This window comes from Myxocyprinus asiaticus, chromosome 37 (assembly GCF_019703515.2).
Source record: "Myxocyprinus asiaticus isolate MX2 ecotype Aquarium Trade chromosome 37, UBuf_Myxa_2, whole genome shotgun sequence".
Taxonomy (NCBI): domain Eukaryota; kingdom Metazoa; phylum Chordata; class Actinopteri; order Cypriniformes; family Catostomidae; genus Myxocyprinus; species Myxocyprinus asiaticus.
Genome location: NC_059380.1, coordinates 35,520,641 through 35,664,819, shown reverse-complemented (window position 1 = coordinate 35,664,819; position 144,179 = coordinate 35,520,641). Strand labels below are relative to the sequence as shown.

The window sequence follows — 144,179 nt, the reverse complement described above, 5'->3', positions numbered from 1 at the left end:
TTTTACAAAGTGATTCCCTGGAGGTTTGCCATTTTGAATGATCCATGGTCAATTTTTCTCGTTCGTTGTGACAACAAACTTTCAGCTTCAGCTACTGCCACACGCACACTACAATAGCCGGATCTTATTTTCTCTGTGTATGGATATGACGTCAACACGCTCGGGCGAATGACATATGTATGCAATTTCCCGTGAAATCTGTCCCGACAGCTCTAAAATATTTATAATATAATATCATTGCTATAGGTTTATCAAAGTGTATCTGGGTAAGTAAATACGTGGTTTGCAAGATGGATTTTTTGTTGCACTCTCTCATTAATAACATTTTGTTATTTTTTAACAAACAAAAGTTACATTATGTAGTTTTAATGTTGCTCAGGGTTGATTGAGTTTTTGAGCATTGCTGTTTGATGTTGAGTACTAACCTCACTCTCTCTGTCTAGTTGGTCCTGTCTCGTGTATCTGTTGGTTGCCCGCGTGTCGGGTGTGTGGTTGCTTTCCAGTTTTGCTGCGTGTCAGCTGGCCTTCCACGGAGGATACCTCGTCTCTGCCCGCGTGTTGGGAGTAAGATCGCCCATTTCAGCTGGGCGTTGTTCAGCTCCTCACTAAGCTTCAATGGAGGATTCTACGAATCTGTTCCTGACTTCCACAATGCACACACTCAACCTACGAATACACTGTTCACGGATTGCCCCTTGTGCACCCATAGCGCGCACGCTATTCGAGACCGCTTCACGCTGCTGCAGCTGGTGCCGGGATCTTCGACATTCCACAGCCCAGTGACTGCTCTTATTTGTTGTTAATAAATCCTATAAACGTTTCCTCTGCTCTTGGGTCTGTTTGTTCTCACTATCGCTCGTTACAAAATGACAGAATTTTCGTTTTTGGGTGAACTATACCTTTAAGCAGTGAGTAAGATTATTAGTTTGTATTTTAATTCAGTACAAATAACATTCATTTTATATCAAATGTGAGTCAACAATAGGGTCGGATTTTTGGCCAACAACAGAGCGGTCACTGCACGCCAAGGGTTGAAATAAGTATCCTGTTCAAAGTTGACAGACCCTTCATTGCTCATTCAAGTCAGTCTGATTCTGGTCCAGATTGCCATATTCACAGCCAAACATCAATAAATGATTTAGTTAAGGGAAAACTTGAGTCCTGTTCCAAAACCTAATGAGCTGCCTTGCTGTGTACTGCCCACATAGACAGCATTCTAACTGAATAACCTCATATGTGACTGATTTGAAACGCTCTACATAGGATAACACAAGAGACTCCACTATTCCATTCTTATGACACAAGATTCCATCAGCATATAAAAAACATATCACACACAAATATTGGGTATAGTACACTTTTAGTTAGGGGTAGCTGACATGAAACATGTCCATGAACTACATTTTTACCAGCATCAAGATTTTAGTTTAAAATGTATGTATGAATGTAGGTAAAGACGATGTGTATAGTTTAGGTGTGACTGATCCCCATTTTAACACCTTTTTGCCTTCACATGTGTCCAGACTTGGCAACAGTAAGTCAAAAGTTTTGCTGCTGAAATCGGTTTGTGCTAACTGAAATTCGAATCACTGCCCCAAGTGGCCTAAACTGGAAGAGACGTTGAACATATGAGCTCATGTGAGCTCCAGTTTCCGAAGAGTCCACAGAGGGGTGCCAAAAGCAAGAAGTTTATCTACTTATAAATGATATTATACAGTCAACAGGGATGCATATTTTATTAACTCTACCCTATGTGGATGTGATAAATTATGTTTTAAAAATACAAATATTCCATGTAGTCTCTCATTTTAAAAGGTCATACAACCATAAAAAAAACTAAACTAAACTGTTCAAAATAGTTTTAGATGGAGTATAGCATTGCTTGGCAATGTTGTGGCTCCATTATATAAAAGTTTTGCATTGACCATCTATATATATGTGTCTTAGCAGTCAAACACTCATTATATGTAGTCTTTTAAAACAGTACAGTTTAAAATGTAAATGTGCATGGCTGAGGAGTTGGCATATCTCTAACAACTCTCATTATTGTACAGCTGTTTGTGTGTCTTTGGCTGTGATTGTGCTTTTTGGCAGATTAGATTGACTGAGAAGTGTAAATAATATGCTAAATTAATGTTCTACATCTGTGAAACACAGAAAGCAGAGAAGCTCCAATTTCCTTTTCGATTTTTTGAAGAAAGGGTCCTTCATTTATTACAGCAAGCTACTGGCTGAGTTATTATACAAATATTAGATCCTGCTAATGGAAAACTGTCTGTCAGCTTTAATCGACAAGTATGAAGGCTCTAATCTGCAGGAAAGTTCTCCATTTGTATTTCCGTTTAAGACCTTTGCAACATGTCTTAGAAAAAGCTGTCAGACATTTTCAAATTGTATATAAGCCTGTTAATTTCCTCTCACATTGTACAAATCTGATTTATTGCGACAGATGTCCAATGACTCAGTGCTAGGGGTGAAGTATTTTTTTATGTTAAAATACTTTCTCCAATACCAGTTTAATATGCAGAGATGACTGTAAGTAAGTTGATTTCAAAAAATTGCTCTGTTTGGTTGAGGGATCTGAAATGTCAAGTGCTGGCTCAACCAATTGTGTGAATATGGAGTGGGGCAGTAAGAGTGTTTGGGAAACATTTGTGGAAAATCTCTATTTTTGCAAATGGTGCTGCAGAAATGACACGCTTCACCTTTAAAGCTGAAGTCTTAAAATACTTTCTCCTATCCTAGCTTAATATGCAGAGACAACTACTGTATAAGTAATTTGTAGGTTCGTTTTTCGAAAACTGTAAATACTGTGTCTCTGATTCCTCTGTTTTGAGCGACCCATCTAGCCGGACACAACAACATTGATTTAACAGATGACTTGATTTAGGTGTGGGACTATCTGTTCGTTTGATCAATGGCAGATGGGGAGCGCATTTGGAAGGCTGTCTGAAAACAATGTTTATTTTTGCAATTCCATTTGTGCAATTGCGCTAGTGCTGCAGAAATTACTTTTGCTTTCATGTTTAGCATTTTGTTGTTATTTGTTTGTGTGTGTTTTGTTCCATAGGATTTTGGTTGAAATCTGAGGACACAGTACCTTTGAAGACTAAGCGAGCAGACTTTGCCTCTGCCATAGTACGAGGGAGAATGATCGTGGCAGGGGGTTTGGGTATGAACAATATATGTCACCATACATTTTTTAACTATATAGTTGCTGTCACAGCTGGAGTCATCCAAACATCTGGTCTCTCATTACAGGCCATCAACCATCAGTCTTGGACACCGTTGAAGCATTCCACCCCGAAAAAAGTAAATGGGAGAGACTGTCACCCATGGCCACGCCTCGTTGCTCCGCCTCCAGCATCATAATTCGTGACCGCCTACTGGTAGTGGGAGGTGTCAATCAAGTCCCAAGCTCAGCCCATGAGATTCTATATGTAAAAGAGGAGGAGATTCTTTAACCGCAAATGTTTAGATTTACATAACAGAAAAAAGTTGCCTTCAATGATCAATACAACACTAATTATCACACTAAGGCCAGAAAAATCCTCTACGCAAGTACGCAAATGCAGATACGAATGTTTGACCAGCATTTTGCATGCACACAGTCCTGTTGTACGTACTGTATCATTGGAGTCCAAATGTCTGAGACCACAAGTGAAAATGCATCTACTGTATTTAGCATTCTTCTGATTTAATACATAAAATTTCCATACAAATTTTATTCTCAGCATAACAATATGAGTAAAAAGCTGAACTAAAAAATGTCTTAGTACTTCGTATATCTCTTTTTTGCTTTAATGACAGCATGTACTCTATCTATCATGTACTCGGCAAGTTTGTGCAAAACCTGATGGTAACAAATCTCAAAACTCAAGGGGGCAATAGGCTTACCTTCAAATATCTGTGCAGATAAAGCGAGTGCATTATTATTGGAGCTGTGTATTTAGGGCTGTTAATTTAGTGCAATTAATTAAATATATCATGCCTCCTGGCCCGTTTATAAATGATGTAATAAACGTATGTATTTTCCTACCAGCTGAGCAATTCAACTTAAAGTACACGTGCAAGCCACGTCAGCAGGGGGCAGTCAGCATGCCTCAATGAACATCACAAGCAGCAAAGCCACAGAATGAGAGCGGGTCAAACAGGATGTGTTCATGACAGCTGGACGTAGCACAACAGAATGTAGGGATCTCGAGACTCGATTTTCATAGTTTCAACTATTTTTACCTTGACACAGTGTCATAAAAATGCGTCATATATAATGCTGAAAACCTGTGAAATCCACCTGACGCATTTTTGCTCACGGAGTGCAAGAACACATCTGTGAGAACAGGACAGATTTACTAACTCAATTGCAAAAAGGATTGTTGTCGACTGTAGACATTGATCAATGATATGGGAATAAAACAAACAATATATTGATGCCTTACGCCACTTTTTGTATTGACTAATCAATGCTTCACTCATCTGCCACAATGATGCAATATGTTTCAATCTGAATATCTGAATTATTATATTCATTATATGTATAAATATATATGACATTTTGCAAAAATTGCATTGGAACGCAAAAATGCGTGAATCCAACTTGCATAGATACAAGCGTTTGCGTTCACGTACTTGCGTAGAACATAGTTTCTGTGCAAAAAGATTCTCTTATGCTTGACTGTTCAAATGAATAAGCTACACTATTGCATGGTTATGAATAACTAAGCACACCGTAGGGAACGACACAGTTATATTGTAGTTCTACAAAGCTTGCTGTTAATGCCATTTCTTTACTAGATGCACAGCCTAAGACAATCTGCCTTCTAAGCCAACAACACACAAACACCCACTGAACAATCAAAGCCAATAACATATGCACAAACACAGCTACACACACAATTTAAAGGGATAGTTCACCCAAAAATGAAAATTTTCTCATAACATATTCACCCTCATGCCAGATGTGTATGACTTTCTTTCTTCTGCTGAACACAAACGAAGATTTTTAGAAGAATATCTCAGCTCTGTAGGTCCATTCAATGCAAGTGAATGGTAGCCAGAATTTTGAAGCTCCTTAAATCACATAAAGGCAGCATTAAAGTAATCCATACAACTCCAGTGGTTAAATCCATGTCTTCTGAAGCGATATGATAGGAGTGGGTGAGAAACAGATCAACATTTAAGTCCATTTTACCATAAATTGTCCTCCCTGCCCAGTAGGTGGTGATATGAATGAAGAATGTGAGTCTCCAAAAACAAAAGAAGAAAAATGTGAAAGTGGGGTTTTATTATTAAAAAAAAAAAAAAAAAAAAAAAAAAAGACTTTAATATTGATCTGTTTCTCACCCACACCTTTCATCTCACTTCTGAAGACATTAATTTAACTTCTAGGTTCATATGGATTATTTTAATGCTGCCTTTATGTGCTTTTTGGAGCTTCAAAGTTCTGTCCACTATTCACTTGCATTGTTTTGATCTAGAGAGCTGAGATATTCTTTTAAAAATCTTAATTTGTGTTCTGCAGAATTAAGAAAGTCATACACATCTGGCATGTGGGTGAATACATTATGAGAGAATTTTCCTTTTTGGGTGAACCATCCCTTTATAAGTAGATGAAATTTGTGTTTTACAGAGAAACAGATTCCATCATCTCCCAATAGAAGTGTCTTGAGTTATTTTTAGGGTATTTCCAGGGTTGCTAATTAATCTACAGCAGAAATCATACTAATAAAGTGAAATTTAACTTAGAAATAGTGGTGGACCAATATGGGTTTTTCAATAACTTGAGGGCAGCGTTGCTGATGGCAGATATAATTCAATTTAATCATAGCCAGTGAGAAGTGCAATTAAATTAACAATTATTAAAGCTTACTTTAGGTAGTGTTTACTCAGATAAAGACTTCTTGCACTCCTGAATGATTATAAGCAGGTACGTATTGAACAGATGGCTCTTATGTGAAAAAATAAAAAAATAAAAAAATAAAAATAAGGGCATTATAAATTATTGTAATTGGCCACTTCATTCCATTGGGGAAAAAATGCTTGATTGGCCACTCTATATTTTCAAATTTACAAAACAGATTTATCTGAAAACAGAAAACATGCATTATCAATTGACCAGGCTGTTGGTTGATTTTTAAACTGTTGCAAGGCCAAGCGGGCAAAGTTAACGCTCCATGCCAGTAATCTCAAAATGGTCAAATGTCGACCAATTAATAAGCATGGCTGATATATACCACTCTGTGAAAACTTTAGAATATTCCGTGTGCACACATGACATTACAGAAGTCCTTTCTCTGTTTATTGTCTGTAGGAGGTGTGATTCGTGAACAGAGTACGGTCAATAAGTGTGTGGTTTTTACGGTGAATATTTGTGGGTTATTTTAACACATTTTGGTCTGTATCATCCTTGTTAAAGATACCTTGGCACTGCTGTAGCACACATGCAATATTTTTTCTAAATGTTTTCAGGGTCTTCTGCAATATATAGTAGCACATAAAGAGTGTTATGTATTTTGTCTTTGATGTTAGACTAATATGATTGTGCCAGAGTTCAGAGATGCAGTATTTTTAGGCACCGAGTGTCACAATTTAAAAATACTTTTGAGAAATTACAATATTTATGGGCAACATTAATTATTATTTACTTATAATTATATGGTGGCCCCAAAAAAATATTTGGACGCTTGCGCCTCACTTAAAAATGTATGTTTATCATTGCATTATATAACAAAATATCAAAACCAAGTGGCATTTATTTTACCGAAAGATTAAAGTAATGAAATATATACATTTTTAAGTGTCCTAATACCTTTTTATGTTTAAATAATGTTTATTATTATTATGACTATTTAAATAATGTTTAAATAATGTTTCATTTGTTTCTATTGGCCATTAGCTCTTATTGCTAATTTTTAGGATGTAATGTGTCTTGGGAAGCACACAGCAATAAAATTAAGCATTGTAATAAAATAAAAACAATTCTAAAGAAAATGCTTGTACATTTGTGGTTTTGCCATTAAATGAGCTTTGTCTTAAATTGCCCTGCGTTGGTCTTTTTGTGTCCTTGTTAAAATGTACCATGTCACTCTTATCAAGTCGACCTGAAATAAAAAGTAGAAACAGCTGATTTTCTCTTCTCTTTTTATTTAATAATGTCAAATGGAAGACTCACTTACCTCAGTCTTGAGTAGATAGCACTTGACACTGAATGAGGACAGACTCTAACCGTGTGTCTCCTGGCCTGAGGTTTATTTGTCTCTATTGATTTCTCTCACCTCTGCTGAGGTGAAATGTTTCCACACAGTTTATCTGCAAAATGAGGCTAGTGCTGTTGTATTACGGTGCTGTGCATCACTTTAAGGTCTATTGGCCTGTATTCCTGGAAGTGACAGGCAAAACAGTCTGAGCTGGTAGTTTAAACAGGGATATTGTGAACAGATGCTGTCAGGGGTTTTAAATTTATATGGGAATGACTAAATTGTCACACTAGACATCAGATTTGCTGTGAATTTGACATACAGTCAGTTCAATTGGTTATATTGTTTTTAAGGTTTAGTTCACCCAAAAATGAAAATTCTCTTATCATTCACTGACCCTCATGCCTTCCCAGATGTGTATGACTTTCTTTCTTCTGCTGAACACAAATGAAGATTTTAAGAAGAATATCTCAACTCTGTAGATCCATTTAATGCAAGTGAATTGGTGTCAAAATTCTGAAGCTCAAAAATCCACATAAGGGCAAGGGCAACATAAAAGTACCCCAGACTGGTGGTTAAATCCATGTCTTTTGAAGCAATATGATAGATGTGGGTGAGAAACAGATCAATATTTAAGTCCTTTTCCTTCACTTTTCTCCTTCTTCTGTTTTTAGTGATTCACATTCTTCATGCATATCGCCCCCTACTGGGCAGGGAGGAGAATTGATGATAAAAATGACTTAAATGTTGATCTGTTTCTCACCCACACCTATCATATTGCTTTAGAAGTTATGGATTTAGCCACTGGAGTCATATGGATTACTTTCATGCTCCCTTTATGTGGATTTTGGAGCTTCAAAATTTTGGCACCCATAAACTTGTATTGTATGGACCTACCCAAATTTTACAAAGTTTTCTGTCCATTGGAACATTTTTGGAAAAATTGTTTTTAATGTTTTGTCAGCTGAATGATGCATACCATAGCCCAGCCTCAAATAAAGCAGTTCAGCTGTGACATCAATTTTCAGTTGGGTTCCCTCTGGATTTTCCTATGGGTTTTTATAATGGCAGTTGGCAGAGTAAAATAAGGTCTGTGGTAAAAATTACTTGACAATACATGGGCGTTATGTTCTACATCATGTATTACACAATTACTAAATGTAAATTTCGAAGCCGCTGTGTGTTTTTTTTTTTTTTTTTTTTTAATTATGCAATTCAATACGGCTTCAAAATTCACATTTGAGACATGAGTGTGTGTAATTTATGTTGTAGAACAAAATGTCCACGCACCGTCAAGTAATAAATCCAAAACTGCCATTATAAAAACCCATAGGTAAATCCAGAGGAATAATCCATAGCGAATTCTCTTCCGGGTTTGTGGACTATAACCTGAACAGCTTTGGCGTCTACCTTGACTAACGTCCATAAATCATTATGGTTTAAGTATGCATATACTTAAATATGCCTATACTTAAACAAAGTCCCTTTCAAGGCAAGCCAATCCACTGGGCCGCCATCTTTGGAATGCACCCGGGCAGCTATTTTCTATGGATACAAGCAGCCTGAAAGTACAGCTTCCTGTTAGTGGTGGGAACTGCAATTGCAAGGATGGCAATCCTTTTCCACGAACCGGTTCTTTTGGACGGTTCATTTCAAAGAACTGATTCAAAAAACGATTCACCAGTTCATCACGTAATGACGTCACAGTACATAATGCTAATATCCCGGTGACGTAGAATACATGCTCAAACACATTCAATAAAGCCATATATAAGTGCAAATAGCTGATTATTACAGTTTATTTAATTAAGTTATAATAATAAGGGTGTTTATTGTCAATGTTTCATTTAGTGATCTTACAATACATCATACATTCAATTTTTGCACCTAAACCATCCAATACTGACACTGATTTACAAACTCTGATGTTCTACATGTCTAAAGCATATAAAGTGATTAAACCAGTCTTAATCAACTCACCCTTTTTTACAGAAACCATGATCCAGCTCATAACAACTTCAAATATAATCTGCATGCACAATCCTGAATAGTAAAATTCATTTACATATCTCGACTGAAACATTTCGCCCCCTCATTCAAGTCTTCGGTTCATGCATGCTCATCAGCAGCTCAGTGATCAGCAGTTCTAATTATTATGTAGTGCTTGAATTGATTCCAGTCTCGTGGGGGGTCCCCAGCCCTTATGGTTGTTGTTGGTGGTGGGGGGGGGGTGCACTTATCGTTGGCGGGTGGGGGTGCCTAGCGGTCTTGTGACGTAAGGGGCATTTATATTTTTACATTATTATCTTTATTAATATAAAAATATTTGGGACCCCCCCTTCAATTCGAGTACTGGTATTATGTCCGAAAGAGACAATTCTAAGCTCAGTGTATTGGTGACTCGTGAACTGCTGCAAACAACTCGATGTACTGTTGACTCGAGAACTGCTGTCCCCAGATCAGTGTACTGTTGACTCGAGAACTGGATAATCTTCATACGTTGATAAAACGGTAATACAATCAAGGCATAAACATATTTCCAGTATGTTTTATTTGTTATGCTTTCTGCTGTTCAGCAAAATACACCAGAAACATAAATTTCACCCCTTAATCACACGCATGCTCAGTATCAGCAGTTCATCAGTTCTCAGTATGTCAGGCACCTCCAAAAGAGGCGATTCTCAGTTCAGTGTACTGTTGACTCGAGAACTGTTACAAGCGACTCATTGTACTGTTGACTCATGAACTGTTGCGACCGAAGAGTTCAGTCCGATTTGTGAACTAGTTGGAGTGGTTCATTGCAAAGAAGAGTTAGGAAAAGCAGATATCACCAGTTCTAGGATCATATTACTCCCGGTTATCGACTCATTTCGAGTCGGAGTGTCAGGCACATCCGAGAGACAGGTTAAGATTGAGTAACTTGTGGATCAATGTCGACTCGAGGCACGAACTGTTTCAAAAAATTCAGTCCGATTTGGTGAACTAGTTCAACTTATTCACTAAAAAGAACCGGTTCAAAAGAATGATTCGTTCACAAACTGGACATCAACACATCCTATTGACCTGTTCCTATTGATGTCACTTTTCTCCACAGCCACCATATTTGTGACCATCAGCGGGAGGAATCAGTGGTGGTGAATGGAAAAACACCCAAAAAACGATATCAAGAAAAACATCAAAAATGGCTTTTGGTCCATGCCCAGTCCCAGGAAAGGTTCATACAGGTCAGAAGACAGCACAAATATTGGCAAATGTAACTTTCGCGGACATTTAAAGATATTTTATCCACGATTCATCTCTGTACTGCAGCGAGTCTGATGTGTGCCCGGCGAGTACACGCCCACCGGTACATCATCGTAAACATCTCTCATTAAGAAGTTACAAATGTTTTTGTGTTGTTTTCTGGTCTGATTTAGTCGCAGTATTAAAAAATATCTGTGATGATCCCATCTGTATGAATGTAGGAGCTGCTTTTAACTCCTGAAGAAGGTTTTTTGTCACATCCCACAGCGCAGCACATTGAATGTACATGGAATATTGGTCACAAACATGGCGGCGCAGTCATACAGTGACTGTCACATGAAACAGGTCAATCTACTTGAATGGGGAAAGACCAAAATCTTTAGAATGGTGAGTCAACATTATGATCAAAGAACTCAAATTAAAATTTGTCAACAGTGGTATCCTAAATTGTGATCCTTTAGCTCGGACCAAGCAAAAAAACGAAATTTTTCAGGCTGGTCCAGCTAATGCTCATGCGCGTTCCTGAGTTGACTGACAGGTGATGTCTGTGTCTAAAAGCTTATGGACTCTTTTCACACTTCCGGGTTTTGGAACGCGGAAGTAAACGATTGGTGAATCTTGATAGCAGTGAATGGGAGTAAATGGGAGACTATGCCAAATATAATTTTTGCTTACCAATTTGCTCCACTATCAAAAGAAAACATCACTATTCTGTTTCCACAACTTTCCAAATTACGACTTTCCAGATTACAACTCTCTCAACAGCTGTATTAGAAACTTCATTGCATCTCTGCGGTAACTCGTTTTTTAAAACTAATTCCAGGGTAAAATAAAACAAAGTATAATGTTAGTCATTTATACCTAATAAATAAAAAAAAATGCAACAAACAAATTCTAGATTTACACTGCTAAATAAGGCAGAAACGCCTCATCACAGTCTGTGAAAAGGGTCCATTGGCTTTTTTACCTGTAAAGCGGGACTTCCTTTTCTACACCCGCCATATTGGGTGTTCCAATTTCTCCCATTCATTTTATTACAAGAGCTCCGTCTTGGGGTATATAGTCTTTGAATTAAAACAAGTCTTAAACCTGTTTGCTAAAAATGGTGGGCTCACCTGCATCAAAAACACTGTTCATACATATTCTAAGTTCAACAATAAAGAGGTTTCCTTCAAGTGTTATTTATTTTTCCATCACATTTTCTTCATATGGAGGCTAGCAATTGGATTGGAGATGGCTGGTGGTGGTGGTGATGTCCTACTCACAAATGAGTTGATTCTTTCGGACGAACTGATTCGCCAAGCATTGGCAAATCACGAAAGAGCGTCTGGAATTCTGAGGTGAGTAGCTTACATTTGGGAAACTGAGTGGTGAGTAAAACATGTTGGAATCACAAACACTGTTGACATAATATGCTTTCGATGAGTTATGGAATTTATCTGGCTCAAGACATAGGAGACATTGTTAGACTGATAGCATCAAATTGGAACATATACATTTACACTAAATACCATCAAACATGGTGGAACACCTTAGTTTAACTTAAATTAATCGAAAACAAAGTGATATAAAGCAGCATGTGACCAAATATTTGTATAAAACACGTTAAATGTTAAATTGTTTCTTTCTCTTTTTTTAACAGTTCATTGAAACGAACCGATTCACTTAAAGGAACATTCCGGGTTCAACATCAGTTAAGCTCAATCGACAGCATTTGTGGTATAATATAGATTACCACAAAAATTAATTTAAGAAAAGAAAAAGAAAAACAGTGAGGCACTTACAATGGAAGCCAATGGGGCCAAGTTTTGAAAGTACTCACTCTTTCAAAAGTATGGCCAGTGACATAAACCTCTATGTATGTAAACGTGACATGATTTTAGTGTGATAAAAAACATGATTTTAGTGTGATAAAATCCATAACTAACCTTTTCTGTGTAAAGTTATAGCCAATTTTACAACTTCGTTGACATGATGATAATGTCAACAAACCCTAAAACCCTAAAATGAATGTGAAAATGAAAATTTAAACAACTTTACAGCTCAAATAATACATTATTTTTAACAGAAGAATGAATGTAAGTGCTTTTATAAAATCCTACGCTTCACATTTCTGCCTTTAAACCCTCCAAAATTTGGCCCCATTCACTTCCATTGTAAGTGCCTCACTGTAACCTCGATTTTTGCTTTTTTTAAAGAAATGGAGGGACGATTCGAAAATACATTTGTGTAGTAATCAACATTATGCCACAAATTCTGTCAACTTAGCTTAACTTGTATTAAAACCGGAATATTCCTTTAAATGACTTGATTTCTCAACTCTAATGCCTGCCTGGTCCTAAAGGCTGCAATTATACTTTTTGCCAATTGGTGGCACTGTTAATCAGTTTATTCCCTCTTTCAGCAATTCAGAATCATTCCATTATGAAAAGCAGTATCATGCTATATGCTATAAATAATATAACTACCAGAACTACCAGCTTATTGTAAACTTACCACGATCTAAAAATAGCATATACACCATCCAGAATTCTGCATGTAATTAGATTATTTAAGCATGCTTGCATTATTCTTTAACATGCACACAGTGGTGTTTGTCTAAAGTGTTTTTAGCAGAAGAAAAAAAAAGGGCACACGAGGTGATAAGTTCTTGGGTTGAAGTACCAGTCAAGCTACTCTGTAACCAAACCTTCCTGTGCGAGGTGCCTCCTGGCTCCATCCACCTGGACCGTATTCTGATCACTTGACCTCTCTGGGCCCAGGACCACTGGGTGACCACCAATGCAAAGTAGCAGACCCTTGGGGTGCCGTTGGGGATGGCTTTTGCACCAAGTGCCTGGCCTTTAGTGGAGAATTTTCCACATTAGTTGTGTTAAGCTATCTGCGGCACAGCCCTGAATGTATTAAAGCAGAGGCTTAGTTATGTTGCTGTGTAAGAATAATGGGGTAAGATTTACCAGACGTCTGTGCAAACTAGCATGCTTACAACCCAGAATAAGGAACAAATTTGGAGATCATGGCAACAGGCAGGGTTGAAACAATGTTCTGCTATATTTGATAATGAACTGAATGGTGTAATATTACACAATGTTTTATTCCTCCTATATAAACAAATAGAAAGAATACTGCTACACACCAAAGCTCGAAATCAGGTAATGTGATTTTTAAGTGTAAATCAGATATGCAACTCTGGCTGTGATTGGAAGCAAAAAGAAATTCAAGTGAACATCTTTATCTATCCAAAGGTGTTCACTGGAATCATGATGTAGGGCTAAATTTGCGAGTATTTACCACCTGGAAAATCTTCTAATTTTCACAGTTTTGAGTTCTGAGTTCAGTCCAAGTTCAGCTCAGTCGACAGCATTTGTGGCATAATGTTGATAACCACAAAATATAATTTAAACATCCCTAATTTATAAAAAAAAAAAAAAAAAAAAAAAAAAAAAAGAAGAAGAAGAAGAAGCAGCAATAAGAAGTGCATGGACTGGCCACAAAGTGAATGGGGCCAGTCCATGCACATAAAAATACACACTGTTTCAAATAAATAGCCACAAGACATTAAGAATAAACATTATACAAGTTAAAATAATTTTAGTGTGATAAAATTGGTTACTAAGCCTATCTGTGTGACGTTATATCCAATATGAGTGCCTTTATTATAATGAAGATACTATGCTGGAAACATTGAAATCAAGTTAACGCTGTAATGTCAGTAAATCCCTAATTTTGTCTCACTAAAATCATTTTAACACATAAAACGTTTACATCTTGTGGCTATATTTTTGAAACAGTGTGTATTTTAATATTTATGGACTGGCCACCTTCACTTTCATTGTAAGTGCCTTACTCTTATCCGTGATTTTTGCATACAAGTTAAGTGCCTCGATAGACAGAATTGTTGTGGCATTATGTCAATTACCACAGACAATAATTCTGAAACAACTCTCAGTTTGTAAAAAAAAAAATAAAAAAACCGCATGTACCTCAGTGCACTTACAGTAGATGTCTGTGGGGCCACATTCTTTTACCAAGATTAACAGGTTATTAACCGGTTTTATAATGCATGAAATAATTTGAGCACTGTCATTGGGATTCTGGCTATATACAGGTGCATCTCAATAAATTAGAATGTCGTGGAAAAGTTCATTTATTTCAATAGTTCAACTCAAATTGTGAAACTCGTGTATTAAATAAATTCAATGCACACAGACTGAAGTAGTTTAAGTCTTTGGTTCTTTTAATTGTGATGATTTTGGCTCACATTTAACAAAAACCCACCAATTCACTATCTCAAAAAATTAGAATACATCATAAGACCAATAAAAAAAACATTTTTAGTGAATTGTTGGCCTTCTGGAAAGTATGTTCATTTACTGTATATGTACTCAATACTTGGTAGGGGCTCCTTTTGCTTTAATTACTGCCTCAATTCGGCGTGGCATGGAGGTGATCAGTTTGTGGCACTGCTGAGGTGGTATGGAAGCCCAGGTTTCTTTGACAGTGGCCTTCAGCTCATCTGCATTTTTTGGTCTCTTGTTTCTCATTTTCCTCTTGACAATACCCCATAGATTCTCTATGGGGTTCAGGTCTGGTGAGTTTGCTGGCCAGTCAAGCACACCAACACCATGGTCATTTAACCAACTTTTGGTGCTTTTGGTAGTGTGGGCAGGTGCCAAATCCTGCTGAAAAATGAAATCAGCATCTTTAAAAAGCTGGTCAGCAGAAGGAAGCCTGAAGTGCTCCAAAATTTCTTGGTAAACGGGTGCAGTGACTTTGGTTTTCAAAAAACACAATGGACCAACACCAGCAGATGACATTGCACCCCAAATCATCACAGACTGTGGAAACTTAACACTGAACTTCAAGCAACTTGGGCTATGAGCTTCTCCACCCTTCCTCCAGACTCTAGGACCTTGGTTTCCAAATGAAATACAAAACTTGCTCTCATCTGAAAAGAGGACTTTGGACCACTGGGCAACAGTCAGTTCTTCTTCTCCTTAGCCCAGGTAAGACGCCTCTGACTTTGTCTGTGGTTCAGGAGTGGCTTAACAAGAGGAATACGACAACTTTAGTCAAATTCCTTGACATGTCTGTGTGTGGTGGCTCTTGATGCCTTGACCCCAGCCTCAGTCCATTCCTTGTGAAGTTCACCCAAATTCTTGAATCGATTTTGCTTGACAATCCTCATAAGGCTGCGGTTCTCTCGGTTGGTTGTGCATCTTTTTCTTCCACACTTTTTCCTTCCACTCAACTTTCTGTTAACATACTTGGATACAGCACTCTGTGAACAGCCAGCTTCTTTGGCAATGAATGTTTGTGGCTTACCCTCCTTGTGAAGGCTGTCAATGATTGTCTTCTGGACAACTGTCAGATCAGCAGTCTTCCCCATGATTGTGTAGCCTAGTGAACCAAACTGAGAGACCATTTTGAAGGCTCAAGAAACCTTTGCAGGTGTTTTGAGTTGATTAGCTGATTGGCATGTCACCATATTCTAATTTTTTGAGATAGTGAATTGGTGGGTTTTTGTTAAATGTGAGCCAAAATCATCACAATTAAAAGAACCAAAGACTTAAACTACTTCAGTCTGTGTGCATTGAATTTATTTAATACACGAGTTTCACAATTTGAGTTGAATTACTGAAATAAATGAACTTTTCCATGACATTCTAATTTATTGAGATGCACCTGTATATTACATTAATTACTGCAGATATTTGTTCTTCTGTATAGGTATATTTGTAGTTATTGAAAAAGCCACTCTTGAAACGTTTAAAGGAATAGTTCACCCAAAAATGAAAATTATCTCATCATTTACTTATCCTCATGCCATCCCAGATGTGTATGACTTTCTTTCTTCTGCAGAACACAAATTAAGATTTTTAGAAGAATATCTCAGCTCTGTAGGTCCATACAATGCAAGTGAATGGTGACCAGAACTTTGAATCTCCAAAAATCACATAAAGGCAGCAGAAAAATAATCCATAAGACTCCAGTGGTTGAATCCATGTCTTCTGAAGCGATATGATAGGTGTGGGTGAAAAACAGTTGTTGTTTTTTTTTGCATATCGCCACCTACTGGTAAGGGCTGGTCAAAGGTGAGCTTTGTAGTAAAAAATGACTTAAATATTGATCTGTTTCTCAGTCACACCTTTCAAATTGCTTCTCAAGACACTACTGGAGTCGTGTGGATTACTTTTATGCTGACTTTATGTGATTGCATTGAATGGACCTATAGAGCTGAGATATTCTTCTAAAAATATTAATTTGTGTTCTGCAGAAGATAGAAAGTCATACATATCTGGGATGTAATGAAGGTGAGTAAATGATCAGAGAATTTTCATTTTTGGGTGAACTATCCTTTTAAGGACATTTATATTTGCTCAGCCTACACATGGAAGTTCCTTGCATGTTCTTTTTTAATAGGGCAATGACCAAGGGTCTTGTTCACGACGACAATGTTCTGAGACTGAACTTGATGACTGCAAGTTAAGCTTGTGTGTCCAAAGTTGCATAATTATACAATTTTATTACATGGCGTTGAACCACAGTCAACAAGAGAAAAGGAAAATGTTAATTTAGCAATTAGAACAGAATGTGGCTCTCAAACGACAAAAACCTTCTTAATATGTTATTTTGATTGTGATTAGTCATTAACAAATGAGTTTACCTCAATATTCCAGCCCTTCCATTCCAACTGTTTTGTGCAGCCTGATGTTCATTCTTTGAGGTTAGTTTTGTGATGTGAACTTTGAGCATAAATAAGGTCAAGAGAAATTATTTTTTTAGTAGAAACACACCTGAATACTGAAAACCACCACAGAGTTCTCAATGATCAGATAATGCAATCAGAAATATGGGCAGTGACTTGATTGGTTGTTAGGTAAGCAAAGTAAACTGATCTTGTTTCCAGTAACATATGTCACTAAAGACTAAAAGCAGGGCATGTCAACAAGGCCAACGGGTAACCAATTTTAAGTCAAGACATCATTTATTGACAATTATCATCATGTAACATGGAGAGCTGAAAAAATGGCAAAGATGTTAAATAAAACATTTATAATACAGTGCTGGACTTCCTACTATCTGTAAAAGACATTATGATGGATAACAGATGAGGTTTGAGGTTATAAAAGTATTACACAGTAGGCCTACACAAAATATTACACATACAGTACAGTGGCCCAAAAGTATAATGAATGTCATTGCATTATATAACAAAATATCAAACCAAGTGGCATTTATTTTAAAGAAATATAGCACAGCTGGTTAAAAGTCATAGCAAAAGTAAGTTCTGAGAAAATCTCTAGCATTATTTGGATAACACTTTACAATAAGGTTCCATTTGTTAACATTAGTTAACTACTGCACATAAATTAACATGTATTAACAATGAACAATACTTTTACAGCATTTATTAATCTAAGTTAATGTTAATTTCAACATATATTAATACATTTTTGCAAATGCATTACGAACTAACAATTAACCATTGTATTTTTTATAAATTAACACCACACTGTAAAACAAAATCCTGTTGCTTTTACAAATAAAAACTGGCAGCTGTGGTTGTCAGAATAATTATTTAAAAAATACAGTAAAAATTTAAACAACTTTACAGAACAACCTGTAAATTTTACAGTTTAAAACTGTTGTTTTTATGGTATATTATGTGGTGCAGTACTGTTGTTTATATTATTAAATGATAAATGTAATATATTAACCTTCTGATTGGAATTATAACCTTCTGAATAATATATTAACTGTAAAAATCTGCTTTTTCTTTATAAGGTATTGTTAATCAATGTAGAAATTACAGAAGGGCACATGATGTCATGAAGTTTACCAATAGTGGCTCTTCCAGGAGCAATGACCAATAAACATGTAGAGACAGTGCTCAGTGTCACTCACACAAACTCTAAACACCATCAGGGTAACATGTGGAATTTAAATAATGCAGTAAACATTAACTAAACTAAATTAAATATAAAACAGAACACCCCAATGTACGTAACTGATATTAAAAATAAGAAGAAACATAACTATTCCCATAAAATACAATGAAATGTAATGGGTCACGCAGGGAATTCTGGGAACGCACGATTACTGTTTTTTACCGTAAAAAGTACATGTACTCCCTTGTTAAACATAATATTAATTATACGGGAAAATCATACTTTTTACATCTAAAAAGTTTAATTTTTACAACATTTGACTGTAAAACTACATATATTGTCTTTTTAAATATATTACAGTTTTTAACGTATATTTTACGGTAACTACTCGTTAACAAATTTATGTTTTTTTTTACTTTTACCGTTAAAATTACGGACATTTGCTACAGTGCACCTATGATTAATAAATGCTTTAAAAATATATTGTTCATTGTTAGTTTATGAAACATAATGGATTAACTCATGTTAACAAATGGAAACTTATTGTAAAGTGTTACCATTGTTTCTTTGCAGGTGCCACTTGGTTTGATATTGCGTTATTTAATGCAATAAATTTCATACATTTATAAGCATCCAAAAGTGTCTCCAAGAGGAGACTGCAATATCGGGTCTCTCATTTGATGTTAACTTGACTTGGTGTGTGAACTGCAGCCCTGAATAAACAGATATGCTGTAATCTGTAAAATCAATTCTTTCTGTTCTTTTGTTTCATTCGAAATGTGCACAGTTGAGTCATTTGTGGCATTGAACCTTGTGCCAAATGTCATGTCAAATGAGAGGTGTATTGACTTCTAAAATAGAGAAATCTCTTACGTAATAATTTGGCACACATTTACGCATTTGGCAGACACTTTTATCCAAATGCTTTCAAGGTGTACAATTTATCAGTATGTGTTCCTTGGGAATTGAACCCATAACCATGGTGTTGTTAGTGCAATACTCTACCAGCTGAGCTACAGGAGCATAAAACCTCACAATACAATGTGTATAAAACTGAAGAAACGTCAACACTTTTGATCTAATAAATGTAGTGTACTTGGACAGTGTACCATTGTACACTGTGGTTACTGACTGTCCAAATCTGAGTGAACGTCCCTAAGAGTAAGAAAACACAGGGCACAGCAGACAGATCTGGCAGAAACATTCGGAGAGTTGCCAGGAGAGAGTGGTAGTCATGATGCCGTTGCTAAGGATAGATTTGTTTTGTTGGCTCATTGCTAGTTCACTTCATGTAAGAAAACAAGGTGTGAAAACATTCCTTGCTCATTCTGAGCATCCATTAATATTGCAAAGTTTGCAAACAGACGAGTTAGGTTCATAGGGTTTATCTTGTGAGGATCATTGTCAGTCTTTATCTGAGATCCAATGTTTAAAAATGATCAAGATGAAGTTAGTAACAAAGAAGTCTTGGTATTGAGTGAGTTTTGATCACTAAAAATGAAAAGCTCCAGTTTGGGTAAGTTACTACTGTGGAACACAATAGTTTCACCCCAAACATTATTTGGCAAAAATATACAGTACCACATGTATACAAGGCAAAAATATAACTGATTTAACAACCCATTTTGTTGAAAGGGATGCTATAGGTGTGAAAAATACAGTGTTGAGAAAATATGGTGTGATACAAATATTACAAATATTCTAAAAATAGTCCTCTGAAAATATTGCAATCCAATTTTACAAAAGTTTTGGTGCCAAATGAGCGTGAATTTATGCCAAATGGTTTGCGGCCAAACACATAAAAACAAGAAAACTCAAAAATAAACAAAGATCTGCATGGATCATCATTAAGTATGTCCTCCAAAAGAATTACTTAAAAAAAGGTGTTAAACATCTTTCTAGTTAACATGCATAACTTACAGTACGTCCATACTGTTTCAGTGTATGTTAACATTTAGATAAAGATTCTATTCTATTATTATATTATATTATAATTATTCAGTTCTACCTGTGATGACTTAACAGCCCTGTTTAACTTTTCAAATTTTTAAAGTCCAATTGTCAAATGACCTATAGTCACTATTTTTTCTTAATCTAGACAAGTCTTGTTCTAATAAAGCAATGACCTTTACATTCCATTAATTCGGGCCAGTCTTCATCCCAGTTGAATTAATTCTCTCACCGTCTATCAGCTGATATAAACTTGCTGAACTTCATGTGACTGCACCTCATTCCAAACCCCACCTAGTTCCTCTGATGTATTTACTTGTTTATCTGCATGGTTTAGTCCACTCTCATGAGAATGGCATGTATAGCATTCATCAACACTAAGCTGTAGATTTCATAATGTTCTTTTGAATGGCTAGGTTCCTATTAGAATCCATTATTAATGTATGAGCCATGAAAGATAATAGAACTTTCTAGATAACACACAATGGCAACGACCATGCGCTACGTCTTGTCAAATTCTCGTGAGAGCACTAATTCGTGCCAGCGAAAAATGAAAGTGAGCGTGGGTGGGAGTGTTTGCGCTATCTGTGGGTGTATGCACGCAAACTGTGGGTGTCTTGTATGTTAATGAAATGGCTCAAGGCACAATTTGCTATTTTCCTGAGAAAAAGGTCATTGCGCTAAGACGTTTCAAAAGCAGTTCTGTTTTAAATTCAGTTGCTGCATTTTTAGTTTGAAGTTTTCACCAGCAGGTGGTTATAAATTTCAGATGCAAACGTTGTAAATGTAGTGGAATATTTAATCATGTCCCTGATGATCACAGTTGTAGCCGTCTTATGAAACAAAAATGTATGAGATTTCTTGAGGTCATGGTTTATTTTTTGATTATTTTTATTATTATGTTGATATTTACTATTGTATTTGTGATCTATTTTGTATTGGTATTTTTCCACCTGCTGTCGCAGAGTGATTGTTAAATAATTGCAAAAGGTGCCGGTGAAAGAATATGGATTAGATAAAATGTTTGGATTTGGTAAATTATTGTTGGCCATTTTGTTATTTTGATTATATTTCATTTAGTTTGAAGTGCACTTTTAATTTCGAAATATTTTTGGTTAAATTATTTTGTGTTTAAATAACAACACTTTATTGTTCTAAATTAAAATCGACCGATAGCTGGCCCAGTCTGTTGTGATTGGTCAACCGTTTAGAGCGTGTGTTGGAAATGTAACGTCCCTTACCATAACCGAGTTTCAGCTCCCAAGGCTTTCTGAGCAGTTGTAAACACTTAGGTGGGCATTATGCAGATGTGTTACATAGTGACATGTCACGGAAGTAATGGCTGGACTGCAAACCAGGTGTTTCAGGCAATTCAGGAGCATTGTTTTCTGTGGGAGAGGGTAACTCCCTTTGGCATGGACTTTGTACTTTGTAACTGTGGCATGGGGGGTGTGGTCATATGTCGGTCTGCGCGAGAGGGAGAGCGGTAAGGCTCATCACCTGGGTTGCAATTATCTCTAACACCTGTCTCTCATTATAGTGATGGTGGAGGGAGACCTGAAAAGGCACGCCAGAGTGTCAGGGAGTGGAGAGAGTGACCAACAAACACAACAGCCACACACAGAGAGAGTGTTTGTCCCGTATTTATAAACTGTTTATTTGTTTTGACAGTTACTGTCAAGTGGCTAAAAAAACTGAACATTAAAAGACTGACCTTGAACCTTCTTTGTTGTCTCCTGACTCCTCCATTGCCCACGAACCTAGATCCTTCTACAGTGGTGCCGAGAACCCGGCTTTGGAGGAGAACGCCGTTATGGAGTCCTCACCGCTGGGCGAAGTCTTCAAGACCCTCACCAGTATCCAGCAGTCCCAACATCAAGCCCTTATGGAGGTACGCCGGGAGCAGGAACAACGCTTTCAAGTCCTGCTCCAGGCACAAGTGGAGGACCGGCAGGTGCTCCGGAGCCTGATCGCCAGGAAGGGGGCTGGCGCTGCGACCTCCTCAGAGCCTACTCCACCAGTGGCCCTCATGAAGATGGGGCCAAATGATGATCTGAAGGCCTTCCTCGACCTGTTTGAGAAGACCGCAGAGGTTTAGAGGTGGCCTCCCAATCAGTGGGCGGCCCGCCTGTTGCCCCTGCTCTCCGGGGAGGCGAAGCTGGCGGCACAACAACTTCCCACCACCAGCCTCCTGGATTACAATCATCTGAGGAAGGCCATTCAGCAACGGGTCAGTCGGACCCCGGAGCAGAGTCGACAGCTTTTCCGCTCTTTGAGCTTCGCCCGTTTGCTTTTGCGCAGCAGTTCTGTGATGCCTGCCGGAAATGGTTGCTGGTCGGGGGAAATCGTTGATCTGGTGGTAGTGGAGCAGTTCGTCTCCCAACTTCCCCGAGGCATGTCCAAGTGGGTCCAGTGCTACTGCCCGTCATCGTTGGAGGAAGCCGTCCAGCTTGCAGAGGACAACATGGCGGCGTTCCCAGGAGGCGACGAAGCAGTCTCTTCTTCTCTCTCTTTTCTCTCTCTCCACCCCCTGTGCCTCATGTTCTCCCCCCTCCCCCCCATCTCCCTCACTCCTGCCCAGTTCCGGCTCCACGGAGGTGGGGAGGAGCCCCGCCCAAGCCCCACCCCGGTCCAGAGGATCTTTCCCCTTGTCTGTCTCTCCTACCCCCTGTCTCCCTCTGCTATCCCCTCCAAGTTGGTGAGACCGCCCCCACGAGTGTGGAAGGAAGAGCTGAGCCGGTCTGATGGAGCTGCGGGGAAACCGGACACAGCCAGGAGCGGTGTCCAGTGATGGAGGTGGGGACACTGGTCCAGATCCCCGATGCTCCACAGGCTGCCCCTGATCGGGCAGGGGCGTATCGGATACCGGTAAGAGTAAAAGGGAATACACATCAAGCTTTGGTGGATACAGGTTGTTCTCAAACCTCAATCCACCAACACTTGGTGCAAGGTGGGGCATTGGATACAAATAAATGGGTGAGGGTGAGGTGTGTGCATGGTGACATCCACAAGTATCCGGTGGTTACCATTGAGATAAGATTCAGGGGAAAAAGGCATAGAGTCGAGGCTGTGGTTAATCCCCGCCTCACCCATCCACTAATTCTGGGAACCAATTGGCCCAGCTTTAAGAATCTATTGAGGGTAATGTGTGTGGATGGGTCCTGCAAAGTAGGGGTACGGGGTGTGATGTGCGATTCTCTGGCTGGTGAGGCGGTGCCAGGGCCGTAAACATTGGCTCTGCGTCAGGATGACGCAGACAAAGAAATTCCCATTCTCAGGAGCTTTCCTGAGGGGGATTTCCCTCTGGGGCAGTCGCATGATGAGTCCCTCAAGCACGCCTTTGACCAAGTGAAAGTAATTGATGGTCAACAGCTCCAGCCCGGTGTTGCGCTCACATACCCGTACTTTTCTATTATCAAAGAGCGGTTGTATCGAGTGACGCAGGACACTCAAACCAAAGAGAATACAACTCAGCTGTTAGTACCAAAGAGCCGTCGGGAAACTTTTCCAGGCGGCTCACTATAACCCAATGGCTGGCTATGTAGGTCACGAAAAGACGTTGAACCATATAATGGCCCATTTCTTTTGGCCGGGCATTCACAGGGACTTTCGCAAATGGTGTGCGGCGTGCCGTAAATGTCAGTTGGTGAATCCACTGGCCACCCCAAAAGCACCATTGCGCCCTCTGCTGTTGATCGAGGTCCCCTTCGAGAGAATTGGGATGGACCTCGTCGGGCCATTAGAGCGGACTGCATGTGGCCATCACTTTGTATTAGTTCTGGTGGATTATGCAACACGATATCTGGAAGCAGTGCCTCTACGCAACATCTCAGCACGTAGTGTTGTGGAGGCACTCTTCAAAATGATCTCTCCTGTGGGGATTCCAAAGGAAATCCTCACTGATCAAGGCACAACATTCATGTCACGTACACTTCACGAAGTATATGAATTATTAGGCATTAAGTCGATTCGCACCAGCGTTTATCACCCGCAAACCGACGGGTTGGTCGAACGATTTAATAAGACCTTAAAAAACATGATTCGTAAGTTCGTACATGAAGATGCTAAGAACTGGGATAAGTGGCTCGAACCCCTGCTGTTTGCAGTACGAGAGGTCCCGCAAGCCTCCACCGGGTTTCCCCCATTTGAGCTACTGTATGGGTGCCAGCCGTGCGGCGTGCTTGACGTCATACGGGAAGCTTGGGAGGAAGGACCTTCGAATAGTAAAAATCAAATTCAATACGTTCTCAACCTTAGAGCAAAACTCCACACTTTGGAGATAACACAGGAGAATTTGCTTCAAGCGCAAGAACATCAATGCCGACTGTACGACAGGGGCACTCGACTACGGGAATTCACACAGGGAGATAAAGTGCCTGTATTGCTGCCCACCTCGAGCTCCAAATTACTCGCCAAGTGACAAGGACCCTTTAAGGTCGCACGACGAGTCGGAGATCTCGATTATGAGGTTAGGTGAATGGATAGGGGAGGTGCACGTCAAATCTATCACCTCAACATCCTCAAACCATGGAGGGAGGCGGTACCTGTAGCCTTGGCGATGGTAGTTCCGGAGAGGGCGGAGCTCGGGCCGGAGATATCTCCCAAATCAAGTTCATTCACCCCGGTCCCTTGCGGAGACTACCTCTCACTGTCGCAACTTACAGACATTGCCAGGTTGCAAGCAGAATTCGTGGACGTGTTTTCACCCCTACCCAGTCGCACAAACCTCATAGAGCACCATATTGAGACCACCCCAGGGGTGGTGGTTCGTAGCCGCCCCATCATCTTCCTGAACACAAGAAAAAGATTGTTCAGGAAGAATTAGAGGCAATGCTTGAAATGGGCGTAATACAAGAGTTGCACAGCGACTGGGCCAGCCCGGTAGTTCTGGTATCAAAGAGCGATGGCTCGGTCCGGTTCTGTGTTGACTACCGGAAAGTGAACGCAGTGTCCAAATTTTACGCATATCCAATGCCGCGAATTGATGAGTTACTTGATTGGTTGGGCATGGCTCAATTTTATTCGATGCTGGACTTAACAAAGGGTTGTTGGCAGATCCCTTTAACTCCAGTATCCCGAGAAAAGACGGCTTTTTCCACACCGTTTGGATTACACCAATTTGTGACGTTTCCGTTCGGTTTGTTCAGAGCCCCAGCCACGTTTCAGTGCCTTATGGACAAGATCCTCAGACCACACACGGCATATGCCGCCGCATATCTAAACGATATCATCATTTTTAGTAATGATTGGCAGCAGCATATGCAACATCTGAGGGCTGTCCTGAGAGCACTGAGACAGGCGGGACTGAGTCAGCGGTGGGGGCATGTGGCATGGAGGGTGTGGTCATGTGTCGGTCTGCGCGAGAGGGAGAGCGGTAAGGCTCGTCACCTGGGTTGTATTTATCTCTAACACCTGTCTCTCATTATTGTGATGGCGGAGGGAGACATGAAAAGGCACGCCAGAGTGTCAGGGAGTGGAGAGAGTGACCAACAAACACAACAGCCATGCACAGAGAGAGTGTTTGTCCCATATTTATAAACTGTTTATTTGTTTTGACAGTTACCATCAAGTGGCTAAAAAAAACTGAACATTAAAAGACTGACCTTGAACCTGCTTCGTTGTCTCCTGACTCCTCCATTGCCCACGAACCTAGATCCTTCTACAGTAACTTTGCAGACCTTTTACATGCACAAACAGCTATATTACACACTAAAGGAAAGGTAAAATCCCAAAAAGCATAATAGGGCCTCTTTAATAATTCTCACATTCCCTATAATTTAATGGAGCGTACATCCAAATTCTGATGGAAATAACATTTTTTAAGCATATAAGAGGAGTGTGTCCATATTTCTATTCCTCTAATTCATTATATACAGTCCATTTACACTACCAACTTCTTATGAATATACTGTCTTTGTTAATATCGCTGGTGCTTGAGGGAATGGACTATATTATGGGATGCAGACGCTGCAATAACTGGAGAAGAACCTCCAAATTAAATTGCACTTGATCCAGTCAATTAGTGTGTTGCGCGCATGATTTCGCCAACCCACTTGTGTCTAGACTTAATGCATGCTTGCATGAAAATAGCAAAACTCCATGGCCATGCCCATTGACTTCACGCTTATGACTTATGGCATTTTTCTGCGCTTTGCGCTAGTGCTCTTAAACTAGGGACCACCCATTGTAATTGTTCAAATGTTATACCGACATACAGTGAATATGTTTTCACTATATGTAAAAGCACCTATAGTAACTGACATATACATTGGGGTCCAAAATATGATCACACTGGAAGTCGGCATGTTGTTTCTAAGAGTTCCAGTAATCCATAAGACTAGTAATTTCTTCCTTGCATTGAGGCACACAATATTATCTTTGGAGCATTCTCAAATCATACTGTGATAACATGGATCATCAAGTTTTGCACAAACTTGTGAAGTGAGTCCTAGCCAGCTCGAGTGCATGCTGTCATTAAAGCTAAAGGGGGACATACCACATGTTAAGAAATTATTAAATTCATGTTATTTTTCAATTAAATTTTTCAATCAAACTGTTATGCTGATAATATAATTTGTAATGGGAAACGGTTGTATTAAATTAGAAAAATGCAATATAGAAAGACTTCAACTAGTGGATTTAGATTTTGGGACCACTAGTAAAACTGTATAAATGACATGTCATATATCAGTAGATAACGCTCTCTGACTCACAGACAAATAACTATGCTATCTATGATTACACGACAGTCCTTTTAAAGTCAACAAGCTTGTATTAGGTTGCACAGGGCAGTAAATACTCATGTTTACAATGTGTTTTTCCCTAATCAATCAGTTCATCGGGACGGGGAGAAAATAATGTCCAATTCCGTGTTCACTACAAAGGGCTCACTTCTGATTTCTAATAAATAAATTTCACAATAAGATCCCAGCTGAGGCTAGAAACCATCAACAAACATGGTTTAAATTTCATGTTCTCTCAATCAGCTACTTTGGACTTTATCAGCAAGCACAGTAAGACAGCGTAACTCAAAGCAACTTTTTTTCCCTGTAACCCAAAGCCCCCTGAGATGCACTACTGAGCACAGAGCAACAGGGGATCTTGTTAGGGGTCAGTTTGTGGCTTGTGTTGATGCCTTGGGGTTGTGCATGTTTTGGTCCCGATTGGCCAGCTGAGAACAGATTACCTTCAGCCTGACAACAAAGCCATGTCTTGTGACTCCTCAGTGCTGTGGCTTATACTGCATGTATTGGTGGGGAAACTAATATTGTTTCCTTTAAACAAGACTTGTACTACACATAGATAACTAATGTTGTCATTATATTCATGCTGTACCTGCAAGCCAGAGGGGAACTGGCTCCCCCAGCTGAGCCTGATTTCCCCCAAGGTTATTTTTCTCCATAAACTAACATCTTATGGAGTTTTGTGTTCCTTTGCCACAGTCGCCTTTGGCTTGCTCACTGGGGGCCTTAAGACAATCATTTTTAAGGCATGATTTTCAATTGCGTTATTTGTTTAAACCACACAATGAGGACTTTAAGACATTACAGACATTATAGCATCATGTTCTGTTACTGGTTTGAAACAATGCGTGTTGTGAAAATGCAATACAAATAAAAATGACTTGACTTGAAGTTACATGAAGCAGGTCAGCTTATTTACATAAGCTTATTAACCTTTGATTTCACCCATAGTGCATAAAAATGAGTAAAGCAATGACTGTTTAAAAAAAAAAAAAAAAAACAGAAGGTTGATGTGCTCTTGCTTTAAAAGGACAAATCAGTAAAACACAAATTGTAAAAATACTTTTTTTGTTAATTACTCTATTAGCATGAGATAATAACACTTTAAATGTTCCATTTCCTATAATATATATATATATATATATATATATAGCAGGGAAATTCCTTTAGCATATCCTAAAAGAATGCTAAAGGAATTTTTGTCATCATATAAAATCCAGTTCTAATAGAATCAAATAAAAATATGATTGGACATGGCCATTTTTCTTTTCATTTATTATTATTATTATTATTATTATGTTGTTCCCTTCAGAATTGCTTCCAAATTATGATACAAATTCCAATAGTAATCCATTAATATTTTAATATTAATATTCTTTTCTGAATTTATTGGACTACCTGAATGGAAAATTCCGCTTTTTTTTTTTTGTTCAAATAATGAATCAAATGATATGACTGCAACAATCAGCTCAACACAAAAAGTTATTCCAATTTATTTTCCTGTGGGCTATTTGTTGCTGCATGTAACCTAATTTACTATAGCCTACTGCTAATTTTAAAAAAAAAAGTGAAAAGTCCTACTGCAACGTTATTTTTGGCAATTTAATAGCGATTACTTTATTGATCTCCTCTGAAGATTAATTCATGATATTTATGAAGTAATTTTTGTATGGGTGCATTGGGTGCACTGAATGAATGTATTACTGCCTTTTGAAACAATTTCAGGAATAAAAACATATTTATTTTCAATGATTGTCAAGGGTGTTTAAAACCTTAACATTTAAAAAAGATATTAACATTTTTAAAACCTAAACAAACTAATGTAAATTAGTACATTTCTGCTTTTCAGTTCAGTTTCAGTTCACCAGAGGGAACGAAACTCACTACGATGGCGTGGCTTGCCTCATTAATATTAATTACATAACGTGACGCACGGATATCTGATTGGCTGATAGGAAGTCATTGGGAAAGTGTGGTGTGCTCTAGCAATCTCTGGCTCTAGTCAGTCAGCTCGCGAAAGAACGAATACTACTATGGTTACGGCTTGGTGCTCATGAATATTAAATAGGTTAATTAACTGGCCGCTGCTAGAAGGTTACCAAGCAACGTCGGCGTGATCTAATAACATATTCATGAGAGCAGCCCCTGTTATAGTAGGATTGGTAACTTTCGCTCTCGTGTGAGTGAGAATTGAGAATGCGGCGCGAGCGCGTCAGAGTGGCCCGCCTCGCGAATCCCTCCTATCATATAGATGCGCAGGATTGAGCGTGTGTGTCAAATGGAACAATGTAACGGATCGGAGTTCACAGCCTCAATCGAGGAGATTACTGATTAATCTAGGTCCAGGTCCATAACCCTAGATAAGGGCATGCGAACCGGCAGATCAGCCTCAGGCTTCGGGCGTGCATGAATTAGAAAAGAATGACAGAAGAATGACAGCAGGTCAGCAGTGAAGATTTCTGTCTTTATTTCAAGGTAGGAGCCAGAGATGACTTCTTCACCTGGGTCTTTTAACCCCACACTGTTATTTGTCAGAAAGTCAGAAAGTGTTTTTTTTAAACTGCAATTTGTTGTTTATTTTGCACCGATTGCGAAATGTATATGATCATTTTGTTTTAGCTTCATTCTAATGCTGTGCATGTAAATCCATACAATTGATTAACTGATGATCTAATACAACTTGGGTCTATTAAATGTTTAAATCAAATCCAATGTAATATTTTAACCTTTCACCATTAACCATTCTGAAAAAGTAAATTAGAGCAATACGGATGTATAGCCTAGTGAGAACATTTTACAATTCAACAAATAACTTTTTTTTATGCAGTAGTTCTTTAGACAACCAACTATGTCATTTAAATAGTACAGAAAACAACCAACTCATAATATAACTTTTTAAAAGGAACTTAACTTTTTTTTTTTTGTTTTGTTTTTTTTAATCTCCAAAAAACCTTACAGTAAACTCAAGAAACATATACAGTGAAAAATAGTTCTTTAAAAAAGAGAGTTCTTTGATGAACCATTGAGGAACTTTTATTTTTAAGAGCGTTGAATACTTTTACAACAATTTGTACTTTTTTGGCCATGAAATAAGTATCTATAAACTACTTTGCCATTTTTTCCAATGATGTGAACTTTTAAATAAGTCTTAAATACATTTAAATTTACGAGCGAGGTGTTCATGCAAGCGAACCAACACTGAGCCGTTTAATTTACGTCGCACCATGTTGGGCTGGATTTGATCGGACTACTAAGTAGAGATTTTGTTTTAATGAGGAGGTCTTGACCAAATTGTTGTTGGCTCGTATCCGCTTTTGCTTCTGCCATGCTGAAAGACGTTTCTGGAGGGTTTTTCAGTATATAAACGCCAGAAAGGATGTTCGTCATGTTTGAAAGTATCACGTCACAAGTGGTTTAATAATAAGAATAAGAATAAGAATAAGAATAAGAATAAATTAAACCGTTTTAGTGCCTTCATAATTTACCTTAACGGTGTTTTCCATTGAAATCGAATAACGAAGCCGGTTTCCAAGCGTCGCAAAAGTCGATGTCCATGGTGAAAAGTTATTTAAAAGCGCATCAGTTGAAGAGTTGATGACGATTATGTTTATTATGAAAAATTTCTATCTGTCTGTCTGTCTGTCTGTCTGTCTGTCTGTCTGTCTGTCTGTCTGCCTGCCTGACTGCCTGTCTGTCTGTCTGTCCGAAACTTTCCATGGAAGAAAGTACAAAGTTTTAACAGCAAAAATCTCATATTGTAACTTAATAGATGTCATTCTCTTTTGCAGGTGAACGGGCAAGTCGACCTTATCAGACTCGGGAACATCTGTGAGTTGTAATAGTATCCTGGCTCCAGCACCTTTAAATACATTTCAAAAACCAATTTGCCACGTGGTGTAAAGTGAGAAGCCTCCAGCCCTCCAACTGCCCAGAGCTGGTTGGAAAGTTTTTGCTAAGTGCCTTTAACAGACTCAAGCAGTGGACGTTCGTTCAAGACCTTCAAACCGATTTTTCAGTGACATTTTGGGGTCAGCTTCGAGCCTTTTGTGAAGAATATCTCACTTGGATTTTTTTTACGCACAGACTAACATGTGGCTTTCTGTCATTGTCACGTCTTAAAGGAAAGTCGCTTTGAATGGAGAACATAATTTGCATGCTACCCAAGTTCAGGCAGGATCTTACACAAGCCTGGAGAAGGGGAACACACCTGCCTCTCTTCCTTGACCTGTAGTGTTCCGCACCATTTCATTCATTGGCACCAACCACCTTTAATGGGATAAATTATCTCTCAGGATCAGGTGAACCGCTGATCTAAACTAAACTAAAGCCTTGAAGCATCTTCATTTCATTTTAATTTACACTTTACATCCTAAGGCCTCCGCATGGTACTCTGGTCGAAAGATCAAGACAAACTGTCCGACATGTCCACCGGGACAGAGAGGATAGAGATGAAGAAGGAGGGGGCGCCACCGGCATACCACCACTCCAACGGGTCGGTCCATCCGGTTATACTTCCTGACACCCCAGAGGAGGTGCCCCCGAACACCGGGGAGTACGAACTCACTGAGGTGACCTCCCTACCGGACCATGGTGATCAGGAGAATGAGGTGCCAGACATGGTGGTCCTTGACTGTCGGGCCAACGCAAAGGGCCAGAGAGAAGAGGACGCACTCCTGGAGAACGCCAGCCAAAGTAATGAGAGTGATGACATTAGTACGGACCAAAGCCCGGTGCCACCGGTTCCACTGAAGGAAACATCCTTCACTATTGGACTCCAAGTTCTGTTCCCTTTCCTGCTGGCAGGGTTTGGGACAGTTGCAGCTGGCATGGTTCTGGACATTGTTCAGGTGAGTGAAAACTCATCGCCTGCTGTATACTGCCAATTATTAGAGTTACTTCAAAATGAGCAGTATCAAATTTCAAATAATAAAAATGATTATAATTCAGGAAAATATACCGGTATTTGAATATTCCACATTCTGTCTTGATTTCTGGTAAATATCGAATAGAAAGTTGGTTGTAAAAATAAGTAACACCAGACCCCTTTAGTTTATTTACTAAAGTTTAGGCATCATAGTTAAAGTGTCTTATCTTGAAAAGTACATAATTAATTGATTCATTAAGGTTCTTTTTGTCAGGATCCTGCCACCTCTGTTTTTTTTTTTATTTTTTTTTATTTTTTTTTACCCTTTAGTTGCAGGACTCGTCCCAGTTTTGGTTCTGTTTTGTTTAGGCTTTTGGTTTTGTTTTGTGTGTTTGTTGTCTACCATGTGATTCTCTGCCCTGCCTGTTTCAGTTTTCTGTCTCATTCCCTGCCCCTGCCCCCTCTTTCCCTGATTATCTGTTCAGTTGTGACACATACTCTTCTCCTTTTCATATTTCCTTCTTGTTCTCTGTCTTGTTCTGGTTCGTTCCTCACGTTTCTTTTGTGCGCTCAGTCTCCGGTCTTGTCAGTTTGGAGTTCTGTTTTGGTTTTTAGTCAGTTTTTGTATTTTCTTTACCTGTTTTTGGAATCTATAGAGTTGAGATCTGTTGGTGTCTATTTAGACAGACAGACAGACAGACAGATGGATATGCATGCATTCTGCACGTGAGTGATGCGATTGTTTAAAAAAACTTATGGCTAAAGCCTGTTTGACAGGTTGTATATTTTGTTTAAGGTCAATCTAATAAAAGATAAAGTCAGCTTGCCCAGAAACTGACATTTGCAGTTGGCTTTAAAACCTTATAGGCTGCACTGTGTGAAACCAGTGTATTTTTGAAATAAAAGTATAGGAATAAAAAATAAAAATGTATATCTCAGTAAAGCATTAGGGGCATTTCTTCATAAGGTCTTCTACCTGGTGTGATATTGATCCCATTATGTGTATTAACTAATTGCTGCTTTGGTACTAGACCATTTTCTTTTCCCATATCATATAATTTCTTCCAGTATAATACAGAATTAAGAGCCTTACACTGGACGCGAGCGTCGCGTTGCATCAAAAGCAATAGAACTCATTATAATCAATGATGCTGTCTACACAGGTAGTGTCCATTGCGTCACACCAACAGTAAACGGTTGTCCCGTTCCATTTTGCGCTGGCGCTACAACTGCCAAAAACTAGGCATGTGACGGTATCAAATTTTCACGTAATTGCTGAAGCTTTTATCATGGTATACGGTATCATCACGTTATTGAATTACATTACAAAACGGGTTGAAAGATAAAAAAACTTTATTGTTGTTCTCTTAATAACAAGTTTAATTACTTTTTCAATACAAAACTGGCCTTTAAATTAATAAATTACGAAGAAATTTGTAAAGAACCATGAACACCATAGATGCATAGCCAAATATAACATTTAGTTGATGTCTTAATATTTAAATGGTCATTGTGCCACAGGGCCACTGAACATTACAGAGTAAGGCTAGACTAATTTTATCAAGCCACCTACTAAGCTGCAACAATTATGCATGTTTTTTTTTTTTTTTTTCTGGATTGCAAGCCAGTTGCTAATATATCGCTAGTCACTAGGCCGCTAGCTACAAAAGTAATAACCACAAGTTCACACACACTGTATGGCAACGTTCGTTTGCGTTGCGTTCTAAATTGAAATTAATATAGAAATCATCATTGTGCCACATTGCCATTAATAATGAAAGGACCTAGTATTATCTGATTACAACTGTAATTTAGTTGTTACTACGTGATGCAAATGTTACTGTGTAGCTAGCAGGGTTTAAGTGAACAACTCTTCGGCCACTTGAAAGCAAGCTACACATCTGCAAATGGCAACAACAGTTCACTTTGATTGTCGTCTTAGTTGTCACTTAGAGTGATGTCTCTCAGTTTCCAAAAACAGTTTGGAAAAATGAGCAGAACTGTCACAACTTACCTTTATCTTGCTGAATTTAACAGAATGATGAGGTGTTCCTGTGTTTTGCTGCCACTTTTCTGCCGCATGTTTTACAAAAAGGAAAACCATCACTCCCTCTGCATTTTTATGGAACCCAAAATACTTCCACACTCCCGACTTAACCCTACTAGAAGGATTATCATCCACGCTGGTTTGTTTACATTAGAGATAAATAACATGTGTCATTTGTGCTGCACACACGCAGTGTTGTAAATCTCAATTCGTTGATAGAATTAAAACCACTGTGCAATCAGAAAAAAAATGTAGATCTAGAATTATTTACGGTATTTTGAAGTGCCCACAATAACAATATCGTGCATGTTATTTACCGTGATGTAACATATAACCGAATACCGTCACATTCCTACCAACAACACAAATAAACTGTTTAGAATGTTCTCGTCATTGCGTCCAGTGTTGACAGCCTAAAGCCGTTGCGTTGCATCAATGGACACGCCCGGTGTAGACAGGGTGTTAGGCCACATCCACACTAATTTGTTTTCATTTGAAAGCTCCGTTTTCAGGGTCCTAACATCATGATTTTCTGAAATATGCGGTAAAAGAGAGCATTTTCAAAACTGCAGTTGTAGTGTGGATGAGAGACATACACGTAGATAAATGAATGTGTTTTCAATCAAAAATGTATTAATAGTGTGGACATCTACTCTAAATAATTTTCATTGAAAGCTCCATTTTCATTTTCCTAATGTCATCTTTACCAAAGAATGCAGTAATGAAAAGCGTTTTCAAAAACACTGTTTTCGGAGGTGGAAAACAGTTCTAGTGTTGATGAGAAACATAAATGCAGAGAAATTAATTAATTATTAAGCGAAAATGTATTAATAGTGTGGACATCCACGTTAATTCGTTTTCTGTTCAAAGGTGTAAATAAATAAAATAACACTTAATTTCAACATTTGTTCACCCCATCCAGTCCCATACAAAGCATGCTGGGAAATGGAAATCTACAGCCCAGTTTCATTAATGCTACAAGAAGTATTCATGTAGTCCCAACTCAAATGGATTAAGTAAACTTAAATTTGAGGTAACACTCGCCAGCAAACCAGCATACCTACATACTTTCCTTTCTTTCTCATTGTGTCCTCAGCACTTAAAAAAAAAAAAAAAAAAAAATGCCTTTTGTCAGCAGTCTTCGTGGTAAAAATATAAATCACATATTTCAAATGTACTGTATTAATGTACAGAGTGATTGTTTGAGATATTGGTTCAATAATTACTATTGTTTTTTGTGGAAAGGGTGTAGGCCCATTGGCGTAAGGATATCTGCAAGGACATCTCCCTGGTCTATCTGACTTAAGCAAGAACTAAAAAGACCATTTTTAATAATAATGGGTATAGGCGTTATATAAGTGGAGGTGGAGGGAAGCAGCTGCTTATATATCCTTGGAATATGATTGGCAGACCTAGATGAACAAGCTCCTTCCAAAATTACATTTAGAACTTCATTAGAAACTTGTTTTTCAAGAGGCTTGGCAATTTTGCCTTTTACATTGTAGACTATGCTGAACCCATTATGAATGGAAATCTCTAGTCAGACCTGTTTGTTTCTTACTAGTCTGAGCTAAACTATTTTTACCGCAAGGAAAATAGATTGAACATTAAGGCCTGACAGGAAGCCAGTCAGGCTTTACCACATCCACACTGTCATCTTATTCTGACAGAAATTGGTGCAGACAGAAAATTATAACCTGCCCTGTCCTTTGTAACCCTCCGTGAGCTGAGATCTTAAAGGAATAGTTCATGCAAAAATGAAAACTCTGTCATTATTGACTCTGATATTATTCCAAACCGGACTTTTCTTTCTTCTGTGGAACACCAAAGGTTGAATATTTGAAGAATATTCTGGTCACTCTGGGACCATCAAGTTGTAGAATGACCAATACATCAACAACAAAGGCACAAAAAACACCATATTTATTACACTTTTATGGTACTTTTTGTTATTTTTGAGCTTGATAGCCCCAGTTTACTTTCAATTAAGGAAAACAGTGGCCAAATATTCTTCTTAAATTTACATTTTTATTCTTCTAAAATATGCACCTTTTTATCATAAATGATACCTCAATTCATGTGGCTTGTTGAGAAGTAAAAAAAAAAAAGTAAAAAATAAATAAATAAGGTATCAGACTTAAAATTTTCACCTTCTGGACAATTAAACAGGAAAAAAAACAAAAAAAAAAACATTTACATTGAAGAAAAAACCTGAGCCATATCTGACTTGGCCAGTAAGCAACCATGTAGCAACCCCCTACAGCACCTTAGCAACCACACAGAACAACCTAGCAAATGCATAGCAACACCCTGGCATCATGCCGGCGACTTTCGCACAGGAAAACACCACCCACTTTTTCTTAATTTAGTTGAGATTATACTTAACAATTTTCGAATCAATTTAATAACTTGCAGTATTTAAAGTAAAGGCATACATAAGATGAAGTTCATGGTGCAAAACATTTCTAGTGTGCATCATGATCACCATTGTAGGTTGTTGGTAGCATGTCTTCAGAATTCCTCCGTGACCTTATATGCTGAGCCTTGGAGACCAAGGTACTGGAAGCAAGGAGCTTTGCCAGCCAACATTACACAATCCTGCAATCTGAGCCCCCCTCCGGTGGCATGCCTGCACTGCTGTGCGTCAAGTTCGCAGAACTCTGAGAGGCACATGGAGGCATTGGCCAAGACTGCACTGTTCCCTGAAGACAACATCTTACTGTTGAGACAGAGAGTGTAGAGAGGTTCGCTCAAAGGAAACCAAAGACAAAGTGGCTGATCGCCAACTCTCAATTGATGTTCGTCCTTTTTTTAAAGTGGCCCCTACGCTGCCAACGACACAAGGGAAAAGAAACGGACATTAAAACTGGGAGCTGCACTGCTCAAACCTTTAAACTAGTGCTTTTGCTGCTATTTTTAGAGAATTTTTGTTACTGTTTATATGTTTACCATTTTTTTTCCTCTATAGCTAAAGGCGAAGTGTGTAATTTTTGCACCACTAACATCACAGCAGCGGAACTGCAAAAGTCATGGCTATGTTCAGAATCCCATACTATAACAGTACGCTTACAATTGCTGCAGTATATATAGTATAAATGTCAAATTTACATTTGAAATACGAATATTCATCAAATTTAAGATACAAATAAACATTCAAATGCAAAAACTGTGTATTTGAAGTTTAGATGTGTGCCAAGGTAATGATCTTTGGCCATTGCAACTTGCTGTCTTATCAGGATCTCGCAGCATAAGCAATGCATTTTTAACGCTGTGTCAGGAAAGGTGTAGAATTTTGAAAAGACATATTTGACTATTGCGTCAACCTTTTTTTTAGCATCTTGTGCAGGAGTGTTGCATTTTTTAGATGCTGTGTCAATTTAAAGGGGTAGTTCACAAAACAATTCTCTCATAATTTACTCACCCTCATGCCTCATGTCTAACGATTATTAGAAAGATTATTTGAGTATTCTGCAATTATTGCTACGATTAATCATTAGCTCTTAACCGATTATTCAGCTTGTGCCCCAACTTAAAAGGTTGTATTAAACGTGCTTAATAACAATAAAGAGGACAAAATAATCTTAAAAATACCTCTAAATGACATTCACTGAATTAAAGGGAAAAAATAATTGTTATTAAATTAAATTCAGTAAAGAAATTCACTGCAAAAAAAAATAAAAATCCTATTGTTGTCAAGTGTTTTTGTCTTGTTTTCCATTTAAAATTGTCTAAAAATCCTTAAAACAAGATACATTTACTTGAGAAGCAACATATAAGATATTTAGACTTGATTTAAGAGAATATATCTTAAATATAAGTGTATTTGGTATATAAGTATATTTTTTCACATGGTTATACTTCTGCTAGTGCAGTAAAGACAAAATATACTTATATTCAAGATCTGTTCTCTAAAAGCAAGTCTAAATATCTTATATGCTGCTTCTCAGGTGAATGCATCTTTTTTTTTTTTTAAAGGATTTTTAGATATTTTAAAATATTTGTATTTTTAATATTTTCAATATTCAAATATTCAAATATTCATAATAAAAAATAAAATTATTCCGCAGTGTAGCTGCTAAAGAAAATGTATGTTGTTTTAAAGGAGTTTTAGATATTTATATTGGAAAACAAGCCGAAACAAAAACAAATCAAAAATGTATTTTTCAGTGTGTAATGGGGCAAAGACTACCTCTCTCACCTTTCTGTTTACTTCAATCCATCTTTAACTCTCAAAAAACAAACTCTCTCTTATTAATAAAGCTGCGTATTGCCAATTTTCTTCACGATAAGGAATACACAGTGACATATATTATGATTCAATAAGTTGCAAGCCATCACGTTATAATCTAGCTGCATTAAGCCTGCGACAGAGTGTACATCAGCCGGGTGCAGTTTCAGTCTCTCCCCCTTAGACATTCGCGCAACTCATAGAAGAGATGCTGACCGCACAGAGAAATGCCAGTTTCGCAGTTTGTAGTTATTTACATGATTACACGGTATGTGTTGGAGCGCGATCTCCAGCGGGCGATCTCCGGACATCATAGCACTTTCAGGGGTGTTGGTCTATCTCTCTTGAGCCCCTGAAAGCTGTCCCCTTTTTCCCCACTTATGGCCGGCTCTGGTTGCTGTGTTGGGCTAGTCAGGATGCTCCAACATGATAGCGCCACAAAGCCACAATGTTACACTTTTAGGTGAAATCAACATACAAATGGCTTACTTATAGTTGTCTCTGCATATTAAGCCCAGATAAAAGAAAGCATTTGAACATCGTAAAATTACACACATCACCTTTAAGTTAGCAGCGCATCTGCACTCTCTCCCTCTTTCTGTGTGCTGACAGGGTTCTAGAATTGATTTAGCTAGTCAGTGTCAGGCTTGTAATTGCTATGTACCAGTGGGAATGAGTCTAAAGATAAGCACTCCTTCTATGCATTGATCCTCACTGCCTTCTACTGCATTGCATCTCGAGCACTGCAGCCTAATGGAAAAAAAAAACAGCCTGCCAGTTACTGGAGTCATCAACTCCAAACGTCTTAAGCAGGATGGTTAGAAGAAGTTCAAATGGATGCAGGCATCAGAAGTCCCGAAATTGGTCCGGATTTAACATTGGCAAAGGATATAATTAAATTAAATTTTATCAACACTTTTTACGCTTGAAAAATTAAAGAGTTAGAGTTAGAAAGGTTTGTTTTAAGACAATGTTTGTAATTTTAGGAGCTAATCACTGATTCTGGTTGATCATCTATAATTGTGATTATACCCACTATGATCTCCATTATATTTTGTATTTTTTTGAAGAGGTATAAGCTGTATAAAGTTCTTGAGTTAGATCAGACTGATCTCACAGTGAAATCGGAAACAGTAGGTTGACTTTTCTTTAGCTAAAATCGGTCTGTGCTTTCCGAAATATGAAACACTGCCCCCAGTGGCCAAAGTGGTAAGTGTTGTTATTTTCCGTGTGTAATCTCCACAGAGGGGTGCCAAAAGTGAGCTGTAAAGCATGTTTGTTTGGTTTTTTTATTGATGTTTTTTTTTTAGGCTGTAATATATGGAAGCCCAGGAGTGCCATTTACAAAAGAATGAAGGAATAAATGATCAGTCTATTAATTTGAAAATAAAAATGTGAATAAATAAACCAATTTATAAATGGACAAATAAATAGACACATTTAAATGTGAATAAATAAACCAATTTATAAATGGACAAATAAATAGACATATTTAAATGTGTTTATTTCATGTTTTAAAATGTACTTACATACATTTAGCAATAAAACAGCACAGTAATAAGTCATTTTTAAATGCACCTTTAAATTGCATTTTAAAAAGCATTTGGCAATTGCTTTTCTTCATCCATTTGCCAGTTGCTTTTCTTTATTGTTTGACTTTTCCTTTTCTTTTACCATTTGTCAATCCATACCTGCTAAAGCCCAGGAGTGCCAATTAAAAAAGAATGAAGGAATAAATGATCAATCTATTAATTTGAAAATAAAAATGTGAATAAATAAACCAATTTATAAATGGACAAATAAAAAGACACATTTAAATGTGTTTATTTAATTCATGTTTAAAAACGTTTATTATATTTAACAATACAATTGTTCATTAACGTGCGCTAGATAGACGTCTTTGATGGCTTGTTCGTGCTTTTAGATGTCATGTCAAGTTAAAAAAGAACCTAAACTGTTAAACGTATGTCTCGAGTCAAGACACATATGTTTTGCTCTTTCGTGGTGCTGCGTGTAATTTTTGTGCAACAACAACACATTCCAGCATGTGAACGGCACCTAACATGTTTTCAAACATTGCGCTGAAATTTCAAACATATATTTTGAATATTAACAAAATATTGGCCAATGCAATTACACAAACACTGTCAACACAAGTCACGCCAGCTTCTAGCTAAATTAAAATGAATAAAAGCAAATTCAGAGCTGAATGTGGCTGTTTACTTTTTTTTTTTCTCCCAATTTGGAATGCCCAATTCCCAATGTGCTTTTTAAGTCCTTGTAGTTGCATAGTGATTCGCCTCAGTCTGGGTGGTGGAGGACAAATCCCAGTTGCCTCCGCATCTGAGACCATCAACCCGCACATCTTATCATGTGGCTTGTTGAGTGTGTTGCCATGGAGACATAGTGTGTGTGGAGCAGCCATCCACCATGGCAACTCACCATGCGCCCCACCAAGAACAAACCACATTATAGTGACCACGAGGAGTTTATCCCATGTGACTACCCTCCCTAGCAACCGGGCCAATTTGGTTGCTTAGGAGACCTGGCTGGAGTCACTCAGTATGCCCTGGGATTTGAACTAGCGAGCTAGCGAACTCCAGGGGTGGTAGCCAGTGTATTTTACCACTGAGCTACCCAGGCCCCCTGTGGCTGTTTACTTGCAAAAAAAAATCTGAATAATTAACCTATATAAACATGATGTACAGCTTTGTTTAGCAGTCTCACATATACCCTATAAACAAATCATAATTTGCAGCACAAACACGAACGATTTTTGTTGTTGCATTTGGAGTTTGATGGGCTGAAAGATAAAATCTTTGCAAAAAAATGAATGCTTCAATGATACCAAACATGGCACAAACCAGAAGCGAACACAAACGATGGAGACAGGTGAGAGTGATTGACATGGGGTTTAGCCTGCGCGATTTCACGGCTCCCAAAATCTGTCTTGTTTAATACAAAGAAAGGAATATGTTATGATGTTTCTTTTAACAGCACAAATCGAGTACAAACAAACGACATCAATTTGGAGCGATTTGGACCACAAGGGGTGGAAAGTGATATCACACAGTCAAAAAAATGATGTCTAATATCTTAAACATTGAACCAGCACAAACTTTCATTTTTGTGGCACAAATCAGCACAAACGCAGCACAAACGAACTGTATAGATTTTTGTAATGATTTAATTATATGGGGTGCCGACTTCACAGAGGTTACTAAAGCAATTACTTCTCTGCACTGCCTGACCTTACAGCTATTCACCTGTTTCATTACTGTATGACCGCTCTCTCATGCCATATTTGTGAACAAAGCCCATATACTGTACCTTCTGTGCACTGTGAGATCATCGATCATAAGCACTGGGACATGATGAAATTTTGCTAAACTGTTTCTCTTTATAAAGCTTAATAAAGTGTTATCTTTCATTTACACTACAAGACTGTTTTTCTTTTTTCTTCCAGTAAAAGTTATGTAAAATGACTGTTTCAATTCACACAGTTCTAGCAGTGAAAGTGTAAAACACTTGTTGGTTATTGCTTTTTCTCTCGGAAAATGTCTGGTCTAAATCTTGGACATTTTACCACAAACATCTTTGACATGTTAATTGCCATTATCTGTCAATTAAATTTTGCCTATAACATATCTGATTCAGACACTTTTGTAATACACATAAGCAATACACAACATTAGTTTAACACTACCATGTGTGCTTGCTTGCTTTCTCTGTATCATCAGATGACCGCCATTCAGAGAGTCTGCCTTTTCTCGATCATACATAGGCAATTATTTTAATAAAAAGAAAATATTTAAAGATGATCATACAGTGAATTTAAAATGAATGTGGTATAACTGAAACGGGAAGTGCGTCGCATGTTTCAGTTTGGGGTGCGGGTTGGGAGGCTGGTTCTGTTGACAGCATCACGATTACCATCTCCCATCCTGGACACATATCACTGTGCATGCTCAGGTAGGGCCGCGTTCAGCATTTCACAGCAAGATGAATGAGCCACCATTAACTTCTAATATGCTTCGCATCCATTTCTTATGCACGGGATTTGCAGATCCAATAATATCATGTAAACTGCTCGTACCGTTGTCCAATGACAGGCCGTCTTACATCCTCTTTGAGTGGCACATGGGAGAGGGGGTGTGTCTTATAACTGAGGTGAAAGTTCATTGGTTGCTCTCATGAGTCAACAGTCCAATGGTATTTTTTTAACTCAATTCTCAATTGGAGAAAAAAAAGGAAAAGCAAAACGAAAAAGATTAAAGAAAAGCCATTGGCAAATGGATGAGGAAAACCAATTGGCAAATGAATTAAGAAAAGCAATTGCCAAATACCTTTTTAAAATTCAATTTAAAAGGTGCTTTTAAAGTGCATTAAAAAGTGCATTTAAAAGACTCATTAATGTACTCATTTATTGCTACATTTAATTACATTTTAAACATGAAATAAATATGATTTATTAAAGCACATGTTTATTGTTAAATCTAATTAAATTTTTAAACATGAATTAAATAAACATGAATGGGTCTTTTTCATTGTCCATTTATAAATTGATTGATTTATTCAAGTTTTTATTTTCAAATTAATAGATTGATAATTTATTGCTTCATTCTTTTTTAATTGGCACTCCTGGTCTTCAGCTGGTATGGATTGACAAATGGTAAAAGAAAAGGAAAAGTCAAACAATAAAAAAGCAATTGGCAAATGGATAAAGATAAGTAACTGGAAAATGGATGAAGAAAAGCAATTTAAAAGGTGCATTTAAAAATGACTTATGAATGTGCTGTTTTATTGCTAAATATAAGTACATTTTAAAACATGAAGTAAATAAACAATGTTTGTCTATTAAATGTGTCTATTTATTTGTACACTTTTAAATTAGTTTATTTATTCACATTTAAATGGGTCTATTTATTTGTCCATTTATAAATTATTTTCAAAGAAATAGATTGATAATTTATTCCTTTAATCTTTTGTAAATGGCACTCCAGGGCTTCCATAGTAATACAGTAAAGAGGAATGTATATTTTATAAAACTGTACCCCCCCAACCCAAACGCCAAACCTAAACTTAACCATCTGTGGAGTAAAACTGTAATTTTAGAGGAAAATATGCAATCTACGAATATCGCTCATCATGGATCTAAACTCGGGTCTCAGATGCTGCTGACGCAACGCAATTCCAGTCACGCCACAAGGGAAGATAAACACACTGGAGCTGATGCAAAAATGTCAGCATAATGTGGCCGATCCTAGGGTACTGGAACTCTCAGAAACAACATGCCGACTTCCTGTGTGATCATGTTGGGTGGATATATGGTTGTTTGGAGATCAAAAAAGTTCTTGATGTTACATCCAGGGTAAAACCTTATTGCTCAGAGGTTGCTCTTTCATCTGTTGGTTGATTGAGTTCTCAGTTAGTTTTTCATTTAAGTATCAACTTTGTCTCAGATGTTTGTCCTAAAATTCCGTAGGAGAAATAAAAATAGGTTTTATTTAAGTTATATGGACAATTGCTGAAAATAGTAAGACTATAGAGCTATAAATTTAATGCGGTTATAGCTTGGATAATTTTTATCTTGGAAGAATATGATGAGAAATAATTGAGTTCATATCTCGATCTCTGAATTTTACCCTAATTAACGTCTTCTGAAATTTTAGAGGAGACACATGTGAGATTACTAGGGTTATTTTTACACAGGAGATAAATCTGAGAAGCAGGAAACTTCAGCAAAATCTCCATTTGTTCTCCATCTAATCGGACTGCTGTCTACAAGGAACATTTGAGATATTAAAGAGATGTCATTTGTGATTTTTCCTCCATATGAGCAATACCACATTGATATTTTTCTCTGTTTTGAAGCTGCAGCCACTAGTAGCTATTCCACTGTCGTCTAGACTAGAGGAATACATTTTCCAAGTGATAAGACTATTAAATTGCAATTCATGATCAAAAGCAACAGACAGCAAACGGCACTAATAAAAATCCTTGTTCCTAGCCCCTGTCCCAACATGGCTAATTTAAAACATGTCTAGGATGTGTGTCGTGTCACTGTTTAGTTTAAGGGTTGTACAGTAACTGATTTATATCTCTTTCTCAACAGCACTGGACAGTGTTTACAGAGGTGACTGAACTCTTTATCCTGGTTCCTGCTCTTCTGGGCCTGAAAGGGAACTTGGAGATGACGCTTGCATCCAGACTGTCCACCGCAGTAAGTTGTATGGTGCAATGCTGAGCAAATGGGATTGAAGCATGATTTAAAGATGGATGATATATGAAAATTCAGTGGTATTACTAGTGGCACCAAATGGAATTGCAAAAAATTCCAAACATTCCCCCATCTTCCATTGGTCGGAAAAAAAGATGATCCCGTCACAAACTCACGGCACTGGTTGGGACAATTTGTCTAAGTCGGGCCACTCAAACAAACTAGTAATGACTAAAAGTGAGTTATGTTGAAAGTGTCAGAGAGCCACAGTGTTTACAGTCTTCAGGAAGTCAACCTATGAATGGCTTACTTATAATTATTGATGTACAGTAAACTGGGACAGGAAACATAAAAAATCATACACATCACCTTTAATCATTTATTTAAGATAAAGAAGTTTAAGTTGTATTCATTTAAAAATTTGGCTTTTTTTACTTCTACTTCTTCATATAATCCTTTATTAAAGTATGGCCTTTTAATAAAATCAAGAAAAACTTGTAAAGGAGGAATAATCAAATAAAAGTCTATGTACAACAACATATTCATTGGTGACTGGGTATGGTATGTTAAAATACAGAACTCAGAATCTTTTGATAATACAGTCTTCATTGAAAAGGTGTATGATGTAACTTCACTGTCGCTTTCATTCTTTTGTCTAGATGGTGATTAATGTTTGCTTTAGCCTTGTCATTGTACAGCTTTGAAAGGTGTGTTTGAGTTTTATATAACCTCAGCTAGAATCACGAAAAATCATTCCTCCTGGTGCCAAAACGGCACTTATACTCTCATTTGAAGGAAAATAGTAGTATAACAGTGATTAGAGTATTTTTGATAACAAGCCTTTAGTTGATTTATACAGTAATTTGATGGCAATTGTACTGTATTTTGTTTATCTATTAGTAGTTATTTATAAGGCAATTGTCACAATTATTGTTGTTCACACTTACAATACCATTGCTCATAACTATTCAATTTCAGTTGTTCTACAGACAAGTGTGGCTTTTCGTGTAGAAGTTTGTTATCATCTTTCTAAGCAATCAGACTTATCATTTTTGCTTAGTGGATGATAAAACGGGCGAAAAAATCCCATAAACTGAAGGAGGGACCACAGCCATTTCTAGGGGCCAAAATATTATATTGGCTTGGGGATGGGCTCTTTTGAAATGGTCCAGCAAACAACCACCCAGAACACTCTAGCAACCACACAGCAACAAGCTAAACACCACTCAGAACAACCTAGGCTACGTCCACATTAATCCAGATAAATTTGAAAACACTGTTTTCGTTTTCAAAATGCTCTCCGTCCACACTGCCATTATCAAAAATTTGCTCGTCCCCACAGAAACGTTGAAAATGCTTGAATCCGCGAAAATTCTCCATTCCATGTGCGGTCTAAAACGTAATTATCCTGGTGTTTCGTCGCCGGACACCAATTTTGAGTAAACTTCCCATCACCTTTGAAGGAATGCAATGTTAAGGCTGTGCAAAGTAACATTTATCTTTAACACCGTTATCAAAGTCGATATCAGGCACAACAACGCCCCAAAAACATGGGCCGCCATCTTGATTGTTTTGGGTTGAATGGATCACATGACTGCATCACACGTCAACAATTACGTCATTGTTTTCCAATGTCTCCATTGTCTCCTGTCCATACTACACTGCAAAGAAGGCGTTTTCCAATTTGGAAAATGCCGGTGAACTGCTATCGCAAATGTTACGCAAAGAGAGAGATGCGAACTTATTGGCTCCTTGAATATACTTGAAAGAACCAACCAGGCAAACCGATTGGCTTGACATGTCACGTGTGAGCGAGCCAGTTGGCTGATGGAATACCATTTGGAAAACCTATCAGGCTGAACTTGGGTCATTTCTTTGTGATATACATTCTTGCAAAAAAATCATTGGTCTTGGATCTGAATATTCCAAAATATTAACAAGTTAATTTCAAAATGATGCCATTGTTTGCCTTGTGCCATTCGACAATCACTGGAAGGTGACTCACTGCCTGTATAAAGTATTCCAGTAAAGTCACTTGTGAGTCAGGGTGTTAGCTCTTCATCCTATTAAATGTTACATCCCGTAAACCCTTCATCACCTTGTCAGCTTGTTTGTGAAAACATTATGGGTCATGTGAGCGTGGATCACATTTCCACAATGCAAAAGCATTGTATCATCTACCACACTCAGTTTTATCTTAGCTCGCGTGTTGACCAAAAACCAGACGAAACGCTACATGGCTCCAGCTACTGTACTATTCCAGGGGTTCCTCCCATGTCTACTGCAGAATTGTGTGGTTTATCTGCCTGCGAATGTGTTGTGTGCGTGATCCCTGCCTTGTTTTGCATAGAATGATCCGCATAGAGCTTATCACTGTGGCCTGGACCCCCACTTATCAGTAAGCCCCAGCCTGTTGACCTGACATCAGCATTAGAAGTAGTTGCAGTCCCAAGCCAGCTCTGTTTTTCCCCTCAAGATGTGTGTGTGAGAGCTACACAAGTCAGGACGCACTGCGGAAGAATCGCAGTGGCCGGAGTGGGGTCACCTCGATGAGCAGCAGGCAGTTGGCACCGACTCAAGAGCTCTTTCCTCCCGGAGCCCTGTGCCTGCACACACACACTCATAAACGCATTCACTTTATTTACACATAGACAACCACCTCCCTGCTTATGGCCTCTCCTGCCTTCGTTTTTTATTTTTTTATTTTTTTTATTTTTTTTTTTTATCCTGTTGCGCAGGATATATGTAACATAGTAGTACTGCTAATTTGCTGTCATTGTAGTTTGAGCCAAAACAGAAATCAGATTGCAGGAAAAAAGAAAGAATGCAACTGTTGTTTTTTTCCTCTTTAAACACAGATTAGACTAGAATGTTTTGTATGCACACTTATTGAGAGCTTATATTGCTCAAATTTAGGTTTAGGGATTTGAACAAACCTCTAAACGTAATTTTTGAACTTTGGGGCATAATAAACCCCATGCTATGCTTTAGACATTAATGATACAGGACCTCAAATCTTGTAGCTTGTTGAGGAGAGTTGTATTACTACATTTTTAAGTGATTGGATTAGTGATTTTTGCTTGGTACATGGCAAAGCAGACGAAAATCCCATAGACATGTATTGAAGGAGGGATCCAAGCCATATCTAGGGACCAGGGGCCAGATTCACAAAAGTCTTCTTAAGAAAAAATTAAAGGAATGTTTTGGGTTCAATTCAATTTAAGCTCAGTTGACAGCAGTCCATAAATGTTAAAATACATATTATTTCATATTATAGCCACAAGACGTTAATATTTTCTGTGTAAACATGATTTTAGTGTGATAAAATCGCTTACTAGCCTTATCTGTGTAAAGTTATTTCTATCAGAAAGACTTGTGATAATTGGAATTAATACGAACGAAAAGATACTTATATCATTTGGCATAAGCCCTGTCCTTCGGCTCTGCACTTGAACCGTCTGATCCTGCTGGAGGCGATGACGGCAGGGGAGCAGAGCTTCCTCCCGCCCAGGACAGGACCTAAACTGGTGGAGATGGGGTGGAATGGGGGGTGAAAACACGGAAGTATGCGAACAATGAGAGGTAGCTGGCAGGCTTATGAAGCGGAGGCTGTATTGTGATGAGATGAGATGCGATCTTCCTGCTAGAACTACAATTACGCTTATATATCCAAAATTGCTACTCCATTGCTGTGACAATGAAAGTCATGTTAGCATGTATAATGTTTACGTCTTGTGGTTATACTTCTGAAAATGTGTGTATTTTAATGTTTATGGTCTGGCCCCATTCACTTCCACTGTCCGGTAAGCTTTTCTACCGGCCAGTGGTGGTTCTAGCTTGTATTGCACCCTGGGCGAAACCCGCTTCAACACACCCCCAAAGTTGTTGACGGGTGTATGTGTGGGTGCATCGCACCGCGCCCTGAAAAATTTCCCGCCCTGGGCAATGGCACTTGTCGCACATGCCTAAATCCGCTACTGCTACCGGCATCCGTTCTCCCGCAAACATGGAGAGAGAAGCATTCGCACTGAGTAAATTACATCAGGAATTATTAAATAACACCTTTGTCAACTGTGCTTTTATATCTAGTACATCTAGTCACCAAAAAGGTTTTGAGTATCCAATGTTAGGCTAAATCCAAAACAAATATGTGATGGAAGGGTTTGCTTCAGATGCTTTTGAATCACTTTCCATCAAAATGTGAGTGGGATATATCATTATAAATATTGTTATCAACCAAAAAATTTAAGTATATTGCATGTAAATGTTCTGCTTGTATCACCCACCCCTACCACATGGTTATTTAATATAATTACCCTTTTTGCTGATTTTCTAGAAATAAAAAAAACTATATCGTGAGATACCATTAACGTGAAATAAAATTACTCATACCATGATATAGAATTTTGGTTATAATGCCCACCCCTACTAGCAACCATTTTGTAGGGCCCTTGTAACCACCCTGATTACCCTAGCAACCACTTAGAAATTTCCTAGCAACCACCCTGAAAAGCAACTTCATAGCAACACGCTAAAATCTACTCAGAAGAGCTTAACAACCGCTTAGCAATGTCCTGCCACATCTCCCACTATACCCTAATATCGTGGCTTCGACTTTTGCAAGAACAAGCACCACTGACATTTTTATCAGAAAATTTAAAAAATAGTTTCTTTTGTCATTCTGAAAATGTGTAATTGATTTTTATTTAAAGCAGTTGAGTGGCAGAGTTCACAGGAAGCTCAGAATTACTACAGTTCTTTTGAAACACTGAAAGGCTACAGAGGTGGACTGAATGTCTAAACAAAACGACTGGGCTGTCAACCTCTGTAAAATGCATTCTACACACGTATTCGGGCTATTTTACTTCCTGTCTCATTTAGGAAAATTACTTGTTCCTCCACACTTGTGTGTAAGGCTGACGTACCAAAAAAATATGCATTTGAGAACTTTTGAGAACTTTGCCTTTGAGAAGCTGAGGCATACATTTTTAGAAATTCTAAATTTATACCTGGAAGTAAGTGGCACTAAATATGCAGACTCAGTCAGTCTTTATTGTCACATTGTGCTTTTATGTGTATTGTTTAAAAACCTAATGTTTAGCTAAGAACACGCCGGCTAACAATGATTTGCTACATGCTATTGCTAGCCAGTTGAGCTGTTCAGCTGTGACGTCAATTTTAGGGTGAACCTGGAAGGTCAGTTCTGCCTTCACATACACCAGGGTAGCTCCTAGGTTTGGCATTCATTATTATGGCTTGTCTTGCAGTGAAGTCGGAAACAAAATATGAAAGTAGCCACACTAAAACATATACACAAGGCAACTGAGATTCGTCCTCCGCCACCCAGTCTGCACCACCATAAGGAAATAGAGAGCATTGAGAATTGGGTATGCCAAAAATGGGGAGCAAAGGGGGAAACAAAAATGTTTTTTACGAAGCTCTTTTTTCTGTCATTCCGTGAATAAGCATAAATGAAAACATCGGCATTACTTTTACACGACCTATATAATTTATTAATGCATGGTATATAGAAAATTATTAATACATTTGCATAAAGCTGGGCGATATGTCCAAAATCTTATATCACAAAATCACTCATTTTAAATCACGATAACGATATACACTACCGTTCAAAAGTTTGGGGTCACTTGCCTGAAATGTTTCTCATGATCTTAAAAATCTTTTGATCTGAAGGCGTATGCTTAAATGTTTGAAATTAGTTTTGTAGACAAAAATATAATTGTGCCAACATATTAATTTATTTAATTACAAAACTAAAACTTTATTTAAAAAAAAAAGTTTTTGAAATGGATGTCTTGGACCGAATAATTAAGAAAAGCAGCCACTAAGTGCCCAACATATAGATGGGAACTCCTTCAATACTGTTTAAAAAGCATCCCAGGGTGATACCTCAAGAAGTTGGTTGAGAAAATGCCAAGAGTACGTTTCTGCAAAATCTAGGCAAAGTGTGGCCACTTTGAAGATGCTAAAATATAGCATAGTTTTGATTTATTTTGGATTTTTTTAGTCACTACATAATTCCCATATTTCCATTTCTATTATTCCATAGTTGTGATGACTTTACTATTATTCTAAAATGTGAAAAAAAAAGTGACCCTAAACTTTTGAACAGAAGTATATATCACAGTATAGTTACTTTTTTAAAAAAAAATCTATAGAAATTGGTTTATAAATTAAATAAATATATTGTAATGTCTATTTTTGAAAAATCCAGTCATTTAATTAAATACTTCATAAATGAAAACTATTTCCTCTTATATTATTTTCTCATAATTTGGATCTTGACAAACATAGTCAAGAAAAAAAGCAATTAGTATTAATCAAAAAGTGGTAATCAACCTTACCACAATGCTAAATTTCACATTTCAGTCTGATGTTGTTGACTGTTATTATTATTATAAAACTTTCCTCAAGAAACTTGACATCTTCTGAAAGCAATGCAACAATGGAAATAATTAATGTATAAAAAAAAATCCTTCCTATCTTTGATAAAATAAAATAAAAAAATAAAAAACACCTCATTAAGCTCTTTTAAGTAATCTCTGTAGACAATATTTGAATATCTGAAAGCAAAGCCGGTTTGTTTTCTAATATCTAACATCATTCAAACTGAATTTTATTAAGGGTGATGAGGTGTAGTTTAAAAAATCCGCGTGACAGATGACCAGTGCCGCATTAATGCACGGGCTTACCTAGGCTTAAGCCCCAGGGCCCGCAGCAGCAGGGGGGCCCCGAACTCCCGGAGGAGTCAAGAAAAAGATAAAGCAGTTTAAGCAAAATTTTTCCATCTGCGTTCTCGGTAAAGATGCTAATATAAACACAGAGAGGGTGCGCAACGGCTAAACCCGTCCGTGTAGCGCATGATCATCGAGTGAATATGTTCTGCTCTAAAATGTATGTTGCAAGCCTGGCACTAAATAAGGACTACAACAGTTGTCTATTTTGTCAAGCACGTACTGTAGCTCAAATGCTCATGGTAGATGTGGTCCTTAATTACCGGCTTATCCAATGTGCGTGCGTTTTGTGCGCATGCCTTTTCATAGTTTGACGTCAAAAGCAGAGAATAACACGATTATTACAAATTTCATTTAAACATGGATTTCTTGCTTTGTCAGATTTTTTCAATAAGCTGATTTTTAGGAGTTATCGGTGTATTGTTGTGCATGTAAACAGGTTCACTGTCTTAAAAATTTACATTCGAGGTATAACTGTGTAATTTGCATTCCTGAACAGAACAATCTTTTCAAGTAATTTTAATTTCTTTATTTTTTTTACTCATAAATCTAAGGCCACATCCACATTAATCCTTTTTTTGTTTGAACACTCAGTTTTCAGTTTCCTGTAACGTCATCATTTTCCAAAGTATGGGGTAATGGAGAGCGTCTCTGAAACGCTGTTTTCGGTGCAGGAAAACGCCATTCTAGTGTGGATGAGAGGCGTAAATATAGCAAAATTAATACGTTTTCAAACAAAAACATATTAGTGTGGATGTGTTCTAAAATGCCATTATAAAAACACATTGGAAATTCCAGAGGGGACCCATGGCTCGAAAATGCTAGTTGTCCTCCGGGTTTTTGGACAACAACCTGAACAGCTCTATTGTAGGTGGAATTTATGATTTCTCATTCTATTTCTTGCCTAAAATTGTATTGTATATACAATACCGTTGTGTGCAAGATGAGTCATCAATATTTTTGGTCCATTTTCCCAGAAGAGAAAGATTTATTTTGTCAACTTTTAGGAGTGCACTTGCATATAGATGACCTCAAAGCTAATATGCATGGACTAAGCTCCATTTTGAATTCATTTTTGATTTAATGTAGTTAGTGGTCTAACAAAAAGATTCTGTTGATTATAGGTAGGTAGTGTCGGGCACAGCTGAGTGGGTCCAGGTCAGGCCAGGCCTCATCCATTGCACAGAGCCCCTCTGTAGGGCTAGAAGCACTCGACATTAGTGTGTGCACTAAGAGGGATGAGATAAGTAGAGAGAGGAGGATGAGATGCATCTGTCCAGTCATCAAACCCTCTTTTGTCTTGTGAACTGACCACTGTATGTTCTAGTACTGGATATTCCGACTGCCAGCAAAATACATAGATATCCACCCCATGGCCTGCAATGTATTTTTCATTGTTTTATGCTCATGGAGAGATTGCTGCTTCATGATGGTCTTCTGTCAGCATTATTCTTTATGATTCGCAAAGCTGATGTGTATAATTTTTTCAATGTTAATATACGTTCTCGTTTCCCATTACATATGGTCATTACATTAGAATAAAAGTACAGAAAAATATGAAAACAATTGTTTTATTCTTTAGAATAACATGCACTGATGAATTGTGAACAGGAAATTTATTAAGAAAGTTAATTGGGTGAATTTTGATTTCATGCTGTCTTCAGGTTGACTTTTTAAAGTCATGTCTGATTGCAGTCATTAAAAAACACTTAAGCCAGAACAGTGCTTTCCTGCTCAGAGGAAAGTGTGCAGTGGTTAAGCTATAATGGGAACATTTGTAAATGGACTTCCTGTGTTCTCTGCCCCCCTCTCACCAGGCTAATATTGGACATATGGATACAGCCAAGGATATGGGGAAAATGATCATGGGAAACCTCGCGCTAATTCAGGTTGGAGACCTTCTAAAAATATCAATCCTCTTTTTGTATTGTATCCTTTTTTAATTGAGTCTCTTATTGTGCAAGCTTTGCCTTTTTCAGATGGCACGGTGGAATGAATTAAAAAATGATGTAATGATCGTGTGATCTTTTTCTTGGAAATGACCCTGAAGCCCAATAATGTTATGTGTGCACTAATGATGAAAGGGAACAAAGTAAACTTGACAGAAACAGAACGGAAAACTTTTATATTAAGGAGGTTTGGGTGATGATTCAAGAAGACAGAGGTGTCTGAGTTCATGGTGACCCTCTTGTTTTCAGGTTCAGGCCACTGTGGTCGGCTTCCTGGCTTCCATCGCCGCAGTCATTTTTGGCTGGATTCCAGAGGGCAATTTTAAGATGGGTCACGCCATCCTGCTGTGCGCTAGCAGCGTGGCCACAGCGTTCATCGCTTCTTTGCTGCTAGGTGAGAGGTTTGGGTATTCTACCTCTGCATCACGATTAACAAAGTAACGTCCACATAGCATGTGCAAACCATTTTCATGTTGCATTTTGGCTGAAGTTAAGTTACGATTTAGGCCACATCCACAATAGTTTTGAAAATGCACTCATTTCGCTACGTTTATGCTAGCGATATGCACAGATAGTCGACATTTGGTTAACCCTTCGAGGTGCCTCTATTTGAATACCAAAACTGCTACCAAAACAGCTATTTGGTTATTCTACACATGCAATAGAGGACTGCAACCCGACCTGAGGCTGATGGGACCAGATAAACTGTCTTGTTTCGGCCCGGGTTTGCACTGGATGGACATCTTTGACCGCTGTGCCTCATCTTTCCTTTTTTTTTTTTTTCAGCATCTTGCACAGGACCTCCGCATTTTTTTGACACCGTGTCAAACTAAAAAGAACGAAATTTTTTCAAATACGTATCTAGAGACACCTGTGTTCTGTTACTGCATACTTTGGAAAATGATGGTGTTAGGCAACTGAAAACAGTGTGTTCAAATGAAAACGGATTAGTCTGCATGTGTCCTTAATGTTTTAAAAATGTTCTAGAAACCATATCTAAAATAAAACAAGTAACCAAGATATGACGTACAGTTTACAGATGTCCAAAGTGCATGCATAAAAGACCAAACTGCAACTTTAAGAACAGGTATATTTTAATGGCAATACATCTCAATTTTTTGCAACCAAAAGAAAATATTGTGAAAATATCTTCCTGGTATATTGTATGTAAAGTAGCCTCAAAATATCTATATGATTTTTATTTAAATAACGAAAACCAAATCAGTAGTTATACTGTTAACCTTACCCCAAACCTAACCCTAACCCCTAAACCTACCCGTACCTCAACCTCAGTAGCAGCAAGTGTGAATCTTGTGGGAATTTTGCAGAACAACATGTAGTTACACAATAAATACATTTTATTCTATGTGTTTTAATGTTAGTATATAGTAGCTAATATAAAGTGGGACACAATTTGTTTTAATTTTTTTAGACCAAAATAAAATGTTGTGAAAATGTTGTGAAAGTACCTTCCTGGTATGTTATATTTAGGTAGCCCCAAAATGTCAATGCAATAATGTATTTTTACTATGAAAACAACACTGCACTGCAACGTCACTGAAACTTTGTTTAGGTAAAAAAAAAAAAACAACATTTTAAAAGGGGCATACAAGGCACTTTTAACGAATGTGCAAAACATTATATAAGTACAGTTTTACAGTCCTACCTGAAAATATATGAAAACTTTGCAAGGAACGTGCACACCGTGTTATAACAATGTTTTAGCAACATTATGTCCTTTCCTCTTCCACCCAGGTCTTATCATGATTGGGGTTATCATTGCATCCAGGAAGGTTGGCATCAACCCAGACAACGTGGCTACCCCCATCGCTGCCAGCCTGGGTGACCTGATCACCCTGGCCCTGTTGGCTGGCATTAGTACGGGCCTGTATAAAGAACTTGGTGAGTGGATGTTTCAAATCTTTGGCTCAGCTGTTCAGATACATGAGAACATTCAGATATCTACTGTCAATCCATTTTATGGAAGCGCTAGGGAAGGAATCTGGCTTAGTCATTAAATATCTATGCCGATACACCAAAGGTTGTAGTTTAAAACCTTGTAATGGGTGATCTGTGAACTATTTATTTGGTGCCCTTGAGAAAGTGTGGATCATTGACTGTTTTTGGGGCTAAGCAATGAAGGTTCATAGGCATCTATTGTCTCTGCTGGTTTTCTTATAATTCTGCATCCACTCCCATGGGAGTCTATGGCAGCCTATAGAAATGTATGGTAAAAAGTTGTGAAATTTGGCACATTGATAGGGGTGTGTCTGAATATATGTTTTGCAAATTTGAAGTTTTTCTCTAAAACTCTGTAGCGCCACCAGCAGTTCAAATTTCACAAACATTTTAGCATGTAACTTATGAACTTATCTAAGTGACCTAGAAACATAATTATTTTATCCTTGGGCCATGTTGAGTTCAATGAAGATTCCAAATGAAGATGCCAGAAAGTGAGTAATATACTGATGGTACAGAAGTTTATGAGATGCTGTGTAAACCAAAACTTAAAACCAATATTAACCATTTTAATACTTGGAAAATAAAGTCAAAATAGAGCATGCTTTAACTTTAATATCTTTTTTTTGTGGATGGGAATCCACTATTGTGCTGACTTGCCTACTAAATAAGTATTTTTACTGTAATGTAACCTTAGGGACTAAGCTCCTTCATGTCACCTTCAGTATCGAAAAACTTGCCTTGCAGAGTAACAACGACAGTCATCAGGGATGTAATGGCATCTCAAAACTTGCTAAGTGGTTTAAAAATATACAGAGGTTTTAAAAAATAGACTTTTTTCACTAAGGCCATAACAATACTTAAGTTTAATAATTTCTGCATCTTAAATTATCATAGATATCATTCAAATTAATGACATTATTTGTTAACCATATGTCAAATCAAATAAATTTCAGAAACTTTCCTGGCTCAAAATTGTGATAATTTTAATTCTAGGCCAATACCGGTTATAAGCGAACTTGCAAATGTTCTAATTAAAGCGGTACCTAGCATCGGATGGATATTTGTGTATGCAGCTGAATAGTGGGGGATTTGGGACCATTCCACCAAGTTTGGGGTCTCTACAATTTACAGTCTCTGACACCAGACAATTTAGGGATGAAAAAGCATAATATTAAAATCAGTACAAATACAGTAGGGTTTCAGGTCTTTTGTTGTTTGGACCCCTAATGATACATTCCAAAGCTGTACAGAGGTACATTTCTGAAATCCAAAAACTAGATATACTGTAGGTATTGCACTAAATGAAGAGCCAAATTTGTCACATATTCTAATAATAGTGTATTTTTGGACTCTCAAAAATCGAGAGTTTGACATTATTGTTTTTATGTGAATAAATAATGGCTAATTTCTAGTTTCAACGTATTTGTACTTCAGACCTTTGTTTTGTTAAACAAGAAAAACTAGCTTCATACCATGTGATCCACATTTAGTTTTGGACAATTGAAAACTGGTCAAATTTAACAATATTCGGATGGAGCCACATTGATAGCCCCATATCTCTGGGATTTAAATATATAGGGCCATAAAAATGAAGATTCGGAAAGGAAAGTTTGTTTTGAACTAGAATCTAAAAGGATATTAAGATTTCTGTAATACTTCTGGAGTTACAGGCTCTCCAACTTTGGAAAAACAGCACAAAAAGGTGCATTTTCCAATATTTTGACTCAAACCATTGGCATATAATGTAACAAGGTTTGCTCAAGTCATCTCATTTTGGTAATAGACCTACCCCTCTCTGTGTAAATATAAAATAGTGGTGACTGCCACCTTTCTAAGGTCTTTTCTAACCTGTATTTTTGCTCCAAAAATTTTTGTCATTTTGACCCACCCCTACAAAATAATGGATAACTCAGTAGATATTAATCAATAGCATTTAATATTCAGGCTTTCATAATCATTTATGTTTATCTTTATCACTAGTAAATTCATTTAATTTATAAAAGACAAAACTTTGAGCCGGGGAAATACCTTATGCCGTAGGCCTATGTGAATGTGTATTGACACAACCATAATATTTTGTGACTACAGCGGCTTCTGCCTAGATTTCCTACCTAGATTAACTGCATTAAACCCAGTTGAAGACTATTAACTATCACAATCACTGTAGACAATCAAACTGCCCATAACCTGTTTTAACCCACCAAGCCACAACCTTATTACTCATTCTAAAACTTACGTTCACCCACCTAGCTTTTTACTGTGGTACTTTTCCTGTTTCTTAGTTAGAAACCCTAAACTCTTCCCCATGGTTATAACAGTTTTATTTACCTAAAAGTCCCTGGAAAAGAAAAAATTTCAAATCTAGGACAGCATGTAGGAGTGTGTCAACGTTTGACTCAAACATAAAGTATCATACATTTTCTGAAACTCTTTCAAAGCTGGCCTTTTACATACAATGGAATCCAAATATCTGAGTTAACATAGTGTCACAAATTTGCATGTTTGATAAAAGATATGGAAATAGTGCTGAATCTTAAATATTTCTTATTCATTTTACTTCAATACTTTCTTTGTTTAATATTTTTCAAAATGCTAAACTTTCTGTTTATTTCCAGGTTTAAATACAATTTTGAGTCCCAGATTTTCAGTGTGGTCTCAGACTTTTAGACCCTACTGTACATGCACCTGTTCTCCAAGACAATTGTTGTACCATATGCGCTAATACACTGCAAAAAAAATGAATTTCAAGACAAGTATTTTTGTCTTGTTTTCTTGTAACATTATCTAAACATTCTTAAAACGTGATTTATTTACTTGTCAAGCAAAATGGCATAAGATATTATGTCTTGTTTTAAGAGAAATCTGACAAAATTAAATTAACTTTAGACTTAAAATAAATAAAAATCTGCCAATGAGGTAAGAAAAATAAACTTGTTTTCCCTTTGAATTAAGTTTATTTTTCTTACCCCATTGGCAAACTGTTTTTTCTTGATTTAAGCATTTTTCTTACTAGATTCGGTAAGACTTCTCTCAAAACTAGACTTAAATTCTTAAATGAAATTTGCTTGTCAAGTAAATAAATCACGTTTTAAGAATGTTTAGATCATTTTACTGGAAAACAAGACAAAAATACTTGTATAAAAATACTTTTTTTTTTTTTTTTTGCAGCATAGTGCTCATACTATTTGGTTCTCACTAAATATTCTCTGAATCCCACATAAAACTTATAAACACATAAGGTCCCTGTGGTGTTTGGTCTGAGTTTGTCATTGCGTCGTTCACCTTTTTGTTCCATTGTGGGTCAGCGTGTGTTTTTTGCTTACTCTTAAATCTCATAAGTAATACGTGGAGTCAGATTACCAAGAATCATCATGCTGAGTCACGTTATGGCGTAATGGAGCTTGTTGGGGCATGTTGGAGCTTGTGGACTCCACCTGCGTTTCTTTGGTATTCTGATGCTGTCTTCCATCGTAGGGCACTTGTACAGTATATTTTTGGATCCATTAAGCCAAACACACTACATGACTGAAAGTCGGCATCCTATTTATTCACACTTAAAGACTCATAGTCCCTTGTTTTCTGTCACGTTAGTGTGCACACTACACAGCTGATCGCAGACTGGGTTCATTAATTGCAAGACCTTTCCTTCCCGACTGAAGCAATGAAATCCGATAACACAAACTCACGCACATACCATCAAAAGAGAGTTTATTCGTAATAACATATTATCAACATGAAGGGCTTGCAGCTGTCTTTCTACACTTTAGTGATAGAGATGTCAAAAGTTGGCTAGGGATGTCAGAAGTATTTTATTTCTTTTTCAAAAGTATTAAATTAAATGTATTTCTTTATTTTTTATTACTTTATTTTTTTATTTATTTTTTATTTTTTTACAAATAGAAAATCATTTTATGGCTTGAATATTTGATTCACACATGTGGTTGGCCCTGAAATGTCCGTTTCTTCTGATTGGTCAACCCATGACATCGTCTGTTTATCCTCAATGCCATGTGATAGAATAAAAGTTCCGACAGCAAATGTTAATTACCACGAAAATTTATTTCAACTTGTACCTTGTTTTATTATATATAAAAAAGCAAAAAATATGGGTTACAGTGAGGCACTTACAATGGGAGTGAATGGGGCCAATCCGTAAACGTTGAAATACTCACTATTTCAAAAGTATTACCAAAAGACGTAATCAATATGTATGTTAACATGATTTTAGTGTGGTAACCAACCTATTCTTTGTAAAGTTTTATCCAGTTTTACAGCTTTGTTGCCATGACAACTTAACGCCATAAACCCTAAAACTCTAAAGCACAAGGTATACTTCGATTTTGATGCGAACGGTCAGCATCTGCGTACAGTCAAATGCGAGCCTGTCTAAGTATACTCCATTTGACGGTGCGCGCATACACAGGCGTTTGGCGCATGCGCGCTACAACTGTTGTTGTTTTTACCCTCGTCTCTTGTTATTTACCAGTGATTACATCTTCGTCTAGTGTTTCTTCGTGACAATAACGGCTCAAATGTGAGTATTGCCACCTTGTGGATCCACTAATTCATGCAAATAATTCCAGGCGCATGCACATTCTGCGAGTTCAAAGATGCGCCATTAAAAATATCGGGCTGCGTACGTTCAGTGCTCACACACTCTGCTGATGACGAGATTTGCATCACGTGTCCTGTACACTCATCGTTCGCGTTTTACCGAAGTATACTTTGGGCTAAAACAACTGTAAATACACTTATTTAAAAAAATTTACAGCTCAAATAATTTACAGGTTTTAACAGAAGATAAAATTTAAGTGATTTTATAAAATTATAAGCTTTACATTTCTGCCTTTAAACCCTCCAAACCCCCCCCCCCCCCCCATTCACTTCCATTGTTCTGTAAGTGCCTCACTGTCATTTCGATTTGTGCGATTTTTATTTTTTTATTTTTTTAAAGAGTCGAAATTATTTTTTGTGGTAATCAACTTTATGCCACAAATGCTGTCGATTGAGCTTAACTTTTATTGAACCTGGAATATTCCATTATACATTACATAAACATTTAACTTTTTTAATTAAAAAGTGTGTTAAATAGCATATAACAATAGGCATTTTGCTGTGGTTTTGAAATTGGTATCAGCAATCAGGAATTTCACTGGTATTCATGTCGACTATTTATATTTCGGCACCGTGACAACCCTAATAATGCCGCATTGGGTAGTAGTCTGCTCCGAAGTCTGCACCACTGGGCTTTGCTAAAGGCTGTTTTTTTCGGAAACATGAAATGACACGGGACACATTCGAAAGCAAATGCCACAAGTCCGCAAGCTCAAATCTTTTAATGTGATATGGCTTGTAAAGAGACAGTCTCAGATACTTGAAAAAGATATGTTGTCTTTGATTATACATTGCAATGAAAGTTCATAGGAACGCATCTATTGTTGGTTTCGAGTTTTTGTGGTGAAACTAGTGAGTTAGCACATGGAAACGTTTACGGGAAAGAGTAATTGCATGTTTGTGTTCTTGATCATGTCTTATCAAGTTTCACATGTCCAAATGCTTTGGATGTAAACATTTGCGATTACCAGAAGTGAAAATAGTCAGTGACCCCAGCTTTCATATTGCCCAATTCCACCAGAATGTGGGTGCAAAATGACACCCAAAATAATGTTGAGAAATGTTCAATCTTAACCAAAATTGGTTTTGTAACTGTCTGAAATGGCATTGAATTCAGTTTAGCTGTATCATGAATTAAGTCAGTCGTAACAATTGCATCTCAAGAATGTTGAAATGTATAGAATAAACATAGCTGGATCAGGCTAAATGAAATCTTATTCAATTAAGCAGACTTTTGACTGCTTTCCTGACAGAATTCAACGATTATGCCAGCCCAATGGTGTTTGCCTTCTTCGTTGCCCTGACGCCCATCTGGGTACTAATTGCCCGGCGGATACCTTCCACCAGGGAAGTGCTCTATTCGGGTTGGGAGCCTGTCATTATTGCCATGGCAATCAGCAGGTAAGACAAACCCCATATCCTCTTTTTCAATGATGAATGGATTATTGAGTTGTGGTTGACAGCAATCTGTCAATCATCAGCACATTTTTTAATCAACATAACTGTGATGTCTTTGTGTTGTTTAAAGTAGAACATTTGTATCACTGTAATATGTATCTTCTATGTGCTCTTGAAATAGTGTTGGAGGCCTCATTCTGGATAAGACGGTATCCAACCCCAACTTTGCTGGAATGGCAGTATTCACTCCCGTAATCAATGGTGAGTTTACTTATGACATTGCATCACATGATTCAATGTTTCCATTGGTTGTTTAAACTAGCCCACAATAGGGCTGGCCAACATATCAAAATATTCAGTAACACTTAACAATAAGAATGTATTCATTAACATAATTTTACTACATTAGATAACATTAACTAACAGTTTCAGGATTCTTCCTCATGGCTTGCCAGAGCCTTAAGAGAAAGATGTTTTATAGCGTATCAGATTTAAATTTTAGTAGCAAAAATCTAGTTGCTAAGTTAATAGTGTCTCAGATTTAAACTTTAGTCGTAAAAATGCAGCTAGAATTGCTAATAACTCTAGCTGCATTTTTACAACTAAAGTTTAAATCTGAGATGCAAAAATGGTGTTAGTGTTGCTAGGTTAATAGTGTCTCAGATTTAAACTTTAGAAGCAAAAATGGTGTTGCTAAGTTAACTGTGTCTAAGACTTAAACTTTAGTCATAAAAATGCAGCTAGCGTTGCTAAGTTTTAGTGTCTCTGATTTAAACTTTAGTTGAAAAAAATGGCATTAGAGTTGCTAAGTTAATAGCATCTCTGATATAAACATTAGTAGCAAAAATGCCATTAGAGATGCTTTGCTTGGTTAATAGCAACCTATATTTAAACTTGAGAAGAAAAAATAGCATTGCTAAATTCAATTTATTTTCCGAAAATTCAAAATGTCCATTTCAGTGAATCAATTCAAAACACTTGATTCAACTATTCTTTTGTGTCAGTACCCCATAATGTCACAAAGTTCTTGTGTGGCATTTTTACATGCTTTTAAATAATTTTGTAAACAAATAAATGTATGTTAATATTGCTGTTTAAATAATTATTCTAATTTTGGTTGTTTTTAACTCAATTTTTACTGTCTCTTACTTTCATTAAACATTTTGAATCTACTTGCCAACAATGACTGTTTGGCTGAAATGATGGTTCCTCTGATTGAAAAATTAAAAATCACCCTTTTAAGACATTTCAGAACAATACATAAATATTGAGATATTTGAGACTGGAAAAGTATATAGATATTCATTTTTAGCAATATAGCCAAGCCCTAGCCCACACTTTGATACCAGAGTCACTAGGCCAGTTTTGACCCTGATGATCATTGTGTACTATTGTTTGTTTTGCCCTGCTTCAGGTGTGGGTGGGAATTTGGTGGCGGTACAAGCCAGTCGAATCTCCACCTACCTGCACATGAATGCACTGCCCATAGCAGAGCCAAACCCAGCTCCACAAAAATGTCCCACACCCTGGAGCACGTTCTTCGGGTCAGGTGAGTGACAGGAAATAGCGCTCAGAGTAAACACACCTTGAACACACCTATGCACTTTTATTGGCAAAGACGATAGTAAATATTGACAGTGGTGTATTTGCCTGTATTGTGTCTCTGTGACTTTGATCATAGTTCTAGAACAATACTCTGACGCACCTGAATGACATATTCATTTTATCTCTAATCAGGTGTCAACTCACGCTCTGCGAGAGTGCTATTCCTATTGGTCGCTCCTGGTCACATGGTCTTCCTGTACACCATTAATTCTATGCAGGGGCAGGGTGGGCACACCACTCTCACCTATGTCTTCATTGCATTTTACCTGGCCGCAGCTCTGCTTCAGGTATAGCTGAGTATCTATCTTGTTACAGCTCAATAATGTTTGTGACCTAATAAAATGAAAATGTGTATTTTACATAGAAATGAACAGGTCATATTTCACCCCAAAATCAAATGGGAAAAATAAGAAATTATATTTTGCATAAAGAAAGATTTGTTGCATTGAGGCATTATTTTCATGACAGTTAAGTGCTATCAAACCCAAATTCTCATTACCTTATTGCAAAAAAAAACAAAACAATCTTAGTACTGTGATGCGAAAAAATCAGATTCTCATTACTGTAATACAGTAATGAAAAGAATTCTGTCGGGACCCAGTGTACAGTGGTCTGACTTTAGCTAGCGCTGGTTCTGTTCCCTACCAACACAGCAGTTCAAGCTTGAGGTGCTTCATGTTGTTGCAAGTGTAAGTCAGCATGGGGCAGTGAGTACAACTCCAGCTGTACAGTCAACACGCAACTATACAAACAACAAAATGACAGCTGATCAAAAATGGCTAAACAGAGCAGAGTGCAGTGGTTTTGAGATGTGTTTATTAAAGTTTCAACTAATTATAACTTGACACAGTGTCCTACAAAATGCAGCGTTTATGGCTTGAGACGCTGAAAACCAGTGAAACGCAACGCAACCACTGTGAGACGCACCTAAAGTATCCGTCTGACAGAACGTAAGAATGCATGCAGTGAGAACATCTCTCAAGTCTACCTTGGACAGAGTGACGAATTCAGTATTGAAATGGATTGATGTTACCTGTAGGCCAATGATAGGCTTATGTTCAGTATATGAAAATAAACAAAACACTGCCTTCTAAAGCCACTTTTTGTATTGCCTAATCAATGCTTTACTTGTTTGCCACAATAATGTAATGTATTTTAATTATCATTATATTTATCATATATATATTATATTCATGAATATTTAGATAATAATTTAATTATTTAAAAAATTATTTAATCATTATATATTGAATTATTTTTATTTAAGGGCCTTTCTTTGCAAATATTGATGTTTAAAGAATTAATTTAATGAATTAATCTGCAAATGTAATTCATTTGATTAAAAATTTTAATTGATTGACAGTCCAATATAATATTAAATAAAGTGTTTTTGGTATATTAATTTTATATTAAAAATTATATTAATAATCATTATACCACGGGTCTGTTGAATGCTTGATTCTGTTGACGGACGTTCTAAGGTGTGCAATTATTTTTCAAGTAAACGCACGGCTATGAAGTAGTTCCAGGTTTTGACATATCAATTTGCCAAATGATTTCAGTTATTTCAAAGAGTCGTACAGGCGACCAAAACAAAATAACCAAATAAAACAAAGACATTGGTTAAGTACATTGGATAAGAATGACAAACAATGTCTATAATATCCTAAATTTATTTCAATTTCGATTGAAAAGCGTCCTTAGGCTCCCTGTCTCTCTCTCTCTCTCTCTTTCGCTCTCGTATCACCCACCCACACACACACACCGTACATGCTACCACAGCAATATAACCATATAAACAAAGACACTGGTTAAAGTAAATCAGTTCAGAATGTCAAACAATGTCTATAATATCCTACATCTATTTCAGTTTCGGTTGAAAAGCTCCCTCATCTCCCCCGAACTTACACACACTCACACACATACATATGCATGCGCATGCACACACACACACACACACATTAAGACTCGTTTCTCAACCAACAAATAGAGCTGCACCCCACGCAACTTGATCAATACAACAGTTTCTATTATCCGAAATAACTTTTAATATGTGAAACTTTTTATGTTTTTTAATGTATTTCGCCCTAATCAGCCTCACATAGCTATAATGGAAAGCACCACGCTACCCCTCCCTCCTCTTTCGCTCTCGCGCACACACACACGCACACACACTATCTTGTTGCTCCAGTGCCGAAAAGCAGCACATCCTCTGTTGATAGTTCTAACATGACATTTTCTAACTAGAAACGAAGGCTTGAGCTGTATCAGAGCTAGATACACTTGATCAATACAACAGTTTCTATATTATCTGAAATATTTTTGGGAAAAACCCTCGCGCTCCCCCTCTCTTAAGCTCTCACACACACAAGTGGACGCACATACATATACGCATTACACACACACTTACTCGAGAGTGAGAAATAGAGCCGTCATGTCACTCACCGGCATCTCAGTAGGGTTAAAAACAGTTGTTATGGTTTACATGGGAAATATGGTGACACTCGCTGCTGCTGAGAAGTGCTTAAACTTACATCTTGGCGATTTTTAAGCGATGTTACTTCTGACGAGAGCTGCAACAAATAAAGGTAATCCCACAGGTGATCTCTCTCAGTTTCTGAGCTTCTCTCTTTTGATACCTCAAAAACAAACTCACACACAAACTCTCACACACACGCACAGACGCACAAAATTGTTACTCCAGTAAGTGCTCCAGTAAAGCAGTGCAAGCTTGAATCCTCCACTGCTAGTTCTAAAGTGACTGAATTTTCATACTAGCAACATAGGCTTGAGTTGTATCAGAGCAAGACGCTGAATCCGTGGTGGAAGAAAGTAGTTCCACTCACAAGAGCATTTTAGGGACGAAAACCAGAAAATGTCTTGAGATAAAACCCTGAACAATGTATTAATGTGTGGTAACCATGGTATGAGTGGAATAATTTACTCCGGCCCATTGAATTATTGAAAAATAATTCAGCGCGTTGTGACCGCATTACCACCTCAATGGTCCGTCATCAATTATTCCTTACATAATTAATAATTGTTATAATATACAGTATATACACATAATATATACTTACAATTGTACTTCACAAATGTACTTTAATATATCATTATCAAAAACATATATATATATACACACACACAGTTGTGCTCAAAAGTTTGCATACCCTTGGAGAATTGGTAATATATGTACCATTTTTAGAAAACATGAGTGAGACAAAACACATTTCTTTTATTTCTTATGGGATTCATATTCAACTGTAGGTTATAACAGAATGGCACAATCATAAAACAAAACATGGTAACAAAGAAAAAAATTAAATGACCCCTGTTCAAAAGTCTGTATACCCTTAGTTCTTAATACTGTGTATTGCCCCCTTTAGCATCAATGACAGTGTGCAGTCTTTTGTAATAGTTGTCCAAATTCTCCCAAATTCTTGCAGGTGGTATAGCTGCCCATTTGTCTTGGCAAAATGCCTCCAGGTCATGCAAAGTCTTTGGTCATCTTGCATGAACCACACGTTTGAGATCTCCCCAGAGTGGCTCGATGATATTAAGGTCAGGAGACTGTGATGGCCACTCCAGAACCTTCACCTTTTTCTGCTGTAACCACTGGAGGGTCAACTTGGCCTTGTGCTTAGGGTCATCGTCATGCTGGAAAGTCCAAGAGCATCCCATGCGCAGCTTTCCTGCAGAAGAATGCAAATTGTCTGCCAGTATTTTCTGATAACATGCTGCATTCATCTTGCTATCAATTTTCACAAGATTCCCCATGCCTTTAGAGCTCACACACCCCCAAAACCATGCTTCACAGTGGGGATGGTATTCTTTTCACTATAGGCCTTGTTGACCCCTCTCCAAACATAGCGCTCATGGTTGTGACCATAAAGCTCTATTTTGGTCTCGTCACTCCAAATTACAGTGTGCCAGAAGCTGTGAGGCATGTCAAGGTGTTGTCGGGCATATTGTAACCAAGCTTTTTTGTGGCATTGGCGCAGTAAAGGCTTCTTTCTGGCAACTCGACCATGCAGCTCATTTTTGTTCAAGTATCGTCGTATTGTACTCCTTGAAACAACCACACCCTCTTTTTCCAGAGCAGCCTGTATTTCTCCTGAGGTTACCTATGGGTTTTTCTTTGTATCCTGAACAATTCTTCTGGCAGTTGTGGCTGAAATCTTTCTTGGTCTACCTGACCTTGGCTTGGTATCAAGAGATCCCCGAATTTTCCACTTCTTAATAAGTGATTGAACAGTACTGACTGGCATTTTCAAGGCTTTGGATATATTTTTATATCCTTTTCCATCTTTATAAAGTTCCATTACCTTGTTACGCAGGTCTTTTGACAGTTCTTTTCTGCTCCCCATGGCTCAGTATCTAGCCTGCTCAGTGCATCCACGTGAGAGCTAACAAACTCATTTACTATTTATACACAGACACTAATTGCAATTTAAAAAGCCACAGGTGTGGGAAATGAACCTTTAATTGCCATTTAAACCTGTGTGTGTCACTTTGTTTGTCTGTAACAAGGCCAAACATTAAAAGGTATGTAAACTTTTGATCAGGGCCATTTGGGTGATTTCTGTTATCATTATGATTTAAAAAGGAGCCAAACAACTATGTGATAATAAATGGCTTCATATGATCACTATCCTTAAATAAAAGACAGTTATTTTGCATGATCAGTCATATTTTCAAAATCAATGCCAAAATTTCACAATTTCTGCCAGGGTATGCAAACTTTTGAGCACAACTGTATATATATAAAATTATGTATACAGTGCATTCAGAAAGTATTTAGACCCCTTCATTTTTTTCATATTTTGTTATGTTGTAGTCTTATGCTTAAATGCTTTGAAATATATATATATATATATATATATATATATTTTTTCTTTTTTTTTTTTTTTTTTTTTCACATCAATCTACACTCCATACCCATAATGACAAAGCAAAAATCAGATTTTTGATAACTTTTATTTATTAAAAAGAAAAAACTGAAATATCACATTAACATAAGTATTCAGACACTTTGCTATGACACTTGAAATTTAGCCCTGGTGCATCCCATTTCTCTGGATCATCTTTGAGATGTTTCTACACTTTGATTGGAGTCCACCTGTGGCAAATTCAGTTGATTGGACATGAAAGGCACACACCTGTCTATATAATGTCTCGCAGCTAAAAATGCATATCAGAGCAAAAACCAAGCCATGAGGTCAAAGGAACTGCCAGCGGAGCTCAGAGAAAGGATTGGGGAAGGCACAGTGGCCTCCAAAATTCTTAAATAGAAGAAGTTTGGAACAACCAGGACTCTTCCTAGAGCTGGCCGCCCAGCCAAACTGAGCAATCGGGGGATAAGGGCCTTGGTAAGAGAGGTGACCAAGAACCCGATGGTCACTCTGGTTGAGCTCCAGAGATCATGTGTGTAGATGGGAGAAACTTGCAGAAGGACAGCCATCACTGCAACACTCCACCGATCTGGGCTTTATGGCAGAGTGGCCAGACGGAAGACTCTCCTTAGTGCAAGACACAAAAAAGCACCTAAAGGACTCTCAAACTGTGAGAAACAAGATTCTTTGGTCTGATGAAACAAAGGTTGAACTGTTTTGCCTCAGTTCCAAGCGTCATGTCTGGAGGAAACCAGGCACCGTTCATCACCTGCGCAATACCATCCCAACGGTGAAGCATGGTGGTGGTAGCATCATGCTGTGGGGGTGTTTTTCAGTGGCATGGACTGGGGGACTGGCCAGGGTTGAAGGAAAGCTGAATGCAGCAAAATACAGAGATATCCTTAATGAAAACCTGGTCCAGAGCGCTCAGGACCTCAGACTAGGCAGAAGGTTCACCTTCCAACAGGACAATGACCCTAAGCACACGCCAAGACATCGCAAGAGTGGCATAGGGTGAATGTCCTTGAGTGGCCCAGCCAGAGCCCAGATTTGAACCCAATCGAACCTCTCTGGAGAGACCTGAAAATGGCTGACCACCGACAGTCCCCCTCCAACCTGGAAGAGCTTGAGAGGATCTTCAGAAAAGAATGGCAGAAAATCCCCAAATCCAGGTGTGCAAAGCAGGTCAAATCATACCCAAAAAGATTTGAGGCTGTAATCACTGCTTCAACTAAGTACTGAGTTAAGGGTCTGTATACTTATGTCAATGTGATATTTCAGTTTTTTTCTTTTGAATAAATTTGCAAAGTTATCAAAAATCTGGTTTTTGCTTTGTCATTATGGGGTGTGGAGTGTAGATTGATGTAAAAAAAATAAATTAAAGCATTGTAGCATAAGGCTGCAACATAACAAAATGTGAAAGGGGGGGTCTGAATACTCTCTGAATGCATTGTGTGTATATATATATATATATATATATATATATATATATATATATATACACACATACACTGTATACAGTGAAATATGACCCTGAATTTTTTATGACAGTTTTTGACAAAATGTAGCTACAGTTTTTGTAGATTTACCCACGTGTCATAGTTGTTTGTCATTGTGTTTATTTTAACTCTTATGTTGCTACCAGTTTAAATGTCATCACCCTCCAAGTTTCTTGCATTCCCTGCAGGAATAATGCCACATTGACACATTCTCTCTCTCTCTCGCTCTCCTTCTAGGTAATCATTCTGCTGTACCTGGCAGACTGGATGGTTAACTGGATGTGGCGTCGAGGGATGGACCCAGACAACTTCTCCATCCCTTACTTGACGGCCCTGGGAGACCTGCTGGGGACGGGCTTCCTGGCTCTGTGTTTCCACGTCCTGTGGTTAATTGGAGATCGAGATGGAGATGTGGGTGACTGATCCACACTGCTTCCCTTTGACTCTGTCCAAGAAACACGAAAGTCTTTATTTATAAAGATACAGAGAAATAATATCTATATTACTATGGCCACAGTGGGCTACCATGATTCTATTGATGACATAAGAGATTACTGCTTTAGTATTGAGATGTAATTACATTGTTGTTTAGTTACTGGGAGAACAAGAATCCTCATTATTTTTCAATGGGGATGTTCGCCCCGTTTTACGGCCAGTCGCATTGGCTGCATGTAAAGACGAGATCAACCTAAACTTGAAATTTTTCAAGAAAAAAAAAAGAAGAAAAAAAAGCTTAATCACCAAGTGCTATAAAATGGTTTAGTGATATAAAATGAAAATGTGAAGAATGTGTTTTTAGGGCAGAACTTAAAACCTTTGTTAAAAGTGATGTGTGTAATTTTTCCAACAATAAAATAATTAACATAAATAAAATGACAGCCAAAATTAAGCCATTTGTAGGTTAATTTCCCTCTAAATGGCTCTAAAGCGCTTTCAAAACATTGCTCTCTTTGTTTGAGCATCCTGACCAGGAGTGCATTTCCCAAAAGCATTGTTAGTCAACTATGGTCGTAAGTTCCATCGTTACCAACATAATTCAACGATTTGGTGTTACCCGAAACCGTAGTTCCAACAAACATTCACAAACAGCATCGCAAAGTTGTGTGGTTGGAACTACTGCTCTTAACTTGTGGAGAATCATAGCTCCTGTTAGTTCCCTTACAAAATATAACTGCAATTTTTTAACTGTAGTACAAGTGTGGTAAATTGGATGCAGTATTACTGCAGTACTGAAAACTGCAGGAATACTGCATCCAAATGTTCACATTTGTGCTGCAGTATTGGAAACTGCAGGAATACTGCGTCCAAATTACCATACTTGTACTGCAGTACTGGAAACTGCAGGAATACTGCGTCCAAATTACCACACTTTTACTGCAGTACAGAAAACTGCAGGAATACTGTGTCCAAATTACCACACTTTTACTGCAGTACTGGAAACTGCAGGAATACTGCATCCAAATTACCACACTTTTAGTGCAGTACAGAAAGCTGCAGGAATAATGTGTCCAAATTACCACACTTTTATTGCAGTACAGAAAACTGCAGAAATACTGCATCCAAATTACCACACTTCTACTGCATTACTGGAAACTGCAAGAATATTGCGTCCAAATTACCACACTTTTACTGCAGTACGGAAAACTGCAGGAATACTGCATCCAAATTACTACACTTCTACTGCAGTACTGGAAACTGCAGGAATATTGTGTCCAAATTACCACACTTTTACTGCAGTACAGAAAACTGCAGAAATACTGCGTCCAAATTACCACACATTTACTGCAGTACAGAAAACTGCAGAAATACTGCATCCAAATTACCACACTTGTACTACAGTTAAAAAACTGCAGTTCATTTTTGTAAGGGTTTGCCGTGTAGACATCACTTGACTTCACTGGGGCTTCTATATCTTTCATTCAATATATATCTTTCATTCTGTCAACACTTTGACCACGTTTTCATGCATTTTTAAAAAAAGACTTATTCAGGGTTTTGCAGAAAGCAGCATCCTGAAACATTATATAACATTGATTGCAGTCGTTTAAGGGATTAAAGGACGTTTAGAGAAAGTGCTTTAACCATTGATTTATAACATAGAACTGTATTGCTGATGACGTCATAACAGCAGCCACTGTGCCGCAATATTGCTTTGCTCAAACATTCCATTGTGCCTATTGACTTAATAGAAAATCATCTCATTTCAGTGAGATGATTTTCATTTGTGTTGTACATCCCTACAACACAAAAGTCCCACATATGTAATTATTTATTTATTTAAAGTCAGGAATTTTTCCTGTTACTTGAAAGCCCGAGCGAGTTATGTACAGGTATATCAAACAGTCTACCTCTAACAAACTTCAGTGGCAAACAGGTCAGCATAATGTAATTAAGTTCACTGAAACAGAGGTAAGATACACAGACATTTTTATTGCGAACATTCAAGTGTTTATTCAGAGTTACTTGTTTTATGTTTTCATCAAAAAGTGCTTTTTTCTCAAGGTCACTTGAATAAGAGCACACATTCTCTCACAGTATCACACACGCAGCGGGCGCTGAGATTGAGGGAGACAAGCAAAGCTGGTTGAAATTAAACTGAGGGGCCGTTTACACGACAATGTTTTCAACTAAAAACAGAAAACTTTTTATGCATTTTGGCTGTTCGTTTACACGACAACGGCATTTTGGGGCCTGAAAATGCAAACTTTTGAAAACGGGTTTCAAAGTGCAAGTTTTTGAAAACGATGCCGTTATCGTCTCCGTGTAAGCAAACAAAAACGCGAATTTGTGAAAACGATGACTGCATGCGCACGCATATTACGTGTTCAGTCTATAGGTATGCACGTGAGTACTTCAAAACAACATGCGAGGCATTCAAAACTACAATGGCGGACTACAGGACTGTGTTTGTGCTGCTCAAGACTTGTAGTAATAAAGCAACATCATCGTCTGTCCAGACAAAATTGCTCGATGCTTTTGCCATCTTCATTGTTTTTATTAACCGCTCTGTGGAAGAATGCTTATGTGTGCAGGCGCGTAGTGTTTCTTTACAAAGTAACATCGCCAACTACTGGCCTGGCATGCATAATACAGCGTATTTAGTCGTTTTCGCGGATCCGTGTGAACGGGGATCGTTTTGACAATGTTGTCGTCTGTACGCAAAACTTTTCAAAAACTCAAAGGAAAAACTTTTCCGTTTTTAGTACATCGTTGTCATGTAAACGTACCCTGATATGCTAGGTTTAAATGGCAAATGAACACATAATGTAGGCTATGACATGTATCCATGTATAAATCCAGAGAGTGCTTCAATATGAAAACAGGCAAATCCCGGGCATTTTAAGCGAATTAAAAATCCCAGTTTGACATTTTTAAGGACCCCCAGAGGGGAAGGACATGTTGTCACCCCAAAACAAGCAAATATCACAGCTTTTCCTACTTACATTACAAGTTGTGGACAGATTTGCTGCTTCTTTTGGTGATTGTTGTGCTGTAATGATAGGCTGAAAACCGGGGCAGGTGAATGCTCTGACATCGCAATCTGCATATATCTTCACCCTCGTAACGAATATTATCCATAACAAGCCAATTAAACATGATTGTCACTAGAGGGCTAAATACGACTGTCATACCTGGAGGTTTGTGCTCAAGTGTGTCGGGGGAAGTCTGATGTAGAGCAAAGCACAATGCATCTGTCTCATTGCATGGTGCACGCTGATTTCGTGTCTTCATCAGATTTCTCGCATTAAACATCTTTCTGTTGTACGTGTAAATTAGCTTTTATAATGTTATTTTCCCGGAAGTTATTACTCCACCCCCTGTGTAATGCCATTAACGATAGCTCTATATTGTTGAACCAACGTGGTTCGAATGATGGATGGTCAACATAGTTACTACAGTTTCAGGAAACAGTCGTGACAAGCTAGTTAATTTCTCCAACGATGCATCCTACTATGGTGGTTAAGCAGTGAGTTACATCATTGTTCGGGAAACGCACCCCTGCCCGACACATCAACATTGGCTCAGCCAATGGGGTTAGATTGGGGGCGGGATTATTTATTTGGCCAACCACTGGAAAACAAGGAGAATGTTCCAGGAAATCTGTTCGAAAATGGTCATTATTTTTCCAATTCCATTTGATGGCGCAGAAATTACACACTTCACCATTTACTAAAGAAACAAAAAACATTTCTGGACCAGTAACCTGAATATCCTTAGATAACCTTTCTTGCAAGATATTTGTTTCTCTTTATGAGTACAGTAGAAATCCTCCAGCCCTGGCATCTAAAATTGCTTCTTGTAGTTAGAGACAGAAATAATAACCAAAACCTCTATAAATGCTTCATTGGTTTTTATAAATCCCTCAAGTTGCGCAATGCATTGAGAAAAATTATTGTGCTGTTTGCACTCACCTCCTAAAGGATAAAATAACAGACTTTGCATCAATTGTGTAGGTACATTTCTGTCATGTACACACAAGTTTTTCTGAAGCCTTCCATGTCAGCAAGGTTGTTGTAAGCTTCTCGGGCTGTTATTTTGAAGTCTGCATTCATTAAATCTCCAAAATCTCTTTCGTGGACTCAAAATACTGGGACAGTTAAAAGGATAGTTTATGAACTAAAAAGTTACTGAGAAAGTCTTCTTGCCATTATGCCCTTAAGCAAAACTTCGAAGGTTATTCCAGGGAGAACGTCCCTACGATTGGTAAACTCTTAGAACGTTTTCACACCGCTCTCATAAGCAGTGTTGTTGCATGTAATACTTGCATCAAGCCTGACAGACGTCTGTTTTCAATGGGTGAGTAATTTATTCCATACTTCTTTATGTTGCTTTATTAAAGCCTATATTGCAAATAATCTGTAAATAAATAGGTTTAGAGTGCATTTCTGTACCAATATAAATATGCACCCCTTGCGTGCTAGTTTATGTATGCGGTGTGAAACAGGCCTGAGTTACTTTGAACAAAAAGCACTGGCTCTAGAAACATGAAACACTTCTTTAAAAGCATTTTTTAAAATCAAGAATGAAGAATTTACTTAGAATTATGCAAAAATACTTGTTAGCAAAAGGGCTATTTTGACTTTATACCACTGTACCATTGCATGCTACATGCTAGTTGCAGAAATGCTGTTTTAAACTCTCAGAATGTGATTTTGAAACCAAGCTGGAATAAAATCCCTAAATGTTTTCCTTTCATACCAGAAGAGGGCAGAATTGATTGCGTTTGAATATTTTATGACATTAATGCCCCTCTGAAACACTTGGAATGGCTAACAGGATGGCTAACAGCTAATCTGTACGTTGTTAGTATACGTGGCCATTAAAAATCTCTTAATAGTAGATGCAAGTACGCTAATATGGTTCTTTTAAAAACTTGGCAGGCCTTTCAAAAGCAAATGACCTCCAGTTATGTTCAATGTGTTTGTTAATTGTCATGTTAGCCTCCCATTGTTAAAGAGCTGTATAGAAACAATTCTCCTGTTGATGGTAATCACCAGTTAGCGCACATCACATATCATTAGACTCTGGTTGATATTGTATACGGGGCCAGCTAAATGGATTGCACTTGGCGCATAGCATAGAAAATGCATAAATTGTTTGTATTAAATATCCCTTTATTTTTACTGTAAATGACAAATCATTGTTTGTTCCTTTCAAAAACTGTCTGAAAATGTCTGGGTTTTTTTTCTTTGCAAGTTTTTTAGGGCGAGTTATAGTGTGATATCATCCATTCTGACAGGCATGTTTAATTTCATTATACAGACGAAACTGTGCCCAAGATGTACTATAATGTCATAAATTGCCACAAGAGGTCTCACTTGTGCAAAGTCCTGTGTGTTGTGTGCATAGACATACATACCTAATTATGCATTCAAACATCCTGAATATTACTGTGCAACTGAACTGGTGCTGCCATTGTATCATGACAGCTCTCTATAGTTGTGAATATTTCTTCAGGGGATGGGAGGCTTTGTTTTATTTATTTCTATTGATGTGACAAAGCTATTTGTACATAATATATTTATTCTATAAATAAGTTGTTTATTTTTAATTTTGTTCAGTGTCTCGGTTGGGGGTTTTTTTTGTTTTTTTTTTTTGCATTGGACCAGTAGAGATGTTTACTGTATGTTTATCAGTAATTATTTTTCTTTGGTAAACTTTAACAAATATATCAAAGTTTGGTGCCTAATTTCCAGCACAACCTCACACTCAAACCTGGTTCAGTGAATTTAAGCTTAATATGCCTTAACCAATCACAAGTAAGGCTTGATGCATAGATTATATAAAAATTCTGATTAGTGGTTTCTTCTTTTGAGCTTTTTTAATTAATTGAGGTGATTTTCATATTTTTTTCATTTGATTTAATTATACCGTCTGTTGTATTCTCACAGGGCAAATGTATCGGTGGTAAAGTTATTCAAAGCAACACCACTGAAAACCCCAGATTATAAATACAGATTATAAATATTTTATACAGGATTATAAAAATAGGATTGTTTGCTTGTGGGTTGTCTAATTTGTCAGATATTCCCGCATAATGCATATTTAGACCAGATTAAAATGGATGTAATTTGAATGTCCTACAAGAACATTTAACCTTCCTTGAGTTAAATTGAGCCCCTTTATGACCACCACTAGAAGAAGTGGAAAAAAATATCCAAAGAAAGTTACAGACTGTCCTGCTAGAAATGGTAGCTGCCTGATTATCTGATGTGTTCCACTGCCTGTACATCATTTTTACAATGTTTTACAACCATACCCCACCAATTTTGCCACAGCTTAACCAGAGGTACTTGTAAATTGCTGGAAATAAAAGATTATATTTCGTACCACTGCCTTTTGCTTGTCTGTTCTCATAGAATTTGCCACTGTCATCAAGGACAAATGAGAGGACAATGAGAAAACTGTCCTGAAAACGTCCTGGTTACTTTCGTAACCTCCATTCCCTGATGGAGGGAATGTGAAGTTGTGTCGATGTAGTGACACTAGGGGTCACTCATGGGAGCCCCAAACACCTCTGCTTTTTGAAAAAAGGCCAATGGGAATTGGTGAGTGGAATTTGCATGCCACTCCCCCGGACATACGGGTATAAAAGGAGCTGGTATGCAACCACTCATTCAGGTTTTGTGCTGAGGAGCCGAGACAAGGTCCCGGCCATTTCAGTGGGTAGTTAAGTGTTGTGGCAAGAGGGACACAACATCTCATTCCCTCCATCAGGGAACGGAGTTTACAAAAGTAACCAGGACGTTCCCTATCTGTCACTCACTCGACGCTGTGTCGATGTAGTGACACTAGGGGTCCCTATACAAAATGCCACAACTAGCTGAACTGTGTTACGTGGGCTGTCGGTGTGAGACGGGCATACCGCTGTGTACCTTCGTAGCCAGCGCACCACACCGTCACGTAACCTCCCCCAACGCTCTTATGAGCGTCAAACAGTCCTTCGGGAACAAGTCGACTGCCCAACAAATAGGGACAGGCTAGCCCAACCGTGGCCTCTTTTCCTCTTTTTTCTCCCCAAAAACAGTGGAATTTGTTAACCGACTGGGTGCCATAAATGTCTTCGTCGGGGGGGTGTCACTCCCAAGGGGAAGACACCACGGACACCACACCCCGCCCAGAGAAGGGGGGGGGGTATTTTGAGTGGAAATACGTCACATGGTCTTACCAAGTCTTGTTGGAAGTATGTCATGTGGAGAAGTCACATGGCAGGTCCTACCCGAGGGGGGAGGAGTTTCTACAAACATGGTGACCGGGGGCAGAGGGGCCTCTGCCCAAGGAAGATGCAGTTTACTGACAGGGAAACGGATTTAGCAGAAGATATCACATGGGCTCACCTACAGGGAACCAGCACATGCGGAGCACCTACTCCAGTACAGGGCCTAATTAGCACACGTACTAGGCCGGCAACGAGTTTCTCCGCAAACTCGTCTGCCACAGGGCTAAGGAGGAATGTCATCCAGGGATCACAGCTTGTGAACATGACTGGGGGTCAAAAGTGCACGTCTTCACCTCAAGGGAGGGGAAAGGCGCCATGTGCAAGCGTAACATCCGGCCAGCTGTCCCGGAACTTACCTGCTCATACCTGACAATACATGGGACAAAACTGGCTCAACCCGTAGATAGTAGAACCTTGCAAAGGTGTTGCAAGGCCCGGTTCAGTACTCGCAGGTCCAAGATTGGCCGCAACCCACCGCCTTTCTTCGCTATGATGAAGTAGGGGCTGTAAAACCCCTTCTTCATCTCGGCCGGAGGGACAGGCTCTATCGCACCCTTCCGTAGAAGGGTAGTGATCTCCGCATGCAAGGTTGCGCCGTTCTCGCCCTTCACCGAGGTGAAGCGGACGCCGCTGAACCTGGGCAGGCGCCTGGCGAACTGAATCACGTAGCCGAGTGGGACGGTCTGGGTCAGCCATCATGACAGGTTGGAAAGCGTGAGCCACGCGTCCAAACTCCGGGCGAGGGGGACCAAGGGGACAATCACATCGGACGTACTGGCGGGTGGGGCCTCGCGGCGGGGAGGAGCCTGAGGTGCCACGTCAAGGGGGCTCGAACTGGGGCCCCCTCGACTAGCTGAACTGTGTTACGTGGGCTCTGCTGAGTCCAGAGACATCGAAGCACTTACCTGGCTCCTGACGCCCACCATAAGATTGGTCGAGGAGGGGGGAGGAGGAATATCGTCCCCACAGTCCGCCAGAACCAACCTGGTGTGGGCATGTTTGTGCCACAGCTGGGCACACAGGGGCAGGGAGTCCGTCACTGTAGTGCCAAACCTGCCAAAATGGGACGGTGGATTGTGGTCGTGACGACGGCCGTGCGTACCTGACATGTGACCCAGGGAACAAGAAAACCACTCTTTTGTTGAAGTTTTGGGTACCGCAGCCTCTTGGGCATGCGGAGAAAAATAAAACAAAAGATTCTCCTCCTAGCCTCCACCGGGGGATGGAGTGGTCTGTCTACCAGCTCCATAGAAGTGGGTCTCCTCGTCCCTGGGTCGCCCATCTCAGGGGCGCTTCGAAGCCTTCCTTGGGTTCTTGGTGGCCGGCCGTGAGACGGGTGGCGTCTGCTTCCTACGGTGGGCTCCACGCCAGGGCCGGGCCGCGGGGGTATGCTGCGGTGGAGCCGGTGCTGTTGCAGCAGAAGGATGCCCTTGGCGATGAGCAGATGGGGTGTGGGGTCTTGAGCCAGGCCGGGGCAGGATGTGTTGAATAGCCTCCGTCTGCTGCTTCACCACCGAGAACTGCTGGACTAAGTCCTCGATGGTGTCGCCGAACAGGCCAACCTGGGAAATGGGGGCATCAAGGAACCGTGCCTTGTCAGCCTCTCTCATCTCGACCAGGTGGAGCCAAAGGTTGCACTCCTGGACCACCAGGGTGGACATCGCCTGCCCGAGAGACTGTGCCGTGACCATCGTCGCCCGAAGAGCGAGGTCGGTCGCCGAGCGCAGTTCCTGCATCAATCCTGGGTCAGAACTACCCTCATGCAGCTCTTTTATTGCCTTGGCTTGGTGGACCTGCAGGAGAGCCATGGCATGCAGGGTGGAGGCAGCTTGTCTAGCGGCACCGTAGGCCTTAGCCATCAGAGATCACGTAAACCTACAGGCCCTGGATGGGAGCTTCGGGCACTCTGGGCCCAGGAACCGATCATCGAGCCGCGAGGGTTCAGGGGAGAGTGGAGGGTTCCACTCTAGCTCGACGCTTGCGGCTGCCTGGGAAAGCATGTCCGTCATCTCCACGTCGGCCTGAGACCGGGCGACCATACCCGAAGGAGGAAGCCCAACCGAAGTCTCCACATCAGACTGGACGAGCCCGTTCTCCGATGCTGCGCTCGATAACTCATCGTCTTCCCGGGCTCCGAATAAGAGGTTGAACTCGCCCTGAGACAAGTCGGCAGTCTCATCCGAAAGCCCGACTGGGGCAAGCGAGCGTGCTGAGGAATGGGAGGTCCGTGGGGGGTTACCCGGCAGAGGTGCTCCCATTGAAGTCCCCAAATCGCCCCCAGTGCTAACCAACGCGGCCTCATACCCGTAGGTAGAAGGACCGAGGCGGGGAGCCACTGGGGTGGCTTGCTTTCTTACAAAGGCAAGACGCGACCATAACGTTGCCATGGTCATGTTCTCGCAATGAGGAGAAGACCCATCCACGAACGATGTCTCCACGTGGGTAGCGCCCAGACTCGTAAGACAGCGATCGTGGCCGTCAGAAGCGGAGAGATAACGACCGCAACCAGGAGTAACACACAAACGGAAAGGCATCTTTAAAAAGACATTCCGTGTGTGCCGCTCTTTTAGAATTGAAAATATACTCTTTTAGAATATACTCTTTAGTTTTATTCTGCTGAAGCGCCCAGGGGCGTTCTCTGCTCTCCACGGGTGCAGAGGGGGAGAAGCTGCTGAAATGCGCCGTAAATCCAGCAGTATGAGGTGAATGGTAGGGAGAAATTGAATTCAGTGCACTGAATGCAACTACTTGGCTCCGAAGAGAAAATCTGAATGAGTGGTTGCATACCAGCTCCTTTTATACCCGTATGTCTGGGGGAGTGGCATGCAAATTCCACTCGCCAATTCCCATTGGCCTTTTTTCAAAAAGCAGAGATGTTTGGGGCTCCCAAGAGTGACCCCTAGTGTCACTACATCGACACAACGTCGAGTGAGTGACGGATAGGGAACCTGAGCTCCTGAAATAATAGCATATTATGAATATACTGAAGTATTAGCTACTTTTTAGAAGTTACTCTACTGTGAATTCCTCATGTTTAGACAGTTAATATATTACGTCTATTGTTTCTCATTGTTGTTAAATTTGAACTTTTAAACATATGGGGACTTAGGCCCTTAGTGTTTTTCTTTGTTTTTCATTATTAATACTCTTCCTCTGCCATGGGATTATGGCAGCTCTATGAACCATTCATTGGGAAATTATGATGTTAGGGGTGAGAATTAGTAGCCTTTGGACCAAATTTGAGGACAAACTCCATGGTGCCAACACCAGTATAAAAATGCACTTTTGTTTTGCTTTGAATTTTTGAACGGTTTGTGTCACAGTCTGTCTCTCTTGTTTTTCAAGGACTCTTATTTTGAAGTTTTCTCCTGGACTACATCTCCCATAGTGCACTGCCCTCATCACTTCCATCTGTTCCTCATCATCCTAGCCTGTATTCCATTCCCTCATTTAGCTCCTTGTGTTTAAATACCCTCTAGTTTGGTTCATTCAGTCCTTGAAGTGTTATGTTTAATGGCTATGTTGTGATGTTTATCATTATTGTTTTGTTCCACTCCAGCGTATGTTCCACTCAAGCGTTTGTTCCACTCCAGCTTTTATTATTAAAATATTTAAAGTATCTTCTCCTGCATCCCCTCTCTTCCACTCCAAGACACCAATGTTACAGAAGGACTGACCGAACTAAATGGATCTACCGCCTGCAGTAAGCATCCTCCTCCTCAAGCATGGGGACCGTCTAGTTGAGGATCATGTCCGTGAGTTTCTCCACCTGGCGAATTTGGTGCACTATGAAGACCAATCTCTGGTGATTTACTTTAGAGCTGGTCTTAATTGTGCACTAAAGGAGCTAATGCCTCCGGCGGATCCTCACTGGACACTGCTCGACTACGTGGAGGTGGCTCTGCAGCTCAGCGGCTCACCAGCCTTCCACGGCTCCTCCCTCCAAGCCTTCCACGGCTCCTCCCCCCATGCCTGCCACGGTCAATGTGCCAGTGCCCACACCTGCCACGGTCAACGAGCCAGCGCCCACGCCTGCCACGGTCAACGAGCCAGCGCTCACACCTGCCACGGTCAACGAGCCAGCACCCACGCCTGCCGCGGTCAACGAGCCAGCACCCACGCCTGCCATGGTTAACGACCCCCCAGAGCCAGTGCCTGTAGCCTCAACCATCCCAGAACCAGTGCCTCTAGCCTCGACCGTCCCAGAGACAGTGCCTGTAGCCTTGACCGTCCCAGAGCCAGTGCTTGTAGCCTCAACCGTCCCAGAGCCAGCTCTCACCAGGTTAATAGACCTGGACTTGCTCCCTGCCCTGGTTCCCATCCTGACTACCCTTCATTCTCCACTGGTTCCAGCCAGCTTAATGGACACTCTGGTTCCGTCCAGTACCCTGGCCCTTCCTCCTCCACTGGCTCCACTCAAGACTCCTCCTCCTCCTGGTCAGCCAGTTCCCCCCAAGTCACCGGCTCGACCATCAAACCCTGTGATTTCACAGGCAAGGGGATCTGTCGACCCTCCGACTCCATCTTGGCCCTCTGAGCCCTGGACTCCGCCTTGGCCCTCCGATCCCTCATCAACACCTCGGCTCTACATCCTCTTGTCTCCACCGTGGGCCATCAGCCTATCGGCATCACCGGGGTCCTCGTCCCTCCAGCTCCGCCTTGGTCCTTCGGTCACCTGGCTCCTCCTTCGGCTCCACCAGGGACCTCCTCCCCTACAGCTCTGCCTTGGTTCTCAGTCCCACCGGCTCCGCCTCAGTCCTCCGATCCCCCAGCTCCTGGACTACATCTCCCATAGTGCACTGCCCTTATCACTTCCATCTGCTCCTCATCATTCTCCCCTGTATTCCATTCCCTCATTTAGCTCCTTGTGTTTAAATACCCTCTAGATTGGTTTATTCATTTGTCAGTCCTTGAAGTGTTACGTTTAATGGTTATGTTGTGATGTTTATCATTATTGTTTTGTTCCACTCCAGCATTTATTATTAAAATATTTAAAGTATCTGCTCCTGCGTCTCCACTCCAAGACACCAACGTTACAGTTTGGCTTAGAAATAAAATTCTTTCCTCTGATTACTCTCCTCATGGTGATTATAATGGACCCCTTACATTAAAACTTTCCCATTACAGTGGCTGCCATCTTGGATTGTGATTTTTTTTTAATAATTTTTCTACCACTCCTACCACAAACTTTTCTGATTTGCAAAATAAAACCGGCCACATGATCTTCAGACAGAGCCACACAGAAGAGACCTTAAAGGTGCACTCAGTATCTTTTTTGCTCATGTGATCTTGGACTTACAGCAACACCTAGTGGTGTGGATGCACCATCATTCAAAATCAATAGTTTTCAGTTACAGATGTCATTGTGGAAATTCACTTTTCACAATCAGCCATGATTAATTAAATCCAAGAGGGAAAGTGTCCAATAGCAAGACACAGTTACTGAGATTAAGCGAGTAGTATTCAGCTGGTCATGTGACTCTAAAATGGCAGCCCCAACGAGGACGCCCCTCCCCCATGTAGAATGAAAAAGCTTACTGATATGACGAAAGTCCTCATCTCATGTGAGTGCTCATGATTTTATACATATGTTTCAAAATTACAATTAATTTCTTTAGAAGTAAAACTTTTTGAGGAAAGAAATACTGAGTGCACTTTGAAGAATTTAGATTTTCACTCTTGTTGAAAAGTTATAGTAGCGCAAATTTAACGATATCGACATAAAACCGAAAGAGAGGCTATATCTCGATAACACTTTGTCATATCGAAAAGAAACTTGGTATGCTTCACCAGGACCATAATCTCAGGGTATGCAAAGTTTTGTGACAAAACGTCAAGAAATGTCTTTTGAACAGTTTTGACTAAAATCATGAGGTTGGTGTCTATGGATTCCTTGGGTCATGAGGATTTCTGCATTACCAAAATTTTCAGAAGTTAGCCATATTACCTTTCTGACATTTTGAATTTTAATATAAAGTTTAGGATCTTTTGAACGCTTCGTTAAATTTAAATGAAAATTAGTATGTGTCATCGACATCATGTTCTGAGGAAACCCTAGTAGTTTGGTGATAGCGCCACCAATAGTTCAAAAGAAAATGGTCTGTTTTTCATAGTTAGCATGTCACATGCTATGATAGATATGCATCACAGTCGGTTTGCATGCTAACTGTAGGGTGATTTTAGGGTTGCCACCCGTCCCGTAAAATACAGGATCGTCCCGTATTTAAAGATAAAAATATGCGTTCCATATTGAATCAATACGGGACACAATTTGTCCCATATTTAAGCTGGTCAGATGGCATCACGGTGAAATCGTTCCAGAGCACTAATTTAACATTGATATAAGTTGGAAAATGTGCTTATGGTGGGTAAAGGACCATCCAAAAGTCCACAAATGGTGCTAAAACTGTGGATTTTTTTCTATATAAATGTTCAATAAGATTAAACAATGTCATAAAGACAAGTACAGGTGAAGAAAGAAAAAAAATACATATAAACCAACCAAAAGGTATACATAAATAAGATAAAGGAGACAAATAATCAAAAAGATTTTAACTTTACATTTTAACATATAAAAGATGTTGTGTTTTATTTATAAGTCAGGGGTCAGAAAAGTTCTAATTTCAGCATATAAGAAAGGGTATACAATTTTTATTAATAACGCATATTAACTCAACGCATTTATTGCTAAAACTGTGGAGGTTGTGGTTAGGGGCCATGAAAACATAGCCATTGATTGATACACAAACAATTCCTCTTAACATCCTCTTGTACATTTATTGTATATTGCATATACAGACATATCCTTCAGTGAAAATACTTAAATGTTTGTTTTTATGCTTCACAAATCCCAGCTCCAGTTTATACTTGGAGGTCATGCCATCTAGGAAATACATCAAATAAGGCTACTAGCTGAAGTCGGGGTTCATCGATCTACCCTGAGTTCACATGTCAGATATCTGACTTCAAGCGGCATTCCAGTCAATATTTTCAAGTTGGAGGTGGGAAAATCCGAATTGTCTAGAATGCAGCATTAGCCTTGATGTGTTGTTGTGGAGGCAGTCAGATCAAAATGTCTACCACAGTGTGACATCACAATGAAGAGGAAGTAGAGAAAAAGTCATTTTGGCAGTTTGGTTTCAACAAATGCTCTTTTTGCAGTGAGAAGGAAGTTTTGAGTTCTGAAACTTACAGTATGTTTCTATAGTACAATGAACTCCTTTGTGTAAAATGTTACGCCTCATATCATGACCCCTTTAAGACTAATTGATTACGAGACTTTAATCTTTTGATGGAATCAGTCCTTGATCATAGTGAAGCAAAAGTCTGTAAACCCCCTAGAGCAACATTGACGCTTCACAGGATGTGTAAAAATCTTGGTCTTACAGATATTTGGGACTTTTGAACCCATCTGGTAGGGACTATACATTTTTTTCATCAGTCCATAAGATTTATTCTAGAATAGATTTTTTTTTTATATCCAAATCCCTCATTTCATCTGTTGTTGATTGCTCAAATGGAAATATCTTAGTCTCAGATCATGTCCTGGTGAGTTTAAAGGTGCTGCCATATACAGAGAAAAAGAAATCATATAGTTGGCGCCTTAATGTGTCCCTTTTGCAAAATCCTGATTTCCAACAAATGTTAAAGACTGAAATCAGTGTTTATATGGAGACCAACTGGTCCTCAGTATCCTCAGTGGGCGTGGCTTGGGAGGCACTTAAGGCGGTTCTTAGGGTTCGGATCATAGAGTATGCCTCATTCATTAAAAAATCCAAAGCACAAGAACTTGTGGAGTTGGAAGGGAATATTAAAAGTGCCGAGGCAGAGCTGAAGCGCCGTATGTCATCTGATGGCCTCAGAGAATTGACCCGATTGAAATATAGATATAATACTATTTTGTCAAGGAAAGTAGAGTTTTGGTTATTCAGGGCAAGACAGTCATACTTTGAGTCAGGTGACAAAGCAGGTAAGCTTTTGGCTAGATATATAAAGCAGAGAGAGTCTCTTTCTATCATTCCCTCAGTGAAATCTGCTTGTTGTGAAATATTTACCTCGGCTATTGATATTAATAGTAAAAATGGTTCCACGTCTTCATCCACTGATGAAGATATTAGGAACTTTGTGGAACCATTAGATTTCCCTAAACTGACAACTGAGCAAAAAAATTATCTTGATTCTGAGATAACCTTGGAGGAGCTTGATAAGGTAATTAAAGCCTTGCCTACTGGCAAGGCTCCAGGGCCTGACAGCTTTTCCTCTGAGTTTTTCAAATCTTTTGCTACAGAACTGGCTCCACTTTTGTTAGAAGATTATACGGAATCATTAAAGAAAGGAAAGCTTCTGCCAACCATGACACAAGCCCGGATCAGTCTGATTCTTAAAAAGGACAAAGATCCAAGCGAGTGTAAAAGTTACCGCCCAATTTCCCTGATCCAGTTAGATGTAAAAATTTTGTCCAAAATTAAAGTTATGACATCACTTATACATATAGATCAGGTGGGGTTTATTCGAGGCCGTAGCTCTTCTGATAACATCAGGCGGCTCATCAATATTATGTGGTCAGTAGCGAATGATCAATCTCCGGTTGCTGCCATCTCTCTTGACGCCGAAAAGGCGTTTGATATGGTAGAATGGGATTATCTTTTTTAAGATTTTGGAAAGGTATGGGTTCGGGGTACATTTATTGGTTGGATTAAGTTACTTTATAGACACCCTGTAGCAGCGGTACAAAAAAATGGGTTAATGTCAGATTATTTTACTCATGATAGAGGCACCCGGCAGGGTTGCCCTCTTTCCCCATTATTGTTCTGTCTTGCCCTGGAACCATCAGCAGCCGTGATAAGAAAGGAGGATGATTTTCCAGGGGTGGTGGCAGGAGGTGTGGCGCATAAGCTTCTGCTTTACGCAGATGATATTTTATTATTCGTCTCTGACCCCACTAGATCTATGCCTTGCCTCCACAGAATTATTAACTCCTTTTCCAAATTCTCAGGATACAATGTCAATTGGTCTAAATCCGAAGCTTTGGCTTTGACAGCGTACTGTCCAGTAACGGCCTTCCAGCCGGGTGCCTTCCAATGGCCCAAACAGGGAATTAAGTATTTGGGAATTTTATTCCCAGCAAATTTGTCTGATTTAGTCTGAGTTAATTTTGATCCCTTAATAAAAAGGTTTTCAAATAATATGGACAGGTGGGCTTCGTTACATTTATCTCTGATTGGGAAGGTTAATGTTATTAAAATGAATTGTATTCCAAAATTTAACTACCTGCTACAATCTCTCCCTGTAGATGTCCCCCTCTTTTATTTCAAGCAATTTGATAGCATCGCGAAGTCCTTCATTTGGAATGGTAAACGTCCTAGGTTAAATTTCAGTAAATTACATAGGCCGATTGACAAAGGTGGATTAGGCCTACCCAAGATTTTGTTTTATTATTATGCATTCAGTCTTAGACATTTGGTTCATTGGTCACTTCCACCTGAGAGAGCTCCTCCCTGGTTTTGTATTGAAAAGGAAATTCTTGCCCCTATCTCGCCACTGCAAAGCCCTTCGATTAAACTAGCTGGAGAGGTTAAGTCGCACCCCGTTATTTTGCATTTGCACTCAATATGGACAAAAGTGTCCAGAGTGTTTAATTCTGATATTTATTTAAACGTAGCCTCGAGCATATGGCTGAACCCTAAACTATGTATTAATAAGTCCCCTTTCTGTTGGTCAGATTGGATTGTGAGGGGGGTTGCTACACTTGGTGACCTGTATGAGGGTGGAGTATTGAGATCTTTTGAAAATTTGATTCAACATTTTGGGATTCCCAGATCTCAATTTTATAAGTATTTACAGCTGCGCCACCTGCTCTGCTCTGTTTTTGGGAGTAGCATACACCCCCCTAGAGCGGCAGATACTCTGGAAGTGGTGATTGCTGCTTTTGGGAAGGGTCATGAGGCATCAGTGTATTACTCCCTGTTAATTCAGCGACTGGGGGACAGAGCTTTAAATTCTCTCAAAAGATTATGGGAGGAAGATTTAAATTTGTTATTGGAGGAGGGAGTGTGGGCAAGGATTCTAAACAACATAAAGTCTGCATCTAGAGATGCAAGGGTTTGCCTCATGCAATTTAAGATTTTACATAGATTATATTGGACCCCCTCTAGATTGTACAGGATTGTTCTTAAAGACTCACCCACCTGCTGGCGATGCCAGTCAGAACGGGGACATAACCCATGTTTTTTGGGGTTGTATTAAGATTCAGGAATTTTGGTTGAGGATCCAGCGTTTTGTGTGTGACGTACTGGACACTCAGTTTTCATTTTGCCCCAGACTTTGTATTTTGGGTGACGGAGGGGTCCTGAATATAGGAGATAAATATATGAAAAGCTGGGTACTAACCAGCGTGATGATTGGCAGACAGCTAATCCTTAGGGGTTGGAAGTCAACTGATGCACCCTCATTTCGTGAGTGGTGCACCGAGTTGGGTAAAGTGGCAGCTTTCGAGGAGATGACTTCCAGACGGCAGGGGAACCTGTTGAGTTATGGCAGAAAATGGGGCAGTTATTTGTCTCATTTGGAGAGGTCCTAGCGTGGGGCAGTGGAGGGAGACAATTTTATTTATTTATTTATTTATTTTTTCTTCTTCTTTCACTATATGTTGAACTTTGTCTTTTTTGTATTTACTATTTGTGTGTCTGTTTATATGTGGGTATTTACTTGTTTTATATTTGTGCGGGCGGGGGGCGGGTGGGTGTGTGGGTGTTATAAAGGGTTTTAAGTTGATTCCTAATGTATAATTTTGTGGTTACATTTATTCTTGTCTGTCTTGGAATCAATAAAAAATATTAATAACAAAAAAGACTAATTGATTACAAGTGATTAGCTGTAGGCAGCATTAGCTTAGCATGCTTATCAGTTCGCATGACTCTAAATTATTACAAAATTAGTTTATACATTTTTCAAAAACTTTTATTGTCAACTAAAACATGTTATTTTTGTTGACTAAATTTATATGCCATTTTAGCCGAGTAAAATTGACTAAAATGAATGAATATGACATGCTGAAATATTGACTAAATCTAACAGACAATTTCATCAAAAGACAAAAACTATGACTTAAATGAAAAATGCATTGCCACAGAGCGAGTTTCAGTGAAATATTTCATTACATTTTTCATGAAAGTCTGACCATTGACAAGGACAAAGAGTTACAGTTCATTGTTAAGGGATTAATAATTACATAGGCCCCAGCGTAAGGGTCTGAATGGTTTTATTTTGTGATTTTGTGACCGACTGACTGTATTATCCTACACAACTACTTAGCAAATAAGTACTGTAAAACTACTTAAAATATTGAGTTTGAAAAAAAGACCTCACAATAATACGAAAAACATGAAACTAGCACAGCTACATTATACAGGAAATCGGTTGCCTGCTGGAAAAAGTTGTAAACTGCAATTGTTGAAAATGACTTTCATTGGTGTAACTTAATTTGTCAGGTTTATGTAGTCATGTTAAATAACATTTTTGACGTGAATATAACCAGTTCATTTAGATGTTACCACGTGAGACACATTTTTAGGTTCCCTGACAAAACATTTTTTACAGTGGGGACACAACAGTTCAGCAGTCACTCACAAATATTTGACCACAGAATGTTATAATTAGCTTACAGAATCAAATATTCCAGAAAGCCATGCAAGCTAAATATTTCAACATGATTACAAGAGAAAACTTGTAATCTTCGGTTTAAAGTGTTGTTTCATGCATTAAGAACCAATTCAACTGATGTCATTATGGCCTTGCATCAGGAATTTTCTCTGGTGTATCACAATGTCACTAACTCTGTTGACTATCAGAGTGTATTCTAGAAATAATGTTCAGAACCTTATCAATCAATGCTGATGATTTAAGTGAATTAACCAGACGCATAACTCAGCAGATATGTTTCCAGAACAAGAGAGGCTCAGTCGGATTGGGAGGAATAAATGGGATTGACATGGATAACAATGAGTATGTCTGACAATGAGCTTGTCTGGACATTGAATGGGAGATGAGAGGGGACAAACCTTCCAGATTTTTCTTAAAGAATCTTAATGATTTAGATAGTTTACCTTCTGACATCCACATAGCAATGCTGCGTCCTGAACAGAGTGTGCCTGACTTTTATAAGGAAAGTCTTATGTATAATGCATTGTCTTGTCTTGTCTTGTCTTGCCTTGTCCCTCATCTAAATGAGCCGAAACATTGTAACAGTGGGGAATGGAAATGTGACACTGTCACATGCAGTGACATCATAGCTAAGTTACAGTGACATTCAACAGATATCAGTGACTCATTCATATTGATCTACAAGCTGAATCATTAGAAAAGAGGTAAAATAAGAATACTGAAATACTGTAATTTTGGAATAAATATGTCTATTTCTTAGTTTTGTACAAAAAGTTGTATTGTTTTTTAGCTTAGCAAACAATATAACATAAATGTGATTTTGTAAGAAAGTCATAAGTGTCAAATGTTTCTCAAACAAATGAAGTGCAATGTGAGCACATCATATCTGAAGCAGATGTTTATGTACATAAACACACAAACACAGACGCAGAATGGTTTAAGTGAAGATCTTTGTCAGTGATGAGACATCTGTGCCACTCTCAACAGGACATCAGAAGGGGGTTGGACATATTTCGGTGACCTGGGGTCACAGAAGGTCGAGCCCCGGCGCTGAACTCCTCTCCATCTAGGAGGTGACTGGAAAGGAGCTGCTGGCACAGCGTGTCCACTACCATGAAAACTGGGGTGCAGTCTATAGGACAAAGAGGGGAATTAGTGTGTTATCCAGGACTTTAGGATAAAAGTATAAATAAAAAGAAAGGAAAGGAATTTACCGTGGCCTTTTCTGGTACACAGGTCTAGCGTGTTGATTAGAATTTTCCCCAAGACTTTGTGAGAGACACTCTATGAGGGATCAAAACAGACTTTGTTGAGGACAGAAAGGTGCATTAAGCAGTTTAAACCACAAGGTGGCAGAATGGACATACTCATTCCCCAAAGTGTATTGAATCACTCTTTATAAAAACAATCATGCTTCAGTGATCATTTTATGTTGATTTATACGTTTTTAAAGGTCTGTTAGCTTTCTATTTCTGTCTGTTAGCTTTGCGGTCATCTACAGTATGTGTTAGTGTACTCCTAAAAGCTGACCACATTTACTTTTAGCAGCACTGAAAATAAAACTGTGGTAACACCTAAATGAAATGGTTTGATTCAATCAAATATATAATTTAACATCACTAAATAATCCTGAACACATTATATGAACCAACAAAAAGAACTAAGTTTAGGCATGAAAATCTGAATGGTGCAAGCTGATTGGTTCTTTGAAATTGTTATCTGTTAGCCAGTCAGCTCGCTCACGTGTGACATGTTAAGCCAATCGGCTCACATGGTGTAATCTGGTAGGTCCTTTGATGTGTAATCTTGTAGCCAATCAATTTGCGTACTCTCTCTTTGCCTAACATTTAAATTTGATCAGTTTACAAGTAAGCCAGTTTCACTGCAGCGCACTGCGAGAGTTTTCTCTGAAACCCTCCACCTTCCCAGCTCGATTTGTCTAGATCTGCTACATGGGAATTGTATTCATATCTAATTGTGCAGCAGCATGTCATACATGCTCGATGCAGCATGTGTCTTATAGTGACACCTAGCGGCTTGGATGCAGCAACATTTAAAATCAGTGGTTTCAGTTTCAGTTATTATTGTAGAAATGTAGCATTCACAATCAGCCATGATTGCTTTAACTAATGAGTGAATGTGTCAAATTACAGGACGGTTACTGAGATAAAGTGAGTAGTATTTGGCTGGTCATGTGATTTAACATGGCAGCCCCCATGTGCGGACCCTCTACATGTAGAGGTCACTGATATGACTGGAGTCTTCATTTTAATGTGAGTGGACTTGATTTCCTACATATATTGCAAAATTACAATTCATGTCTTTAGGAGTTACATTTTTTTAATGAGGAAAAATTATTGAGTGCACCTTTAACTCGGTATGTCAGTGAATGTTCTATCAGGAGCAAATGTCTCCGTACTTGCTCTGCAGCAGCAGCAGCAGCAGCAGTGTAGCAGATATAGTCCACCAAGACCAATATCCTATTAATGTGCCATACCCACATTAGCATGCTAAATCTTTCCAGAGTTGGCATGCCCTTTTCACAGTGAGATACAGTGTAAACATTTAACATTTACAGTCTTTCTGTTCTGGGAAATATATTGATGACTATTTTTGTATTCACTGGTGTATTAAAATGTAATATTATGCTCTCTAGAATGAGAATACCCCTTCCCCCTAAATTATAAATGTACCATCTGTCACTGACTAGTAAAGCAAGTAGCAAAACATGATGAGTCGGAATGTCTTTAGCTGCATTAACACTTGTACTTCGCTTCCTTTCGTAACCATGAATTGGTTGTGAAAGAAGTGTATGAAGTGTAACAATTTTGAAAGTGTCTTCATTGTTTTCATATATGGTACAAGCTAGCAAGTGTGGTTTTGCTCGACAAGTCATTTCAAGAGGTCTTTAAATTGTGCACTGAAAAAGTGGCAATCTGCAAGTGTTACCTCAAGTACCTGTACTTGATCTAAGCCATAAAAAGTACTTTATTTTGGTGTAATTTAACTAGGTAAGGTATTTAGCCAGATTAAATAAAATTTTTAACACAAACCAGTTAATTAACTTGTTACTAAATGAAGCACATTATTTTTAGGTTACCTGAAGAAGAAAAACAACAACACACTTTTTACAATGTACAGTATGTGGCTTAGACTATAACTAAGAACATCAGTATGATAACCTCTAACTCTCATTTTGTCATAATTTTAATGTTTACACATTTCAATTTTATAACAAAATGCCATCAATTGATTTGAGTAATCCTTAAAATAAGATAAAAACAAAATACCTTTTTGTAAATAAAATTTTGTTTAAAAATTACCAAATTCAGTTTGATTGAACTATTATGAAATTTAAATGTGTAAATCTTAAAAAATAGGCTAAAATATATTTTTGAGTGTAAACTGTAGCTTTCATGCATTACAGTATATTCCAAGTCTTCTGAAGACATATGATAGGTTTTCAGTTAAAAACTTGAAATTTAAGTAATTTTAAGTAATCTTGATGTTGTTGCACATTCATGAGCGCAATGGGAAAAGCTCATTTCAGGCTATATGTGAGTTGTTTTGAGGGCTAAAGAACGCAAGTGCTCACTGTGAATGAGCTTCTCTCATAGGGGTAAATGACTTACATTTCGTGTTGTTTCTCACCAAAACCTATCGTATGCCTTCAGAGGACTGAAAATGTGGCGTATTAGTTACTTAGACTGCTTTTATGGTACTTTTGGGTCCTTTTTTAAGTTTTAAAGTGAGTCACTTTCCACTGCCATTGTATGTATTTTATTGCCTGTGATTATACATTAAAACATCTCCTTTTGTGCTCCGCATAAAGGCCAAAGTATCGACAGCTTTCCTGGCTAACCACTGGGCATCGCCATGATAATTCTAATCTCTGCTGGTTTCGTTCTCCATAAGAAGCAAGATTAAAAACTACCAATATGAGTGTTCCAGACAGAGAACAACAACCATTTTAAGTGTTAGTTGGAGTAAAAATGATTTCAGGCTCAACTTGTGCAGTTGTTGGTTGTCATAACAACTTGAAGTAGTTTATGATATCCAGGGTTGGGAGTAACGGAATACATGTAACGGGAATACGTATATAAATACAAAATATAAGTAACTGTATTCCACTACAGTTACAATTTAAATCATTGGTAATTAGAATACAGTTACATTCAAAAAGTATTTTGATTACTGAAGAGATTACTTTGCATTTTATTGTCATTTGTTTCATTTAATATTTAGTCGTTTCAGATGGAAAACATTTATCCATATAAATGATGCGATCCAAAGTGCATTTGAACAGCGGTGAAACACTTTCTTATGATGTGTTACATTCATACGAGCAGACAGAGAAGTAAGTTTGAAGTAAGTTTGGAGCAGAAGAAATAGAAATAAACCTGGTGTAAAAAGTTAAAATGCTATTTCAAGCCATTTTACATGCACATGTTACCAGGCACGATCATACTTTTTTATCAAGAAAATTCACGGTAGATCATAATTTCTTTTTTGTAGTAAGACCTTTGATATTAGGGCAAACATTTTATTCTTGATGATAATCTTTGTATTGTTTTCCTGTAAAAATATCTAAAAATCCTTAAAACAAGATCAATTTGATTTATCTTTTTTTAGAAACAACACTGCATAAGATATTTAGGTTTTTCAGAGAATGTATTTTAACATGTGTATTTTGTCTTACTGTACTGGCAGAGTTTTTATAGTCAAAACAAGTGAAACAATCTATCAGTGCTGAAGAAGTAATCCAAAGTATTTAGAATATGTTAATGACCTTGAGTAATCTAACAAAATATGTTACAAATTACATTTTACATCATGTATTCTGTAATCTGTAGTGGAATACATTTCAAAAGTAACCCTCCCAACCCTGATGATATCAACGTAGCTCACCTCAGTTCATAGCCTCACGTCATGCACCCACTCGTAAAATTTTGACGGGTGGGGTACTGTCAAAATACGGTCGTCTCAAGTCTCTAAAATATCGGCACTATGGAGCCGATGCATGCTTTTTTTAAAATTTTATAAAGTTAATGCGAAAAACATCACATTATCTGTTAAGAATATATGCTGATGTGAGTGAAAACTGGAAACTACAAACTGGCATCCGTTATAGAACACTTCTGCGTTCAGGAAAAACGTGAATACTTCGGTCGTCCCATTTCATGATTGAAACGTGCACATAATTCGTGACAACAATTTTGTCATCAGCACAGTCTGCGCAGACCGACTGCGTGCTGCCCAGATTTTGTCAACACGCAGACAGTCCTCGTCTGTGTGAATCGTCACCGCGTGCGGCTGTCGTTGACTGCACTAAAAGAGTATCACATAGCAGTCGTTGTACCAGGATGTAATGCCTCCGGTGAGAATGGATTCTACAGCACACTTGTAGAAATTGGTCATGACTGCTGTGGACATCTTAGTTTTCCTCAGACATCTGAGGAAGTGAAGACATTGGTGAGCTTTTTTGCTGGCAGTCTTTACATGCTCAGTCCACTTAAGGGTAGAAGTGAGTGTGACACCAAGAAATTTAAAACTTTTCACCCTCTCAACAGCATCATCTCCTATGTAGATGGGTGCATGCACTGCTCCCTGTTTCCGGAAGTCAATAACCAGCTCCTTTGTTTTGCTGATATTGAGAGCAAGGTTGTTACTCTGGCACCACTCTGCCAGGAGCCTCACCTCCTCCCTGTAGGCTGTATCATCATTGTTTGTGATCAAGCGTACTACGGTGGTGTCATCAGCAAACTTTAAGATGGAATTGGAGCAGTTTCTGGCTACACAGTCATGGGTGAACAGGGTGTATAGTAGTGGGCTCAGCACACTTCCCTGTGTTGAGGATCAGAGAGGAGGAGGTGTTTTTACCCATTCGCACATGCTGGGGTATGCCAGTGAGAAAATCCAGTATACAGTTGCATAAAGTGAGTCTGAGTCCGAGGTTAAGCAGTTTCTGTATGAGTTTTTAATGGAATAACCGTGTTAAATGCTGAGCTGTAATCAACAAAAAGTAACCTGGAATAGCTGTTACTGTTATCCAGTTGAGCCAGTGTGGTATGCAACGCAAGAGATATGTTAGATCTATTATGGCGGTAGGCAAACTGTAAGGGGTCCAGCTTTTTAGGGGTGATGTCCTTAATATGCTTAAGCACCAGCCTCTCAAGGCACTTCATTGTGATGGGTGTGAGTGCCACTGGTCTGTAGTCATTAAGGCAGTTGACTACAGGGCAGTGGCACTCACACCCATCACAATGAAGTGCTTTGAGAGGTTCATATTCATAATGTGTTCATATTTGCTGGAGGTAAAAAGAGTATACTTAGGCTAAGTTCTCAAACTTTTGCAAGGTGATCCTGAACACAGAAAACTGACATATAACCAAACTATAAAAAAGAAAGTCATACAGGTTTAGAGATTTAGTAAATTATGAGTTTTTATTTTTTGGGTGAACTATTCCTTTAAATCTTACCTTATTTCGTAGATGCAGTGGTAAAGTGAGTGGATCAGTGAGTCTCTCCTCCAGCAGTGATCCACATTCTCTCTCTGTTTCCACCATCTGAACTTCCTGTCTTAAACTGTCCCTGTCTTTCTGCTGTATCTGAGAGATGACATACATTAGTGAAGAGAGCATAGACTTTATGGTATTTGTGTCTTCTCAGCTCTCACCTTTACAGGTTCATTTGCCTTTTCATCTGCTCGAGGAATCCACACTCGTCCTTTGGTTTCTCTCAGTCCAGGAGATCCGTGGAGTTCTCTGCTGTTGGAAGAAGTCTGAGAAACGAGCCAGTGACAAATAGCAGTTTTTTTACACCTGTAGGAGAACACGAGCAGGCGAACACATCGGATGATCCCAAACGTGAATTTTTGTATTTGTGGCAAAGGGGAAAAGAAACTAAAAATATATTCACCCTCTGGCACAGCCGTGCAATCTGTTGATCAATTGTTTCACCTCCAGGAGGCAGCACTGTCCTTCATCCACCCCTCTTTCCTCCTCTTCCTCATCAGAAGCAGCCCGACCCTCTACTGACCTCTGCAGGCCCTCTTCTGTAAAGAGATGTCACATGACCACATAATCATCCCATGACCACTCTGATTAATGCCTCAACCGAAGCATTCTAATACAGTACTAATATAGATCTGTTCAGCCGTAATGTCAATTTGTAGGCAAACCCGATTCACCATGGGTTCCCTCTGGATTTCCAGGTTTTATCATTTATGAGTAAAATAAGGTCTGTGGTAAACATTACTTGACAATACTTGGATGTTTTATCCTAGAAAATAAATTACACATGGTTATACCTCAAACGTGAAGTTTGAAGCTGCCGTGGTTTAAAAAAAAAACAAGTTGCTAAATAAGGACTACAACTACCATGAGCAGATGAGAGGACATGCCTGACAAAACGGAAAACCATTGTAGTCCTTATTTAGCAACTGGTCCAGAATAAGCTTTTTAAAACACATCACGGCTTTAAAATTCACTTTTGGGTTACGATTGTAATTTATGTTGAAGAACAAAATGTCTATGTCAAATCTTCACAAATCTTTACCACAGACCTTATTTTACTTATAAATTAAAACGGCTATTATAAAAACATAGTAAAATCCAAAGGGAACCCAAAAGCTCGAAAATGCTAAACCTTTTCAGAGTTTTTGGACTACAACAAGGATACCTTTATTATTCAGAACCCTTGAAGCAAATAGGAAACAAATAAGTCTATTTCACACTGTTAAGAGCCCTCCCAAAAATCGAGTAATGGTGATATACCTACTAGAATATAATGACATTTTTGTGACTTATGTTTTTTGCAAGAATTGATTTAATCAGAATACACAGCTACTTTTGAATTGCCGTCAATGGAAAAACATGCCTTTTGCCAGCATAATGGTGCAGTTAACACCAGCAAATTATATGACTGTGGCGACATTTTTGCAAAATGATACTGCGTGGCTCCATACAAATACCGCAGCAGTTCTGAGGTGAAATTTCCCATGTGTGGCGCTAAAAGCGATTTTTTTCTCGAAACAGATGATATTTTTAGGTTAAAGAAATAGTTCACCCAAAAATGAAAATTATCATTCTCATTATCGTTTACTCACCCTTATGCCATCCCAGATGTATATGACTTTCTTTCATCTGCTGAACTCAAATGAAGATTTTTAGAATAATTTCTCAGCTCTTTTGGTCCATACAATGCAAGTGAATGGGTGGCAAAATTTTGAAGCTTTAGGCAGCAGAAAAGTAATCCATACGACTCTAGTGGTTAAATCATTATCTTCAGAAGCGATATGAAAGGTGTGTGTGAGAAACAGGTCACTTTCACATTCTTCTTGTGCTTTTGGTGATTCACATTCTTCATGCATACCACCCCCTACTGGGCAGGGAGAAAATTTTCAAACAAAAAATTACTTGAATATTGATCTGTTTCTTACCCACACATATCATATCACTTCTGAAGATATGGATTAAAAGACTGGAGTCATATGTATTACTGTTATGATGCCTTTTTGGAGCATAACATTTTTGGCACCCATTCACTTGCATTGTATAGACCAACAGAGCTGAAATATTCTTATAAAAATCATAATTTGTGTTCTGCAGAAGAAAGAAAGTCATACACATCTGGAATGGTATGAGGATGAGTACATGATGAGAGAATTAAAATTTTTGGGTGAACTATCTCTTTTTCTTTCGCGTTTTAAATCAACAAAACCTTCCTCCCTACCCTAAACCTTAAACCTAAACCTAACCGATAGTGTCATAAAAAAAGTGAGATGAAAGATGCAATTGCTGAAGCAATCACGTCATTTTGTGGTGTTTCTATGACACTTTTAGCTCATGTGTCGACTTGCGTGCTCTTTGGGACTCATACCCCGGTCCTTTCCACATGCTCTATTAGTTGAGCTAGCGCGCAATTTTTTATTACACATGAACAAGCTTGTAAATGTAGTTGGTTTTCTAATGCAAACGTTAAATGTATCGCCTTACAAGCCATGCATTTTAGTAGTGCTTTGATGTCATAAGATAGCTTTGTGTAAGGGACAGGGCAAAAAGTATGTGTTTATAAACTGAGAATCTACCGTATTACCCGTGATTTGTGCGCATGGACTACAAACTCTATGTTTTTCGTAAGGGTCCGTCTGAGCAGAAACTGTAATTGTTTTGTTCCAGTTCTGGCATTCCGCTGCCTCATTTCTAATTGGTAACGGTTAGAGCTAAATTAAAGAACAGTAAATAACGTTCTTTTTTTTAAATGACAGTACTCTGTGCAAAGGGTGGGTGATATACCAGCTGCAGTGTTTCCAGATCTCTCAAGAAAAAAAGGTGCCTAGCCTGGCCAAGTTCAAATTAAGAGACTTGCCTCAACCAAAATAAGTGGAAATAAGCCATTTGATTTTTCCCCAAGTGACTACATTATTTTATTTTAAACATTTAATAATTATTTAATTATTTTAATTATTTTTTTTAATGACAAATATGCTTCTAGGCTAGAATCCATCAGCATCAATCTGTATTTATGCATCATATCTAACAATAATTCAGTGAAGACTTGGAAACAACTGAGAAATGTACTTTTTACTTGATATTTTTCTTTGTATCTGGATTAACCGTGCATGTATACATAGTAATCATATATAGTTGTCTAAAAGTATCAAAGCACATGCTTATCATGTTCAACAGAAAAGAAAGAAGCCTAATTTTATGGGCAACAGGAAGTGGTGTAATTCCGAAAATTAACTTTGACAAACCATTTATGATCATGATAAAAGTTATCAGAACTAAATTAACTGGTTATTAACTGGTTACCAACATTTAACAAATAAAGTTCTCACTCTTGAACAATTGAAGGGGAATTCATTCCCGTTTTTGGTTACGTTCGTATACGTTCAACGAGCCATGTAAAAATAACTTTGCAGAATTATTGGTATAATAATGTGATTTTATGAGACTAGGATGGTAGTTACAGCGTCTACCATTAGGGGTTAACTACCAAAGCTACTGTTAGTAGACAAACACTTTATTTTAGAATCTCCATACCTTTTCTGATGAAGGCATCATTGAGACCGGTGGAGGAAGGAAATTCAGACTCACATGACTCTACAAGTATGTCTGTTCTGTTCATAATCAGCTCTCTACAGGTGCACATGGCCCTAAAAGCAACCCGAAATAATACACTGTTACTTTAATATAACCAAATATTAACTTCTATCAGGTGAGTCAGGACCTTGGAATTAAACCCTGATGATCACATGGCAAAAGATGATGATGCATGAACATGTTTGGATATTGTCCCTGCAGACTATGTGGATTTTTTTTTGCAAGGAATCTTGCAGGTTTCAACGTGCCTTTCCAGGTGAGGAAATGAGCATTACATCACCACACAGAGAGTCTGATATAATGAAATATTAACCCAGACATTAATCTGCTAAATATCTACTGAAAGCCATCTATTTACTTGATTGACTACAGGATAAATGGGAGCTGAATTTTAATAGCACTGGCATCTGGCCACTTTATGTGTGCGGGACAATGGTTCTAACAATATTTGTCTATATGGATCTTTAGAGATTGAAAAAACTTGTTGATGTTACATTATAGGTTCTTCAGATCAGTTTATTCAATTCAGATCATCATTTTGGTTTCTGGATTCTTTAAAGCACACAGAACATAGAGAATAATGAGCTGTGTCAAACTTTGGATATTTCACCCCAAAATGAAAATTCTCTCATCATTTATTCACCCTCATGCCATCCCAGATGTGTATGGCTTTCTTTCTTCAGCAAAATACAAAAGAAGATTTTTAGAAGAATATCTCAGCTCTGTATGTCCATACAATGCAAGTGAATGGTGACCAGACATTTGTAACTCCAAAAATCCCATAAAGGAAACATAAAACTAATCCATATGAATCCATATCTTCAGAAGCGTGGGTGAGAAACAGAACAATATTCAAGTCCTTTTTTACTCTAAATCTCCACTTTCACTTTCAGATATGAACTAAACATGCACCACATGTGACTTTCAGATTTAAAGTGAAATTGGAGATTTAGAGTAAACAAAGGCCTTACATTTTTATCTGTTTTTCACCCACACCTATTATATTGCTTCTGAAGACATGGATTTAACCACTGGAGTCATATTGATTACTTTTATTTTTCCTTTATGTGATTTTTGGAGCTACAAATGTCTGATCACCATTCACTTGCATTAAATGGACCTACAGAGCTGAGAAGTTCTTCTTTTCTGTTCAGCAGAAGAAAGAAAGTCATACACATCTGGGATGGCATGAGGGTGAGTAAATGATTTGAACATTTTTATTTTTGGGTGAACGATCCCTTAAAAGCTACTTTTCCTATCCCAGAGGAGATAAGTAAGGCATTTGTAAGTTATTTTCTCCCAAAAGAGTAAACACTGGATTTGTGTTTTTCAAAACATCTATCTGTTCATTTTAACAGCTCAGCATAACAACGATGGCTCAACGCATCAACCAATAACTTGAGTTTGGGGCGGGGCTATGTGTTTAGCTGACCAGTGACAGACAGGGAGAGGGTTTGGGAAACCTGCTTTCCATTTGGTGATGCTAGTTGCACAGAAATGACTCATACAGTTGTGTTTGGTATGCGTAAGCCTCCTAAATAAAATTCCTTGGATTGCCTGCATAATATAGATTGTCACATTATTTAACTGGATTAGGTGTAAGAGACAAAAATTTGACTTAAAAAAAATCTCTGTGATTTGACTGTCCAACACTCCTGCTTTAACTTGTGTAACACATCCTTCCGTCCAGGATATAGCACACAAGACAGGCAGTAAAATATATTAAGACTCAGGTTACAGTAAAATGCAGTAACAGAGGCTTTTGATGATTACAGTAATACACTTGAAAGCAAATGACTAATAACTGTTTGCAACAAACTGTGCAGTCCTATGGTATTAAGGCAGGACATTAACATCTGTCAAGGGAAAATCAAACATGTTTGCAACATGCCCTACAAAGCTGTAAAATCTTTACTAATATGTTTATAACCACCCCCTGATTCTTGACTCATCATACACAAACTGAAGCCAGAAGCCACTTTGGAGTATCAGTGTAGTCAAATATCGTATAGTTGTGCAAGATTACATGTAGATTATGGTTTCTCTGCTGGGAACGCCTTTGTGGTCTGCATTGGTTCATATTTGCAGGACCGGTCAGTCCTATAGGCAGTATAGGCAGTCGTCTATAGGGTCCCAAAATATAGGGACCACCTATGAAATGGTTCTTAGTAATTATACTCACTTTATTTACAGGTTCTGGTCCAGTGAACACAAGTAATCGCGTTCACATAAACAACGTGAGCGTGATTCGGAGGTTGCATTTTCCCTCTAAAATTACATTTGTACTCCACTAACGGTTTGGTTTAGGGTTTGGGTTTGGGTTTGGAGGTAGGGTTAATAAAATAAGCATTCCTGCTGACTATATTAAATAATTTACAACTTAAAACACCTCGCTTTTGGCGCCACCCTGTGGACATTTTGCCCGGAAACTAGAGCTCACACCATTTGTTCAACAACACTTCCAGCTTCGGCCACTGGGGGCAGTGGTTTGAATTTCGGTAAGCACAGACCCCTTTCAGCAGCAAAACTTTCGACCTCCTGCGGCTGAATTTACAGTGAGATCAGTCTGTTATTAATACACATAGTTGTAACATATATATGTGTGACTGAATTTATGGCAGTGAATAAATGAAAGGTCCACCTGAACTTCTCCATTTGGACTTCTAGATTCTGTACTCTGTCTCGAAGCAGATCAGCTTGTTGGGCCTGGTCTTGTAAGGCCCTTACGCCCTCAAGCCCTGCGGCCAGGGCCCCTCTAGCCTCCTCTGCCCTCTTCTTGATCCGGGCGTTTTCCTTTTTGACACTACCCACCATCTCCCACATCCTGCTGAGCTCTCTATAAGCGGCCATCAGCTCTTCCTCTAACCTCTGGTTGAACCTAATGGCTTCCTCAATTTGTCCATCGCGAGACGCTCGAATCAGTTCCAGCTCTCGTTGGAGGTCTTTCGTGCTTCTTTTGTAGTCCCATTCCTTATGTTTGGGTTGTTGGGTTTTTGCTTTGCCCCAAACACTGAAGTCTTTTCTCTCTGGTGTGGTTACAGCAGTCTGTTGGGGTAGAATTTGTTTTCGGCGTAACGCCACCTCCAGTGCCATGCACCGTGCATCACTGCTCTGTAGAGCTGAACGCAAGTCCTCCACCAGCTCTCTCAGACTGGCGTTTTCCAACTCTAGCTGGTCCTGCCATCTACTCTGAGGGTTAATATCAAACACTGCAATAGTAAAATTAGAACCTCAGTTATGACTAAATTTACTATTTGAAAATATACTTTAAAAAGCACCTTAAAAAACACAGATTATTTATTAATCAATGATCTGAAATAATTTTCGATAATAACTGTAATATAATATAATATAATATAAATTTATTTTTAAACACAAAATACTAAAATAAAGATTTTGCATTAATTTAGTTGTATTAATATAATATAATATATAAAAAATATATGTATTTTTAAATATTCAAAGCACATACTCAAAAAATATTTTAGCCTCTTTTAAAGATTTATGCATTTACATTTTTATAACAAAATTCCATCAAATTGAACTGCATAATTATTTACTAAATTAAGTTAATACAACTTGAATAAATGTAAGTTTTGTTCATTTAATTTAGTTAAAGATTACACAATTCAATTCGATGGATTTTTATTTTTTATTTGTTTTTATTTTTTATGAAATTGAAATGTGTAAACCTTAAAACAGGCTAAAATATTTCTGAGTGAAGATCTGACATTAATTTAGTTAAGGTATTAATTTAATTAGTTAATTAATTAGTATTAATTTATTATAATTCAGTTAAATTCCTAAATTAAATTATTTACTATAATTAATTATTATTTTATATAAAGGTTTATTTTTATTAAGAAATATTATTATCTGTAGTATTAGTTGAAATATTATTAAATACATCAAACATCATAATGGCATAGATATTACACAGTAAATCTAAATGTATAATTTTCTGACACAACTTTCAAATTATTTCAGATAAATTATAAATTATTTATAAAACAACTATTTTAAATTATTAATTAGAATCAACTACAAAATGTATTTATGTATAATTGATTTACATTATTTAATAATAATTTAATTCTGGGGGCCTGTGTAGCTCAGCAAGTAAAGACGCTGACTACCACACCTGGAGTCGCAAGTTTGAATCCAGGGCGTGCTGAGTGACTCCAGTCGGGCTTCCTAAGCAACCAATTGGCCCGGTTGCTAGGGAGGCTAGAGTCACATGGGGTAACCTCCTAGTGGTCGCAATAATGTGGTTCTGGCTCTCGGTGGGGCATGTGGTGAGTTATGTGTGGATGCTGCAGAGAATAGCATGAAGTCTCCACATGCACTAGGTCTCCACAATAACACCTCAACAAGCCAGGTGATAATTGACATCTCAGATGCTGAGGACCTTGGGCAATTGGGCATTACAAATTGGGGGAGAAAAGGGGGAGATAAAAAAACAAAATAATAATAATAATAATTTAATTCTAATTAATTTATATTTATTTATTTATAATTTTATAATTGTATTGTAGGCTACTAGTGTTATTTAATTAGAAATTCAGTAATGATAAAATTTATAATTTAAAAGCAAGTATTTCAGATAAATATAAATTATTTATTAATATTTTCAATCTAATAAAATATTTTTTATTTCATTTCATTAAATGGCATTCCTGTAAGTTTTAATATTTTTATTATTATTTACTTTACTATTATCATTCAAAGTTAACTTTCTTGTAACGAGAAATTTATTGTGATTATTATAATTTTTTGTAGTAGGATTAATAGTACTAATAGTATTAAATACATAAAACACATGCAATTTCATGAAAGCATAGACATAATACTCCCATAAACCCCATGATTAAATCTTCGTTAATTATCATTTAAAGGTGGGGGGGGAAATTCCCTTAGGCTCTTGAGATTTTGTATGGAAAATGTCAGTCATTAAATTTCTTGGCTAGTACACCTGCCCGACAGGTTATGAATTTATAAGTCCATAAATGAAGCTCTTACCAGTGTTTCTCCTGGACTCCAAAGCCGGACTCTGATCCAGATTCGGAGTCTGTCCAGATCCCCTCAATGACCTCCTCTTTGTCTGATGATCTTTAGACAGGTCAAAACTCACGCACTTTCTCCTCCGGACGCGGGGACAACGGAGTCTGATTTCACGCTCGATGAGTTCGGTCTCCTCACTGACAGGCAGTCGTCCTGTCGTCTGTCCTTCCTGCGCTTTGATGGAGAAAAATCCACAAAGTCGAGCATGGAACTCTTTGAAGTTGAGCGCGTGAGGAAGTCCGTAACATATATCTTCGTGCTCATTTGTGCCATTTTCCGTCTCTGCGCTTATTGAGATCCCCAAAACCAAACACAACATCCTGAAATCCTCATCGGAGACGAGATTATCGCCTTTATAAAACGCCAGATGATGAAAAACCTCCTGGAGATACTGGTCCACACCGGTTGCCAAGACCACGATCTCGTTTTCCACGCCGGGATCAGGGTTGAAGTGGTGGGTGAGAGCGCATTTCAGCCACTCGCTTTTACGCGCAGCTCGGATCCGTGAAACCTGCATCATTTTGAATATCCACTGCTGTATAGTCCACAAGAAAATCCGGATATGTATATTTCCACCCTTTAGAGTGAACTTACATCTCTGTGCATTTACAACACATGCACAAAGTTGTTCATTAGATATTCAACAAAATGTTACACTTGGCATTACAGTGTTATAGGCTACAAATAACATATAAAGTAACTATAATTAATATCTCATTTAAATAACAGTTCGTAATTACAATCGCTTTTGCTCTACAGAATATTTGCAATGTAAATACACAGTATCCTAATGAAACTACATAATACAATAATAATTGCAATGTTAAGTGTGATCAAATAAAATTATGGTATCCAAATCTTAATCCAAAATCTATTGTTGACTTTAAAAATGCAGGCAAATCCTCTCTCCAACTTCTTCCTTCATTGGTTGTGGTTGTAGTGTGTCTTCAAAAGACTCACTCCGCCCTTTGGGTTGACAGGAGAGACAGGATGTGTGTTCCAGGGCGCTCACTTCAGGCTGAGCATTCTTGAACCATGACCAAGAAAGTGAGCTGCTTCTCTAGAGCTGAAAGAAACGCAATACAGGTAGTGGGGATTCTTTTAAATGGCAGCTTTTTAAGTTTACAAATCACTTTGAGGCAGTTTTCAAGTGTGACTCAGTGACCTATTACAGTACAAGATAATGGAATAAAGCCGGTAACACCCATGCAGATGTACTGACAATGCCTATGAAGTATGAATACTGAAGTTTGTAAATGGCAAAAAAAAAAAAAAAATTAAAAAAAATAATTGAAAACTTGTATTTATTACAAAAACTTGCCAAACATGACAAATAGCGTAAGGCACAGACCATTTAGATATAACCCTTTTTAATTGTAGCTTAGCAAATACTTGTATAATAACAAAATAATAAAATGAAATAGGGGCCTGGGTAACAGCGAGTATTGAAGCTGACTACCACCCCAGTTCAAATCCAGGGCGTGCTGATTGACTCTAGCCAGGTCTCCTAAGCAGCCAAATTGGCCCAGTTGCTAGGGTGGGTAGAGTCACATGGGGTAACCTCCTCGTGGTCACTATAATGTGGTCCTCGCTCTCAGTGGGGCGCATGGTGAGTTGTGCATGGATGCCATGGAGAATAGCATGAAGCCTCCACACGCGCTACATCTCCGCAGTAACGCGTTCAACAAGCCACATGATAAAATGCGTGGATTAGACGCAGAGGCAACTGAGATTCGACCTCCGCCACCTGGATTGAGGTGAGTCACTATGCCACCAGGAGGATTTAGAACACATTGGGAATTGAGCATTCCAAATTGGGGAGAAAAGTGGAGAAAAAAAAGAATAAAATGAAATAAGTTTATTGTATATATATATATAGCATTCTCCACTGCTGTATAGTCCACAAAAGAGTCAGGATTTCTATATTTACACCCTTTAAAGTGAACTTACTGTATGATTACTGTATGAACCAAAATTTCAAGATTTCCATTTAATAAACATGACACAAAACATTAAGACCTTTCAGTTGTAGCTTAACAGAAACATTTAGAAAAACAACAAAATAAGAAAATAAGGTTAAAAAAAAAAAGGCTATATGTATTGTTTTAAACATTGTTATATACAGTATATAAACTTGAAACAAAAAGAATCAAATTAAAACATAAACCAAAATTGTAAGATTTCCATTTAACAAAGGCACAAAACATTAGACACTTTTTAATTGTTTAATTGTAGCTTAGGCTTGAATAATAACAACAATAGAAAATAAGAATATATAACTGTATATTCATAATATACTGTATATAATAATATATATGATTATATATAAACATTATTATAAATACTGTATTGTGTTATATAAATAAACTAAAATTCAAAACAATGAAATTATACATAAACCAAAATTTTAAGGTTTTCCATTTAACAAACAAGGTACAAAATAGAAATACTTTTGTTAATTTTAGCTTAGCAGAGACTTGTATAGTAACAACAAAATAAGAAAATAAAGAAAATATTGAAAAAAAAAATAAGAAAAAAAATAGATTTCCATATATAGCTTAGTGGCCTTCTTATTGAAAATAAATAAGCTATTTGTTATTTTCCTACACTTGAAAAAAAAATTGTTTCTGTGTAACTTAAAAAATATGTTTATCCAAATAAAAATGTTATTTAAAATTAGTGAATCAACCATTAAGTCTACATCAACAAGAGTTTAAAAAATAGTGCACATTTTCACTTTTAATAGTGCATTTTGTTTTCTCTTTTTATTAATGTTTCCTTTTAAATATTATTTTGTCACATCAAAATAGGAACTGACTACTGTGAATCAACATGCCACATTCCCAAATAGAAAGTACAAGTAGAGAGCACGTCTCCGATGACATCAAAAATAGAGGATTCAAAATAACTTTAAATAGTCTCTTAGATTCTATAAATACAAAAACTGAAGACTATTTATTTAGTGTGGATCAAGTTACCAACAGAATAAGTCCATCTATGACACTACATACTTTTAAACAGAATATTAAGACAATAGGCCTGAAGAAATGGCCTTTAGCTTGAGTCACTGGCTTTTGTTGCTTCACTGGAACTTATGGTGGGTTGATATGGGTTTCATCCCATAACTACAAGACCCTTAAAGACACATGACACAACACAAAAGTTTTCTGTTAGTGTCTCTCAAATACCACTCCGGAAATAACTGTCCACACCTGAATAGCCTATCATCTTAGTTCTTGACAAATACTGTCATCCCACAGGAAATACTCCCTCAATTACACCTGAGCTCATCTCTTCACATGCCATATTGAAAGTGCTTGCTGCCAAACATTTTTCCTGCATGTAGTGACTCAAAAAAGTGCTTTTGTTGAAAGCTGAACTCAAGCACTAAGATAAAGTAGCCCATCTCTATTTTGACTTTTTCTTGGCGGTGTCTGGCCAACGAGTCATCAAATCTCTGCCCTGCTTTTGTTGTTATATCTCAAAAGTTCTTAAATAATGTTAAAGCTCTTAGTTCTGTGCCAGATTGTTCATCTAGATGCTAGATATCATGCTATCACACATTCGTTGGTTTCTGTCAGGTCATGATCGGACAAGTCAAGACTCCACAGACGTAATTCTGTCTATCATAGATCATGGATTTGTTACAGTAGCTTCAGTTTTAGTGCAATAAAGAATGTTAATGTCATGAAATACTTTAGCAATGCTTTTATAAATTACACTAGTAGTAGAAGTGGTGTATGGAGCAAACATAATAGAAGTTGCCGCCATAATATAGGGTATTCTGGGTGGTTGCTAGAGCGTTGCTATATGGTGTTTCTAGTGGTTGCTTACTGGCCCAAGTCAAAAGACACCCTCAAGTTCCTATGATATTCTGGTCCCTAGATATGGCTCGAGTCCCTCCCCATTGTAAGTCTATGGGAAAATTCCAAAAGAAAGTGAGCATCCCTATGCTCTATTTATTTCGAAGGGAGGAACTCTTGAAATGAGTACTCCGAAGGGAGTATGGCATTTCTGTATGAATGTACCCTTCGCTGACATTCTTGTGGAAGGGTCCATTTTCTCACTTTCATTTGAAATGACCCTTCGAGTTGCGTCCCTGTCCCACAGTGCCCTTCTACGGCACAAAACTGGCATTTAGAATTCGTCCCATTTTGTTTTTTAAATCCGTTTTATCGAAAATAGTTTGCTTAGAAAAGTAATATCACACCCCTTCTGAAAAAGCAGCACGATTTGAGGTGTCATTTATGATTGTTGCCAACACGATCATGGAAATCAGCATACTTTTCACGAAAGTTCATGTACCCTGAAATCAATCCCATTCAGCCAAAATATTGACAAGCGCCATATCACATCAGACATTTCTGCATCAATTCAGTCCAACCTGGTCTCATAGTGAAAACATGATTCTATATAAATTTTTGCTAAACTTTGTTAAACGTGTCTCCAGGTACAATTCCCTACAGTTTCAAGGAGAAATGAACACTAGAGGCACTACAACAACTGTGTGATTTATTCACATTTACTCAAATCATGACTTACAGTAAATGGCTGATAATGACTTTATAAATACTTATTTTTCTCTCTATTACTCAGACCCTGCTATTTTATGATATCGACACACTTTTACTCAAAGACATCTTTTGAAAAACAATACATTTTAATGCTTTTATTACAGACTCACCTCTACATATATACACCTATTTCAACACAGATAGCTTGCGTGGAAGCTCACCTGATAGGGCATTGGACATACAGTTGTAGGAATGCGGTTCAAGTCCAGCCATAAACTCAAGTTGGCTCGTGGCATTACAGAGTCATAGAAGCAGCAAGAAATGAGGTGGTTGCTTCAGAAAATTTTCACTTCACTTCTGCATTTTAAAACACTAATGGTTAGATTTAGGCATTGATAAGGTAAGGATGTCTTTTTTAATTTCTCATATATATTTTTAAACACTAATCGTTAAGTTTAGGCGTTGATTTTGTAAGGATGTCTTTTTTAAATGTCTCATATTTTTAAACACTATTGGTTAGGTTCAGGCAAAGTATTATGTTAGGGAGGTATATTTTTAAAAGAATGATCTAAAATTCACCTTAAAACTGCGTCTGAATACAACACCATTTTACTTACTTTTGGCGCCCCCAGCTGGACATTTCAATGAAAACCTGCAGCCAAACATGTTATACAGCACATCAATTTTGAATTACAAAAATGTTGTCATGTTTATGTAAATTTCATGAGACCAGGCTGATACTCAAAATAAGTAATCCAAAATAAGTAATCCACTAAAATTACTAACTACTTCCCTAATTTTGTAATCACATTACATTACAGATAACTTAATCGAAAAAGTAATCTAATTACTAATTACTTTAATTTTAAGTAAATTTTTAACCTCTTAAACCGGAGCGACCCAGTACCAGGCCCTCTAGGGGGCGCTAATTACAAAAAAATATATATATATTATGGTATTACACAACAACCACTTGCTGATCCGCGCAAAATACAGTAGGTGTTGTTTTAAAGCTTAGACTCTTATCTTTACAATGAATATAGCTGATCTGACTAATTCTACAATACTGCTTTTAAATTTGCTGATAAATTAGAACTGTTCCATTTTTAATTTGCGATCACAAAAACCATTAAAAAAAAAAACAGTAAAAAAGATCAAAAAGTTCACACAGCCATATGTTATATATCTTTGGAAAGGTCTTGATTATTAGAATACAACAAGCATTCAGAGTTGTTTCATTCAGAGACCAAACTACAGTGAGTATTATCATGTGAAATCTACATGTATCTTAAAAAAAAGATACATTTCTGTCACATTTTGGTTTATTACTTCATGAAAAATACACATAGTGAAGAAAATGAGATACTGCAACTTACAGAAGGCGATCCTGAATCAAAGAAGCCCTCACTTGATATTATACAATTTGTAAATCCAAAGAAATTCCTCAAAGAGTGTCCTGAAAGCTACCATGGCTAGCACTTATAAGGATCACTATAGCAACGCTGTTCTCTGGGAGCTGAAACAAGATCCTTCATGTCATAGATGTGTCAGATCACTCTCACTGGATCTCTAGAGAGTGTCAGATTCCATATTTGGGCAATCCATGTGTAACCTGTTCAGTGTGGGGTCAATAATAGAACCAGAGCGCACATACATAGACTGCGCACAATAGGGACCCACATTACTGGAGTGATAAAACAACGTGGCAAAGTGAGTTTAAATGAATCATACCAGACGTAGTTTATACAATTTTAAGTGATTTTTTATTTTTTTGAGATTTTTGCATTTATAGTTTTGTGTTCAATAAAACACATGAATTATGGTTTGGAGAGGGTTTTTGGACACTTTGATAAAGAAAAGTCTACATTGGGAACCATGACTCCATATGCTATAGCTCTTGATTGCTTTGTCCTATCAACATTTTGTTTTTCTGGTATAGTTGATATGTTGGAGAACAACACCAAATTAAATTTTTTGGCCATCCATACTTCCTGTCTAAAAGGTATAATGTCAAACTGAATAATAACTGAAAAGTTAATTAAATGTCTGTAACTGTAATCATATTACAATAATTTATAATGTAACCCATAACACCACTTTTGTTTACTAAAAAGTAATTAGATTACTGTTACTAATTACTTTATAATCGGATTATAACCAATACTGGTTGGGATCATCTTTCGCTTTGGTCCACCTCTGAGACACAGGTTCTGGTCCCATGGGAACCAGGAAGTAAACACATTCACATAAACAAGGATGAGCGTTATTTAGAGGTTGCATTTCCACCACTCTGTGGAAATTTCAGCCGCAACTGGAGCTCACACTTCCAGCTTTGGCCATTGGTGGCAGTGATTCAGATTTTGGTAAGCAAAGACCGATTTCAAAAGCAGAACGTTCAACCTACTGTTGCCGAATTCACAGTGAGATCAGTCTGTTGAGTTATGCAGCAAAGTTTTGTTCAAATCTAACCTTAAAGCTAAAGTGTGTAATTTCTGCGCCACTAGCACCACTGACTAGAATTGCAAAAATAAACATTTTTCCCAAAAAGAAATTCCTGCCACCAACTCACGCCATTAGCTGAGTCAGTGTTGTTGTGTTGGGCTGGACAGGTCGCTCAAAACAAACAGAGGTTTTTTTTATAATGCCACAGAGACACAGTGTTTACAGTTTTCAAGTAATTATCCTATGACTGGCTAACTTGTACTGTAGTTGTTTCTGCTGCATATTAAGCTGGGTTAGGAGAGGTATTTTAACACAGAAAAAGTTACTCACTTCAGCTTTAAGCATGAAAAATTGTAATAGTAATGAACGCCCAAAGGCCAAAGTATACTTCAGTTGTCCGCATTGCTGAGCGCTCCTCGCACAGTACACATGACACAAATTTCGTCATCAGCACAGTCTGCATGTGGCCCAGATTTTCTCGACAAGCGGACAGTCCTCGTTTGTGTGCATCGTCAGCGCATACATCTGCCATTAACTGTCCTAAAAGAGTTTCACAAAGCAGTCATAGTGTGCATGCATTGAAAGCATTAATATTTGCTCGCGGTCAAAAGAGTATACTTTGAAATGCAGCACAGTCGACTGGGTGCGATCCGATCCGCAAAAAAAAAATGAAGTATGCCTGGGCCTTTAGCAAACACCACAAGTTATGGTATTATTATGAAATACATTAATTTTCCACTATACATTATATAAAAAAAATAATATTACAATTAAGAGCAGTCATTGGGCAAATTATTTATGCACAATCCATAATTAAACCACTATGATATTATATTTCAGTATGATGCCATTTCCATCCTACTTTGATTTAATCTCAATTTAGACCTAATAGTTTTGAAAAATGGGTTAGTTAGCTGTAGGAAGGTGAAAAATATGTTTCTTTAGTATCCTCTCTCACTGAGGAATTGCAAACATCTCACATCCAACCACTCAGTAAAAGATTACCTAGAAACCTGTTTATCTTCTTTAGGTAGTCAGAAGGTAAATCTCCCTCACCACAAATGTGTCAGTTGTTTCCCTTTTGTGTTTGTGATATATTTAGTTGACGGGGTTTATATTACTGCTACGAGCTGTCGAGATAAGCACAATCTAAACAAAATACAAAAGAGGGTCACAAACAGACTGAATGAGTGATGATTGTACATTTACCAGAACGGTAACATTTCTCTTGGAATAAATCCCTTCAATGTGCTTCTTAATGACGCATTAAATCTGTGTTAATAGTATTTTGACAGATTATTCTCAGACTAATTTATTTCAGATTACACTGATTTTGAAGGATCTTGAGTAGTCCTTGAGCAAATGAGTTAGTAATGTTGTGCATGGAAAATTAAATGTCATAAATCAATAGAGGATCACAATGAGCCATTCACAGCACCCACATCCAGGTTGGCAGCTGCTCTTTTAAAAAGCTGTTTACTTTGCTGGAATAGATCTTATTTGAAACTGAAAGGTTTTGTGAGCTCACAGCAGTGTCATTGTTAAGGGAGTGGTGGTGTCAGGGGTCACAAGGTTACATGGAGACAGTACAGACCATGCTGTTGCTCAGTGCAAGGAGGTAATTGCACTATTGATGGGTTTGAGACCTTTTTTTTAGTCCATATGTGCTATTTTAGGTCAAAATCAATGCAGGTTGCATGCACGTGGGTGTATGAGCAGGCATGGGCAAACATAGTAACACTCAAACACATTCACAGAAACACATGTTTTGTAGTCTTATCACACCCTGCCTTGACCTAGATTTGGTCACTGAGAACATAATCCACGTTGACAAGAGGTAAGGCCCTAGCACACTCACGACCAAGTGCTTCTTCCTTCTTCGCTCAGACGAATTTCGAAACAGCTGAGCAATGGCATACTGTTTGCGAACATTATAAGGTGTCCTGCTCCTGCGAAAATCCCCTGTTTGCAGGCTGTAGTCCAAGCTCGGACGGAAGCACTCACAAGAAACGCTCAGTTCCATGGAACTTCTCTTGTAGTGACTTGCAGTGGGACGAGGAGCTCTCTGCACCTTTCGAGCAGCTTCATGATCTCTCATGCATTGAGTCAGATTACCACACGACTTAAAATATAATGCTTAAAAATATTTATTATCTGTTGATTTTTATTGTGTTGTGGCTTAATTTCCCTGTAATGTGGCTTATTTCCATTGTGCTGTGGCAATTATTTCCATTGTGTAGTGGCTTTCTTTTGTTGTGTTGTAGCTTTTTCTGTTGTGTTTTCAGCTTTTATCTGCTTTGCTAATTTGGTTGTGTTGTGCACTTCTCAGCCACTGTATTCTAGCACTACCTTTGAGAAAGGGATTCCGGTCCTATGGAAACCAGGAAATAATTGTGTCTTTATGTGCCATTCATAGGTCGCATTTTAGCTCTAAAATTACATTTTAACTCCACTGATTGTTAGGTTTTGGGTTGGGGTTTGGTTTAGGGGGTATGGTTAGTAAAATATGGATTCCTATTGACTGTTTTACATAATTTACAACTTAAAATACTACTCACTTTTGGTGCTACTCTGTGGACACTTCACCCGGAAATTGGAGTTCACATATACCCATACGTTTAACAACACTTACAGGTTTGGCCAGTGAGGGCAGTGATTCGACTTTCAGTAAGTACAAGCTGATTTCTGCAGCAAAACATTCAACCTATTGTTGCCGAATTTACAGTTTGATCAGTCTGATATACTTGTAAATTAGAAAAATTATAAGAGGCGACTTTGTCTGTTGACATTATATCTCATTTATTCTTCTGACTGATAAAATCTGGCTCAGATTTAGATAGCAAATCTTTTTGATTTCAGAACCACTTAAGCATGTACAGTATGTTTGGAGCATTCCATTGCAGTGGCTCTTTGATTTCCTTTGAAGTTCTGAAAATCCTACAGGTAGAGGTTCCTTATCAAAGCATTTACAGCAGCCTATAAAAGACCTGACACTAAATTCATATTTATATTCCAACACAGTATAAACTTTGTCAAGCTAAGAAGTTTTACTGCTTCAGGAATAAAGATAGAAACTTCTTAACACAACAGGAGTTTTTGAGATTATGGTGTTAAGTTGAATGATAAGACTTGTTTATTAGTAATTTTGCAGATAATAAAATTAAAGGCATGGGTCATGTTGCAGCCCCAAATAAAATAAAAAATATATGTTTTGCATTAAGAAAATGAAGTCTATCTTTCATACCATTAAGGAGTTTTGGATTGTGATTATTTTTATAGCAACTATGTACAGTATATGCTTTCCCTCCTAATTCTCATTATTGTAATGCCGAAAAAAAAAACTTTTAATGAGAAACTTTAGAGTGTTTTTGTATCACGGTAATATTTGTTGTAATGCTTATATATATATATATATATATATATATATATATATATATATATATATATATATATATATATATATATATATATATATATATATATATATATATATATAGTTTTTTATTTTATTTTTTAAACTGAAGCTGGAAGGTGTACATTTATTTATTTATTTATTTTTTTAACTGTTAAATATACACAGTTGTGCTCAAAAGTGTGCATACCCTGGCAGAAACTGTGAAATTTTGGCACTGATTTTGAAAATATGACTGATCATGCAAAAAAACTGTCTTTTATTTAAGGATAGTGATCATATGAAGCCATTTACTATCACATAGTTGTTTGGCTCCTTTTTAAATCATATTGGTAACATAAATCACCCAAATGGCCCTGATCAAAAGTTTACATACCCTTGAATGTTTGACCTTGTTACAGACACACAAGGTGACACACACAGGTTTAAATGGCAATTAAAGGTTAATTTCCCACACCTGTGACTTTTTAAATTGCAATTAATGTCTGAGTATAAATAGTCAATAGGTTTGTTAGCTCTCACGTGGATGCACTGTGCAGGCTAGATACTGAGCCATGGGGAGCAGAAAAGAATTGTCAAAAGACCTGCGTAACAAGGTTATAGAAAAGGATATAAAAAGATATCCAAAGCCTTGAAAATGCCAGCCAGTACTGTTCAATCACTTATTAAGAAGTGGAAAATTTGGGGATCTCTTGATACCAAGCCAAGGTCAGGTAGACCAAGAAAGATTTCAGCCACAACTGCCAGAGAAATTGTTCGGGATACAAAGAAAAACCCATAGGTAACCTCAGGAGAAATACAGGCTGCTCTGGAAAAAGACGGTGTGGTTGTTTCAAGGAGCACAATACTTGTTGACCCCTCTCCAAACATAGTGCTTATGGTTGTGACCATAAAGCTCTATTTTGGTCTCAACACTCCAAATTACAGTGTGCCAGGAGCTGTGAGGCGTGTCAAGGTGTTATCGGGCATATTGTAACTTTTTTGTTACAATATGCTTTTTTGTGGCATTGGCTTCTTTCTGGCAACTCGACCATGCAGCTCATTTTTGTTCAAGTATCATCGTATTGTGCTCCTTGAAACAACCACACCATCTTTTTCCAGAGCAGCCTGTATTTCTTCTGAGGTTACCTGTGGGTTTTTCTGCCAGGGTATGCAAACTTTTGAGCACAACTGTATATATATATATATATATATATATATATATATATATATATATATATTGATGGTATTTTTTTACGCCTTCGGTTAAGACCCAGTTGCCCAGTGTGATTGTTAAAGTGCAAAATACTGCAATTTATTATACATATACATTATATAGTCTGTGGGCGCTGCAGGCTTTACAGTAAATGTGGGCTTTTTTCTGTCATCTACTACAACATGCACCGCGCGTAATAGACCTTTTTCACAGAATGTGATGACGTGTTTCCACCTTATTTATTAGCGTAAATATTTATTTTTTTTATATTATACATTTTTTAAATATTGAGTGTAAATGTATAACATTATGCTTTGTGTTATATTACCATGGAATTAGTTTTAAAAAATGAATTACCACAGCTGCTGAGAGAGTGACAGTAAATTTGGCATCTTCTCCCATCTGACTGTCTTAATGCACCACTCTCTATTTTGTTCCTCTTCTGGAAAGTCATTCAAACGTAATAGTGGATTTTTTTCTTTTGGTCTTGGAGCAAATGAGTAAGTGAAAATAATATTTGCTGTGTTCTCCCATTCACTCCCATTTACTGCTGTCGAAGTTTACCCTGCAAACGTTTACTTCCACGTTCCAAAACCCAGAGTGTGAAAAAGGTCTATGCTCATAAAATGTTGTGTTTTGATCAGTCTGTGTTTCAGCCTATATGCGGTTTCACACATTCACATGTATGCTGAAGCACGCAGTACATGCAGACTGAATTTATTTAATTAAAACAACAATTTAATAATCACACGGTTTACTAATCACACTAAGACATATCACTATTTTAATTTGATTAATTGTCCATTTCAGTGTAAAAGGAGTAACAGTATGCACTCATAAGCTTGTGAGCATTTGAAAGCAGCTGTCTGTCAGTCAGACAGCGCACGGGGACTGAATTGAGTCCGTGCTTGGTACTACCAGTACTGCAGAAACACTGTTATTGTATCGTTATATTTTATGATAGACTTGGTACATAAGAACCAGTACTTTTTACATCACTAGTTGAAATGCATATTTTATTAAACCTACCTACCCGCTAACCCAAACCCCAACCCTGCACCTAACCGTCAGTGAAGTAAAAATTACATTTTAGAGTGAGAATGCAAACTTGGAAACTCACCATTGTTTTTGAGAACACAATTACTACCTAGATTCCACAGGACAAGAACCCGTGTCTCAGAGGTTGCTCATGCAACACGATATATGAACATTCGGAATCAGCATTTCGTGTGATCATGTTGGCTTAATTACAGTATGTGAAAAAAGTTAACAGTACAAAATAAGCTGTATTTTCTGAATGCAAAATATAATTGCTCATTATATATTATTTATTATATATATATATATATATATAATATGGACCTGGCCATGTTTTCAACCCAGACATGCTTTCTCCCTATTTCTTTCATTAAAAAAAAAAAAAAGCACAGTTTATTCAAAACCCTGCAGGAGTTTTAGTGGGGATTCTATTGTACAACTCATTTACACTACATTTCCATTGTGATGACTTTTCACTCTGAATGGAAACAAATAGATGAAAAGCAAACATTCCATTGAAGCGCTATTCTTTCTTTCATAATTCATGGCGTATGGGTTTCTGCCATCTGTTTAGTGAGCTTGTACTTTCTTTCTTCTGAATGATTCGGTTTCTCTTGAACACCCTTTATTGCAATTGTCTACCTTTAGCTTTGCAGACAACAGATCCCACAAGCAAAAATAACTGTAACAGAAAAGGTAGAGTCCCCTGCCTTTAAATCAGGCATTGTTCCCGCTGTAAAGCATGAGACCTGCAGGAGACTGAGTGGCAGCAGGTCTGACGGATTTACAAGGGGCCCAGAGGGCCGTTTAAAGCCGGATGTGTGTGGCCCTATACACTCTGGGTGTGAAGGAGTCCAGAGGTGGATAAAATCACAATGCTCATCCATATCAAGAAGGAGGGTGAGACACATAAAGGAAGACATAAACATTGCAGATGGCCTCTGGAACTTTGTCTCCATGGGCTGCAGACAGAATGAAGCTTTAATGAGCTCTAACTCACTTCCTGAAAAGCAACAAACTGACCTTCTGTGAAAATAAGAAAAAAAAAAAACTCGGAAAATAAATGTGTGAAATATGGGCTACATTGTAGCAATGGTAAAATGAAACATTATTCTTGGATGAAAATTTCCTAAAAGACCTTGTATTAGTTTGCCGTTTGCATAAATAAGTACAATAAATAATACAAAGATAAAACAATTCATTCCAATTGCGGTTGGCTTTCCCAAGAAGTTGCAAGTTAAGGCTCTGATACACTCATTGCAAAGTTTTTCTTCGTTCTTCTCTCTGAGCTAGAAAGAAGTTCAAAACAGATGAAGAATGATGTACTGTTTGCAAACATTAAAACCAATGTGACATTAATATTTGTAATCAATAATGACACATGCCTCATTCTATGAATAGAACCCACATGAGATCAGTATAAGAAGCTATTTTAACCACTTGGTGATGGTTTAAAGTAATATAAATGCAGTAGAAAATGCCATTCAAAAAATCTAAAGTTCTGACAAACTTGCTGCAAATTTGTTGCAAACTTGCCTCAAATTTCCAACTCATTATTTTCACATGCAAATAAGCTTGTGATTCGCCGCAAATGTTTGCCAGAATTTTGAAGATCTTCACCTGTAGTGGTGAACCTGCAGCAAACCTTTGGTGACAATGAAGAGTTTGCCGCAAAGCTCAATGGCATGTGAAAATCATGAGTCATGAATATGTGGCAAGTTTGCGGCAAGTTTGCCAGAACTCTCTATTTTTGTAAGGAATATATTATTTGTCATGTTAACATTCTGCATTCATGGCATTAATGCTAATGCTAACATGCTATATGTGGCTTTAATATGCATTGGTTACCCTCTGTTACTGAATTGTAAAGACTTCGGAGAAAAAACAATGCATGATATGGTTTTAGAAAATGTATGTGAACAATCTGTATTTAAACGTAGTTAACTGCACTAGCTCGGCAACTCTGTGCTCCAGTGTGTTTATGTTGACTGATCTCGACTGACTGAAGAAAACAAACAGAATTTTCTTTTTTTTTTGCCTCAAGGTAGGTGGAGCACCAGGTCACACCCACCGATGACATGGACCAATGGCTGCCCTTATAAAAAATCTAGAGACTCTTTATTGTCGCCAAAGGTTTGCTGCAGTTTCACCACTACCAGTGAAGAGCTGCAAACTTTTGGCAAACATTTGAGGCGAATAGCAAGCTCATTTGCAAGTGAAAATAATGAGTGGTGAATTTGCGTCAAGTTTGCAGCTATTTTGCAGCAACTCTAGATTTTTTCAAAGGAAATAAGATGGTACAGCCGGTACGAAGTTTTCTCCCTTATGAAAATTGAGATTTCATGGCGAATTTGCCGCAAACTTGCCGCAAATTCACCACTGATCATTTTTACATGCAAATGAGCTTTGCGGCAAACTTGCGGCAAATTGTCCATTGTTACCAAAGGTTTGCCGGGGGTTCACCACTACCGGCAAAGAGCTGCAAACTTCTGGCAAACATTTGTAGCGAATAGCAAGCTCATTTGCAAGTGAAAATAATGAGTGGTGAATTTGCATCAAGTTTGCAGCTATTTTGCAGCAACTCTAGATTTTTTCAAAGGAAATAAGATGGTACAGCCGGTACGAAGTTTTCTCCCTAATGAAAATGGAGATTTCATGGCGAATTTGCCGCAAACTTGCCGCATATTCACCACTGATAATTTTTACATGCAAATGAGCTTTGCGGCAAACTTGCGGCAAATTGTCCATTGTTGCCAAAGGTTTGCCGGGGATTCACCACTACCGGCAAAGAGCTGCAGACTTCTGGCAAACATTTATAGCGAATCACAAGCTCATTTGCATATGAAAATAACGAGCGGTAAGTTTGTGGCTAGTTTAGATTTTTTTTCTTTTTTTTTTTTCTTTTTTTTAAACCCACTTGGGTATTTTGTGGTTGTCAAATGTTAGTGGAATATGTTCAAAGTTAATGTGATGAACTCCACCTGTGGTTACTCTGCTAGGACACCTGTGTGAAACTGAAAATTATTCAGAGAAAAGGTCCAGCAACATGCATGTGTTTGTGGACATACTGTAGAGAGAGAGAATGCATGTAAATATATGTGAACTAAGTAAAGTGCATATGTATGCATGAATATGTGTGCATGAAAAAGAGAAGACAGGGCAAACTGTAGTGCACAAGAAAGTGTCAACATGAACTTTGAAAGGGGAATTTGTCTTGGGTGTGGAGATCTTTTTGTGTCACCAGGAAAGAATAACCCTTTTATAGTCGAGCGAACAGGTAATTCATTGTGTGTTAAGCGTTTCAAACGCACAGTTGGAGGGCAAACATTTCTTCAGGTCCTTGGTATTGAAGAAACCACTCTTGCAGCAACTTATGCACTAACTATTGCAACAAGTTCTCAGTTTCCAGGATACACTGACAAGCGAGTCGACCAACCCCCTCAGATAAATCATTCAACATTCAACAACATTCCAGTCTTCAGGAACAATCAAGGATCCCCAACTAAAGAGGAAATAGTAGACAGAGACATGTATCTGCAAGTGTGAACGCAGTGTGTGTGTGTGTGTGTGTGTGTGTGTGTGTGTGTGTGTACAGTGGCCCACTCACTTACATGCTTAGTGAAACATAAATCCTAAAATATGATGCCTAGATAGATTGTCTCCTGTTAGACATTAGACACTTCAAATTAATTTTGATGCACTCAAGAGTATTTTTTTCTGACCAATACAAAATAGTTACAATAGTGACAAGTGAGAACATATTTAAGATGCTTTTGGTTTTCATTCACTTTCTTGTAACAATGCATTTGGAAAATTGGTAATCTATTCCACAAGGAAATAAATTAAACTTAGAAATTTACAAACTACTTAATGGCAATTTTTTTTCATCCCTGCCAAATTTGGAAAAATTAGAATGTGGGACAGGGTGAATCATCCATACCCTCATCTTTTGAACATTTGGAAAAAAATAATAATAATTTACAGTGAAATTATAAAAATATAATGTCTTTAGGGACTGTCACAATGAGGGCTTTGTTCGGAATAGCATACTACCATTATATTCTTACTATAGTGTATATAAAATGTGTATTGTGAAAAGTATGCATATTTTATGTACGTATGCATGCAATACCTGGATAACCTCCAACAGTAATTTTCTCAAAATGCATATATCTTTCATAACTCACATTCAGTGTCAGAAATTAACTTTTACAAAATGAGAGTATAATTTTTTTTCAACCATTTAAAACATAATCTTTCTTATCTGTTTAAGTTAAATACACCAATTTAATGAATTAATTAGTACAAATTCTCAAGATTAAGAATTTACTTCTTACCCTAAGAATTAAATTAAAAGCCACTCATATTTTATGCCACAATGTGTATAAATAGGACTACAAAAGAAAATTAACAATTATAACAGATGCTACAAATAATAATCAGAAGAATTAATTACGAGGGCCCTACATTTTGAATTTTGGGGACAATTTTGTCATTTTGGGTGGCATTAGTCTCCCGAGTCAGCTTTAATTTCTGACATTGCTCATTATTTGACTTGAATTTAAAATGACTGGGATGACAACTGGACACTTGTTGAATTAAACATGAGGAGGTCATGTGACAATGATGTATCACAATACTGAAATGTTTAACCTTGCATACTGTATACTGTTTCAAATTCATATAGGTCTACTACACAGTATACGGTACGCCCAGTATACAATCTGAGCAGAGCGTACAAAATAGGGTCCTCTCACTGAAGATGATCAAATTTGTGTGAATATGACTAAAGGGAGACATAGTGACTGAATGTTGCAAACAACACTCACAGGGACACTTACAGTACGCACACTTATAGGCGCAGAGTACTGTTTAAATACCATGGTATATGAATATAGCCATATCATTCAATACCATTGTATTTTACAAAGTGCCATGCTTTAATTACCATCTGATACCATCACTGTACTACTGTACAGTACATTTTACATCATATGTACAATGTAAATATGAAGTGTTCAAATTCAGCTTGGAGAAATTATATGCAGTGGACAATGTGCAAATTAGGCTTTTAAAATACATTATAAAAATGCATATGGAAAATCACCCATTTTGACATGCTTAAAGAAGTGTGTGTCCAACCTAATGGCAGATTTACTGTACTAGTGTGTCATTATTATTGCATCTAATGCATCATTATCTTTTTATCAGATCTAAACATTTTCAGGCTACTTAGTAGTGACTCACTTACCACTTGAATTCATTCACGAAGAACCAAATAATTTATACATGCCATTGTGCCCTCTAGCGGCTCAAGACTCCTATGCCAACCGATCCGTGGCAATCTATGAAAGTTAAAATATTACTATATATATATATATATATATATATATATATATATATATATATATATATATATATATATATATATATACACACACACACACACACACACACATATATATATATATATATATATATATATATATATATATATATATAAAATTGTTTAAGTACCAAAAGTGTATAGGGGGTTACAGTATGAAGAGTTTCCATTGATAATTCAGATGCAAGAGCCTATGGACACTCCCTTAAACACTCCCTTAAACATAGCTAAGCAAGTGAGATAGATTATTATTGAATCAAATGAAAAACAAATTTTAAAATGAATAAAAAGAGCAAAATTTTAAAACGCAATGGCCACAGTCACAACTTTCCCCTTGAGGAAGACATTTAAAACAAGTTTAAATTTAGGACTGCGCCAAGTACTTCAAAGAATATAATGATATTAATATGGAATATGTACAGTATATTAACTGCACATTTGTATCGCCAAAGCCTTTTGCAAATTAGCTACATGTAAAAATTAACAACTTTAAAAAAAAACAACATTAAATAATTAATATATAATAATTAATATATTAACTAAAACATTTAATTAGACTAAATACAACAAGAAATTGCAACAGTGATAAGAGGTCAGCAAGACGGATTATTCTCTTGCTCTCAGGCCGTGAATTTATGAATCCTATTATGCCGAAGGCTACTATTAATATTCATAAGACAAGCCTTCATCATTGGACGGGTTCCAATAACGTCAGCATACCCTAATCAATATTAATAAACAGATGCTTCGCCATAGGCGGGTTGCCAAGCAACGTCTACCTTATCTCATTAATATTCACGAGCTCTTCGGCTATTGGACGATTTCTTGTGGGCGGCGCCTGTGGAAGGAAGAAGCGCCGTTATTTTCCAAGCGAGATGACAGAATCCAACGGCACCGGTGTGAATGAGCCGCTTCTCTCTTCTCAGCACACACCAAAACCTGGCTGAACCATCAGTGCATGTGCTAATAAAAGACTGTAATACTCCTAAATACTTGATATACAAAATTAATACTTAAATATCAAGAAACTTAAATGTCGGGTATTAATAGGCAAATAAACCATATGATGGAGACGGAGATCCACGTGCCGATCGGGTCGCCAACTATTAGAAAATTTCTGATATTCGTGGATGAACATAATGTGACGAAAGGTGCGATGAAACTGATTAAAGAGCTCAGACCGGGTTGGGACCCGAACCTGATCCAGACTAAGGTAGGTGTGACTGTCTTTAGCTTGAGCTAATCCACCCCCGGCGTGTTTAAGGCCGTTAAACACCTAATTGATGCGCATTTTTTATTCCAGTCACGAATATATCGCTTAATGTCGCCTAGATTACGTTAAAGGGTCTGTGCTTTATGATGTCAGATAGCAGAATTATGACTACATGAGTGACGTTTGAAAACTAGCCTTGCTAACTTAACCAGATGCTGGTGATTACACCCAGTAAGCCGCTCATAATCGTATCCCCTTGTTTGCTAAAACACTTTAAAGAAGCTATTTAGTTATTTAAACTTGGCATAAGTAGCATAGCGGTTGAAATTATCCAGATAAAATAAGGTTTAAAATGATATGACGTGAGGCGCGGCTTCTGTCTACTGTAGGCTACGTCACTGGCCAGCTGGCAATGATGTCATAAGATGTAGATCATAATAAACTAATAAAGATGTAAATCTGTAAACCAGTTTAGTGTATTATTGTATATTTAATTTTAAAATGTCAATAAAATAGCAAAAATATAGAGCATTGCAACTTATCGAGCTAAAATTCATAATTGAGCAAAACAAATATTTGTGTATATATATATATAGATATAGATATAGATATAGATATAAAGTACTGACATATATATATACACACACACATTTATTTATATATATATATACATACATACATACATACACACACTACCGGTCAAAAGTTTTGAAACACTTCACCGAAATGTTTCCCATGATCTTAAATATCTTTTGATCTGAAGGCGTATGCTTAAATATTTTAAATTAGTTTTGTAGAAAAAAATATAATTCTACCGCTATATTAATTTATTTAATTATAAATCTAAAATTTAATAAATAAAAAAAAGTTTTTGAAATGAATGACCTAATAATAAAGAAAAGCAGCCAGTAAGTGCCCAACATAGATGGGAACCCCTTCAATACTGTTTAAAAAGCATCCCAGGGTGATACCTCAAGAAGTTGGTTAAGAAAATGTCAAGAGTACATTCTTCAAATTCTAGGCAAAGGGTGACTACTTTGAAGATGCTAAAATATAACACAGTTTTGATTTATTTTGGATTTTGTTTAGTCACAGCATAATTCCCATAGTTCCATTTATGTTATTCCATAGTTTTGATGACTTTACTATTATTGTAAAATGTGAAAAAAATGATAATAAAGAATGAGTAAGTGTTTCAAAACTTTTGACTGGTAGTATGTGTGTGTGTGTGTATATATATATATATATATATATATATATATATTTATAGCCTATATTTAAATATACTGTATATTAAAGTACCTCACCCTTAACATGCCATCATAACCTTAACTCTTTAAACACCCTAACATTTTTATTTAATTAAAATATATGTATTTTATATGTAATATACTGTAGATATATGTCATTTTAATTTCATAAATAATTTGAAAATGTTTGGGTGTTAAAAGAGTTGTTATGATAGTGTGTACCATAACAACATAGTTGTGTTTGCATATCTCAGTTCAACCACATGTTGACACTTCAATGAATCTATGTAAGTATGAAGAAATGAGTTGGCTTAGTGAGGTGTATATTTGCCATCATACTTGTCTGAGATTTGCATAAATATATACACACAACTGATTTAAATAAAACCAAAGACATTTTGCTGCACATGTGGTGTCATTGCATTTGCTGCAGGTGATTGTTTATCTATTAATATTGTACTTTTTTTGTTGTTGTTGGAAATCCTTTATTCAGTGGCCCTATATACCCTAGAGGTATTTGGACAATAAGCCACACTTAAAACTGTATGAATTCTATTGCTTTAGAAAACAAAATATCAAACCATGTAGCATTTATTTTAAAGAAAGGTAGCCCAAGCACTATTTCTAGTGAAACATTTCACAAAAGAAGTTGGTTTTAAATTAGAAAACAATTGCAATATGGTTCATCTTCAGTATTAATACATTTTTAAGTGCACTGTATCTTAAGTGTCCAATTACTTTTTGGGGCCATTGTATGCACATAATTAAAGTAATGCCTGTTTTGCTATGCATTGGCTCAATCATTTTCTTGTTTTGTCCTTAGCACAGGTCAGTTTTTACTAATCGCTTGTGAAATAAGAGAATTTTGTGTGTTATCTCGCAATTAGGGCAGCTTTCTTCTGGCTATCCAGTTTGAAACAAATTTATCTGATTAGATTTACTTAGGCTAATCCAAAACTAGGTTTGATACAAAATGCATCAGCCTGATCCATTAACATAATAAGTACAGATGAATGTCTTGATGAGTTAATTGGAAAAACAATGATCTTTTTTCACTCATTTATTCATTTGTTACGCATTTTATCAGGGGTTCACTTCCCTAACTTAAAGGAATAGTTCACCCAAAAATGAAAATTCTCTCATCGATACTCATTCTCATGCAATCCCTGATTTGTACAACTTACTTTCAGCTATTTAGGTCCATACAATGCAAGTCAACAGGAGCCAAAACTTTGAAACTCAAAAAAGCACATAAAGGCAGCATAAAAGTAATCCATACGACTCCAGTGGTTAAATCCATGTCTTCAGAAGCGATATGATGGGTGTGGTTGAGAAACAGATCAATATTTAAATGAATATTCTGGGTTCAATATAAGTTAAGCTCAGTCGACAGCATTTGTGACGTAATGTCGATTACCAAAAAATTTTATTTCGACTCGTCCCTTCTTTGCTTAAAAAAAAAGCACAAATCAAGGTTACAGTGAGGGACTTGCAATGGAAGTGAATGGGGCCCATTTCTGGAGGGTTTAAAGGCAGATACAGTATGCATTAAAGCACTTAGATGCATTCTTCTGTTAAAACTCATGTTTTATTTCAGCTGTAAAGTTGTTAAAATTGTAATTTTTACAGTCATTTTAGGGTTTATTGAGATTACATTGTCATGGCAACAAAGTTGTAAAATTGGCTGTAACTTTACATAGATAAGTTTATTAAGTGATTTGATCACACTAAAATCATGTTTACATGCATATTGTTTACGTCTTGTGGCAATACTTTTGAAACAGTGAGAATTTTAACATTAAAAAATTGGCCCCCATTCACTTACATTGTTAGTGCCTTACTGTCACCTCGATTTGTGCTTTTTTTTAAAGAAAAGGAGTCGTCAAAATAATTTTTTGTGGGAATCAACATTTCAACATTGTCACATATGCTGTCGATTGAGCTTAACTTGTATTGTACCTGGAATGTTCCTTTAAGTCCTTTTTTACTGTTCAGTAGGTGGCGATATGCACGAAGAATGTGAATTGTCAAAAACAGAAGAAAAAAGATCTTGCCTCTATTCACGTGCATTATATGGACCTAAAGAGCTGAGATATTCTTCTAAAAATCTTTGTTTGTGTTCTGCAGAAGAAAGAAAGTCACACACTTTTGGGATCACGGGAATGTGAGTAAATGATGAGGGAATTTTCATTTTTTAATGAACTATCCCTTTAATAACATTTAATTATAGTTGGATAGCTAGCCTTCCCCCCTGGGGCCCAAGTAATAATTTGTCCCGATGTAGGTACCTGGTCAGACTCGGTGTGTCACATGAACTGACCTGAATTGCACTGGGCTGACATCTCTGCCCTCCGCCACACAAGTTCTATTTAGAGCACAGTTCTAAACATTGTTTTATTGCACCGATTATCAGCCTCACATGCTGCATTGCTGTCTCTGTGTTATCAGGTGTATGCCTGGGCATGAAGGTTACTAAAGAACACTGTGTGTTATTATTGTTATTGTTTGTCTTATAGCAGAGACAGTGTGTCCTAGTGTCTGTCCATACCAGGTGAATCTCACAAAACCCGTGAAAAAAGAAAGAAAATAAGAAATTATATTTGCTTAAAGAAAATGAAGCCTTTTTAGGACCCCTTTTTTTTAGAAGGTTCTTTTTTGTTTTTTGCCTTGTGTTATTATTTTCATAACAACTAAGCAAATTTCTCCCCCAAAGTCTCATTACAATAATGCAACAAAACCTTGTTCTTATTACTGTAAAGCAAAAAAAAAAAAAGATATGACATTTAAATGGTATTTATACATCACGATAGTAGTTGTTGTACAGTCGTTGTATTGCAGTAATTTACAAAATTGCTGTATTGTAATGAGAACCACCATTGAGAATATTGGCAGTAACAACAATAAAAAAATAAAGAATTAATTTCTAATTTAAAATGTCCAGCAGCATTACGGCAATGACAATTTTGGGTGATAATGTGCTTAATTGTCATGAAAATAATGTCACAATGCTAAAAAATTTAATGGGCCTGGGGCCTGGGTAGCTCAGTGAGTAAAGACACTGACTACCACCCCTGGAGTCATGAGTTCAAATCCAGGGTGTGCTGAGTGACTCCAGCCAGGTCTCCTAAGCAACCATATTGGCCCGATTGCTAGGGAGGGTAGAGTCACATGGGGTAACCTCCTCGTGGTCACTATAATGTGGTTCTCGCTCTCAATGGGGCACGTGGTGAGTTGTGCGTGGATGCCGCGGAGAATAGCGTGAAGCCTCCACATGCACTATGTCTCTGCGGTAACGTGCTCAACAAGCCACGTGATAAGATGCGCGGATTGACTGTCTCAGACAAGGAGGCAACTGAGATTCGCTCTCCACCACCCGGATTGAGGTGGGTCACTACGCCACTACGAGGACTTCCACGCATTGGGGATTGGTCATTCCAAATTGGGGAGGAAAAAATTTTAATGGTCCTGAAAAGACATCATTTTCTTTAATAATATAAATTTGCATTTTATTCTTAGGATTTTGGGGTGAAATATTACTCGCTATTTCACATATTTGCTGCTATTTTGAAGCCTGGATGAATGATCTTAATCCTGCTCTAGCTCCACACAAGTGTTTACAGATAGCCAGAATAGTTTTCATCAATGCATTGTCCCCAAACGTATTGTCCACAGCTGCTTTGGTACCTTCATTTGAATGAAGCCAAAATACTCCAAATAAAGCTCCTCTGTTGGCACGTGGCATACTTATGCCATCCATCACATTACAACAAGATGTGCGCCTGTGTTCCAGCCGTTTAGGGGAGCGAGATGGTCATCATGTGACATAAAAAACACTTGACCAAGGCTCAACTGTAAACATTTACAATTCAGGCCATTTTCAAAAATCTCAACAAATCCGTCAAATAGGTCATGTGCTTCAGGAACCAAACTTAGACCTGCCAATAAATCGGCAGTCATGGCTGTGATTAACAAAAGTGTTACCTTCCCCTGGGGGCAGTCCCAAAAACTTCTAACAGCCTTGGCAATGGATTATCAAATTTCTGTTTTCATTCATTTCTTTTGTGAACTTGGAGTAAATATTGTGTAAAGGCAATCTTTGTTTAATTTCAGTGTATATACTGTATGTGCTGTACATCCTATTTGCTCTAATTAAATTGTATTAGCCTATATCACATATACTGTATATATTTGAATTAAAATGGCCATAGGCCACCCTATTCTGTAGTTATCAGTATTGGCACTGGCCAATGGAAATCCAATATTGGTCGACCACTAATGAGATTATTTGCCATCAGCAGTTATGTCTCAAACCATCTTACTGTTTGGATCATATGACGGGCTCAAACTGTAGATGAGTAACCCTGTTGATTAATGTGAAACTGGACCATAATCATTACACTCAAATGTATGCATTTATGCATCAGATTTACGCATTTTAGTTTCATAACAAAATTCCTTCAAATTGAATTGAGTAATCTTTAATAAAATTAAATTAAAAAACTTTTTTTTTGGGGGGGGGGGGGGGGGGGCGAGTATTGTCGCTGACTACCACCCCTGGAGTCATGAGTTTGAATCCAGGGTGTGCTGAGTGACTCCAGCCAGGTCTCCTAAGCAACCAAATTGGCCCGGTTGGGTAGGGAGGGTAGAGTCACATGGGGTAACCTCCTCGTGGTCACGATTAGTGGTTCTCACTCTCAGTGGGGCATGTGGTAAGTTGTGCGTGGATCGTGGAGAATAGCATGAGCCTCCACATGCTGTGAGTCTCTGCGGTGTCATGCACAGTGAGCCACGTGAAAAGATGCGCAGATTGACTGTCTCAGAAGTGGAGGCAACAGAGACTTGTCCTCCACCACCCAGATTGTGCCACCACAAGGACCTAGTAAGTAGTGGGAATTGGGTATGCCAAGTTGGGGAGAAAAGGGTATAAATATATATATATATATATATATATATATATATGTTTTTAAGTTTTAGTAATTTCATTTTGTCCAATTTGATGGAAATTCGTAATGAAAATGAAATGTGTAAATCTTAAAAATAGGCTGAAATATTTTTCTTGTTAATGTTTATCCCAAATACATCACAAATTATTGGTTTCCACATGTTACTGTATGACAGAAGTGGGCCTAGCTGTTATTTCCAGCTTTGGTATATACTGTATATGATCGCACATTTCTGTACATCTTTGTGTTGAGGTCTGTGTGGATCTATCAAAATAAAGACAAAACCGTGCTGAACAGTCATAAACAGCACCTGGCCAGAGTTGAATTTATCCTCTTTATGTCCACCAGTGTGGTGCGGTTTGTATGTTAACCATTTCAGGAATCTCAGAAATGCATTGGTGGGCGGTGAGACCTTTGCAGTGGATTGTGGAATACGTTGCCCCCAAACATAAAGCATAACATCTAGCCATTTATCTTACAGTATGCTCCCGTATTATTGGCATTCAACTGATTACAAAATAACTTATTTTTGCCTTAAAGCCAACATGAAATTTACTTTACACTAAATTTACCCTGTTTACTTAAGCAACTTATGTTAGAAAAAATGTTAACAAGTAGCCAAATAGCTATTTAGACTTTGTTTTAGGCTACTGTTGTAAGCAATACAGCAAATTTTACCAGTAGTGAATGCAGTAATATAAAGGGATGGTTCACCCAAAAATGAAAATGTGTATTTTGATGTGTATGACTGAAAGTGAATAGTGGCCAGAACTATAATGTCCAAAAAGGACATAAAGGCAGCATAAAAGTAATCCATATGACTTCAGTGGATAAATCCATATCTCCAGAAGCGATATGCTAGGTGTGGTTGAGAAATAGTACAATATTTAAGTCTTTTTATTTCAAATTTCACTTTCACATTCTTCTTTTATTTTTGGCAATTCACATTCTTCATGCATGTCGCCACCTACTGGGAAGGGAGGATAATTTATTGTAAAAAGGGATTTAAATATTGATCTGTTTCACACCCACACCTATCATATCGCTTCAGAAGACATGGATTTAACCACTGGAGTCGTATGGGTTACTTTTATGCTGCCTTCATGTCCTTTTGGAGCTTCAAAGTTCTGGCCATCATTCACTTGCATTTTATGGACCTTCAGAGATTTTCTTTAAAAAAATCTTTGTGTTCTGCAGAAGATAGAAAGTCATACACATCTGGAATGGCATGAGGGTGTGTAAATGATAAGAGAATTTTCATTTTTGGGTGAACTATCCCTTTAATGCAGGTTAACGTTAATGTATTAAAGGTTGCAGAGGAAATGACGTTAGAATTGATAAAGGCCATTCATTTTGGAATGTGTCAAGAAGTTCTTAAGGATGAACTTGACTTTCAGCCTTCATGACCTGGTCAAAAAGCCTTCTAAAAAATATCTACTTCATTCTTTCATTCAGGTCCAGCGCCATTCTGGAATGGGATGCTCATTTTCACAATCCCAGCAATTCCCAATTTATAAAATTGTGTTACATGGTTTTATTAACCGATTGATTGGATTTTGACTTGGAAATACGTTAGATTGCAGAAGTAAAATCAAGTGTGAATGCCATTTCATGCTGACATTAATATTTATTTATGAATGCAATAAAAAAAAAACAGAGCATTCATCGTAACAGAGCAGAGAAATTGTTATCGCCATCTGTATGTTTGATCTTGTTTGGTCTCTCCACCAGCTTTTCACAGATGGCACGACTAACAAACTGATGGGCTTTTATATGGAGGACTACCCCGAGGATGTGGTGCTAGTGAGAGTCTATGGCAACAAGACGGAGCTGATTGTGGACAGAGACAACGAACTTAAGAGCTTCCAGGTTCTGCACGCCAACGGTTGCGCACCCAGACTTTACTGTACCTTCCAGAACGGTATCTGCTACGAGTTCATGCAGGGACACGCTCTCGATACTCAAGACGTTAGGGACCCTGTGTTACTCAGGTGGGTCCGTACGGTGCACAGCACAAAATAGAAGGATCCAAATGAGTGTTCATTCTAAACATAGCACTCTTGGAGCGCCCTTTGACTCCAACATTTACAGTAGGTTAGAACCAATTGAGTACTTCACTGTTTTAGCTTAAAGACACTGTTTTGGGTTCGACCTTCTTCCAATCTTGTCCAAGTTTTCTAGGACACTTGATACATTTACATCCGCTGTTATAATCGAGCAACAGCAGGTTTTTACATAGTCCAGTTTATGGATGCACGATACCATTTTTTTTTTTCTGTCCCGATCCGATTCCGATACCTGAACTCTCAATAAAGACCAGTCCCCATCCGATACCAGTGTTGTTTTTTTCTTAATCAGTTTAGAATAACTATACCTCACTGTGTGGAACTGAATGGGAGTACTCTTTTATATGGAAAGAAAAACATCTAATTACACAATATTTTATTATGAAATAGAGAAAACAGAAAAAGGATTACATACAAAAATGTGTAGCCTATTAAGAATAACTAGGTTTTAATAATCTACTGGATAATGCAGCAACAAACAGTAATTCCAGTGAAAGTCGTCAGTAGAAAAGAAGCCAGTTCTCTTTGCACATTTTTCAACTTGTGTCTGGACTTCTTTTTTTGTTCATTTTATTTGTCACAGGATGTCAGTCCTGTTTTGGAACCCAGTCAACTTTAAAATTACTGTAATTTAATAAAATTAAAAAAAAGTATAACATTATTATTATTTTTGTTATTATTATTATTACTAATAATAATAACAAAAGTAACCAAAGTAAAAATAATGTATATTTTATTTTATACAATAGTAATGTATTTCAGTCATTATTTGTTAAGCCTGGGGCTTTTATTTAGACACTCCAGGAAGACGGTGACCTCACCGTGTCTGTGTGTGCACTAGTTTACCATAGTTTAGGCTGCATCTGGAAACGTAGGCAGCTCACTTGCTGCCTAATCAGTTAATGGCTTAACTGACAGCTGTTTTGAATGAATGGAACTCTTAAGGAAACTGGTCTCCGAACAGTTTGAAAAGCACCTTATTGTCATCCTGCCTCTGTATACAGCCTCCGAAGGCAGCATTGTCCTGGTTTCGGATGCAGCCATCTACATCTGAGATGGAGTTTGTGTGGAGCACTCAGATATTGCGAGCTGCTCTGAGAGCAAAAACAGTAGTGCGTCATCAGCCCGCGCATGCTATGTGTGTGACAGAACAGATCACCATGCACTTACTGAAGCGTGCTGCACATGCAGACTATATTATTTATTTATTATTTATTTAACGCAGCCTTTTGAGATTCACTAAGCTATCGTATGTCTTCAAAACACTTCAACCCTTGCGCGACCTTCGGAACATTTTTGTCTTTTTCATTTTTGTTTTTTTCGATCATTTGTGTTAATGCCAATGGTGTATTTTTGGGGGAGTTTTTATATTTCAACCTCAGCTCCTAAAATACATCTATAATACACTGTGTACACAAAATAGTTACACAGAGGACCTTCAGGACAAAAATGTCACCACTGAAACCCATTAAAACTGCAATATTTGATCCCAGTGCCATTAAAGCATAAAATCATGAATTTTATGATATTATGCTTTCATTCCAGAGCCCTGGCTTCAAAATTTAAATTTGTAATATTTTCCACCAGATGGCGCCATTTTTCTCATGTTTAACCTATGGAGCAAATACATGCTTTTTTCCTATTTTCTGTTTGCTGTATTATAGAGCACTGCAGGCCAGCTGAATAAATGATGCAGCCAAAATTGTGTGTGTGTTGGTATGGATGTCAGAGAGTGTTTTGCGAAAATGTGTGTATTGAGAAATTGTGTGTGTGTGTGTGTGTGTGTGTGTGTGTGTGTGTGTGTGTGTAAAAACAACAGTGGCATTATGTAAACAAACTGGCATTTAAAAGGTTAAAATCCTGAAAATGAATGAATATTTGGTAATTATGATAAAAAAATTTACTCATTGAAAGTGGATAATAATATTAATATATAATTAATATATAATATTATTGTGGCAGTTTTTTGATATTATATATTAATTATTAATAATATTAATATATAATATTATTGTGGCAGTTTTTTGACACTGACATTTTTTGTCCTCTAAGGACCTCTGAGTAACTTTTTTTTTTTATTGACCCACAAGGGTTAAATAAAATAAACGGGTCATATGGACTGCTTTAATGGTTAGTTTATGCCATTTTTGGAACTTGACGGTAATGAGATAAAGACTTACACACAGTAATCCTGTTATCTAGGGCTGTTAGTCTGACTTCACAAAAATCGGACGGAACATTTTCAGTCAGGCTGAAGCGTTTACATGACATTTTAAAAAGACAAGTTATTGTTTAATTTTAATTGAAATTGAAATTGAAAGTTTAATGTGCATGTAAATGCACTGATTATCTAGGTCTGTTCAGTCTGACTGAAATTTAACTTTTGAAGTTCACGTAAACGTACTGACTATGATGTAATAGTATGTCGTTGGATCATTTTCTATCCCATTTTATGCCATTTTTTTTCACTGTGATAGTAAAATCTAAAATCACCTACTTTAGTGTTTTCTTAAAGAAATAGTTCACCCAAAAGTCATTCCTTTATTTATTAATTTTTTCATATATTAATAAATATCACTTCTAATCCATTCTATACTGAAAAGCATTGATAAATAACAGTTTAATATGACAAAACAATGTGTGTGTGCCATGCGTATTGAGACTCATTAGAGGATCGCGTCGTTTCTCTTGCGTCACCTGTATTGAAATCAGTTGCCAGTGGAGTCTCGCGTGCGCTGCGCGTGAGGAGCGCTGTTTGAATGAGTTGCTGTCTATGTAGAGCGTTCCAAATCACTCTCTTATGAGGCATAATTTCAATAAGGATGCTGCCACAGAAGACAGCTGCCTATGTAGGCAGGAGACAGTGAGGCAGCTCACTAAGTTTTGGAACAGACCCATAGTGTTCTTATCCAATGGAAAATACGTAATTAAAGTGCTAAACCTGATATGTGCAGGTTCATATTTCCACGAGGCAGCAAACGCTAGTATTGTCATGTGTGTGGAGTTACACTGCTGCGGTTTATTAGCCTGTTCAGGATGCTTTGATTTTTAAATGGTTTAGCATTTAACTTGTGGAATTATTGTCTGCACACCAGAGCAAAATGGAAAAACATTAGCTTACCGGTTATCAAGCACTGAAATTTGCCACGTGAAAACTGGAATAATCTGGAATAATTTGTAACAGTTTAGCAGTCACATATAAGTCCTCTTTAAAGCGTGAACGTCTTCAGAATGTCGAATCTTTGTGACACCTGCGCTACAAAAGCTAGATGCAGTGCAACGAATGAAATAGATCACAGGTGTCTCGAGATGCATTTATTAAAGGAGTATTCCGGGTTCAATACAAGTTAAGTTCAATCAACAGCGTTTGAGGCATAATATTGATTACCACAAAAATGAATTTTGACTTACCCCTCCTTTTCTTTAAAAAAAGCACAAATCTGGGTTACAGTGACGCACTTACAATGGAAGTGAATGGGGGCCAATTTTTGAACATTAAAATACTCACTGTTTGAAAAGTATAGCCACAAGACATAATCAATATGCATGCTAACATGATTTTAGTGTGATAAAATCACTTATTAACCTTTTCTGTGTATAGTTATATCCAATGTTACAACTTTGTTGCCGTGACGATGTAACGGCGTAAACCATATAAAGATCGTAAAGACAACGATTTAAAAAACTTCACAGCTCAAAAAATACACAAGTTTTAAGAGACGAATTAATGTGTGTTTTTATACATTTCTAAGTCTGCCTTTATGCCCTCCAAAAATTGCCCCCAATAACTTCCATTTTAAGAGCCTCACTGTATTCTCAATTTGTGCTTTTTTTTAAAGAAAAGGAGGGACAAGTCAAAATTAATTTTTGTGGTAATCAACTTTATGCCATGAATACTGTCGATTGAGCCTAACTTGTATTGAACTCGAAACATTCCTTTAATATTCAAGTTCTTTTTTTAACTTGACACGGTGTCTAAAAATGTGGCTTTCCTGCGCGAGACGCTGAAAAATGTGAGATGTGGCGCAACGTTCAAAGACGTCCATCCAGCATGATTACATAGAAATATAAACAGCACTGTACGCAAAAACACGTGTGAACAGCCCCTAATTTGCCCTATATTAACCAGAACCCGGCCTAAAACCATTTGTCAGGGCCCGGATCGGGTTGAAAGGCTTTATTACATGTGTAGAATAACCAAATAGTGATTTTGGTATTCAAATACAGGCACGTCAACGGAATTTTGAAAATCTGTGCACATTCTTATTATATACTAGCTTTTATGTCAGTTGCATACTACTACTCCTATAAGGTCAAATACATTAAATTGTTATTTTATTATGCTATATAATATATGATAGTCGGAATATCGCTACAATCAACAAAACAGTCCAACAGAATTTGCAAAAACAGCATTTAAGTCTTTACTATAATAATGATACCATTGTAAAATGTACTGTATATTTGATTAAAGTGTTTTTAAGAATTTGTGAGCACGTGCTTTAATTATATTTAATGTGCTTGGTGTGCTTTAAATAAAGTGGAAACATTCCTCATAAAAGTCTAAAGCGAACTAAAAATGTAAAGTAAAGTGCAAGCGCACTTACACAGATGTGTTCATTCTCGTTGTGAGGGTCACGTAATCTTCGTTAACCATATCACTACTACACCAGTGACCTTGGGATAATGTCCATTTTTCCACACAAACTGTTTTTTCCAGGCAATGTTTTTAAAGGGATAGATCACACAAAAATGTAAATTCTGTCAGCATTTACTCTCATGCTATTTCAAACCTGTATGATTTTCTTTCTTCAAAAAAATTGTGTTGTATTTGCTTAAAATAGTGCTGATATTGTGATGTATTGATCTGTTGGATGTAGACAAATGTATCAATTCTTTTAACCTTATTTACTTAAAAATGTCACACAAATAAGATTTAGCAACTAATTGCAAATTGTTTCTAATAAACATTTATGTTACTGTTTCTACTTAATTTATTTGTCTCAAATGAAAATAGTAACTCAGGCATGAGGTCAGGCATTAAACTTGATACCTCATAAAAGTGCACATAAAGCTGCACTTCAGTTATGCATGTTCACGTGCGCAAGGATTGCACAGAATCCAAGTTGACCTCTTCTGGAACACTAATCACACTAATGGTGACTTTACATGAAACTATGAATTCTTAATAACATGTAATTAAATGCCCACATAAGTTCCTTTTGACTAAACAAACATGCTTAAATTGTTCAGGTGCAATGACTTATGGATTTTCCCACAACCTCAGTTCTGTACTTGATTGTTTGAGTTAGTAGTACTTAAAATCTTAATTTTATGGATTTGTAAGCTAAAGTTCAAGGAACTCACAATTATTAATTTACTTAATGTAACTCTCTAAAAGTTCTACTTAAAATGTATATATTGTGTTGTGTACATATTAATGAAAATAAGTAAAGCTAAAAATAAAAATGCATATTTCTGAGTAGAAGCTATTTATTTTTCTAAGTTATGGTTGTTGAGCCAACAAATCATTTTTTTTTTTTTTTTTTTTTTCAGTGTGGAAGACAAAATGTAGAATATTAGGGACTAACAGCCTTAGTCACCATTCACTTTCAGTGTATGGAAAAAAAGATGCAATGAAAGTGAATGTTGACTGAGTAAGAAAGTCATACAGGAGGGTGAGTAAATCATGACAGAATTTTTGGGTGAACTTTCCACAGTATAACGGCCTTCGTGGCTTGAAAATAGCAGTTTTGACAAAAATATTCCTTTGATTTTATTGGTAGACTGATCGCCCGAGAAATGGCCCGCATTCACGCCATCCACGCCCACAACGGCTGCATCCCCAAACCCAACCTGTGGATCAAAATGCGCAAGTACTTCTCGCTAGTGGCCACGGAGTTCACCGACCAGGCCTCCAACCTCAGGTAACCCTCTCAGAATACACACACAGAAAATAGTATGCAACATAAGTTGTCTAAAGCATGAAAACAATTTAGATAACAAATTCTTCAAAGAAAGTCAAGCATATAGTTTCATGTGGCCAGGTTGTCGTGTAAAAAGCTTTGACATTACTCATGCTGTTTAATGTGGTTTAGAGGTGTTTGCCAGGACATAACTTAGTTCAACCAAAAATAAAAAAATTCTCATCATTTACTCACCCTCATTCCACCCCAGATATGAATGACTTTCTTTCTTCTGATGAACACAAACAAAGATTATAAGAAGAAAATTTCAGCTATGTAGGTCCTTGCAATGCAAGTGAATGGTGGCTGGAACTTTGAAGCCCCAAAAATTACATAAAGGCAGTGGTTTAATTCATGTCTTCTGAAGTGATATGATAGGTGTGGGTGAGAAACAGATCAATATTTTTTAACTATAAATTCTCCTTCCTGCCTAGTAGGTGATGATATGCATGAAGAATGTGAATCGCCAAAAAAACAAAAGAAGAAGAATGTAAAAGTGAAAGTGGAGAATTATAGTAAAAAAAGGACTTAAATATTGATCCGTTTCTCACCCACACCTATCATATCGCTTCTGAAGACATTGATTCAATCACTGGAGTCGTATGGATTACATTTACGCTGCCTTTATGGGATTTTTGGACCTTCAAAATTCTGATCACCATTCACTTGCATTGGACCTACAGAGCTGAGATATCTTCTAATAATCTTCATTTGTGTTCTGCAGAAGAAAGAAAGTCAGACACATCTAGAATGGCATGAGGGTGAGTAAATAATGAAAGAATTTTCATTTTTGGGTGAACTATCCCTTAAAATGTTATTGCTGTACTCTGATCAGTAAACATTTTAATAAATACAAAGTAAGGCATAAGCTCAATGTAAAGTGTATTTAACTAAATGTAACTTCAAAACTTCATAAAAAACACATGCATGCTTGTCAACAAAACAGAATACAACCAAGGAAGGGGGCACAGTCTTTTTGATCATATAATAATATTCATTGTTGGACATTACATTTGTAATGCTGTACAAAAAGTTTATAATTGTTAACATATAACATATACAACTTTTTATTTAAAACATTTATTAGTGTACAGTATGTTAAAATTAACATAAGTGCTGTATAATTATTGTTCATTAACGAATACAACCATATTGTAAGTGTTACCATTACATTTTAGATTTAAATGAACCAGCTTACTATAATTCAAATCCTATGTGTAATACAAGTATCAATATTATTATGTAATATAATAATATATTAGGGGTAAATACAGTTGAAGTCAGAAGTTGACGTACACTTAGGTTGAAGTCATTAAAACTAATTTTTTAACCACTCCACAGATTTAATATTAGCAAACTATAGTTTTGGCAAGTCATTTAGGGCATCATCTCTTCAGTAATTTTTTCAGCAATTGTTTACAGAGAGATTATTGAAACCAGCCCATCTGGCACCGACAATCATGCCACGGTCCAAACCACTGAGATCACATTTTTTCTCCATTCTGATGGTTGATGGGAACATTAACTGAAGCTCCTGACTCGTATCTGCATGATATTATGCACTGCACTGCTGCCATACAATTGGCTGATTAGATAATCGCATGGATGATTGTTGGTGCCAGACAGGCTGGTTTGAGTATTTCTGTAACTGCTGATCTCCTGTGATTTTCACACACAACAGTCTCTAGAATTTACTCCGAATGGTGCCAAAAACAAAAAACATCCAGTGGTGGGGGCCTGGGTAGCTCAGTGGTAAAAAACGCTGGCTGCCACCCCTGAAGTTCGCTAGTTCGAATCCCAGGGCGTGCTGAGTGACTCCAGCCAGGCTTCCTAAGCAACCAAATTGGCCCGGTTGCTAGGGAGGGTAGAGTCACATGGGGTAACCTCATCGTGGTCGCTATAATGTGGTTCGTTCTCGGTGGGGCTTGTGGTGAGTTGAGCATGGTTGCCTCCACATGCGCTATGTCTCCGTGGCAACGCGCTCAACAAGCCACGTGATAAGATGCGCCGGTTGACTGTCTCAGACGCGGATTTGTCCTCTGCCTCCCGGATTGAGGCGAATCACTACGTGACCACGAGGAGTTAAAAGCACATTGGGAATTGGGCATTCCAAATTAGGAACCCCCCAAAAAAAAACATCCAGTGAGCGGCAGTTCTGTGGATGGAAATGCCTTGTTGTTGAGAGAGGTCAACAGAGAATGGCCAAACTGGTTAGAACTGACAAAGTCTATGGTAACTCAGATAACCGCTCTGTACAATTGTGGTGAGAAGAATATCATGTCTGAATGCGGGTTGGTGCTGTTTTGGCGGCATGAGGGGGACCCACACAAAATTAAGCAAGTGGTTTTAATGTTGTGGCTGATCAGTGTACGCCGTGTGGCCGTGGCACTATCAGCAATTAGAACATCAGTGTCACAAGGTCAGTGTGTAACAGGGTGATTTAAATCCATTGTGTTCTGTAACTCTATCCAAGTCATAAACGTATGCAAAAAAAGTATGCAACAAATCACAGATCTGTTCAAGAGACTGCAGAGTTTTAAGTGAGCCACTGCAAGGTAAAAGAAGATTCTAGTAATAGCACCTTAAGCCCATTACCAGGGGAGAGTGGTCACTCAAACGGGCATTCTGATTGGTTGAGCTGGCCCACATTATCAGCTGTCTTAATTTTCCTTTGTTAATCTCTCCTTTGTTAAGTTAAAAGCCTGACGAAGCATTTAGTTGAATTTGTTTTGTTGGAAAGAATATTGAAGCATTTGACTAGATGAACTCTAAATCAAATAAAATAATTTCATTGAACTTGCTTGTGCAAAAATAATTGATGTTTGCAAGGGTGAGATCATTTTGTGTCGGTGAGATTTGAAGTAAAATATATTTGCCGATTTGATAATCTAATTTCATTTAGACTTGCGGGAAAATACTTTGTTCTTTCCTAGTACTCTTGTTTTTTTTTTTTGTTTTTTTATTATTATTATTATTATTATTATTATTATTTGTTTTAGCTTTATGCTTTAATGATGTTACAACATTTATTAGTCTTGGTTAATTTACAAACATAGTATTGTTAATTGTTAGTTCATATTAATTCATTGTGCATTGACAAATGTTAACTTACTTTTAATTAGAGCTGTCAATCAATTACAATTTTGATTTAATTAATCAAACTAATCACATATATCAACATTGCTTTGCAAATAAAGATTAATTAATATACAACCCCAATTATGAAAAAAGTTAGGACAATAAGGAAAATGCTAATAAAAACAAAAAGTAGTGATTTGTAAATTCTATTCACCCTGTGCTATATTGAAAGCACTACAACAACACTTTATTTTGTGTTTTTCCTTGTGAATTTAAAGGTGCACTCAGTCATTTTTTGATGTCGAAGTAACTTACATTGGCTTACAGTGACACCTAGCGGCCTGGAAACTGCATCATTTAAACAGTAGTTTTCAGTCACCAATGCCATTGTAGAAATTCACTATGCACAGTAATGGTGTGTTCACGTCATGTTGGAATTACCGTAATTACGATATAAACTATATAAAAAGCATTCACGTCTGCGTAGAGCTCGAAATTACTCGGAAATTCTGAATTCTACAAATCTCCGACTTGTCAGTCATGACGTCATGTTAAAAGAACCATTATGTCAGCGGCCTCAACAGTTAAAGTTAGTGAACACATATTTCTGTTTGATATGCAATCTTATTATGCCAACGCTACCTGGAGTGTTTTCTTTGTTCTTAAACATTTTGCAATAACATATCAAGGTTTATTAATGAATTGATGTAGTGATAAATATTTTGCTGTTATCAATAGCAAAGCCTGTTTTGGTGTTATGAGTGTTGTCATAGAAACAAATGACTTCCGAGTTCCCAAGATATTAACTGCTCCGAGTAGAACCTCCGAGTTGCCATCTCGTAATTACAGTAATTCCGACACAACGTGAACGCAGCATAAACCAGGATTAATTTAATCCATGAATGAAAGCGTCCAATAACAGGGCAGTTACTGAAATTAAGCAAGTAGTATTAAGTTGGTAATGTGATTCTAACATGGCTGCACCCATGAGGGCACCCCCGCCCCATGTAGAAAAAAAACAGCTTTTATAAGGTTACTGATATGATTGAACTCTTCATCTCACATGAGTGGTACATGTTTCAATATTACTATTAATTTCTTTAGATGTAAAAGTTTTTAAATGAGGAAAAAAATGACTGAATGTGTCTTTAAATTATGTATTTCTTTATTTTTAAATATAGACTCATTTCAAAACAGATGATTGCAAAGTGCACCAAAAAAGTTGGGACAGTTGATTGTTTACCACTATGTAACATAATTATTTCTTCTAATAACACTTATTAAGCGTTTGGGCACTGAAGACGTTTAAATTTAACAAGCGGAATTTTTCCCTATTCATCCATTGTACAGATCTTCAGATGCGCAATTGTACGGGGTCTATGTTGCTGTATTTTGCGCTTCATAATGCACCAGACATTTTCAATTACAGACAAGTCAGGACTGCAAGCAGGCCAATCTAGCACATGCACTCTCTGCCTACGCAGCCATGCACTTCTCCGGGCAGTACATGGTTTGGCGTTGTCCTGCTGGAAAACTGTTTTTAATGCGCGTGATCTCCGATCCCTAGGACATCACTGTCTTACAAACCATCATCAATTGTCTGTAATGGATGTCATGACATGGGCTCCGGAATACTTCAATAAACCTTTGTCAGTCAAGAACACCATTCGCCACTGCATCCACAGATGCAAGTTAAGGCTTTAAAATGCAAAGCAGAAGCCATACATCAACACTGTCCTGAAGCACCGCCGACTTCTCTGGGCTCGGTCTCATCTAAGATGGAAAGCAGAACAGTGAAATCGTGTTTTGTGGTCCGACAAGTCCACATTTCAAATAATTTTTGGAAAAAACAGCTTTCATGTTCTCTGGGCCAAAGAGGAAAAGGACCATCTAAGCTGTTATCACCGTCAGGTCCAAAAGCCAGTGTCAGTGCCCATGGCATGGGTAATTTGCACATCTGTGAGGGCACCATTAATGGAGAAAGATATGTTCAAATTTTGGAGCAACATGTACTGCCATCCAGACGTCTTTTTAAGGGACGTCCCTGAATTTTCCAGCAGGACAATGCCAGACCATATACTGGCTGGATTACAAGTGCATGGCTGCGTAAGCAGAGAGTGCTAGTGCTAGATAGGCCTGCCTGCTGTCCTGACCTGTCTTCAATTGAGAATGTGTGGCGCATTATTGAACGCAAAATACAGCAACATAAGCTGCGTATAATTGCACAGCTGAGGACCTGCATAATGGATGAATGGGGGAAAATTCTGCTTGCTAAACGTAGCAAACTTGTCTTCAGTGCCCAAATGCTTAATAAGTGTTATTAGAAGAAATGCTGATGTTACACAGTGTTAAACACTTGACAGTTCCAACTATTTTGGAGCATGTTGCAACCATCTGATTTGAAATAAGTTTGTGTTTTCAAGAAAACAATTAAATTTACAAAGTAAAACATCAAATAATGTGTTGTTGTTGTAGTGCTTTCAATATAGAACATAGTGAATAGAATTTACAATCACAACTTTTTTTTATTAGCAATTATCATACTGTCCCAACTTTTTGGAATTAGGGTTGTATAAGAATCAAAATAATTATAAATATAAAATATTTTTTTAATAATTCAGCCAATACAAAGACATTATTGTGAATTGATTAAATAATACAAAAAGTGGCTTTAGAAGTCGTATAATCGATAAATATCTTATTTCCATATCATTGTATATAAACCACAGGCCCACAGTCCATAGCAATCTATTTTGCAATTGAATTCAGTCTGTCCGAAGAGCGTCTCAAATGTTGTCACATCGCGTTTCACTGGTTTTCAGCGTCTCGCTGTTCTGCGTCGTGCAGCTGTCAGTTTGTTGCGTACAGCTGGAGTTGTGCTGACTGCCACCTGCTGACTGTGGCTCGCAAAAACATGATGGTGGAACTTCAAGTTTGAATCAAGTATGAATTTCTCTGTTGGTAGGAAAATTCCTTATTACGGAATCAGGGGGCATGATTAATTGCATTCAATTTTGACTCATTATTTTTAATATAATTAAATGCACTGAATTGTCATGTTAAATCAACAGCCTTTTAATGTAAAAAAATATATATATATGTATATGCATAAATTAACCTAGATTAATAAATGCTGTACAAGTAATATTCCTTGTTAGTTTATGATAACTAACGAATATAATGTTAATATAAAAATCTAGTTTATTTATTATGATATTTCCTTGTCAGCAAACTCAAACTTTCCATAGACTGTTTTTGTGATCTTAATCTGTTGCCAAACATTTTTTGTGTCTATCTTTGCTGTAATGTGCTTGAATCTCTCTGATCTGTTTTTATGTTCTCTCAGAATTCAACAGGAAGTGCCCAGTCAGGAAGTGCTGGAACAGGAAATTACATGGATGAAGGAGCACCTGTCGCAGCTGGGCTCTCCTGTGGTGCTCTGCCACAACGACCTGCTCTGCAAAAACATCATTCACAATGATGAAGAAGGTGAGTTTTAAACGAAATTTTGCTACATCAGCACTTCTATTGACCCTATTTACTTTCATAATATGTTCATAAGTGCATATTATTTTAAAAATCTGTTATATGAATTTAAAAACGTCCTCCACTTCTGAAATTACATTATTCTTCTGATGTAATCAAGGTTGCGTGGATAGGGAAAAATAATATTTACCAATAACATTATGGCTTATTATACAGCTTTCTGGAATACTTGATTCTGATCGGTCAGTCACTGCATTCAAATATTTTTGTATAACGACCGCTAAACTGTATAATTGATCTTTACCCAGGCAACCGATTTCCACTTAGCTGAGCTAGTTTCATGTATCACTCCATGGTCTCTTCTCACATAAAATCATTTAAACTCGGATCGATATTTAAATCCATTGATTTATTTATTTGGTGTAAGTAGCTGTGTAATAAGCAGGATAATGTACATGTGTCATATCCAGATCAGAACACATATTTTAATAATGAATGTCAGACTATACATTAACAATCGCCATCAAATCTAAATGTCTAAAAGTCCCGCCCTACATTATATTCTACTGAAGTTTTTTTTTTCAC

The 144,179-nt window shown here is 37.6% G+C and overlaps 4 protein-coding genes across 6 annotated transcripts in view; 3 read left to right on the top strand and 1 right to left on the bottom strand.

Moving 5' to 3' along the window:
* LOC127427902 (kelch domain-containing protein 8A-like) overlaps window positions 1-4,884 on the top strand; it is a 14,873-nt gene extending 9,989 nt beyond the window's left edge. Inside the window, exons 4-5 of the mRNA XM_051675832.1 lie at window positions 3,071-3,172; window positions 3,262-4,884. Coding sequence (XP_051531792.1) covers window positions 3,071-3,172; window positions 3,262-3,464 — 305 coding nt within the window. The 3' untranslated portion in view covers window positions 3,465-4,884. The remainder of the gene's footprint in view (window positions 1-3,070; window positions 3,173-3,261) is intronic.
* Window positions 4,885-29,214: 24,330 nt separating this feature from the next.
* Window positions 29,215-75,881, top strand: LOC127427878 (solute carrier family 41 member 1-like). The gene is made up of 11 exons (XM_051675767.1): window positions 29,215-29,499; window positions 30,813-31,871; window positions 44,279-44,386; window positions 52,956-53,027; window positions 53,337-53,481; window positions 54,843-54,989; window positions 60,917-61,064; window positions 61,243-61,322; window positions 62,476-62,610; window positions 62,799-62,953; window positions 69,295-75,881. The coding sequence occupies exons 2-11, from the start codon at window positions 31,407-31,409 to the stop codon at window positions 69,478-69,480; spliced, it is 1,641 nt and encodes a 546-aa protein (XP_051531727.1). The 5' UTR covers window positions 29,215-29,499; window positions 30,813-31,406; the 3' UTR covers window positions 69,481-75,881.
* An 11,904-nt stretch (window positions 75,882-87,785) lies between these two features.
* On the bottom strand, window positions 87,786-104,599 carry LOC127427871 (EF-hand and coiled-coil domain-containing protein 1-like). The gene is made up of 8 exons (XM_051675747.1): window positions 103,564-104,599; window positions 101,186-101,753; window positions 98,485-98,597; window positions 95,357-95,492; window positions 95,115-95,259; window positions 94,918-95,046; window positions 89,653-89,722; window positions 87,786-89,570 (listed from the first exon to the last, which is right to left on the bottom strand). The coding sequence occupies exons 1-8, from the start codon at window positions 104,123-104,125 to the stop codon at window positions 89,419-89,421; spliced, it is 1,875 nt and encodes a 624-aa protein (XP_051531707.1). The 5' UTR covers window positions 104,126-104,599; the 3' UTR covers window positions 87,786-89,418.
* Window positions 104,600-122,461: 17,862 nt separating this feature from the next.
* Window positions 122,462-144,179, top strand: part of etnk2 (ethanolamine kinase 2) — a 36,349-nt gene continuing 14,631 nt past the window's right edge. For 2 of the 3 annotated variants that reach the window (XM_051675819.1, XM_051675820.1), the window contains exons 1-4: window positions 122,462-122,805; window positions 130,730-130,989; window positions 136,851-136,991; window positions 143,455-143,597. In XM_051675819.1, coding sequence (XP_051531779.1) covers window positions 122,626-122,805; window positions 130,730-130,989; window positions 136,851-136,991; window positions 143,455-143,597 — 724 coding nt within the window. In that variant the 5' untranslated portion in view covers window positions 122,462-122,625. The remainder of the gene's footprint in view (window positions 122,806-130,729; window positions 130,990-136,850; window positions 136,992-143,454; window positions 143,598-144,179) is intronic. The other variant, XM_051675821.1, reaches the window with a different exon arrangement.

Bases quoted from the DNA above. Each gene is read 5' to 3' on its own strand.
- LOC127427878 (XM_051675767.1), top strand. From the start codon at position 31,407: ATGGTACTCTGGTCGAAAGATCAAGACAAACTGTCCGACATGTCCACC. The intron at 53,482-54,842 runs GTGAGAGGTTTG...TCTTCCACCCAG, and splicing joins CATCGCTTCTTTGCTGCTAG to GTCTTATCATGATTGGGGTT. The intron at 62,611-62,798 runs GTGAGTGACAGG...ATCTCTAATCAG, and splicing joins GAGCACGTTCTTCGGGTCAG to GTGTCAACTCACGCTCTGCG.
- LOC127427871 (XM_051675747.1), bottom strand. From the start codon at position 104,125: ATGATGCAGGTTTCACGGATCCGAGCTGCGCGTAAAAGCGAGTGGCTG. The intron at 101,754-103,563 runs GTAAGAGCTTCA...TTACTATTGCAG, and splicing joins GGAGTCCAGGAGAAACACTG to TGTTTGATATTAACCCTCAG. The intron at 95,493-98,484 runs GTATGGAGATTC...ATCTCTTTACAG, and splicing joins TGATGCCTTCATCAGAAAAG to AAGAGGGCCTGCAGAGGTCA.